Source organism: Nomascus leucogenys, chromosome 22a (assembly GCF_006542625.1).
Source record: "Nomascus leucogenys isolate Asia chromosome 22a, Asia_NLE_v1, whole genome shotgun sequence".
Classification (NCBI taxonomy): Eukaryota; Metazoa; Chordata; class Mammalia; order Primates; family Hylobatidae; genus Nomascus; species Nomascus leucogenys.
The window spans coordinates 140,302,566-140,446,744 of NC_044402.1; the positions used below are offsets into that span (position 1 = coordinate 140,302,566).

The window sequence follows — 144,179 nt, forward strand, 5'->3', positions numbered from 1 at the left end:
GTCAGGGTTAAGTGGGGTCACAAGGTGGGGCCCCATGATGGGACTAGGACAGCAGAACACTGCTTCCTCTCTCTCCAACCCCATGTGAGGGTTCAGCGGGAAGGTGGGGAGAGGGCCCTCCCCAGGAACAGAACCCCTCAGCACCCTGACCTGGGACTGCCATCCTGCAGAGCTGAGAACGGAATGTCCTTTGAGACATCCCATCAGCAGCAGTTTGTACAGCAGCCCAGACTGACACGTGGATAAGGTCCCCTTGTCATGGGGACTGGGCACAGTGCCTGCTCAGTCCCGTCCTGGGGCAGATCCTGGAGGCTGAGGCCCCAGGGACAGGAGCACCCAAGGGGGAGAAAATCAAAAGGCTTCAGCTGCCAGACAGCCAGTTTGGGGCTGGAGCCGCAGACTATTTTTAAAGTGTTTTCTCCTAAGCTAAAAATTGAGAACGGGAGTCCTTAAATAGCATCCCCACTTGCCAAAAGGAGCTGTGTCTCCGTCTCCTTAACTTCCCTAGAGCCCAACATCCAACTGCTCCACACAGTTTCTGGAAGGAAGCAACTCGGAAGGTAAAGGAAGGGCCGCGGCCTTTAAGGGAAGGGCTCCCAGGCCTTTTGCATGACGGCGATGGAGGCGCTGTGGTTTTGATTCTTGGTTTTTCTGCAGAATCAGCCCCAGCCGCAACTGTTATTGAAAGAAAGCCTGGCAGATGTAGATGAACACAGTTCCTAGAAGGCAGAGGCGTGGGGTCATCTGAGGTGCCTGGTCATTGGCTGCCCCCTTTAATCCTCAGGCAACCCCTCTGAGTCTCCCCAGGTGGGCAGGTTTCTCCTGTCTCTCCTCAGGTATCCTAGGGAAGGCTGGATGCCCAGAGATGATAGTCCAGGAAGCAGCATCTTCCACACAGCCACAGGGTTCTGTGGACAGAGCAACCAAGAGCCCGAGCCACCGTCCCACAGGACTGTGTGACTGTTTGTCAATCAACCAATATTATTTGCAAATCAATATGATGGCTTGAACCTAAGGAAACTTTAGGGCAGGTCGCAGCCTGCAGGGACGGGGGCACAAGCCGTGTAGGCAGGCGAGTGAGCTGCACCTCATCGGGCCCAACCCTGCTGTGTCCAGAGCTGGTTCCTTCCAGTAGGTTCATGGTCTCACTGACTTCAAGAACAAAGCCGTGGACCTTTGTGGTGAGTGTTACAGCTCTTAAAGGTGGCACTGACCCAAAGACTGAAGAAGGAAAGAACAAAGCCTCTACAGTGTGGAAAGGAACCCAAGCAGGTTGCAGCTACTGGCTGGGGTGGCCAGCTTTTATTCCCTTATTTGTCCCCACCCATGTTCCATTTCTGTCCTATCAGAGTGCCCTTTTTTCAATCCTCCCCATGATTGGTTACTTTTAGGATCCCTGCTGATTGCTCCATTTTACAGAGCACTGATTAGTCCATTTTACAGAGCACTGATTGATCCATTTTACAAACCTCTTGCTAGCTACAGAGCACTGATTGGTGCATTTTTACAGGGCACTGATTGGTGCATTTTACAAACCTCTTGCTACTACAGAGCACTGATTGGTGCATTTTACAATCCCCTTGTAAGGCCAGGCTGAGGAGACCCAGGATGAGGCCGGGTCTGACATTAGTGAGGTTCTATGGATGGAGCTCCAGCTCCCTCTGGGTGAGGCCTCACGGAACCAGGCTCAGCCACATCTGGGGGCAGGGTGGGGACGGGGCACTGCTGGCTCTTTGCTCAGGTCCATCCTCCTCACCCTCTTCCTTCTCTCTTTCCCTCTCTCCTTCCTTTTCTCCTGTCCTCCATTTTTCTGTCCTTCCTTCCATCTTTCCTTTCCTCTTCCCCTCCCTCCCTCCTTTCCTCCCACTTTCCTCCCCTCCCTCCTTCCTTCTTTCCTTCCTTCTCTTCTTCCCTCCCTCCCTTCCTTCTTTCCTTCCTTCCTCCCTTCCTTCCATTTTCCCTTCAATTATAAGCAGTTGCCCATAAATGAGCTTTTCCTACCTTGCTGCTAAGTGTCCTGGGCGTCCCTTTGTCTTTATACCCACTTCTGCTCTGGAGTGGGCAGTTGTCTTTGGGTGACTTGGATTCTCTGCTGAAAGTTAACTAGGCACTTCAGCTGACCAACCCCACAGTCTGCCTTTCTGCTGACTATGGCTGGGCAGCCTGGGAGCCCTCAATGCCACCACCCAGGCTCAGAGGGGCTCAAGGCAGGCAGTGAGCTGCAGGCCAAGGCTTCAGGGACCCCAGGACAGAGAGGAGCACTCACAGACCATGCCCAACCTCCACCTTCCATGACAGGTACACAGAGACAGGTCTTTCTCCCACACATGGATGCCTTTCTCGGAGAGTGACCATGTGGTCCTCTAGACAGGACAATGACTTCTCAGGGAATAGAGGCGGTGCCACCTGGGAAAAATCAGAGGCTGGGCATTGCCATTACCACTGTCGTCCATCAGGGTGACTTTCTTACACCACAGTGCCTTGGTCCTTGGGCTCATCCCAGCCCCTGTACCAACATGATATGACAGCTATGATTCAAAGGACACCTGGTTTAAAGTTGATGAGGCGGACTGTGAGGGAGAGTGAAGTGGGCTTCCACCTCAGGTGTTATCCTGGAGCCGTAAGCACCCTAAGAATCCCCAGCCCCATCACAGGTGTGCAGTGTGCCAGTGGGTAAGATGGTTGGGTACAGATGCCACACCTTTGCGAAGTAGAAAGGACAATGATTACCACGAGGCTGCAAACCAAGGAGCAACTGGCATTGCCAGGGCTCAAGAACATCAAAGTCTGGTAAATTAGAAGTAAAGGATGGAGGCAGATGTTGGCTTAAAAGAAGAGAAGTATGAGCAGCTATATACATTATCAGATAAAGTAGGAGTCAGAGCAAAGAAAATTACCAAGGGCAAAAGAGGCCATTATATACATCATGATGAAAGGGTCAATATGTGAGAAGACACAGCAATCCAAAACACATAGCCACTGAACAACACAGCTTCACAATACATAACACGAAACCTGAAAGTAGAAATAGACGAATCCACAAATAAAACTGTAGACTTCAATACCCTTCTCTCAGCAATTCATACAACTGCTAGACACAAAATCAGCAAAGATGCATAAAACCTGAGCACTATCAAACAAAAGTATCTAATATTCTAGACTGTTGCACTTCAAATTGCATACTATACATTTTATACCTATGAAAAATTCCCCAAAATAGACCATATCCCGGTTCATAAAAAAACTGAAACCATACAAAATACGTTTCCTGACCATAAGGAAACCAAAGAAGAAATCAATAACAAAAAGATAACAGGAGTATCTCAAAGCACTTGAAAATTAAACAACAGATTTATAAATAACACATGGGTTCAAGAAATATCCTAGAAGAAAAGTAAATAATACAGACAAAATAGAAACAAAAACACACATATCAAAATTCGTGGGGTGCGTATTAAATGCTTATATTAGAAAAGAGGAGGAGCCCCAAATCAATAATTTAAGTGCCCAAATAATCTAAATTCCTACACAAATAAGCTAGGAAAAGGGGCACAATAAACACAAAGCAAGAAAAAAAAGAAAAAGAAAATTAAAAAGCAGAAATCAATGAAACCGAAAACAGAAAAATAAGAGGAAATCAAGAAAATAAAAACTTGTTTCTATGAAAATATCAATAAAATTAATAAACCTCGAGCAAGACAGACAAAGGAAAAAGCGAGAAGACACAAATTACCAATGCTGGAAATGAAACAGGTGATATTACTACGGACCCTGCAGCCATTAAAAGGAGCAAATATTACAAACATTACTGCACACATACATTTCACAACTTGGATGACATGGATCAATTACTTGAAAACTACAACTCATCCAATATAAAATGCATTTAATCTTTAATTTAAAAGCTTCTTTAAAAGTCTCCATGCCCAGGTGGTATCAGTGGAGAATTCTATCAAACATTCAAAGAGGAATTAGCACCAATCATACACAATCTCTTCCAGAAAATAAAAGAGAAAAAAGCATATCCTTTTTCATTTTATGTGACTGGTATTACCTTAATAAAAACCTGAAAAAGAAAGCACAAAAATGAAAAATATGAATATCCTTCATGAACTTAGATACAAACATCCCGGCAAAACACTAGCAAATTCAATCAAACATCACATTAAAAAAAAGAATCATACCCCACAATCAAGTGGGTTTTATTGCAGGAATGCAAAGTAGGGTTCATGGAAAATAATGTAATACACCATCAACAGGTAAACAGGTAAAGAAGAGAAACTCACATTATCATATCAACTGATGATGCAGAAAATGTACTTAACAAAAGTCAACCCACTCATTTATGATGTAAAAAAAAAACTCTCAGCAAACAGGTAGAGAGAGGAACTTCCCCAACTTGATAAAGAACATTTACCAAAACAAAGAAATCACAGCTAACATAACACTTAATGACAAAAGACTCAGATCCTGAATATCATGAAGAAGTTGGAGATGTCTACTATTACCACTCCTATTCAATGTAGGACCAAAAATCCTAACTAGAGTAGTAAGTCAAGAAAAGAAAACGAATGGCATAGAGATTGGAAAAAAAATAAAGGAAAGCTCTTCCTATTTGCAGATGACCTGATGGTATAACATAGAAATTATCTCCTCCTCAATTATTTTAAAATTCTTAGAACTAATGCGCGTTCATCAAGGCTGCAGGATACAAGAACAACACACATAAAAATTATTGTATTTCTGTATAATAGCAATGAGCCCACAGAAATTGAAATTAAAAATACAACGCAGTGTATTTACAATAACTCAAAAAATTGCCTATGTATAAATAAACATGCCATGTGCAGGATCTGTATGTTGAAAACTACAAAATGTTAATGAGATAAGTAAAATAAGATCTAAATAAATGGAGAGAAATATCATGTTCACAAATTAGAAAACTCAATTCTCCCTAAATTCATCTATAGTCTTGGTATAGTTCCTATTAAAATCCTAGCAGAAATCTGTGCAGATGTGAATAAGCATATCTTATATTTCATATGGAAAGGAAAATAAACTAGACTAGCTTAAACAAATTTTGGAAAAGAAGAAAAATGTGGGAGGAATCACTCTACCTGATTTTAATTTTTACTGCATCATTATGGTAATCAAGACTGTAGAGAAACAGAGAGAAGAGAGAACAGAATAAAGAACCTAGGAGCAGATCCATACAATTACTTCCAACTGATGTTTGACGAAGAAGCAAAAGCAATTCAATGGTGAAGGGACAGTCTTTCTACAAATCAATGGTGCTGGAGTGAGCGAACATCCATTGGCAAAAGAAATGAACTGCGACCTAAAACTCCCTTTATGTACAAAAATTAACTCACAATGGACCACAGACTAAAATGTTAAGTGTAAAACTATTAAACTTGTAGAAAACAACAGAGACGGACATCTTTGGGATCTAGGGTTAGGTGAATAATTCTTAGACTTGACTCGTAAAGTATTATCAATTTAAAAATATACATAAAATTGGCCCTCATGAAAATTTAACTTTTTGCTCTGTGAAAAGCCCTAGTGAGGGAATGAAAAGGCAAGCTACAGGGTGGGCGATCACCTGGCAGAGGACAAAATCTGAAATACATAAAGAAAGTCTCAAATCTCAACAGTGATAAGCTCAATCCAGTGCAAAAGACATGAACAGATATTTCACAAAGAGGATATACAGATCAGCACATGAAAACGTGTTAACATCACCAGTCACTAGAGAAATGAAGATTAAGGCCACAATGTAATATCACTATACATCTTTCAGAGCAACTAAAATTAAAAATAGAGACCACACCAAAGCCTTATGAGGATGCTGAGAGATTATGTCCTTCACACATCATTGGTGGGAATGTAAGGTGGTACCCCACTCTGGGAAACATTTTGGAGTCTCTGATAAAAAATTAAACATACACCTACCCTATGATCCAGCAATTACACTTCTGGGTGTTTACACCAGAGGAATGAAACTTTCTGTCTACACAAAAACTTGTATACCAATGTTCACAGCGGCTTTATTCATAATTGCCAAAATCTGGAAACAATGTCAATTTCCTTCAGTGGGTGAATGGTTAAACAAACTGTGGTACACTGGTCATGTGAGCTCAGCAATAAACAGAAAAAACTGGCATGCAATGCTTCAGTCAACAACAGACCAAATATGCCGCAGTGGTCCCATAAGACTATAATGAAGCTGAAAAAATCCTATCCCCTAGTGACACTGTAGCCATCATATGTCATAGCGTGTCTGTGATGAGGCTGGTGTAAGCAAACCCACTGTGTGCCAGTCATATGCAAGTCAAGCACATGCAATTATGTACAGTACATAATAGTGATGATGAAAATAAATGACGGTATTTCTGGATTATATCTTTAGTACACTATACTTTTTATCATAATTTTGGAGTGTACTCCTCCTACTTATAAAAAAAAATAGATACCTGTAAAACGGCCTCAGGTAAGTCCTTCAGGAGGTGTCCAGAAGAAGGCATCATTATCACCAGAGAGAACAGTTCCATGTGTGCTATTGCTCCTGAAGACCTTCCAGTGGGACAAGAGGTGGGGGTGGAAGACAGTGACATCGTATTAGTCTGTCCTCATGCTGCTAATAAAGACGTACCCGAGAGTGGGTAATTCATACAGGAAAGAGGTTTAATGGACTCACAGTTCCACATGGCTGGGGAGGCCTCACAATCATGGTGGAGAGCGAAGGGGAGGCAAGTCACGTCTTACACGGTGGCAGGCAAGAGAGCGTAGGCAGGGGAGCTTCCCTTTATAAAACCACCAGATCTCATGAGACTGATTCACTGTGACAAGAACAGCACGGGAAAGACCCGCCCCCACGATTCAACGACCTCCCACCAGGTCCCTCCCACGACACATGGGGATTATGGGAGCTACGATTCAAGATGAGACTTGGGTGGGGACACAGTTATACCCTATCAGACATGGATGATCCTGACCGTATGTAGACCTAGGCTACTGTGCGCATTTGTGCCTTAGTATCTTTTTAAAAGTTTTAAAAGTTAAAAAAAAAGTAATAGAATAAAGCTTATAGAATAAGGATATGAAGAAAGAAAATAGAGCTGTAACATGTATTTTAAGGTAAATGTTATTATAAAAGAGTCAGAAAGTTAAAAAATATCAAAAAGTATATGAAGTAAAAGACTTAGGGTAAGCTAAGGTTAGCTTACTGAAGAAAGAAAATTTTTAACGATAAATTGAGTTTAGCCTAAGTGTGCAGTGTCTATAAAGTCTGCAGCAGTGCACAGTCGCGTCCCAGGCCTTCACGTTCACTCCCCACGCACTGGCTGACTCACCGACCTAACGGTGCGGTCCTCAGGATGTATCCCCATCATTCTGCAAAGCGTGACTGCACTGCCACACTCACAGCTCGGAGGGGCTCGAGGGCATCAGGCTGAATTTTAAAAGTTACTCTCTAAAGGTCACATGCCGCACAATTCCATTTATACAAAATTCTCAAAATGAAAAAATCACAGAGCTGCAGAACAGCTTCGTGGTTGCCGGGGTTAGGGGTGGGGCAGGGGGAGGAGCCTGGGTGGCGACTGGGGACAGCCTGAGGGAGAGTCACACGATGACATCAGTGTGGCAGCCGCCACAGGTGGCAAAATTCCATAAAACCACATGGAACAACAAACAAGTGTGAGGAAAGCTGGCAAAACTCAGCAAGGCTGGTGGGCCCATCACTGTCAGGTCCCTGGTACCCCAGTAAAGTGGCTGTGGGGGTGCTGGGCAAGGGCACAGGGGCCTTCTGCATGCTGCATTTGCAATTTCTTGTGCATGTGTAGTCATCAAATTAAAAGTTAAAAACAAAGACACAAAACACCAGTACCCAGGTAAACAGGGACTGCGGTCAAGAAGGGCCCTCCCACCCCACATGGGAAAACGGCAGACCCCAACAGAGCGCCCACCGCAAACGTGAGTAAGGGGCAGAAGGTCTGTACAAAGACTCCAGGACTTTGAAAAAAAATAACAAAAGAAGAAAACAAATGTAACAGAAAAAAAAGGCAGGTACCAATGCCACTTTGAAGGCATAATTGCTCCATAACAGAAGAAAATGTGTACTTCAACTGCTTTTGTTTTCCAAGAAATAAAGGAGTACATGAATTCCATGAATCATGACTAAAGAAGGCAAAAGACAAGATGAAATATAGAGCTGGAAACAAGAACACAAAGAGGAAAACAGGAAAACCACTTCCGATCTGAAAATTACTTCTATTATGATTATTATTCTGTGAAGTCAGTTCCTCACAGCAGGAAATCCCCGGAATCCAGGCCAAACTCCTCGGCCCTGGCCTGCCGTGGCTGCTGCTTTCCCTCTGCTGGCCTCCCACCCGAGTGACCCCACTCACCCGGGGCCTCCCGGGCTCCTCCAGTCCTGCCTCTGTGGCTGCCTGTCGGTCCCTGCAGCCCCTGAAGACCCTCTCCACAGGCTCAGAGGGGAGTGACGGGGTGGCCTCTGCCGGGGACCCCCACTCTGGCTGCTGGGGGGGAAGCTCAGCGGCAGAGGGCACAGCCGGGCCCAGTGACGGAGGGTGGCCGGGTTTAACGCAGTTCCTGTCTCCCACCCTGGAGTTGTGACAGCATCCCGTCCCAGGTCCCTCTGTGCATGGATGTCAGACCCTTCTGCGTTCCCTGCAGCGTCCTTCCAAACAGGTGGCATCCCTGTTCCCAGCAGCCCAGGCCCAACCTCGGAGCCTGTGTGGCTGCTCCTTTACCCCACTCCTCACATCAGCGAATCCTCCCAGCCTTGACTCCGAAACGCTTCGTCTCCCATCGCCCTGCGGCCACCTGGATCCCACTCCCGACGTCAGGAGCCCCCAACTCTTCCTCCTGCACCTACTCGTGTCTCTGTCCAGTGCTCCCCACTGGCGCCCGGTGAGCTGAAGACAAGAACCAAAGCAGGCTTGAACCCCTCCCGTGCCTTCCCACTGCTCTTTAAAATAATGAAGAGAACGCTGCATCTGGCTAACGAGATCGTAACAAGATCGCCACCCGGCGTCTCCAAAGCCGGGATGCAGCCACCCAGGCGAGACGCTGCCCTGATGCTGCAGTGATGTGCGTGTCTGGGCACCAACCCGTGGCCTGGCTGCTGCCCTGGAGACAGGGACAATGGCTGCGTCAGCCACCCACGGGTTACAGAGGACGGTACGGGGGAGAGACGCAGACATGGATGACTGAGTCGTCGAAGGTGGTTGAGAATGGGAAGAAGGTGGGGCCAGGGTCTGAGGCGGCCATTTCTCTTGTGGTCTCAGGCCTCTCTCCTGAGCCTCCACAAAAAGGAAAAAATGAGTCAAAAAGAGCTCTTGCAAGGAATGCAAAATAAATAAGCCATGACAGTGTTTCCTCACCTCTCAACGTTATTTAATCAGTGGTGAGTTTCCTTCTTGTTGGGGGCTAGCGCATCTCACAAGCCTGGGAAGTGCAGCAGCCCTTGCTGCTCCAGCAAGCTGCCCTGCTCCTCCCCAGCCCTGCTTCTCCACCTGCCCTGCTCCTCCGCCGGCCCTGCTTCTCCACCAGCTGTGCTCCTCCACTGCCCCTGCTCCTCCACTGCCCCTGCTTCTCCACCACCCCTGCTCCTCCACTGCCCCTGCTCTGACCTTTGCCATGACCTTCACACCCCCTGCAAATTTCCTCCTTCAGCCGTGCATGCAGATCATCTCCCAGGATGCCCTCCTCAGAGACCTTTCCTGACCCCGTCCCCATGGATCCAGTCCTGATCGCCACTTCGCTGAGAGAAATGACCAGGTCACACCAAGCAGAAAGACGGTCCTGCCTGTCTGCGGGCAGTGGCTCCAGCCCCTCTGCACCCCGCTGTGCGCAGCCTCTGCTGACCCTGCCTGCCGCCCCCAAAGAGCTCCACAGACTCACAGGTGGCACCCGGCCAATCAGTGATGAGCAGCAGGAAGGAAAGGTACACAGGGCGGGGTTGTGGGAAACAGGGAGGTGGAAGGCAAGGATGCACCAGGAGCTGGACCAGAGGGCGTGCAGAAGAGTTCCGGGCAGGGGAACAGCAGGCATGGAGGAACTGGTGGACGGGTGCAGCGTGCCCAGGTGGAGGGGCAGGGTCCAGGAGGGGTGTGGCAGGGAGGGAGGTCGGGGAGGCAGCAGGGCCCCGTGGAGAATGGCGTTTAGCTTCTTAGGGCCGTGGGAGGCTCGGAGGGTTTTGAGCAGAACAGTGACTTGATTTGCTAAATTGAGTGCTTCTGGTCCCACTGGCTTTTCCCTGCGAGCATTTGAACAGCAACTTTCACCCTGGCCACAGGCACAAGCTCTTTGGGGCAGACCGGCTTAATCCACGTGATACAGTCTCTCTCACTTCTGCAGACATCGAGGTGTCTGCAGGGCTGCAGGAAAAAAGCCGTTCTGGGCCTCTCTGCAGGTGCCCAGCACCCCTAGCATGCAGGCACCTCGCTCCAGCCCCTGCCCCTGTCCTCACACAGCCCCCTCCCTCTCCTTCTCCTTAGATGACACTTGTCATTGGATGAGGGTGTGCCCGAAAGCCAGGATGAGCCCATCTCAGTATCCTTAACTAATATATCTGCAAAGATCCCTTTTCCAAATGAGGTCACGTTCACAAGTCCCAGGTGGACACGTGTTCTGGGGACACCATTTGCCTCGCCACAGCGTCTTTCCACCAAGCAGGGTCTCCACCTGCACTGTGCCCTCTGGATCTCCAAGTGCCCAAACCAGTGCTTGGCACACAGCAGGTGCCCAGTCAGTGTTTACTCAGTGAATGAATACAAGCTCAATAAGATGAGAAGGCTGACCCACAGGCCATAGCCGCCCCCAGGCTGGAACGTCCTGTGAGAAGACAGCTGCCCTGGGGCTCCCCAGGAGCCTCCATCCCTCTGGGCAAATCACACTCACAGTGCTGGGCTCTGAAGAGCTGCCTTTCATCTGCACCTCTGCTCCTTTAATCACACATAGTTCCTTTTTCATGTTTATTGAACAGACATCTTTATATTTTGGGAAAAAAATGGGAAACAAAAACCCAAATACCCTTTTTCCTCTTAGCACCGAGAATCTATTAATTCATTGCTTGGCTGAAACCCTTATTTTGACACTTGTGCATGGCCGAAACCGTTGTACCTGTGTTTCTCTGCATTCTGCTTTTCTTCTAACCATTTAAAAAACTACTTTCCAAGCACCTGCAAAGCCCACATGGTTACCATTCGACAGCAGTAAAACATTTCTGTGCTTTGCGACTGACAAAGCACCCTCGCGAGCCCGCAGATGTGTACATTGCTTACACGTTTCTTGCTATTTTAGAAAATGAAGCTGTGAACCCTTTGGTAAATTAGGTCTTCCTCTGGGGTAGGTTTTCAAAAGTGAAACTCTCTGGTCAAAGTATTTTTTTTTTTTGAGACGGAGTCTCGCTCTGTGGCCCAGGCTGGAGTGCAGTGGCGGGATCTCGGCTCACTGCAAGCTCCATCTCCCGGGTTCACGCCATTCTCTTGCCTCGGCCTCCAGAGTAGCTGGGACTACAGGCACCCGCCACCACGGGTTTGTATTTTTAGTAGAGACGGGGTTTCACCGTGTTAGCCAGGCTGGTCTCCATCTCCTGACCTTGTGATCCGCCCGCCTTGGCCTCCCAAAATGCTGGGATTACAGGGGTGAGCCACCGCGCCCGGCCTCTGGTCAAAGTATTTAATAGGCTTTATTAATCCATTTATTTACAAAGCATTTTTAAGAGCCTACACTATGAGCGAGACTCCACCATACACACTAGAAGTGGCCCTCAGTGGGGAAGGCGGGCTATGCCAAGTGATGGCAGCCCGTGTAGGTTGTGGTCTGTCTCCCGTGGCAGGGCCTGGGGTGGGAGCATCTCGGCACGTCCCAGCACAGGGGCAGGTCCCAGGCAGTAGCAGGACACGTAGGGATGAGGGATAGGGGGCTGGGGAGGGACCCCCGGGAGGCAAGCAGTTTGAACGCTGGGAGCCCTTGCCCTTCTCAAGGCTAACAGCAGACGAGGAATAGAGGAACTCTGCCCACCCAGACCATATCCCTCCATCCCATCTGCCTCGGGTCCCTCTTACTCTGCTCAGAGATGCTCCAAGCTCAGGCCTCCATCTCTACCCTCCAGGAGTTCCCTGTCTCGCTGTCTCCTGGGGACATCCCAGGCCACACCAATGATGTGCCTATACCTGAGGACAAAGGTTGCAGCCAGGCCTGGGGGAGCGACCTGGAGCCAGCTGGTCCTGCCAGTCCTGCCACCACTGCTGTAGGCTGGGACAGCCAAGCCACAGAGCCTCCATGTTTTTTTTTGTTTTGTTTTTTTGTTTTGGTTTGGTTTTTGATGGACTCTCGCTCTGTCACCCAGGCTGGAGTGCAGTGGCACGATCTCTCAGAGCCTCCACCTTAATGCACAGCTACATATGCAGGAAGTCCCTGCAGCCTCCTACCAGGGCTACGGGTAGTGTCCTGTAAAACCCTGTGCATGAAAATGCTTTGACAGGCATCAAGTGCTTCAAGGATCTAAGGAATGATATGTAGGGCCCTATACGGAACGAAGTCAGTGAAACAGGGGCACATCCCAAAATTACAGGGAAGAGAGATTAATCAAGGTAACACCATTCCACAGGAGGATTGGAACATAGATTTGAAGGATCCAGTTTTGTATTTTGAATTTTTTTAGAGGGGGTCTCAATCTGTCACCCAGGCTGGAGTGGAGTGACACGATCACAGCTCATTGCAGCCTTGAACATCCGGGCTCAAGCAATCCTCCTGCCTTTGCCTCTAGAGTAGCTGGGACTACAGGTGCACACTGCCAGGCCTGGATAATTTACTAATTTTTGTAGAGGTGGGGTTTCTCCATGTTGCCCAGGCTGGTCTTGAGCTCCTGGCCTCAAGCGATCCTCCTGCCTTGGCCTCCCAAAATGCTGGGATTACACAGGTGTGAGCCACCACGCCTCGCCAGATTTAAGTGAACTAATAGGCACTACCTCCTGCCCTGGATCCCAGTCTCCACACTGTCCCATGAATTCTGCCTCCCACATGTGACGACACCAGCCACTTCTCAGCAGAGTCACTGCCATGTTGGGAGGGAGTGGGGGGCTGGTAGGTCTTAACCTTCTCCTAGTTCTCACTCCACCTCCTGCCTCCCCACCCCCACCCCCAGCCTGACGAACCACGAACCAAATCTCACGCTGCACATTTCACGTGAAAGGAATTATAACAATATGGGGTCCTTGACGTCTGGCTTCTTTTCTCATCACCTTTTCATTTTACTTTTTTATTGACGAGTTGTACATACTCATGATGTTTGGATCCATATAATGTATGTGATCATATCAGGGTAATTCGCTTACCCATCATCTTAAACATTTATCCCTGTTTTGTACTGGGAGCATTCAACATCCTCCTTGTAGCTCCTTGAAGCTGCATGTGGTTAGTTAAGTGCAGAGTCATCCTAGAGCAGTAGAGGGCGCTGGACCCCATTCGTCCTATCAGCTGCGATTGTCTGTCCTTTGACAGGTCTCAGCGCAGCATTCTCACTGTGACCTCCATGCAGCATGAATCACTTCGCTCCTTTCTCTGGCTCTCTCTGTCCATCGCACGGACCAGCCGCCTCCACCCCCGCCTGTTCTCCACACATGGGCCTGCAACTCAGACAACCCCACTCCCTCTCGCTCGCCAGGTTTCAATCCGAGCTCCCACCGGGGCCTAGGAGCGTAGTTGGTGCAGCTGCCGCGTGCCCACCAGCCTGGCCCTCCCCACTTTGCCTTACCCACAGCCTCGGAACCACCTCGCGCCCCTGAAATGGAGGCCTCCCCTGGGTGGACGCTGCCTGCTCTTCCTGGGAGAGTCCTTCTCTCTCGCCTCTGGTCCGAAATAGCACCCGCCATGTCCTTCCCGGCCCTCCCTCAGGGCTGGTTCCCAGGATGCAAAATTGAACGGGGTGCCTCCCTCTGTGGCCAGCCCTGCCCTGCAGGACCTGGGCAAGTATTGGAAGGCCCTCGTTTCCCCCAGTCCCTGCCTGCCCTGTGGTGTTAAGTGTAAAGTCAGAGCCAATCCAAAGGCCACTCAAACACATTTGGTGAACGGATTTTAGCTCAAAACCACTTTCGTAATGTGGATGGTGACTTGTGCCGCTGGATGAGAAAATTACAATTCACGGCTGACTGGATTCCCTGGGCCCTGCAGGCCGACAGGGCCGTGTGGGGGTCGGAGCTCGGGACTGGGGGAGCAGCCTGCCCTTCCCATTTCTGCATTTGTCTCCGTCGCTCAGCTCATGGTGCCTAATATTTTCCCACAGAGTTGAGGACGGGGACTCTCTGCCTGTCTCACTCCCACTGACATAACTGATCGGGATGATACGGTTTGGCTGTGTCCCCACCCAAATCTCATCTGGAATTGTAGCTCCCATCATTCCCACATGTTGTGGGAGGGACCTGGTGGGAGATCATGAAATCGTGAGGCTGGTTTCCCCCATACTGTCCTCAGGGTAGGGAGTAAGTCTCACAAGATCTGATGGTTTTCTAGGGAAACTCCTTTCTCTTGGCTCCCATTCTCTCTTGCCTGCCGCCATGTAAGACACGCCTTTCACCTTCCGCCATGACTGTGAGGCCTCCCCAGCCACATGGAACTGTGAGTCCATTAAACCTTTTTCTTTATAAAATACCGGGTCTTGGCTATGTCTTTATTGGCAACGTGAAAACAGACTAACACACAGGGAAACTGTTGTTTTCAGAAACGCCCTGTGCTGCAATAACTGGAAGGTACTTCTCGATACAGACCTTGTTGTTACTCCCTGCTCCCCCAGGGCTGGGCAGCCTGAACCAGGTGCTGGGATCCTGCAATTATTACAAGGGCAGCTGTGGCTCCAGCCCCAGAACTTCTCCTGTTCAAGAGCACTCATGAGGGTGCAGGAAGAGAGTGAACAGTGATTGTTGGTCAGGCCAAGTGGAGGTGTGGGCAGCAGATGCCCTGTGCACGCTGACTCACACAAGCAGCTCCCAGGCCCCAGGATCTGCCAGGGTCTCTGCTGGCTTTCCTCAGGGTGGCAGGGCAGTGGGACATGGTAGAGGCGGCGGTGTCCCCAGGCAGAGAATGGGCATTGCTCCTGTTGTCTCCTTAAAGGTAAGTGGGGGCAGGGAAGTAAACAGGCAGAGCTCAGAGGCTGTTAGGGCCGGAGGCTGCTCTGCGTGACACTGAAACGGTGGATACGTTGTCATTATGTGTTTGCTGAAACCCATAGCAGGCACAACACCGAGGGGGCCCTAAAGTAAACTGCAGGCTGGGGGATGATGACGGGTCAGTGCAGGCTCACACAGCAGGACACGGACACTCTGGTGGGGAACAAGGATGCAAGTGTGGGGCAGGGGGCTCGCGGAAAATCTCTGCCTTACGCTCAGATTTGCTGTGAACCTAAAACTGCTTTTAAAAAAGTAAGTCTTGGCCAGGTTGTGGTGACTCGTGCCTGTAATCCCAGCACTTTGGGAGGCCCAGGCGGGCGGATCACCTGAGGTTAGGAGTTCAAGACCAGCCTGGCCAACATGGCAAAACCCTGTCTCTACTAATAAAAAAAATTAGCCAGGCACCGGGTGTTGTGGTGCATGCCTGTAATCTCAGCTATTCGAGAGGCTGAGGCAGGAGAATCGCTTGAATTTGAGAGGCGGAGGTTGCAGTGAGCCACAGTCGCGCCACTGGACTCCAGCCTGGGTGACAGACAGAGACCCTGTCTCAAAAAAATAAAAATAAAAAATAAGTCTTAAAGAAATAAGTACAAGTGATGTAATCTTTTCTGGAAGCCCCAGCTACCCTCCCCTCGTGTGTCCATGGCCACATGCCCCCTCTTGACCAATCAGGAGCAGAGGGGAGGGCTGGGGGCAGTCCGCAGTGGCCACCCCAGAGATGCTCACCACACAGCTGTGATCACGAAATGGTCAAGAACCTGCCAACATGAGCCCATGCACTCTACTTTGCCATCAGTTTTTTAAAAGCAATGTCACTGAGCCATAGCTTCTATACCATAAAATACACCCATTTCGAGTATGCAACTCAATGATGTTTTTAGGAAATTTACAGAATTGTGTAACCACTGCGGTACGATTTTAGAACATTTCCATCATCTGAAAAGGATGCCCCATGCCCATGGGCAGTCACTGCCCATTCCCCTTCCTCCTAGCCCCTGGCAACCACTCGTCTACTTTCTGTCTTCCTGAATTTGCCAGTTCTGGACATTTCAAGTAACTGGCATCATACACTATGTGCTTTTTGTGGCTGTTGTCAAGGTTCATGCACGCGGTGGCCTCGATCCCAGCTTCATTCATTTTATGGCCTAATGAGTCTGCCATGTGCATGCACCACAGTCCGCTCATCCAATCATCAGCTGACGGGTATGTGGGCTGCTCCCACTTTTTGGCTATTGTGAATAATGTGCTCTGAACATCCATGTACAAGACTCTGTGAGGACACGTGCATTCAATGTTCTTGAGTTGATCCTGATTCTACTCATTTATTTTTTGAGGAACCACCAAGCTGTTTTCCAAAGCAGCAGGGCCATTTTACACCCCACTGACAACACACAAGGGTTCCAGTTTCTCCACATCCTCATCAATGTTGGTTACCATCTACCTTTTTATTACAGCCATTCTGGTGGGAAGCCTGACTTTAATTGTAACAAATTATCTGTAACACACCTCACAGCTGATCATGACTTGCTCACAGCACCCCAATGTGCCACACTGTCACTGGCCGGGGCCACCGAACCATGGTTTAAATTCTTGGAGAGCAGCCACACATACTCACTGCTGTGCTTCTGTGGCTCTGTTTGGTTGGTGGCCTTTTCCCCGGATCCCTGACGCCAGGACAGCCTCGGGGATAAAAGAAGGGAGCCCAGTGCTCGGCCGCAACCCCAGCACCCCACTCTCCAGCAGCCCCCACTTTTCTTGGACAGTTCCTCCATCTGTCAGGGCCTCAGTTTCCCACCTTTAAATGGGGGTGGTAAAAGCATGTAGCTCACAGCACCATGATGTGGAATAAACCCGTAGCGTGGCAATGGCAGTGCTCTGCCCATTACAGACACCGGCTGTCCAGGCTGGCCGCCCCACACCTCCCACCACTCCATGCGCTACACAAGCACCCCCCGAGGACAGACCTCACCTGCACTGAGGCGGCCGCTGGCCTGGGCAGCCACTGACGCACACAGGGTTTATGCCTTTCGTCTCCAATTTGTGCAATAGGTCAGTTGCTTCCTGGTTTGTCAGAGGCTGTATGATCAATGGAGAAGCTCTTCCGTGTGTGTGGGCTTCAGGATGCCTCTTCCAGGACGCTCTGGGAAGCGGCTACTTCCAGGGCAGCGTCTCTTCCTGCCCAGTGGGGTCTGCTCCCAGGCAGCTGTGGTTAATCCACTGCCATGATCTCTGGATCTCAGTCTCCTCTGTCTTCCCATGAGCTGCCCTGGGGGGCTGCAGGGTGGAGTCGCGCAGATGCCGGCACGGGAGACCTGTGGATCAGTTAAACGGGGGCGGCTAGCCAGCGAGGCAGGGGAGGGTGCAGATCCTGGCGGGAGTGAGGAAGTTTCACCCAAACGGCACAGAGAAGACGGCGCGGTGAATGCACTGTCCAGCGAGCATCGGTGCACAAGTGCATGAACTGAACAACACATATCCAGCGCAGCCAGAGGGTCGGCGGCCCCCGCGGACGGCTTGGTTCCTCTTCAGCCGTTGGGTTGGAGCAAACAGCGCTCGGCGGAAAGACGCTGCCTCACGAGGCCCCGCAATGCTCTCCTTTCGCAGGGTTTAGGCAGACGTAAGCTGGTGGCCCTGAGCGCCCAGGCGTGCGGAGGATCCTCGGACCCGCGGACAGTCAGGATCCAGCTGCCCGCATTTCATCCCCGCGGCACTGTCATGAGTCTCACTGAGTGCAAAGGGAGGCCTCGGGGTCTGTCGGGTTTCTGCCTTGGCGAGCCCCAACATGCCAGCCAGTGTCTTCTGGACACTTTCCAAAGAGGTGACTTATTCAAACCAGCCCCAGCAGGGCACCTGCTGAAATGCTCCTGGGTTTGTGGGGAGGGCGAGTGGAACTCGGGGAGAGAGAGGGGTAGAACCACAAAGCCGCAAAGCCCACATCTGTCCCAGGAAGTGGCGCTGCTGCAGTTGGAACAGCTCCCTGGGAGGGCCACCCGCTTACTCCAACATGTCTGCCATTGCTGAAGGCATTTCTGCTCTTGCCACATTTTTTGTTTGCTTTTGCATTTTTAAAGAGAATCATTTTGGGGGGATAAAGGTTATACAAGTTCATTATGAAGGATTTGAGCCATGCAGAATATTCAAGAAATGGTGAGAGGTATTTGTAATGTCTGAAGTTTCCAAATAGGAAAGGAATTTCTCCACATCGACAAAGAAGGGACAGCTATCCTAGCCAAAGAGGAGCAAAGGATGTAAACGGGCAATGGAAAGAAGAAATCCAGGGGCTGCTAGGCACACGGAAACAAGGCACTACCCACTGGAAGCACAGCTATGCCAGGCCCTGGGGACCTGATAATCCCAGGTGTGGGAGACGAGGGCCACATGGCCCCTCCTAGAACCGGCTGCAGTGCAGGCCAAGCTGTGATTCCATGGGGCAGCCAGCCCTACTCAGTCAGGGCTGACCAGGAGAGGCCTGGCAACAAGTCTGCCCAGGCTTGGCAGCTCAGCCCGGGGAAGGGTCATGTCTTGCTCAGGTGACTGGTATGACTTGGGGGTAGGCTCTGCTTCCCACCACCTCTGAGGAACCCAGGCAGCTGAAAGCTCCGCCATCCACAACAGGGCTTGGCAAACTTTCTGTAAAGGGCTGGAGGGTAAAGACATCACATCTGGCTTTGTAGGCCATACAGCCTGTGTTACAAATACTCAACTCCAGGCAAAACCAGCCACAGATGACATGTCATGGTTGTGTTCCAATAAAGTTTTATTTACAAAAACAGGTGGTGAGTGGGATGTGGCCTCCAGGCCAGTTTGCCAGCCCTGAGCTAAAACACTGGCAGTCACCAGGGCGAGGGAATAGAGTGTGTGGCATAAGGATCTCACCACAGCTTGTCATTGCTTTGGCCCAGAAATGACACTGTCACGGCTATTCCCAGCCTGGGGACAGAATGAGCCACATTGCTGGAAGTACGGTCTGAGTTTCCAGAAGGAGGCAAGGATTGAATATTGATGAACCCCAGTAATGCCTAGCACATCTGGCAATGCTATTCTTTGATAAATTTCTGCAAGTAAATTTTTACACAGATCCATAAGGAGATATATGTGTTAAAAGGTAATTTTCAGAAAAAAAGTAAAATTATGACTCTCATAGAAATATAAAAAGGAATACGTTTGAAATTTAGTCTATTCACTTATCAAGGAAGGGATCAGACAGTTCAACACAGAATCCAAAGAATAGCCACACTTAGAGATCAGAGAGATTTAAATCAATATGCAACCGGGCTCTCTCCTGGGGATGGGAGGTATTCACTGGATTTCCACTACACAGCACAGAACATTCTTGTCTATAGGAATTCTTTTGTATTGCTATCAGTGACCTACAAGGAACAGAATTATAAGGTAGTTCTAAATAATGACAGAGTAGAATCCAATAACCTTGAGGAGTGTCCTCTAGGCAATGCACAGTTTTCTGTGAACCACAGATATTCTTCTCCATGTGTGAGGTTCTTCCTGCAGCACTGCAGGCCGTCTGGGTACCCGCCAGCCAGGAAGGGTAAGCAAAATTGGACAGCAGCAAGGTCACTACAAGGTGCAGAAACAGGCAAGCCAGACGCACCCAAGGCAACGAGGAAGGAGTTTACAGAGGCAGTGTTGAGTGAAAACACACAGGCAACAGACGTATGACCCATAACCATTTACATTCCTTAAAAATGCAAACACACAAAACAACACATTATGTCGGAACATACACAAACAAAAAGATCTATCAAGCACAGAGAATGCTGGCCTCCCTGGACAAGGGCAATGGGAGTGGTACATGGGGTAAAGTTATCTTCACAAACAGGGACAGGCACTTCCCACGCCCAATGATGAGAATGCACCGGGGGCATAGAACTGTGGCTATTCCACCCTCGGTGTCAGAGGTTCCTTCCTCTCCATCAAAACGACAAAGTTCAAGGATGTGGTGGCTCACACCTGTAATCCCAGCACTTTGGAAGGCGGAGGCGGGCAGATCACCTGAGGTCGGGAGTTGGAGACCAGCCTGGCCAATATGGTAAAACTCCATCTCTAATAAAAATACAAAAATTAGGTGGGCATGATGGCACATGTTTGTAATCCCAGCTTCTCAGGAGGCTGAGGTGGGAGAATGCTTGAACCTGAGAGGTGGAGTTTGCAGGGAGCCAAGATCACGCCACTGCACTCCAGCCTGGGCGACAGAGTAAGACTCTGTCTCAAAAAAAAAAAAAAAAAGTTCAAGGAAGAAAGGAAAAAAAATTCCAAATTCCTCTCTTCAGAAAAACCATCTCCATCAGTGAACAACATCCTGATATTTTTATGCCTGTAAACCAACAGAAAGACAGGTATGCTTTCATGAAATGGGATCTATTGATGCTATCTTAAATTACATTCGATTTATTTTAATATCAGTTTTCAACATAAGCAAATGAAAGTAAAACTTGTGAATTCTCTGCACCAAAACAGTATGGACCTTAGATTTTAAAATCCCCTGAAATGAGAAAAGCAAATGGATTCTGCATATTGAAAGATCACACCATGTGTGCACCAACTATTTCACTTGGAATCACTTCGGTCTGAACACCAACGATTCTTCCGCCGGACTGCCTTTGGGTTTACATATACAAAGTTCATACAGTTTTCATCCCTCTACCACGTTTACCTTTACTTACTGCGGCTGTCTTCAGCCTTTCCTCTAGGGCAGCGGTGTTCACGCTGCAGTGTGCGCTGCAATCACCTTGCTAAACACAGATGCTGCTGGGGCCCACCCCCTAGGGCGCCTGAGCCAGCAGGCCTGGGTGCGGCATAGACACCTGCATTTCCCACAAGCTCCCAGGTGGAGGCTGGGGCCGCTGGTCCAGGAGCCACACTTGGAGAACGATGGATTTCTGTCAATAGCAATTTCAGCCTTGCTATGTCGTTCATTGCTGTTTGAAATGTATTGGTTCGGTACTGACACTGTTTCGGTTTTCAGTTTGCTTCCTGAGGTCTGACATCTTATTTTCATTTCTTAGTCTTATACATTTTTGACATTTATTTTATTGAATTCATGTCCTTATCAAACTATTCTCTTAGGCAAAGCACAGGAATTTTTTTTTTTTTTCTGTTCACGAGCTGTGCGTCCTCTGCCCTCCACATGTTTATTTTGTGCACGCTGTGGTCCCTTCTCCAGCACTGAGTCACGGGTTTCTCTGTGGGACGTTTGCCCGTCGCTTGCCCTCCCCTTCCCTGCCTTTCCATCCTGTTCAAGCCTGAGCAGCTCTGACCGGGTCTTCGTATGTTTTAACACAGCCCTGGAGGGGTTTTAACTCTTTCCACAAAACCTGGCAAAGGCTCGTCTTCCCCTCTTAGCCACAGGAAGCCCAGGCAGTTTGTGTTCAGGCCACCTTCGGGAAGCCTGCAGGGATGGTGGTGGCAGGAGGAGCTCAGCCGAAGTGGAATAAGGTTTGTTCAAATGCTGAGGCTCTGCTCCTGCTTCTGGAATCCTGTGAAATGGCCCAGACCAGAGCTGGCTTCACCTCATCACAGGGAGAGTGGTGCATCCAGTCCTGGTCTCAGGCCATGCCCACAGGCCAACGCATCCCTGGAGCCTCCACTTCTTACGGAGAGTTTCAACTCACAGTTATCTTCCCATGTCTGCCAGAGGCATTGCAAGACTCCCTGTCTCCAGATCCCAAGCACAGAGGTGGCCTGGGGCTCCGCTTGTGTACCAGTGGGACTCGGACTTGGCGGCAGCTCAGAGCCAGGCGAATCTGCCTTCTGCTGTACTCTGAAGTCTTTTGCTTATTTTATTGGCTACTAATTTTTTTTTCTCTTTTTTGAGATGGGGTCTCACTGTGCCACACACAGGCCGGATGGAGGGCAGTAGCGCAATCAGAGCTCACTGCAGCCTCAATTTCCTGGGCTCAAGTGATCCTCCCACCTCAGCCTCCCAAAGTGCTGGGATTACAGGCGTGGGCCACACCTGACCTTTGGCTACAAATTTTCAAAGTGTATGGCCCTGTTTGTTTTCTGCTGGGATTATTTTTCTAGTTCTTCCTTTCTGTTCTGTTAGGGACTGGGGGCAGGACATTGTGATTCTGCTTAATCCTGCTTTGACATTTTTTTGAATGTCCATGAGCAGGGACAAATCTTAGTCTCATAAGAATGTGTCTGATTTGGGGAGCGGGCCTCACTCAGCACCAACTGCCCCTCCTGGCACAGCACTGGCATTCCCCGGTGTTCCATAAACACAGAGACTGAGAGATGAGCAGATGAGTGTGGGCCCTGGATGCTCCCTGCAGCCCCTCTGCAGAGCTGGACCTGCACCCCAAGAATCCTTGGGGGTGAAGGGTCTAGGGTCAGTCCCCGTCCCTGGACAGTGATGGAGCCAAAGGTATGGGGCAGCGTCTGTCCCTTTTATGGGGGGAAGCTGAGGCTGCTGGGAGCAGTGCCTGTCCCGAGATGTCCCCAGACTCAGGTGCTCTGCTCCTTCCTTCCCATACATCCTGGGCCTCCCCTGTGTCCTAAGGGCCTGGGGCCGCCTGGCTAGTCCTGTTGCTGGTCTTCCCCCGGTGCAGGGCACCGGTGCCCGCACAATGAGCCACACTTCCCCTGACCACTGCAGCCAGGCCCCTGAGAGGAGGCACACGACTCAGCATACCCCCTCCTGGCATTGTTATCCTCCTGCCGAGATCCTGAGGCCATGCCAGAAAGGACCTGGGGCCAGCCTAGACCTTTCCACCATTTCACGTAGGCGGCAGCCTTGCCAAGGCCCCCCGGGGGCAGAGTGGCTGTTTGGGCCTGGCCTCTGCTCCAGCCTGGCGTCCCCCATGCTGAGTGTGGCCCCAGGGCCAGTGCCACAGGCCGAGATCCCAAGGCTGCACCTCTGGCTTGGACCTCTGGTCAAGACTCAGGCTGGGTGCCTGGCTGGCCCCTCCCCTCACAGTGCTGTCGGACTCGCAGTGAGCTCATGGGGGAAATGATTTCTTTTCCATATGAATTCAGGCTGGGTCTGGACAAGCTAGGAGGTACAGTTTCCTCCACATCTGTTCGAAAGTGATTTTCTTCATGGAACTGGCAGCCCGGATCAAGAAAAATGACTCACAACCGACAAGAACTCCAGATCTTCCAAGGAAACAAAATCAAACACCAATGTGCCTAATGGAAGCCTCTGGCAGCCTGGAGAGTGCAGCTTGACAGCCCCTGGTGGCCCCAGGGCCTCTGCTCACTCATTAGCCAGGGTTTCCAGCTCAAGGAGCAAGCTTTGTCCATGCCCAGAGCCACCTGCCCCTGTCCCCAGAGCCTTGGGGCCATAGTAACTTTGGAGGGAACTGGTCCCCAAAGCTCGGCCAACCCGCCACCATCAACAATAGAAGGCAGAGGCTGCAGGACCACCCCAGGTGGGGGGCACACTGGCCCTCCCAGGCTGCGCCCCGCCCAGAGCTCATCTCCAGACACAGCCATGGGGGTGACTTCCCAGGGAGCCTGTGGAGGCCGCTTCTTTATTGCAAGGTGCCTCCCCGAGGCAGAATTCCATGGGTTTGGTAGCAGCCTCCCCGGCAAGCCTCCCTGCCTCCCCTCTCTCTATCCTCTACAGAAACCCAGGCATGTGTACATCCATCAGAGCCCCAGCACCCCTCCCGCGGGAGGGCCTGACTGGGGAGGAAATGATAAGCCACTTCTCAGGTCAATGGCAGGCGCTGAGCAGGCCACTCTGCAGATGCTGGGCTCCTTCATTTGCACAACCGCGGCAGCAGCGCCATCATTCCTCCTGCTTTGCAGCCAGGAAGACACGAGCTCACAGATCAGCAATTTGCCCAAAGTCACACTGCTGCTGAGTGGAGACTGGAAATCAGAGCCTCCTCACTACCAAGACCAAGCCCCTCACCTCTGAGCATCGCTCTGGCTCCATTCAAAGACGCTGGGATGCTCCTTGGGGGACGAGTGGACACCCTTTGACCAGAACGCAGCCTACACCGCGAGGCTCCCTGCGCCCCACCGAGCCGGTCAGGGCTGCAGTCTACTCTATATGGCCAGGCTGGGAGGATCCTGGGGGCTGAGGCTCCCTCCAGGCAGGACTTGGCCATACACTGGTCCTTCATGAAGTTTTCTCATGGAATGGATCGATTGGCCCTGGGATGAAAGCCAGCATGTCAGAGCAGAGGCATCTCCAGAGCTTCCACCCAGTGACTTTGTACTTTCTAAACACACGATGAATGTGCACAGCAAGAGAAGTGCTGCAGCTCAACCAGGCATCACGGCCAAGTGTGCAGAGTGGACCACTCCAGGCCCCCCTGAAGGCTGTCCCCAGGCTGCAGGGCCCCCAGGGCTCTGGCACTGCAAGCCAGAAGCACCCCGTGTGCAACCTAGGTGCCTGGAGCAGGAGGGTGGGAGAAGAGACTGCGCTGAGAATGGGATCCGCTTGCGGACAGGAAGCAGCCCAGAGCCTCACATAATGAGCTGCACCCCCAGACCAGGACAGGAGAGGAGGGCCCCAGGGATTCCGTTCTGAACAGAGAGCCCAGGCTTCCAGGGTAGACGCGTCCCTTGCAGGTTTCCAGAGAGAGACGGGGCCACACCTTGGCAGCTGTGTGTGTTCGGCCCCTACTCCAGCAACTTCTCAAAGTTGAGGAAGGATGGCTGCGCGCTCCTCCCACCTGCTCCTCCTCAGCCCCAGCTGGGGCTCTGTCACCCTCCCAGGCGGGCACCTGGCCACTCGAGCCACTCAAATCCCAGGTGGTCGTGAGCCCTGCACTCCATACCACAGCTCTGGCCCCAGCAGACAGGGAGATGGGTGCAGTGATAAGCTGGGAGGTTTCCAAAGGGTAGGGTGTTACTAGCGGAAGACGTCCCTTTCCACCCACTATGGAATTAGCTCGTTAACCCGCATGCTCCGTATGAGGTGCTGGGCCTACAAACCCCTCAGCGATGCCTCCAGGGGTCCTCCCCACAGGCATTGCACTCAGGGCCATGGAGTGAGCCTCAAGCCCAAGGGCTCCCTGCAATCACAAACACCCCCACATCGTTCAGGGATCAAGGTCAACGCCGATGGACGCCACACCTTCTCCAGCCCAGCTGCAGCTCATCTCAGTGAATCCCTTTGTTGTCCATATAAAAGCTTTGAGTTCAACGGCTCCTGACGCTGGCGCAGGACCTCCCTGAAGGAGGCAGGACCAAGGTTTTGTCAGGCACACCTGACATGGATGTGTGCCCAGGGGTGGTAAATGCACTCACTCCCTTTGGTCAGATTTTGGGGAAAGTCGGAGTGAGGTTCCTGCAGACAGAGAGAAGGCTACAAGCACGAGCTCTGGGGCCAGAGGGCCCCACGTTGGAAATGCCCGCCGTGTGTCTTTGATGTCCTACCTAACTTCTCTGAACCTCAGGCTGCCTTTGGTGAAATGAGGATAAGGCCACAGCCTCACAAGGTTGGCGGAAGGAGCGAGGGAGCCCTGCATGAAGTGCCAGGGCAGTGCCCAGGAGACGGATGCCCAGCCCATGGTGGTGGGTGCTGTGCCTCCCATGGGACTCCTCAGTCCTGCAGCCCAGTGCTCAGCAGGTAGTGGGGGTGGGATCCTGAGTAAGGAACTGGGATCCAGGCTGCAGTGCAGCCCCTTCCTCACGGGGACAGAATCCCTGGAGGCCCAGGCTGGACAGAATCCCTGGAGGCCCAGGCCAGGCCATCTGGGGCCATCCGGCCTGCTCACACTGCTTGGACCAAGGCCCTGGACATTATCTGGCAGCAGGCATCCGAGCCTGAGAATACCAAGAAGTCATACCAGGACAGCCCTGTGCCAATGCAGGTGCCTGAGGCCTGCATCCCACACCAACTCCCAGAGCCCCCAGGGACAGAGCTCCCGGGGCCCACAGAGGAAAACAGCTCGGTGACTGTCAGCTCGGTGACTGTCCTGTGTGCCTGCCTTCTCCACACCCCGCTGCCCTTCCTGCGGCCACAGCCAAATGCTCAGCCTAAGGAAGAAGCTGGACAAAGACCAGGAGGCTGCTGCTACCAGACACAGACGAGGGAAGGGCCCTGGTGAGGACGGTCCTTGCCTCACCAGGGCCCAGCAAGCCCCGCCCTCTATGCCCACCAGACACAGGCAAGGACAGCCCCGGACTCTCTGGGGCCCAGAGCAAGCACCGCCCTCCCTGCCGAGCCTAAGGCCTCCAGGCCCAGGGTCCCGTGGGGCTCCTCTCACACACCGGCCTTCCTGCTGCCGTGAGCTCCTGCTCCATCCACTGAAGGCCTCAAGGACCATGCAACAAGCCAGCCCAGCTCTTGTTGCCAGATGGCAAGGCGGGTGAGGGCTCCAGGAAGCACTGGGTGGTGCCTCAGCACGCCCACGGCAGCGACATAACCTGTGGGGCCCAGTGCAAGATGAAAACAGGAGGCTCTTGTCCAAAACTTGTTGAGACTTTCAGGACGGCCACAGCTGAACATTAAATCAAGTGTGGGCCCTTCTTGAGCGTGGGCACTGGGTGAACATGGAGGTCACATGTGCATAGGGGGCCCTGCCCTTCAAGCGGGTCTTCCAAGGCCAAGTTAGCCAATTTACAGCCTCAGACGATGAGGTAGGGGAGGTGAGGTGGGGGAACAAGCTCTGTTGTCACTACAGCTGTTTGAGCAAAAGTCCGGAAGTTCAGTTAACAGCAGCAAGGTTCAGGATTGTGCACAATTCTTAGGGAAACAGCAGCTCATTTCCACCAACACTTAAGAGCTAGAACCTCCCGGGCTCTGCCTACACGTCCCTCTTCCCAGCCTCAGCCACACTCTCCAGAGACGCCCTCCAGAGACAAAGCCAGGCTGTGCTCTGGACAACGGCCTCCCGGCTGCTCTTCTCCCTTCGGCCCCTCAAGGCCCTGTTCAGAGGCTCCCTGTGGTCTCATTCAAGGCTGGCTCTGCAGCTGGGTCCTGGGCACCCAGGGGATAGAAAATAATCGAGACATCTCCACAGCCTCCGCTCCATGAGTGGCGACGGAAAAGTAACAGGCGTTCAAAACATGCACTAACCTGACGTTGTTCAGGGTCTACAGCCTACTGTCCATTTTGCAGCTGTAAGTAGAGTCGCTGGAAAACCCAATGTAGAAAGCAGCAGGCCTGCCCGAGCAAAGCTGCCACAGCTAAAAGCCCCAGCCATCTTGAAAGCACGAACACATGTCGATGGGACCCGCGTCCTGACTCGAGCCTCCAGCACTCCAAATACAAGGACAAACTAGGGCTTGCAAACGCGGCTCAGATGCCAGCCCGACGATGCAACTCGGTATGTCCCTTCATCTTCCACAAATCCAGGCCTTCAGTGGGTCTGGGACAGAAAAAAATAGAGCCAGCCGAGGTGGCCCTCCCTCCTTGGGGACTTCACCAAGCCTCGTGCCATCCTGACCTAGGCAGGAGCCAGCAGAGGTCTGTGTATTTATTTTGCAGGGAACGTTCACACAAAGATAAAGCAAGCAGGAGCCCAGAAGAGACAGCTCTCTGCTTCAAATGCAGTGTCTCAGATGTCGCGGGGCACCCCCTTCCTCCCCTGGAGCCCCCAACCCTTTCTGTTGTGGTACAGGGCTTCCTGCCTGGCAGGTTTTCTCATTGCTTTCACCCCACGAATGCAATGGACACATGTCCCTCTTTGGGATGGATGTATGAGAGCTCATTATGACCAGGAAAGAGTCAGGATTTTAAGGTAAAATCAAAGCAAACCAACTGCTGATTGAGCAGATTCTTCCAACCCTGGTACAGATAGAAGCTTGGGGCAGGAATGAGCACCAGCATTTGTGTCTGAGGAGCGAGATGCACGGCTCAGAGGGTAAAGTGAGTTAGAAATTGTACAGATCAGCTTTAGACGTTCAACCTGACTGGACTACAGCTGCCCAGGTATTTGGTCAAACATGATTTTTGGGGTGTATCTGTGGGGGATGAGATCAGCATGTGACCTGGTGGATTCGGGAAGGCAGGCGGCCCTCCCCAGCGTGGGCAGGCATCCTCCAGTCCACTGAGGGTCTGGAAAGAACAGAAAGGTGGTGGAAAAAAGAATTCCCACTCTCTGCCTGTTTTTTTTGTTTTTTGCTTTTTTGTTTGTTTTTTAGAGACAAGGTCTTCTCTGTTGCCCAGGCTGGAGTGCAAACTCCTGGACTCAAGCAATCCTCCCACCTCAGCCTCCCACATAGCTGGGACAAAAGGCGTGTGCCACTACACATTTTTTTACTTTTTGAAGAGACAAGGCCTCATCTATGTTGCCCAGGCTGGTCTCCAACTCAGCCTCAAGCGACCCTCCCACCTCAGCCTACCAAAGCACTCGGATTACAGGCGTGAGCCACCGTACCTGACACTGGCCTGTTGAGGTGGGACACTGGTCTTCCCTTGGACTGGAACTTGCACCGCTGGCTCTCCTGGGTCTCCAGCTTGCAGACAGCAGATCTTGGGGCTTCTGAGCCTCCAGAATCCTTACAACTGTCTCCATATCTGTACCTCCTGTGGGTCCTGTTCTCAGGAGAGCCCTGACTGAGCCTGAACCTGGACCCACCACATTCCATCTGGGAGACTGGGAAGGTCCCACCCTCAGAGCCCATTTTCTTATGTACATGATGGGAGAAAAATCAGGCTGTCCCCACCTGCAGCCAGGCTTGCTGTGAGAATCTAGGGAGGGGGCACACCTCAGAGTGGGCTCACGAAGTGGTGGCAGAGATTTAGAAAGGTTTCCAGTCCTTGTAGCTCCTCCGCCCCATGCTGTGTGGCTCTGGTCATCCCTCAGCAGCACAGGCTGGCCCTGTTATAAAGAAGCTGAGATGATGCATCTCCTACAGCTAGACGGCTGCCCACCACTCACAGCTTCCTCAGGGATCCCTCAGGCCCCGAGTCCGTGAGTGGGCAAGAGGTCTCCTGTGGGTATGCCTTGGCCTAAGCAGGAGGCTCAGGGCTCCTGGCCTACCACCTGCTTTTTCAGACGGCTCCAGTCCACCAAGCTGCCCCCTAGGGGCATGACCTTTGGAAATCTGGGGAACGGTTCCTCCCCGCTCCCCGAAGACTCTGTTTTTAGGCGTCTAAGGTGTAGATGTAAACACTGACCTTTCCCACTTGTGTTTAGACCTGGTGCCCTTGGTGTAAGGGCCCCACACAGGGCCTGTGCCTGTCACATGGCCACCATGTGCAGGTAAGTGGCAGCCGCACGCCTGTCTGTCCCCGTGGTCGGCTGTGCAGACCCCTGCTCGTGCCTGCAGCTTCAACCCAGTGTCACAGAAACACCACACAGCTCCATTCTGTGATTCAAGTAGGTGCCCGTCTAGTTGTGTGACACTGTCCAACAATTACGGGGCAATTGTTCCCACTGCTCCCACAACTGCTTCAAAGAGGCTTCAAGTCAGCGTCCCACTGGCCACCTGCTGGCCAGGGCTTCCAGTACGTTCCGCTTCAGCCCCTGGTTCCTTTGTCAGGCAGTTGCTGAGCTTGGAAGGAGTGCAGAGGGGCCCTGCTTCAGAGGATTATTGGCTTCTGAAGTGAAAAACCCTAAAACAATGCTGATACTTCCCGTTTCAGTCTCATCTTTGAGTCTGATTTTCGCTGGGGCTCTGTGGCCCTTTCCAGCAAACATCTGACCACAAGACATCAAGAGAGGCTACTACTGAGACAGGAAACCCTGCAGCGAGGGTGACCGATGGGACCCGGGGCGCCCATGGGGCGTGCGGGAGTGGCCTCGGGAGGGCCACGCTCCTGTGCCGCTGCCCTGGAGACAGGGATAATGGCTGCATCAGCCACCCACGGGTTACAGAGGACGGTAGGGGGAGAGACGCAGACATCGATGACTGAGTCGTCGAAGGTGGTTGAGAATGGGAAGAAGGTGGGGCCGGGGTCTAACGAGGCCGTTTCTCTTGTGTTCTCAGGCCTCACTCCTGAGCCTCCATAAAAAGGAAAAAATGCCCGTGCTGGGCAGCCATGTCCCATAGATGCCTGGTCAGGGTCCTCCTCTCACCACACCCTCCCTGGGTCCCCTCAGCACCCAGTACAGGATGTGCCGGACACTGAGAAGCAGCTATGATGGAGGGGCGGCAGGCATGGCCACATCCAGGCCTGGAGGGTTAGGCATCTTTAAAAAACAGGGTCTAGGAAGACTCTTATGGCAAGTAGAAGAAAATGTATATAACTCTAAAGCTCTCTCCCTTGTTCCTTCCTAAAATTCCTAAATTTTAAGAAGTGATCACAAAGTATTTGTGTAACTAAAAAGGGGAAACAAACCAGAGGGGTTCCCACGCCTGGTCCCAACGGCACACCGAGGCCTCTGGCCTGGCCATGCCCTAGGCAGCGGGAAGGACAGTGGGACCCGGGGACACATGGAGGCCCTGCTGACGCCTGCCCAGGTTCCTGCCTGGCTCTGTCCCTCTCGAGACCTGAGATGGGGCATGCCCCTTGGTCTCTTTCCCTTGGTCAGCGATGTGGCACAGGTCCTGGGGTGTGGGCCGGCAGGGGCCAAAGGCAGCTGCCTGAAGTCCCACAACCACTAGAGGTCTGCACAGGAGCTGCCCTGTGAGCCCACAGGATGAACCAGCAACACGTGTGCCACACCTGCTCGCAGAGGGCAGAGAGCCTGGCTGTGTCCTTGGTGGGGCAGACCTGCAGGCCCAGGGAGAGGAAAAGCTGCATGAAGGGCTGGGTGGTGAGGAGGGGGATGCAGGGAGGGGGCTGGCAGGGTGGGGGCCAAAGCACAAAGGGCTCTGAAGGCAGATTGGGGAGGAGGGCCCAGGAGAAATGAGCAGACCTCCTGGGCAGAGATGAGGATGCTGTTCTCTGTGGAAGGTGAAGGGTTCAGGAGGCCAACACTGTGCAGCCCGCAGCAAACCCACCCCCACTGGCCCACAAGGCCCCAGCTGTGCGGCTTGGGGCTCTCCTTGGCAGCCAGTGGGCACTCACCTGCAGGCCCCATCACAAGATCTGTAGGTGGGAAGAGCTTCTGAGCACCAATAGCTTCCAGGTACCCCTGCAGGGCTTTTTCTGGTTTTCTTGAACTTCCACTACGGACAAAGCAGCTTCCCCTCTCTTCCTCCCAGAGGCCTCCCTCCCCTGGATGGGCAACCCTGTGCCAGACATGGCTATGGAGACCACCTGTCACCACACATGGGACAGCCTACGTCCACCTCTCCCCACGGTGTGCACTGCATGGGGACAGGGATGGGCCTGGGCCAGCGCCCCGGAGGGGTGCAGTCAGCCCACGACAGACACAAGGCTCTGCTGACCAAGCTGGCAAGGTAGGGCTGCTCACAGCTGCCAGAAAACACGAGGCACAGCTGCCGATGCCAGCCCCGCTGCTCCATGCCTTCGCCTTCTCTGAGGCAGAAGGCCCGTCTCTGTGGTGGGTGAGACCCTCCTCTCCAGCCATGTGGGAGGTGAGAAGCTGAAGGGCCACCCAGAGCAGGGCCTGTGGCTGCCAGTCTCCATAGGGCCTTCTTGTCAGCCCGAGGTGGGGACTGTGGAAGACAGAACAGGGCCCCAAGGACAGCCTCATCCTGATCCCCAGCTCCTGGGACATGGGACCTCAGGGGGCAAAGGGGCTGAGCAAATGGGGTTGAAGATCTTGATAGGGGGTTTCCTGGGCTGAATGGCCCAATGTCATCACACGGGTCCTTGCATGAGGGAGGCAGCAGAGAGGGGAGGTGACTAGAGGAGGGGTCACAAGACCATATACGCAGGCAGCCTCTAGAAGCTCGGAAGGCCAGGAAACCAGGAAAGCTGGGAAGGCCAGGAGCCTGCAGGAGGGACCAGCCCTGCTGACATCTTGATTGGAGGCCTCCTGGCCTCCAGAACTTATTAGAATAGATCTGTGCTGCTTTAGCCGCAAAGTGCAAGGCAGCTGCTTACCGCAGCCCTAGGAAACTGCTCCGCGCTGATCAGGGCTCAGCCCCAGGGAGGGTGCCTGCCGGGTGACCTGAGCATGGTGGTGCGTGAGGCCATCAGAAACAGGAGGGATTCTCATCCCGCCAAGGCCCGTTTCTCACCCTGCAGGAGGAGCCCTCGGTGTCTTCTCGGAACCTCCTACAGCTCTGGACACTCACGGTTTGCTCTCAAGTCCCCTGTCTTAGTTCCACTGCCCTTCCACCTCCTCCTGTGCCCTCTCAGGTTGGAAAACGCAACAGGCACCGCGAACGTTAAGTAGCGGCTTGCCCCGACCACAGGCAGCCAGGCAGAGGCTTGCCCTTAAGAGGCTGGAGGCTTCAAGGCTGTGACCACGTGGAGACAGCACAGCAAACACAGGCTCCTTCAGGAACTGCAAACTTAAAATAGACTCCACTTCCAAACCCACACACTGGCGTCTCTCCAGGAAGAGCGAGGTGGAGGACGCCCCCGCCGCCTCAGGGCTGCGACAGTGGGGAGTGGGTTCCACCTGCTGGTCTGGGCTGGGCTGGGCTGAGTGACCGACCGCCTTGGGGCTGTGAAAGTGGGTTCCACCTGCCGGGACTGCTGAGTGACCACCCCATGACTGTGAGAGTGGGTTCCACCTGCCAGGCCAGCTGAGGGACCACCCCAGGACTGTGAGAGTGGGTTCCACCTGCCAGGCCAGCTGAGGGAGCACCCCCGGCGTGTGAGAGGGGGTTCCACCTGCCAGGCCAGCTGAGGGACCACCCCAGGACTGTGAGAGTGGGTTCCACCTGCCAGGCCAGCTGAGGGACCACCCCAGGACTGTGGGAGTGGGTTCCCCCTGACGGTCGGGCTGTGACCGCCTCGGGGGCGTGAGAGTGGGCTGCTCTCCTGTGTCCTCACATGCTCCTTCACCAGCTCCTCTGGAGAAGTCCCCTCAGAGACCCCAGTGAAGCTCCCGGACAACCAGCTTTCTGAGCCAAGGACATTCATCGGAAAAGCATGCCTTAAGGAGGGCAAGATAACACACACTGCTGAGCCTTCCACTTTCCTTTAAACAGCAGAGGCTGCATATTTACCCATTAGATGAACACACACAATGTTATTACTTTGTTAGATGCAAAGAAGGACGGGCTGTTTTAAGTTAACTCAACAGTCTGAGGTCTTTCAAGTCATTTCTGACCAGCTAAAAAAAATCATTTTTTAAATTTTTTGTACTCACTGCTAACAAACAGCTGGATAGAGCCAGACCAATACCATCTATGCTCCCCCAACTGGGTGGCGCTGTTGGCAGGTGACTGGCTGCCAATGTTGGTGACACACCCCGGAAGTAAGAGTCCCGCGTTCTCACAGCTGCCGCGCTGCCGCCCGACCTGCCGCTGCCCCGCGATGTTTCCTCACACGAGTGGTTCCTTTCGCCTGCTTTTGGCAATGGGGATTTCTAGGCAGCTGGGATTCTTTCTGCATCTAAATCACATTCTCTCAACAAGATTGATTTTTCCCCTTCACAGAAGGGTTCATTTGAATTTGGGCTTTGGCTGGCACATACCATGTTCTTCTCAAATTTTATTTCAATAGGAAGGAGTTTATTATATTTACCCACTAATAAGGCTTCGTGTGAAGTATACAAACACTATAGATAGAAAATATGCGAAAACTTCAAGTTGAGGGTGTCTAAGTCACCTCATAACACTGGGGCGGGGGGCGAGGTCTGCTATTCCCTCCACAAAACACAAAGGGGCCAGAGTGGGTGGAGAGCATGAAAATAGTCAGCTGTGCAAGGTCACGTGACCAATACCGGCATTTTCCACTTTCAGAATGGCACAGAGAGGTTTCTAGAGAAGGACCATTAGACAGCCGTCCTATGGCCAGCGCTGGATTCTGTGTTGTTCTGACCTAAGAGCTTGTCCTCATCAGGGTCCTGGTCCCACAAGGGACTTTCAGGAGCTGATGCAGAATGACCAGTTCCTCAGTGGTCCAGACCCACTCCCCATCTTCCTAAGGTGGCTCTTGGAGAGCCCCAGGACACGGGGGTAGGCACGTGAGGCAAAAGGCTGAATTCAGACCCACACCTTGCCAGACACCCATCCAGAAGTGTCCTCTGTGTGTGGGTTGCTGTTGGCTGACTTGGCCATGAGCACTGAGGAGGCCGCAGGAGGACAGACCAGGGCATGAGGGAAAGATGGGGCAGGCCCAAGGGGAGCCAAGCCATAGGCTGGGTTCTCAGGGAAGGGTGGCTGGCAGCTCCGAACCCACGGCCAGGGGACGATGGACTCTGGCTCGGGACCTGATGCTACCTCACCTGTGGGCATGGCTCTTGGCAGATGCAACCTCGACTCCAACCTGAGAGACCAAAGCAGGGCAGGGCAGCAGAGCCCGGAGTGGGAGACGGCACAGGCTCTGTGTTGAGTCCTCCAGAGGAGAGCTCTGCAGCCAGGAGGCAGGGGCGACAGCAGGGACCAGCTGCCCAGGAAAGGGACAGGAAAGGGCACAAAAACCAGCAAAAGGAGCCAGGTTCCAGGCAGGGACTGGGAGTTTCTGAATGGAAACGCATGCCAGGCCATTCCCAGTAGTACACCCATCACTGGCTCCCAAGAGAAAGACGCATCTGGACCCCTCCCACGGGTGCAACCCATCTGTCAGGAACGAGCAGCGCTGCGTCCCCAGGGGCTCCAGCGCCTGCACTTGGAGGTGGGGCCGGTCATCCCCACCATACATGCAAGACGCACAAAATCCAAATAAAAGTCTGACGCATGGTGACAACTTCTGTAGAATGAGAAGACGTGAGTGGCCATCGTCACACACAGGATGAGGCCATGACCAGCACAGCAGCTGCTTGTCCCTCTGGCTGCAGAGCGGGTAGATCCAAGGCGTGGGGCCCGAGCGCGTGGGGTCCTACCTGCTCCTCTTACAATGTCTAAAACAGCAAGATTCTGACGGTCTTTCAGGTTCCCAGATTTGGACAGAAGGGCTGTGCGCTGCCTGCTGCAATACTGAGAGGAGGAAAAGCCTCCTGTGCTTGCAGGACCGGTGTTGCTCCTGGAGTCGGGACGGTCGAGCACTCAGCACCAAGCTCACCTTGTCCCAGGAGAGGGCAGACCCGTGGAAATGCACTTTCCAGCCCGCTGCCAGTCATAGCCACCTTTCTGTTTGTGCTTCCTAAACAGAACAAAGCTCGATGACAAGCAGGGGAGAGTGTGGAGACAAACGCGCTCATTCTGGTGGGAGCAGTGGCGTCACGGCGGAGCTGGGCAGCAGAAAACTCATGCTTTGATGGTAGTCCGGCTCTCTACCCTACCTGCTTGTTTTTTCCTTAATTCTCACGCTGTGACCCTGCCCCAGCCAGCTCAGTCCCAGCTCTGCGGACACAGAGCTTGCCAAAGTCACGTCGACAGTCACTGCAGGTCCTCCTCTCCCTGACGCACGTGGAGCACCTGACCCAGCCTGGCTGCCTCACTCCTTCCCTTGCCTCCCAGGCCCTCTGCACTCTCCTCAGCTCTCCAATACCTACAGTGGGCTCTAGGTGGGGGGTGCCCTGCAGCTCAGGCCAGACCCTCCTCGCGGCTCAGACACCCCCCTCCACTGTGGGCTCGCCAAGCCTCACAGCTTTCAGATTCTGCACATGCACAATCCTGCATCAGGGGCTTCCGCCTGGGCCTCACCCCTCAGCCACCACTAGCATTTCTGCTCTCACTGCCATGTGTCCAGTGCTGAGACGCTGCCTGGGATGCAGGAGGCCCCATCAACGTTCACTGTAAGAAAACCCACACTACCACGTGTAACGTGCCAGAGGAAACGGCTGTTTAGAAATTAAAAGCTGGGATTTTTAATATAATCACCAGGTATAGTCTCATTAAAAAAATGTTTATACAATGAAACTACATAGCACTAAAATGAGTGTTTCCCACAATGTAACCAGCAATTGGACCTAACTAGGGAGCTTCAGAATTTTAATTTAAAGATAAAAAGCGTTCACTTGTGAAAAATTCACTATTGAAATAATTTTTAAATTAAGAATTTGAAAACTATACATCAACAGTAAAAGCAAATGAGCAAACTTATTCACACGCTTAAAGATAAAATTTGATAGTTTCATTTGTCTTCCTATTAGAACCCTTAAATCAGCCTCCTTCAAGCAAGTGCAGCCAGCGTGAGCCAGGGGACAGACACTTTCGGTGGAACACTTATCACTCTGAGAACAGCACCACTCTTTTGGGGACAAGTCCATAACTGGAGCTCCCCGGCCTCCTGGAACTCAGGTGGCAATGTCCAACATCCAAACTAACAGAGCCCGGCATTCCAATGAGGGAGGATGGAAAGGCTGGGATCCTCTGCTGAGAAGAGACTCCTTTCCCCAAGGGAAGCTCGCTGCTTCGAGTCACACATGTGTTGCTGTTAAAAGGTACTTTGCTTTGTACAATTCGAGAGAGTATTAGAAAATCCTAGCAACGTGAGGTGACTACTGAGAATCACCTCCTCTGTTTTCTGGCTCATGATTTTCCTAAAGCAAAGCCTCAGGCTCCCGGCTTCTATTTATATCCAGAGGTAAAGCCCCACATCACTCGGGTACCTGCTTCCATTCATGGAATTCTGGCCAGCCAGTAGCTGCTGCCTACACAAGCTTTTCTTCGAAAAGCCCCTGTGCATGACAGCCATCGCAGCTTTCCCTCCACCCCTATTTTGCTGAGCCCCCAAATCTTGCAGATTTGCATCCAGTCTGAGCACGGACTATGCTTCTTCGCAGAAAGTAGCTGCCTGCTTGCTTCTTTGCGTTGACATGTGCACTGCTAAGAACAGCCAATCCAGAAAGCTATAATTGGTAAGCAGGACACAGAGAGATTCAAAGCCAATTATTGGCCAAAAATGGGACAAATGTCAAGCAAGACAAGAGCTCCTTCCACTTCTGCTGTAGCAGAGAAACCAACACGAATCTAATTGAAGCAGCGTAACTGAAGGTCCCTGGGTCCACCTGCGGCCTGGAGGTGGCCGCCTCTTTCCCTGCTGTTCTTACCGCAACCCCTGGGCAGAACATGGAGGTTCCACGGCTGCCTGGTAGCGTGGGGCTGCTGAGCTGCTGCTGCTGCTACCTACCCAGGCAACCCCATTTTGCTGAGGTGGTCCTAAGTAGCTGCATGTAATCTCTCTAAGAAGCTCAATGCTCTTAACAATCTGGTTATAACAGTTGATGGAACAGAAAGATACGTTAGAAAAAAACACGGACTTTCTTTTCAATACAAAGTTCTCATGCCTGTAAACACATGCCTGTGTGAATAAAACCCAGACACAAAACCATACTGCTGCGACAACATGGTTATTTCCCATCTCCAAAGCACTGAGAAGTCCAACATCGAATCTTGGAAAAGGCGTGATTATTTTGATCCTGTTTGTTGCTGTTGTTGTTTTAGTTGTAAGAGCTTTCGTGAGATGAACTCATGTACTGCTCTGAAATAAGGAAATTGGGGCATCTCCTCACCTCTTCTTGAGGCTTCTATGCGGAGAGAAGAATTGGACAGTGTTTATTCATCTTTCTCTGCTGAACATGCATGTCACTGAAAACACCAGAAAATCAAACAGAGGAATGTCCTCAGCACTACAAATTACACACTTCCTACTCCACCAAGGGAATGCAACCACACAGGGTCAGACACAAACGCAGGGGACGATCAGAGCACCCGAGTCCACGCCACGCCGACACCGAGCCCTGCGTGGTTCGAGCTCTGCCCCTCACACGGGCAATCCTGACCAGAGGGCAGACCTGCCCTCTCACTGCTGAGGACACTACCCGTGCAACCACCAAGGTTGAAGGAAACAGCTAGCTCTTTGTAGCCAAAGACATTAGGAACAGCTAAGATAATTAAAGATGGTTTTCTTTTTCTTTCCTCCCCTCCACAATGGGTTTGTGAGGTGCTTAGAGCAAAAGACACTCTGTGACTGGCCCAATGCCCAGCTGTGCTTTCATTTCATGATTAAAGCTGTTGGCTTCTTGGTGAAATGCAAAAACTTCAGCCACTTAAATCCGGACTCCAAAACTCCTGGGAAACTTTGTTTTCAATTCTTAAAACAAGGAAGGAGGCAGGGAGGAAGGGAAGGGAGGAAAACAAGGACAGACGGAAGGAAGGAAGGGAAGGAGGGAAGAAGAGGGAAAGAAGGAGGCAGGGAGGAAGGGAAGGGAGGAAAACAAGGACAGAAGGAAGGAAGGAAAGAAGGGAAGGAGGGAAGAAGAGGGAGGGAAGGAGGGAAGAAGAGGGAAGGAAGGAGGCAGGGAGGAAGGGAAGGGAGGAAAACGAGGACAGAAGGAAGGAAGGAGAGAAAGGAAGGAGGGAAGAAGAGGGAAGGAAGGAGGCAGGGAGAAGAGAAGGGAGGAAAGCAAGGACGGAAAGAAGGAAGATGGAAGGAAGGAAGGAAGGAAGGAAGGAAGGAAGGAAGGAAGGAAGGAAGGGAGGGAGGGAGGGAAGGAGGGAAGAAGGAGGGAAGGAAGGAGGCAGGGAGGAAGGGAAGGGAGGAAAACAAGGACGGAAAGAAGGAAGATGGAAGGAAGGAAGGAAGGAAGGAAGGAAGGAAGGGAGGGGAGGAGGGAAGAAGGAGGGAAGGAAGGAGGCAGGGAGGAAGGGAAGGGAGAAAAACAAGGACAGATGGAAGGAAGAAAGGAGGGGAGGGAAGGAGGAGGGAAGGAGGGAAGGAAGGAGAGAGGGAAAAAGGCAGGCGGACGCGAGGAGGGAAGGAGTGTGCATCTTCTTCGCTGTTCCGCAGCAGCGAGGCCTAGCAGAGCTTCCGCGGGGAACAGAGCATTGCCCTCTGCACCAGCACTGGAACTACTGCCCACAGCGGCTGCAGAGCACTGGAACTATGGCCAATTTTAAACTGTATTACATTTTAGCTCATTTAAATTTCAATAGCCACATGTGGCTAGGAGCTACCATATTGGATACAGTGGGGCTTTACAGTGGAAAACTCACAGTTCAGTAGGACTCACAACTGACAGCTTAATTCCTAAACGATGATGCTGAACCACAACCAGCTTGTTTTGATTTTCTAGGCTTCAACAGAGATGAATAAAGAAAATGTGCTTTTCTCATTTCTCAGTTTTGACTGGCATCTCGATTTTCTGGGTAATAAAGAGAGTATATTATTTTGCTTTTGCATCTTATGCCATCAACAGTCTAAGCTCAAATTTCCCTTCAAAGGAGTTTGAGACGCTGGGGACGGCCACCACGTGAACCTTTTTTCAACGTCTCTCTTAAAACATATTGTTCTGTAAATCTACAGTAATTTTCTCCTTTTGCTATTTCTTCTTCACTTTATTTTTTCTACTCTAATGTAGCACATTACTAAAATAAATACAGTAGGCCTTTAGAAAAACTCTTCAGCATAATGTAAGTCTCAATTAAACCACACCACGCCAAACAGTCAGGGCCCAGAGCAGCGTGTGTGCACGTGTGCAGTTTTGACGTGCCCGCACGCACACAGACGTACGATGGAGAAAGTCCCATGGAAACGCTTTTATTTCTGGAAGTCGGAAGAAAAACAATGTACACAACCTGAATGACACACAGTGGCAGCGCTGAAACCACAGGGGCCGCGGAGAGCTGGCCTTTCACAGCAGACCACTGTTTTCCAGTGAGAATGGTGGGCCATTCCAAAACAAAGCTAAAGGGTTCCAAACATCCAGAACGGAAGCTGCTTCTCCCAACTCCATTACCTATACTACGGGATGGATTGCTTTTGCTTTTTGTGAGACCACTTCTTCCACTGTGCAAGTTTTGCATTATTTACCCTCCCCCCGATCTTAAAGCTATATGGCGTCCAGGAGAGTGCGGCTGATGCAGCTTGGCCATCACTGTGACGCAGCTGGAGCGGAAGGCGGCCCGTTCACTTCAGCCAGATCCACTTGTCTCCCACCTCGGTGTTGTACCCAGGGCTGTACTTGCGGCCCGGCAGCTGTGGGGGAAAAAGGCATTGGTGCACTCTGTTTAACGTCAATGAATGTTTTCCCAGCTCATAGTTCAATGTCTACCCGGCAGATGCCTGTAATTCATGAGTTCCTTCAACAATGCTGGTGAGCACCTGATCTGTGGCAGGTGTCTCCTGTGAGTGCAAGGATGCCACAGGTACACAAACCACAACCCAGCCCTGCCTGCCAGGAGCTTCTGACCTAGGGCTGGGAGCCACAAATGGAAATGAACCACTGAGTGTTCTCATTAATGTCAGGAGGGTGACAAGTGCCACGGGAGGGGGACAGAGAGCAATGGGTGACACTTACGGGAGACCCTGAGGGGGGACAGCCACACAGACACAGGGGTGGGGCTGGGGCCCAGGAACCACAGTTCACCATCTGAAACACCGAGTTATCTCTGAAAAACCACTGGGTGAAATCCCCTCTGAAGAGGGCCCGCAGAGGCTGGGCCGCAGGCTGGAAGAGGCCCCTGGCGGAGTAGGAACGTGAGTTTCATCCAGGCCTTTTAAGTAGGCATGGGCAGGGTTCAGGAAAACCAGCAAAGGAGGGGGAAGCACTGCAGGACTGACCCTAGCGGGAGCCACTGAACACCAGCGGGAGCCATGAACACCTCCAGGAGCAACAGGAGGAAGGGACGACAGAGCCCAGAAGGAGCGGATGCTGCCGGAGAGGCCGGCGGGGGCTGAGCTTGGCAGTGATGGAGCTGCAGGAAGATGTTACAGCCCCCACTTCTCCCACCATCTGGGAGAGGTCAGGGGCCCAGGTGGCGGTCCACAGAGGCCAACCTCACAGGGCACAGGGAGATCTGGGGGGCAACAAGAGCCCCCGCCAGCACAAAGACGCCTGTCCATGACGGTAGGCGGCCGGAACAGAGCTGGCTGAGGCGGAAAGAGGAGTGGCGCTCCACAGGACCACCTCGTTGCGGAGCCAGGAGGAAAGCGCCCAGCACAGTGTATGTCGCCCAGTGATGGCAGGTGGGAAAATGAAGAGTTTTTTTCATATTTTCAAATCAGCATGGGCACACAGCCGATTTGTGTACACACACACACACACACACCCCTTCCAAATTCTGCCCTTAAGAACAGGTACTAAAACCATTTTTAGAAGAATCAGCTTTTCCTTTATCCTAATCAGCAGCAGGCATTCACAGCCAGCCACACGGCCATGGCTGCCTGGACCACAAGTCACTGAAACGTGCCTTGCCTGGCCTCTGCCACAGTGGCCACACAGTGACAGACGAACACACAGCACATCCTACGGAGCAGCAGACAGGTCGCCCCAAGACCAGCCATCTCACACACAGGACAGGCAGAGCCTGAGCATCTTCAAGGCCCAGGAGCCACCCTTCCCCCTCCCCAGAAAGCCTCTCCTCTCCTAGGTGCGCAGCTGTGAAGTGGGCCCTGGAAGTGGAGGGGCCGGTGCTGTGTTAGTCCGTTCTTGCACTGCTATAAAGACACACCTGGGGCTGAGAAATGCAGAGAGAAAAGAGGTCTAATTGGCTCAGGTTCTGCAGGCCGTGTGGGAAGCATGTTGCCAGCATCTGCTTCTGGGAGGGCCTCAGGAAGCTTTCAATCACAGCAGAAGGCAAAGCAGGGGCAGGCACGCCACATGGTGAAGTGGGAGCAAGAGCAAGAGCATGAGGCGGGTGCGGGGTGGGAGCTGCCGCCTACTTTAAAATGAGCAGGTCTCACGTGCACTCTGTGAGAACATACTCATTACCTCAAGGAGGGCACCAAGCCATTCAAGAGGGATCTATCTACTCCCATGACCCAAACACCACCCATCAGACCCTACCTCCAACAGGGGATCACATTTCTACATGAGATTTGGAGGGACAGACATCCTAACTACATCAATGCTCATCTGAAGGCAGGGAGGGCTGGGTGGCACAGCCAGCCTCCAGCTTTCTGGCCCAGGATAGTGTGGATGCAGACGTTTCTGTTTGGGTACCAGGAGAATTCTGGGACACACAAGAAAAAAGAAAAGCCCAGCTCCTTCAGGAGTTTGAAATCTGAAGAGAGACTGAGATGAAAGCCCAGGTCATTCAGCCAGTGAGGCCAAGACAGCCCAGGGGATTTGGTATTCTGGGATCCCAGCAGGGAGCACAGGCAGCTGGTCTGGCAGAGTCCAGGGAGGCGTGAGGACAGTGAGGGACCCTCCAGGGTCAGGGGGATCCCCCAACACTGCTGCTGGAACTACAGGTATCTACAAGTGGCAAGAAGACCGCAGGAGAGGGGCGTGACTTTCTGGCTTCATGGTCTGACAAGACCTTTGGCGTAAGGTGTGACCTGTGTCAGACGGGCTGCAGGTGCTGTTCCTGGACTGGGGAGCAGTGACAGGCACCTGGGGTTGGCCTCAAAGGGCCTGACACGGTCAGGAAGGCCTGGGTGACAGAAAGGAAGAGCTGGTTGGCCCCAGGGAAGTTGAGTGTCGGATCTGCTTATAGAATAGGTGCAGGGTGTGGGGGCTACACGGCAGGCTGCCCCATAGAGATGACCCGTTGGCAGTTGGAAAACGGTGTCTGTGGCTTAGAAGACAGGGCTGTGCAGCCACCTCCCAGTAACTGAGGGAGGCAGCACCATGTGAGCCAACCAGGGTTGGCTGGACAAGAGAAGAGGCTGGGTGCTGTCTTGGGTGCTGGACAAGAGAAGAGGCTGAAGAGCAGCACCGCATGGCTGAGGCCTGAGGCTGCAGAGGGACTGAGGAGTGAGGCACGCAGGCCACAGGAGGAGCTGGGTGTGACCACGCGTGACATATGGGGCCTCGCATCACGGTCACCAGATGGCCATTAGCTCTGCACGAAGACACGAGGAGCGGGGTGGGAGGAGACCACACTAGCAGGGAAGCGGTCAGCAGCTGAGGAAAGGGACACAACGCCTGGGCCACCTTTCACACGCCAGGTAATGGCACGTGTGTCTGTGCCTCCACGCCTGTGCATGTGCAGGGGGCTGGTGGGCGGGGTCTCTGCATCAAGAAGAGGTGGAGATCTCTATCTCAAGATGCCCAGCCCCAGAACCTGTGAGCACATGATCTCACCTGGCAAAAGGGCCTCTGCAGCAGGGGACTGGGAGATCATCTGGGTTATCTGGGTGGGCCCCAGGCCATCACTAGGGTCCTCAGAAATCAGAGAAGGAGATGTGACAATGGAAGCAACGGCCACAGTGATGTGGGGCCAGGCACTGAGGAATGTGGGCGGCCTCTAGAAGCTGGAAAGGGAAAGGACACCAATCTCCCCTGAGCCCCAGAAGGAGCCAGCCCCACCCGCACCCTGATTTTAGAACGTCGGCCTCCAGAACTTTAGGAGGCCGCATGTGTACTGTTTTAAGCTGCTAGAGAGTGGTAGCTGGCAGCAGCAACAACAGGCGACTCCTGCGGGGTGTCTGCTTTTTATGATGGGAGATACCGGGGCACATCTGTACACCAGGAAGAAGAAAGCTGTGCAGGGGAACAGGCCAAGGATGCAGGAGAGGGTGGGTCACCCCCAAGAACACAAACCCGGAGGGAGGGGCAGGCCAGAGAGCCGCGAAAGTAGCAAGGCCCTCCAGGCACACTGCCGGCCAGGGCGCCTCCAGCAGAACCACACTCAAGCACGACTGCGGCAGCCAGGAAACGCTAACACTGTAGCTGGCTCCACAACTGACAGGTGGTCCTGCCAGAAATTCATTTCTTTTCCCTGAAGGACCAACTGCAGAATTAAGTCCAAAGAACAGAAAGTTGACAACTGAACAAAAGATTACCTGAAAGGTTTTCCCATTTAACCAACCTGCTACAAACCCACACGACAGCCAGTGGGCACCTCTCTTAAGACGCCCTGGGTCAGCTTCCCCAGGGCTTTTCAATTAAAGTTGTCATTTAATGTTCTACCCAAACACAGGACCAGCCACGCAGGTCTGTTCACAGCAGTACTTACAGAGGAAGGGCTGGGTTTGGGACAGCCTGGCTCCGTTTTCATCTTTGCAAATAGAATTTTAAACCAGAGCAGAGAATAGAAACTAGCAGAACACCAAACTTGCTAAGTCCAGCCAGTGGCCGTTAATTGTCTCGGAAAGTTTGTCTCTGGGCTTCTTGGGCAGCAGTTAACAGGCCTTTGATACCCAGGAGGGTTCTCAGATCCTGGGGGTCTCTTTTCAGTGTTTTAGGCCAACAGAGACCCACGCGGTGGGGAGGGGTTCATTTGGAGCATCTCACACCAGGAAAATGCAAAACCATCCCCTTTGTTTACATTACTACTTCATGTCTGTATCTGCTAATTTAAAATAAGCCTTCCACCCCCAAAACCCAGTGCTCATTCATCACATGAGAAAAAGCGCATGGTAATGCCTCAGGGAGGAAAGCAGCAAAGCCGGTTCCCTCGCAGGGCAGCCTCACTCCGGGGGCCCCACCAGGCCTCGCCAGACCTTCCTCCCGAGCCACGCTTTCCCGGATCTGCTCGTTCATGGTGCCCGGGTGCATGACACCCACGTGTGTGGCTGTGCGTCCGAAGGTTGAGATGGAAAGGGCATGTGGCGAACTATCTCAGGTGAACTATCAAGGCCGTACACCCTCTTTAAAATGAAAAGAAAATCATTTTCCTCCTGTCAGAAGTCGGGGCTTCTGCTGAGTGTATACCGGTGAGCAAACCAAGAATCCTTAAGGAGCAAAAGAAGAAAGAGCGCCTAACAGAAAAAGGAACAAACCCCTCCAGTGCTCATGCCCTGCAATCCCCTCTACTGCACAAGGCGAACGGTGTTTCCCTCGCTGGGTCTCTGAACTCAAGGCATTTTGGGCTCAGTAGATTCACAGGGCTCGGAGAAGTTTCACACTTCCACGAGGCTCTTTCCCTGGATTCCATTTTCCATTAGAAATCAAAAAGGAAGTTTACTGAAGAAAGGGAAAAAAATCTCAATAAATTACAAAGCCAAACATTCCAAGTCCTCCTCCAGAGCCAAGCAGCTAAGCTGCCCTCCTCCCATGACTCTGGCGTGCGTCAGTCCCTGGTGGCCCACCCGGAGTGTTCCAGGGCGAGGCTTGGAGCTGGGAAGGGATTTCAGACAGTGCACTGGGAGGTAACTGCCCAGTCACCCCCGGCAACCTGGGCTGACCCAGTGTAGAAACCGAGTTCCCTTCCCTAAGAGCTGCTGGTCACGGGGGGCTGGGCTGGAAATGACAACTCCCCCTAGCCCCCCGATGGAGCCCAGACACGGAGGATGAGCAGGGTGGGCTTCCATCCCAGGCTGCAGAGGGTGTGCACATTTGTACTAGCAGATACAAAACGACACATGACGGTGTGCACACTGCAGCCCAGACTGCTTGGGGATGTGGCCCAGACTGTTTGGGGATGTGGATCTGTACTTTCTTCTCCCGGAAAACCCCACAGGACTGGACCTGTTCCCACCCGTGCATCCTGATTCACATACAGGAAAGACTGGAGAAGAGACAGTATTGGACACTCTCATCAAACCCACTCTCGATTTCCCGCAAACATCTACGTGCAAATCTGTGTGTCAGAAGTCCACGCTTAATGTAAACTAACATGATGATTTTCCTGACCCTCACAGTTAAGGGGGTGAATGGCACACACACCCAGGTGCTACCCTCTCCCCCACCAACCCGAAGGCTACAAAGAAACCTGAACCGAGCTGCCCGAGGGAGGGGCCCTGGGCAGCTGGGGAACAAAGAAGGAACATTACTCTCATCGTTTGAATTTTACAGCATGTGCAAGGATTTCCTTGTTTTTTCCTAAGAAGAGAGAGAGATGAAGTAACTTGCTGAGGGCGGCACACGGCCAGTGTGTTCACAGAGCTAGAACTGCAGCCGTGTCCGCTGGCTCCTGAGTCTGCTTCTAACCACTGGCCCACGCTGTGTGTTTCCAGTTTTCCCATCATAAATAACACCGACGTGCCCCCTCTAGATTTATGTGCTTGAGATAAATTTCTAGAAATGGAACTGCTTAAGGAAACACAATAAACAGAGCAATAGATGCTGACGCAGCCATCGGAATGGGTTGAATTTAATAACACCAAGACGCTGGTCCAGATCATTATGCTGCTGCTTACACTTCGGGGCTGATTCAGAGCCTTCTTTTCTCGTTATGAATTTATACCAGGCTCTTGGCCTTTTATTGCCTCATGCACGGGTCGGCAAACTGTAGCCCACAGATCAAATCTGGCTGCTGACTGCTTCTGTAAATGAGGCCTCACTGGCACAGCCTGGCCCATGCATTTACACACTGGCTGGTGGTGCTTTCACACAACGCAGAGCTGAGCGGCTGTGAGAGGCCGTGTGGCCCGCAGAGCTGGGAATCTTTACTCTCTGGCTCTTTAAAGGAAACCTTTGCTGATCACTGGCCTAAGAAAGACAGGAAGGTAACAACAAGACAGTAAAGCTGAGTCCACGACGTGGTTTAAATTCACTTAGCCCAGAATTACTTCCTAAGTGCCACAGGTACGAGGTCCTGTGCCGGCTAAGTGCCCACAGGTGTCAGGTCCTGTGCCGGGCAACAGCGGGGAACAGGGTGATTCCCCAGCTCCAGGTGGGGTCGCAGAGGCAGCTGAAACGTGCTGTTCTTTTATCCAAAGTGACGCCACTGAGTTTGTGTGATTCAACGTAAGGACTGGATGAATTCTGATGTTAGAAAGGTGTCCACTTCTAAATGCTACAGCCAACCTGGGATCTGTGCCATGAGGGCCCAGTCCGCACACTGAGGCTTCTCCCAGGAGCTTTTCTTGGGCGCACAATTTAGACATGTCCTACATTAGTGCTTCAAATGCCAGCTGTTCGCACAGAAATCAGTCAAGGAAAAAAATACACACACACACACACACACACACAGAGTCACTCATTCTAATGGAGGAAACTCCTTCTACTGGTGAAACGCTGTGTCCTAACTGCTTTGAGAGAGATGAACGAAGGCAGTCCTCTCTTCTCTGGCTAGAAAAACCTAGACACAAGTTGGAATGTGGGAGAAGCCCGATGGAAGGTGATGGAGGGCGAAAAGGGTGGAGAAATCCTACCTGACCAACACGGACAGAGGCTTCAGGTGCGGACAGGGTGCCTATCAGGAGGGAAGAGGTGTCCATTCGGGATGAGGGAGGAGGCAGAAAATGCACGCAATGCGCAGAGCACGCCTCCACGGAGCAGCGAGCATAGACTTCAGCCTTGTGGTCTTAAAGAAGCCCTGACATGGAATAATGTCTCTTCCCGAAATACACTCCAGACTTCAGTTAACGTGAACTATGCAGCTCCTGGGCAATCAGTTATACCGTTAGAGCCTAAGTGAGAGGCACCAGGCCAAGTAACACTCAACAGTTTCCTTTCATGAGGCAGTAACAGGGTCTGTACTTGCCTCCCAGCCAGATGCATTTAGAAACTGGAGAAACTGAGTCTGCTGGGTGCATCTGACTCTAGGCAGGACATAGTGACTAGATTTTAGGGAGCAGAGTACTAAAACGGTGGGACCTAGGCAGAAAAAGAGCTCCAGAAATCTGCACAGGCGACCCACTTGGTCTTTGGCTGAGTACCAATCAGTGTGTGCAGGGGGTAAAACTCCATGAAGCTGGACAAAGTCGACTTCAGGGAAAGAACAGTTTCCAGGGAGGTGCAAGCAGATGACTCCTAGAGCTCACTTAGGGCTGAGAGTCAGCGCGCTCCCACTGGCCAGAGCAGAGGGGCCTCTCCCTGCACACATGCAGCATTCAACAGGGACCCCACGGCCATGCCTTGGTACTGGGCTAAGCCCTTCCTGAAGAAAGCCCATTGCAGGCTCACCAGAAAGCTGAAACATCAAGCCTCAAAAGGTTTACACTGACTTGCAAGTACCTTAACTGCTGTCAGAAAAAAAGTTCTAACACAGTTCAAAGGAATAGAACAAGATCTAGCACTCAAAAACGTAAAATTTGCAACGTATGGCAAGCAGTGAGACATCTCTTGGCATATGAAACAGGACAACATAACCCATAACAAGGAAAAAATACCAAGCCAACTCAGAACTGACAAAGACGATAAATTAGGAAACAAAGACATTACAACAGCTGTTATAAAAATGTTCAGTATGCTCTAAGAATTAAATGAAAAACATAATAAGGACAGAATTGGAAAACATAAAAAGAACCAAACAGAATTTCTAGAGCTAAAAAACAGGATTCCTAAAACACAATTCTATTGGACAAGTGTGGTGGCCATGAAAATGTGCTCTGCAGATCTCCTGCTGCAGGGAGGAGAGTGTGCTCCTTTGCAATGCTCCTGCTGCTCCTGACCCTGCATCTGCTGACCCTCAGGATCTGCTGCCTGTTCATGCCACAGCCACGCGCATTACAGAATGTGCCTGGTCAGTGACGGAGCACAGAAGAGCTTCTGGTGCCAGCTGTTCCTGTGGACATGGACTCCCTGACAGGCATCTTTGGCTCTAGGACACTCATCAGCCTGGCCAAATCTTTCCTGGATTCTTTCTTCCTGTCTCCTGTCACAGTCCCACAAGGAAGAGCAAAGGCTCTCCTGCCATCTCAGGCTTCCTCTCCCTGATCCTTCAAAGGTGTTTTCTTCCAATAGACCTCTTCGACATCTAATCTCTTGGCTTCTGATTCTTGGAAGACCTAAACCAACACAATGCAATTAACAGCATATCATACATCCACAGAAGAAAAGATAAGTGAGCTTGAAGGCAGAGCAGCAGAAACTATCCAAAATTAGGCACAGAAAGAAAAAGGCCAAAAACAAATGGACAGAGTCACCAGGGACCTGTGGAAAATAGCAAGTCACCTAATGCATGGATATATAAGAGTCCCCAAAAGGGGGAGGATAGAAAAAAATCTGAAGAAATAATACCCAGACATTTTCCATGTGTTCTGAGAATGACAATCCTGCCACCCAAGAAACTCAATAAACCCTGGGCAGGATAAATACCAAGAAAACCACACAGAGGCATGCCATAATTAAATTATGAAAAACTAGTAAGAAAAAGATCACAAGAAAATCTTACAAACAACCAAAGGGAAAAAAGGTTCATCAGGGACAAGAACCAAAGCTAGGAAGAACTGCAGTCTTCTCATCAGAAACTATGCAAGCCAAGAGGAAATGGAACATCTTTTATGTGTTGGAGGGGAAAAAAACTGTCAACATAGAATTCTAAATCAAAAGAAAATACTCAACAAAATGAAGCTGAACTGCATATTTTCAGAAAAGCAACAGCTAATAGAATTCACTGCTCCCAGACCTGTTCTATAGCAACTGCTAAAGAAAGTTATTCACACAAGAGAAAGATGATGCCGGATGGAAACTCAGGTCCACACAAAGGAATGAAGCACATCAGAAATGGTGGAGGGAAGGATAAGACTAAAAGACTAAAAAATTGTTTCAATCTCTTTAAAAGATAACTTAGTGTTTAAAGCCAAAATCACAACAGTCCATTGTGTGGTTTCTGTGAAAGTGTATGAGAATAACAGCACAAAGAACACAGAGGGCAGGAACAGCTGTAGCCTCGGGCCAGATAACCTGCATTCTGTGTGAGGCGGTTAAATGCTGACGATGTGTGGGTTGACTGTGACAAGTTAAGAGTTGCCCGTGGTGAAACCCTACGGCAATCATCAGAAATGAAATAAAGAGGGGTAGCTCGTAAGGCCACAAAGGAATTAAGATGGAATTACAGCACATAACCAGTCTAAAAAGAACCTAGGAAAAGATGTAAATGTGAATCTCACCTGCTATTATATATGGTTGAAATGTAAGGTAAGAAGGAGCAGGTAATTCAGCCAGAGAGGGCACCTCACCTCCCTCTAAGAAAGTTCCTATCCAAGGTTTGGCTAATAACAACAGATGTCACTGAATCATTCATTTTTATGGACAAACTTCTCTGCATCATTATTTCAGTTTTTGCAAAGACAGCCTCTAACACTTAACAGCCCTACCTACTGCTCTATGCAGTTACTTATCAGAGAACTAAAGTAATGAAAGAAGTGCCACATAAAAACGTTCTCAAATGCTACTTTGTAAAAAGAAAGCAGAAAAGAACTTATTTGGTGAGTGAATGTGACTAACTTGATAGTAGATATATCTCAGGAAATGTCATTCAGGAGAAAACCAAAGAAATCTCCTGAACCAGCATCTCCCCGCCCAGGTACATCACAAAGGTCTCCAAGCAGGTCTTCCTTGAGCGCGGCAGCTGACTTGCTATTCCTGGCCAAGGCCATGGCTTTTCTCTACTGAACGCCTATGCCACTCACTCTTTTTGAAGTGCTGTCCTGAGCCACCTCTGCCTCCTCCAATCCTGCCATGAAATAATGCCCCTTCCTTCTCAGAGCTCCCTTCATCCTTTGACTTTTCCTTTGGTACTCATCAAAAAGTTATGTCCAATGCAATCACTGATACACTTACTGATATTAGAGGGCAGCCTCTAAGTAGAAACGCTTTTACGAGTGTTATTTCCTGTGACCCTGATAGCATGAGGTAAAGGAAGGCACAGTCTCTATCTTAAAAGAGACAGGGTGTTCAGAGACTTGACTTGCCCAAGGTCACATGGCTAGCTAGTGGCAGGCTGAAAGTGAGCCCCAATCTTTTAATGATCAAGTCCAGGATCTTTTTCCCACCACAGCATGTAAATATTCATTGAATTAAATTGTAACTTTCAGTGTGCTAACTCTTAAAAATAACACAATAAGCTCTTTCCTCAATCACACACTACTTATATGAGGTTTTACTGAATCCCCTCATTCCCTCCAACTCTCCATTTGTCTGTCAATCAGCATATAGTAAAGGTATGTTGATCAAGGCCTCAGCTATGAGGTTTCTTGGGTGTCTGTTAGGTTAGGGTCCACAATCCACTCTACCCGGGTAAAGGTGACTCCAATCTTTCTGCAGGTCCTTTCATATGTAACTCAAAGCACTTCCCTTGGGGGATGTTTATATCCTCGTAGTCACCTCAGGGACATTCAAGGATGCTCACAGTTTCCCAGTTAAAAGAGTTTTCATGAAGGACATGTGTGTGTGTGTGTACATGTATATATATATTGGTAAATATATTGATAAATATTATACATACTTATAAATAAATGTGTATATTCCAGCAACAAATCCTTTATTGTATTACTGTAAATATATAAATTAAACAAAAAAAGGATTGAGTGAGGGCCTGTCTACTGGGTTGGCTTCACTCCGCTGGGGCAAGAAATGGGTTATGCAAGGCATGCCTGGGTCCCCTCTCTCTAGATGCACTAAGGAGCTTCCAACTACTGCACAGTTCTGGGGTGATTTGGAAATTCCAGTTTCCAACTCCTATTTTCCATTATAACATTTAAATGCTAATCAATTCTGCTTTGAGTTTTTCATTAATTTTAGCATTATAGATATTAAAGACACTTCTCTGATACACAATTTCCCGTAATTTCCATTACTGTAGAACACAAATCGAGTATAACAAAATTGGCATCAATTTTCAAAAAATCTTTTAACAGTCAACTTTCAAAAACCATATTTTTATTTTGAAAATGTGTGTTCTATTTTTTAACACCTAAAACTATAGCTTCCTACAAATATATCGTTATTTAGCTGTCATATTTGTTGCAATGAGTATTAACAATAGTTCAAATGTCTTAATCCTCCTTAACTCTTATTAGCTGTGAATAATAGAAAAGCTCCTAACCTAAGCACTTGTTTTAAACCTGAAAATGGTATGCTTTCTAAAAATTCTAAAGTAAATACAATTATATGTAACACACAGTAAAGTCAGGGCACTTGGTTTTCCAAATTGCATGTTAGACATTACCTTATCACTCCCCATCAGTAGACAGGCAGATGCCGCCCACCAGCAGCAATCACATACAAACCAATGGACCTGGTAAACAGCACCTTTTATGCTAATCATCTTCTTCGAGTGACACATGCTGATAATTTTCCACACACAGAGATGTAAATAACTGGGGCATACAGATTAATGCTGAGTTTCTATGATTAATTTCCACAGTGCATGTGGCAGGGCACAAAGTGGAGAGAACACTGAAGGCATTATGCATTTACTTTCAAACCCCATTAAGTAACTTATAAACTGAAAATTTGTATTTTAACACAACTAGATACCAAACTGGGTTCCAAGTAAGGTGTGAATGTCATGAGGAATCTAAAGCAATCACGTCTGGCCTTCCATCTCCAGCGTCTTTAGGTAAACTGATCCTAGTGCCTTTCTGTAAGGTGAATTTCATAACGGCAAGAACATACAGTATTAATATATTAAAGTTATTAAAAACGTCTCTATTTTAAAAAATGGTAAGGGAGAACTCGATACTGAAAATGCAAACAACTTGAGATAGTAAAAGAAACAAAAATAGCAGGAGAGAAAACAGAAGATTCTGTTGTCCTAGCAACTATCTTGGACACGATCAGCTTCATGGAGGGAGCGCAGTATCTTAACAGCATCTGGCCTCCTTCCATTGAAAAGAGACTGGATTGGTAAAATAGAAACCAAATCACAGTTTGTCTAATCCAAGGAAGAGCTGTACAGAAATAAAAAGTGACCTGATACAATGTTGAAAACGTGACTTTAAAGAATCAGCAGCCTGTCCTGCACACATTCAGTATTTTCATGAACTCACACAGGGTCAATTCCAGGCACAGAATGAGGAGGGTCGCTAATGAAAAACATGTTCATAAATATTGCTCAGACCCCAGGTACACATCCCCCTCTGAAAATGCTGCTTTACTTATTTTTATTTAATTTTAGTTTTTTTGAGATGGAGTCTCACTCTGTCGCCCAGGCCAGAATGCAGTGGTAATTCTGGCCCACTGCAACCCCCGCCTCCCGGGTTCAAGCGATTCTCATGCCTCAGCCTCCCGACTAGGTGGGATTACAGGCGCTCGCCACCACACCTGGCTAATTCTTGTGTTTTTTAGGTAGAGACAGGGTTTCTCCATGTTGGCCAGGCTGATCTGCAACTCCTGACCTCAAGTCATCCGCCCACCTCAGACTCCCAAAGTGCTGGGATTACAGGCGTGAGCCACTGCACCCAATGAAAACGCTGTTTTAGATGAAAACTTGGATTCCTGAGGCATCAGTGCCCTAGCGCTGGGTGTCGCCTAGAGTGTGGACAGGTCCCTGAGAGCCATCAGGACACTAGCCAGACAAGTGACAGGATTGGTCAAAAACTCCAAGGTCACAGGATCAACAAAACCAAAAATCATAAACCCTTCTATTCATATGAAAATCTAAGATCCACTCTATTGTGAAAAGGTCTTTCTTTACTAGTCTGTGTACTCGTGTCACCAGCATGTTCATCAAATGAGAGTTTGGATGTCCCCTTAAAATCTCATGCTGAGATGTAACTCCCAGTGCCAGAGGTGGGGCCTGGTGGGAAGTGTTTGGATCATGGGGGCGGATCCCTCATGAATGGCTTGGGCCATCTCCTTGGTGATAAGTGAGCTCTTACTCTGAGTTCACACAAGACTTGGTCATTTAAAAATATGTGACACTCCACCACCAAAGATCTGGTCAATTAAAAATACGTGACACTCCGCCACTGAAGATCTGGTCATTTAAAATTATGTGACACTCCACCACTGAAGATCTGGTCATTTAAAATTATGTGATACTCCACCACTGAAGATCTGGTCATTTAAAATTATGTGACACTCTGCCACCAAAGATCTGGTCATTTAAAATTATGTGACACTCCGCCACCGAAGATCTGGTCATTTAAAATTATGTGACACTCCACCACCGAAGATCTGGTCATTTAAAATTATGTGACACTCCGCCACCGAAGATCTGGTCATTTAAAATTATGTGACACTCTGCCACCGAAGATCTGTCATTTAAAAATATGTGACACTCTGCTGCCCCATTCTCTTGCTCCTGCCATGTTAGAATGTACCTGCTTCCCCTTTACCGTCTGCCATGATTGTAAATTTCCTGAGGCCTCCCCAGAAGCAGAAGTTGCTATGCTTCCTGTACAGCCTGCAGAACTGTGAGCCAACAAAACCCTTTTAAATAAATTATCCAGTCTCAGATATTTATTTACAGCAATGCGATAACAGCCTAATACAACCCCCACGCCTTAGTCTGTGCATGGTGCTTACCCCAGGGTCCCTGCAAGAGGCAGGGAAATGGGAAGCAGCACAGCCGCCCGGCCATACTTGCCCAAATGTGAGTCCTGCCCTCCCAGAAGCTACAGGACCTCGGAAAGCCACTGTGTCCAACTGCTCATTTGCAAATGGGAATCAGAATAATAGTGCCTTCTTGTGGCAACAGCATGGTGCCCAGCACACAGAAGGTGCTCAGGGTGACCTGGTATTGTTACCACTGTGATCAGCAGCAGAAGTGGTGCCCTCTTTAGCCTCCGTCTCTCTGCTCTTTCCCCTTCCTGTCAGGTCCTATTCAGCCCATGACACTCCAGCCCCCAGCCCATAATCCTTCCTTCCACCAGCCTCTCCCCACCTCGCAGACCATGGCTGCCAGATTAATACTAAGTGCCTCCTGGATCAAGTGTCCACACTTCCTTCCTGTCGCCAACCACCCTCCCGGATCCCAGCTCGTCGGTTCTGTATCTCTCGCTGTTCCCAACCAAAGCCACGGCACCAGCCAGGAAAATGTCATCTTAACCTTCATCCCACATCATCCATTTAGGAGTCTTACCTTCAGCTCTGGGTCTCTGTTTCAAAATTTATCTGATAGGGTTTCTAATAGTCAAGAAGTTACTCTAAATAAAGCCCATAAATCCTCAGTCTCTATGAATCTTAAATTCTGGTTCAAATTGCAACATCTCTGACAACCTTTCTTAATTATCCCATCAATGCTGATAAGAAGTTCTTTACACTGCAATTCAAGACTTGGTTATATAACAATGTGCAATGCTCTCTGATTCTGTTATATTTGAACTCCTCGGGTTAATCTCATGCCTGCTGTAACCCCCACATGGCTTAGGATGAAAAGTAAGCTCCACAGTCCACCCCGAGACCCTGTGCAATCTCGCCCCACTCGTCACCCTCCCCACCTGCTCTGTCTCCTTTCCCTTCACATCATGCTCACCCCAGGGTCACTATCTCCTTTCCCTTCACATCATGGCCCTTGCCAGCCATGCCCTGCAGCCTCCGGCCTTCACAGCCATCCTCCTTCTCCCTCATCTGCCCCCGAAGACTCTTTTACTCTACTTGGCAAACTCATACCCATCCTGTGAGGTGCGCGTCTTGAGACCCCAGACACAGCAGCCTACTGCACATCCCTACCCTCTCACGGGTCCCCACAGCCTCTGGGATTCCATCGCATCCTCTGCACACGTGTCTCCACCGAGTCTCCAGGGTGTGGAAACTGGGTTGTGTCTCCAGCCCTGGTGCAGTGTCTGGCACTGAGTGTGGTGAAACGGGGGCCAGAGGAATGCACAGGGAAGGTGGAGCTCCCGCCGACAGGCTGAACGGCCTTGAGTGCACTGCAGAGTGCCAAACAGGAGCCGTGGCGGAAGGCGAGGCGACTCCACCACGCGGAGCCAGAAACTACGAGCTGCGGCAGAGGCTGTGAGAGCTCAGAGTGGCCCTAGGAAGGAGTTCCAGTAAAAACACATGATTCTCTCAGTAAGAGCAGCTTCTAGAACACTGGCAACTTCTGGGGCACCACTGATTTAGACAACTGCATCCCAAACAGCAGCTGTGCACCTCTTACAATTACACAAGGGCAAGTAAAGCAATAATTACAGAACCCCAAGAAGAAAAACGAGTTGGCTAGACCCCTCCTAGACTCAGGTCTGGGTGCCTTTGACTCCATCCAGTCACAGGAAGAGCTGGGAAACCTTCCCCCTTGAGCAGATCTCCCTAAACTCAGACTGGAAGCCAGGTTCAGGGATAAGGAAAGACAGACGAGAGAGACAGGAAGTCTAGAATGGATAGCTGGAGCTTCTTCCTAACAGTAACGAAGGCCACTGGACCCCAACTGCTATCTTCTCACGTAGTTCAAAGTCACCTATCCATTGGCAGGTGCAGGTGGGCGAGCACAGGAACCTGGGATCCAGAGCCCCATGAGCTGCCACTGCTCCTGCCAGCATCCCGCCACTGTCCCTGAGTGTAGCATTCTAGGCCCTCTAACTCGCCCCTGACGCTGCTCCTGTTTCTGGAGTCCCCATTCAAGGATGCAGTTGATGAGTTGATGGGAAAGAGCAGGCTTCCCAGACACCTAGAAAAGCAGCCAGGCCCTTCACGCAGGTGAGAGGATTCACAGGGACAAGAACCACTGTGTGGAGATCTGACTCAACGAGTGCTCCACAGCTGGACGACTGTGCCCCTTAAAGGCCAGTCAAGACATCTCCAAGATCAATCTGTTCCAGAGAGACTCATCAGCCATCACATCCAGGATGTTCAACCATGCATATTTATAATGTTAAGCACACAAACTGCTGCTTTCACGCTAGGAGAACGTAAATGTGACACATCAAATGGCTGTAATCTACTGTCTGGAACTGGCCATGTGATGTGAAGAGCACCAGTGCATTTTAATCAAGGAATGAGATGCTTCAATGACAATGGCCAACGTGGTCACTGGGCCTGGTCAACCACCCAGCATGGGTCAGTTGGCTTTCTCACCTATCCTCGCAGCACCCTGGATGTAGGTTCTGTGCCTCCACTCCACACATGGCCAATCCAACAGAGAGTGTCTCCCCGTGGGAGGAAAGAGCCCTCACCCATCCCTCCAGCCTCCCCTCAGCAGACTAGGTTGGGGTCCTATGAAACAAGCAGCGATCCGGCCTGGCCACGCCTGCTTGGTGAACTGGGATCTCTGATGAGCCGAGAGGCCTCCCTGCCTCTGGGATCCCTGCTCCATCAACGGTCCCATTCCTCTCTTGCATCTTTTCTCTCTTTCCACAAGCACTTACCCTTTTGCCTATAAACACACTGAGAATGCCTTAGCCCTTAAAAACAAGACAAAATAACAAGCTATAGAAGATGGAATCTCTAATTCCCACCAGTCTCCTAACACTTCTCTCAAGGTTCACCTATGACCTGGTCATCAGCGCAGTATCCTGGGCATGGTCAGCTTCACCACCCCTCACCTTCCTGCGGCCTCTGACAGACACTGACGCCCCTCTACAGGCTCCTCTGCTGGCGCCCAGGGCCCATGCGGTCTGGCCTGCCTAATACTCTGGTGAACTTGGTCCTCTTCACCAGCTCCTCTTCCTTTCAGCAGAAAGCTCCTCTGACCAACCCCGACTGGACCACTCACAGGCCAGCCTACACAGGACACCAAGTGGCAGGACCTGCTCCCACTGGCCCGCAGGCACTTCTGTCCCTCCCACCAAGCGGTATGAGTCAGTGGTCTGTTTCCCAGCAGTGACGCCAGTTGTACTTGTCATTGCAATTGCAAAATTTAATTAAATGTTATGAAAACTATGAGTCTGAAAAGGAAGAGCTGCTGTTCTGTTAAAACTAGGCTGAAACACTTTGGAACCATTTGATAAAGGTGAGTCGCTAAAATAAGGTCTATTGAAATAGGTGTGGGCGAACCACCTGTAGGTGATTTGGGGAAGAATTCTATCTTCCCACTGTTTGTATGCTTTTTAGAAACCTAAAAAGGGAGTTTCTGCTTATAAAAGAACTTGAACTCTAATAAAAAGTATCTTAAAAGACATGGAACTCTTTTCATATGAAAGTTAGAATAACGGCTTTGTTTCAATGTATAAGTTCCAAACGGAGTTCAGAAATTTGCTCAGACACAGGGTGGGCGAGCTTCCCCAGCGTCACACCACTCCCTGAGAAGTGCTCTCCTGAGTAACCCTTTCTGGGCTCGTCTGTCCATCAGTAAATTAAACATAAGGGTCAGGAAAAGATCCATGAGGAAGTACGCCTGGGATTCCCAAATTAAAGCCTTTACACCAAAGTTCATTTGTTACAAATGGCAAATGCCTACCTTAGAACCCCACCCCACAGCCCCACCCCACCTGGATGCCACTACCTGTCTCTAATGTGCTTTATAGCAAGACCCCAGTGTTGGCTGAACTCACTCCACCCCTTTGCTCCAGTCATACACACAACTCTGCAGGAGAGGCAACACAGCAGAGGCCCGGGGCTCCACCGCCCTGTGAGGAAAGACCACCATCAGGCCCTCAGCAGCCCGCTCCCCACCCTGCACCTCTTCCCTGACTCCCTCTGCTGGAATCCTTCAGCAATAGTCTGCTTAATTTTGAAAACCTAAAAAGCAAGAAGGAACTTGGCTAGGCAAGGAAGGGCAACAATGCCCCTGGTAAGTGGGGGCTCTCAGGAAAAGAGACGGTGCCTACGCTCAGGGTCCCCGCCCATAGCACCAGCACTCTCACCTACACCACCAGGATCCTCCCTAGCTGCCTTGGCCCTCTGCCTTTGCCCCCACAGTTGATACTTGACGTGGCAAGCAGAGCAACCCTTTAAACCTGAAACCCAGATGATGCCACTCTGGCACACCAGTGCCACCACCTCACCAGGAGTACCGCTGAACTGAGGTCCCCGTGGCAGCTGCAGACCCTGGCTGACCTTGGCCTGCTGCCTTTTCAGCTCAATCCCTGCTCAAGCTCACCCCACCCGCATCACACCTCACCATGACGGGCTCTTCTCTAGCTCCAGAACGCGTCCACCTGTTCCTGCCTTCCGGGGGGCGCCTGCTCCCCTATACCCCCACATCCCTCACTCCCCTGCGGCACCTGCTCCCCTACACCCCCACATCCCTGAGTCCCCTGCATCAGGCGCCTGAGACCTCTCTCCATACAGCAGCCTCCTCGGCTGTGCTTTCTCCAAGATCCTGGCACTCTGTTACCTATCTATCATCTGTCTCCCTGCCCACTAGGAGGTGAGCTGCATGAGGGCAGGGCTTGGCTTCACTGTCGGGTGTGGCCCCAACACTTACAACAGTGCCTGGCACAATAAAGATCTAATCAGGGCTAAGTGCAGAAGTGGCAGGACACTGGGATGACACTGTCAGGCAGGAGGTCTGAAATCTCAGGCTTGGCAGCAGGTATTGGGGTAAACTGTCATTCCTACTACCTTAGCACTCCCAAGATGCCTGCCTCTATCTCTGGGATAGAACCCGGATTAAATTAAAAGCAAGAATTCTTTGATCAGCCAGGTTTCCCTTCTGTGCCTTTGGGGTTGGGGATTTAATCAATTCTGCATTCTGGGGGATTGTTCACTGGCTAAATACCCATTGAGTATACAAAATGTAGACTTTCTAATTCAGACACGTCCTCCACAGAATGGCTACGGAAAGAACCAGCACCAAAACAGGGTTTCCAGTTACAAAGAAAAATATGGGAGCCTGCCATTTCTAGCGAAACAGCAGCCCTAATATGCAGAAAAACTTCTTGATATGAAAACCTCTGGAAGCGCTTCCACATGGATTGCTGAGCTCCGTAAGAAATCACAAGGGGCTAAGAACGAAGAGCGAGTGGAAAAGCCAGAGTGGTGAGCTGAAGCCAAAGTGCCCTGGGGACGCCCAAGAAGGCTGCAGAGGGCCAGAAGACACGGCCTGGTGTCCCTGTGAGGTGACTCCTGAAGGGCCACACCCTCAGTGCGGGGAGAAGGCCTCCTGCCAGCAAGGAGACCCCAGCTGGCACCCAGTGGTGAAACCACTCTCCACTGGGAATTCGTCACCAGAGCTTCTCTCCACACAGGTTCGAGGGTTGAAATTCACATGACCTCCAGGGCCTGGAATACCACAAGCAACAAAGGTGCCATCAATCCCTCCCTGCTCCTCAGGAATCTGAGGCCTGGCAGCAGCAAAGGGTCCTTTCAGGAGTAGGGCTGCCAGGACTGGGAACTCATATAGGATACCCGGTTCAAAACCTTGGGACATACTTACACTAAAATACTAGCTGCTGTCAGTTCAAGCTTACCTTGGCATCCTGTACTTCATCCGGCAACCTGACTCAGGAGGGACCCACTCTCACCAAATGCCCCTGGAGGGAGCCCCACAGGGCAGAAGCTCAGTACCCAAAGTCTCCAACACAGTGAAGAAAAGAAGCCACCACAGGTGAGAAGAAGAAGAAACAATGAACAAGATCAGACAGCGTCCAGAGCAGCACTCCAGAGACAGAGCAGACAGTAACTAGGTTTAAAATGTCTACAGAAAGAGAAGCAATGAAGGAATTACCAACAAGGAATAAGATCCTACCAACAAGATGCAAATAGCACTGGCATAAAGAAAAATTCAAATCTAGACCCATCTTGCAAAACTGCAAAAACACTAAGGTCAGAAAAATCAGGAAAATCCTGGAAGAAAAACGAAGACTATAATCCTTAATCTAAAGAATAAAGGTCAAAGCATTACTCCTTTTCCAAGAATCAGAAGTGCTACCTAATAACTCCTAACCTCCAAGTATCAACAAGGACAATACCCATCATAAAATACGCATGCAACGTCCTAGGTGTGTTACAAGACACAGACCACCTATTTATAGAAGCACAGTGCAAGTATATTTTAAGTTTCTCATGAAATTATAAGGCATAGTTTTAGTAATTTTATTATTTTTATAACATTAATTGGGATTATAGAAATTCTCATGGTGGTGGCAGAATTTGGCTAAAACCCATATTTTCAACATTAAAAAAAAAAAGTCTCCCAGAAAGTGAGAAATTGCCTAGCAGGGTAACGGGCTTCTAAGAACCACTGCCATGAAAAGGCATCCACGGCCTTCACTTGCTCCAGGAAATAACTGGCCACCAAATACCTTCTGCTCTAATATTCACAGGTTCTGTGGAATGTCCTCAAATGCTGTTTGCTCCCCTGCAGCAAACCAGTGACCTGACACGTGTACCTGAAGACGGATGAGAAGGTCTTCCCACCTCCAAAGACCAGTGAGAAGCACTTCAGGACCCTTTCTTTCACTCTGCGCAGCCTGCTGCGGGTAGGGGATCCCCAGCTGCAAGGATGAGACAATTCCGTTCACCTCGCCTCTGACAAAGGCTGACTTTACTTTACTTTAGTTACTTGTCTTTTGCAATTTTCATAAAGCAAAACCTGAACTCTTTTCTAAAAAGCTTCATTCTTGTCTTGATTGTATTTACTGTTTCTTCTAACATGCAATTATAGAAAACAGCATTTAATTTTGTTAGCAATTCAAACATCACAATAATTCTTGCCAAACCTCAGAACCTCTAACTGTGACCCAACTAAAAACAACTTCAACTGTCTTTGCCTGGTGGCCTCTGCAAGTTGAGGTGACAGAGACTGATGGCTCCTTGGGCTCTGGCATGTTCTCCGTCTGTTCTGATGAGATCAGACACACCTCCATCTGCACACATTCCCGTCTCCAGGCCCTCTCTTCCTATACAGTTTCCATGTTTCTAGCTATGCCTGTTGTCTCCAGCTGAACTAGACAGGAATAAGATGAAGGCAACCTGAAACACAAAGGATTCAAGAGAAACTACATTTTCATGAACATTTGCCTTCCTATTACACCATTAGTATGTGTTTCCAAAAGAAGGAAAAGAGTTGGAGAAAATGGGTTTTATAGTTAGGGTTTGATTTTTAATGTGTTTTTAGAGCAACAGTTGCTTTTTCCCCTCAGCATTTGACGGAAATTGCTGCTGGCACAAGCTGTCTGTCGAGTGGCCAGATAAAAGGAAGCTGCCCTCGCTAGGGTGGGGCCTTTTGTTAGAAATAAAAACCCTCCATCTCCTCCTGCTCCTGGGGAAGGCCTGCACTCTCTCAGGGGTGTGTGCAAGGAGACACAGTTACAGAAGACTTCACATAAGACATTTCGGTATTCGCCTCCTTGTCTGCTAAGGGCTCTACCGAAGTCACTCAGGTCAGAATGAAGCTCCCTGAGGGGCCCCCTGAGCACAGGCTCAGGAGGTAGGGAACTACCGGAGAGAAGGGAGCTTTCCCCAGTGCCCACAGAAGCCAATCTAGAAAGCAGCTCTGCAACCCGTGCAGACAGCCTTTTGTGGGAAGCCACAAACCTTCCCAGATCTGAAACAGCTGCACATGAAACCCAGAGGGGCTTTGTTCATTCACCTCCAGGTATCCCCACAATGCTGTTTCCAGAAGGAAATGCAATGAGAACTGCTGTTGATGTCTCTGATGGACAAAAGGAATTCTATGAATTTATAGAAATGGTCATTATTATTACTATTTAATTTCAACTGATCATTTTTTAATATCAAGCAACTGAATTTCCTTAAACAAAATCCTCTAAACAATCAGACAATTCTCACTCAACAGAGGAACATAAAGGCTGTGGTGTGCATGGGGCTTTCTGGAAAGAGAAAGAGCAGCTTCCAGTGGAGACCCAGCAAGCACGACCTCAGCCAGGAGCCCACGGTCAGGGCCACGGTGCCAGGTCGCACTGACAGCAAGTGCCCCTGATGCTTCACCTCTGTGGATTCCTCCCCAAAACACACGGCCCAATCTAATCGCTAGAGAAACACTGGGCAACCCTCAATTGAGGGAGAGTCTACAAAATACCTCACTAGCACTCCTTATTAAAAACAAAGTCTGAGAAAATGTTACAACCAAGAGGTACCTAAGGAGACATGAGGACCCAATGTCATGTGATATTCTAAACAGGGTACTGGAACAGAAAAAGAACATTAGGGAAAAACTAAGGTAATCTGAATAATTCAAAGTGTGGGCTTTAGTTAACAATAAGGGCCGAATGTGGTGGCTCATGCCTGTAATCCCAGCATTTTGGGAGGCCGAGGTGGACAGATCACTTGAGGTCAGGAGTTTGAGACTAGCCTGGCCATGATGGTGCAACCCCATCTCTACTAAAAATACAAAAATCAGCTGGAAAAAAAAAAAGAAGACAAGAAATACAGAAAGGAACAGACACATGAAGAACATGGTGCCTGGTGAAAAGGTCCAACATATGAACAACTGGAACCAGAAAGAGTGCAGAGAGAAAATACGGCAAGAGTAATACAGACACACTGTGGGAGGCCAAGGCAGACAGAAAATGCGGCAGGAGCGATACAGACACACTTTGGGAGGCTGAGGCAGGCGGATCACCTGAGATCAGGAGTTTGAGACTAGCCTGGCCAACATGGTGAAAACTCGTCTCTACTAAAAATACAAAAAATTAGCTGGGCATGGTGGCACATGCCTGTAGTCCCAACTACTCGGGAGGCTGAAGCAGCAGAATCACTTGATAACCTGGGAGGCAGAGGTTGCAATGAGCTGAGATTGCGCCACTGCACTCCAGCCTGGGTGACAGAGTGAGATTCTGTCTCAAAAAAAAAAAAAAAAAAAAAAGTGACACAGAAAACGAACACCAGCCAAAGGCTCAAAGAGGGTTATGAACCTCAGGCCAAGTGAGTACAGATGCACATGCACACCTACTTACACAACACACACCCCCAGATAGTATAAATGCATAAAATCAAGTCAGAAAAATCTCTTTAAAAAAGAAGGGGAAAAAACCTGCCAAAGAAATAAGAAATATCTTCCGAAGAGAAACTATCATTAGAAACACAAAAGCCAGAAGTATAAAACAGTGAAGTTTGAAAGCACTGAAAGAAAATATTGGCAATTTAAAACTCAATACCCAATGAACAACCTGCAGGAATGAAGACAGCCTTCCTTCCTTCAAGTCCAAATGGAAAGCTGTTCTGCAGGACTGAAGAATGCCTGCACCCGCCTGGGTGGCAGGGATTAGGGACGCCATGGTAGCAGAGACAGGAGACTAGTTACGCCCTGTGGGATTCCGGCAGGTAAATACACTTAGATCACAGGGGCTGGGTTTCTCATTATCTGAGAAGGATATGGACCAGGAGAGCACCAAAATGAACCTTGTTGTGTTGCACTGGAACTGGAGACACTGGTGTGTATTCACAGTTTTCAACAAATAGAGAGAAACACAGAAACAAGTACAGATGTATCTGAATAAACAGGAATCTGGAAGTCCATAGTGATACATGGAAATCAATTAATAAATAAATGCGGAGAAAGGAAACTACTTGCTTCTAGTAGGACACTACCTGGTCATATAGAAAGAACGATAGAAACAGAAAATTATAATTTAGCAATCGTCGTAGTAATAATTTAGCCAAGAAAATCAATGGATGCTATAAGTACTGAGTGAAAGTTTGATGAGGAAGAGGACATTTACATATTCTCAAAGTACTCCCCCTCAAAATACTGACTAAATATTAAGAGTAAAAGATAACTTTATAGTGAAGACACCACCTTAACAAGTAATAAAGGTAACAAAAGCAGCGATGGGACAAATGGGAACCATATGTCAAATATCCCTCAAAATCAAATTGAGGGATATTCAGCAAGGTAACTGTTCTGTAGTCTTCAAAAATGTCAAGGTCTTGAATGCCAAGAAAAGCCTGAGGAACTGATCCAGATTCACAGAGACGTAGCAGAGGAAACAATTCAATGCATGCCATCACCCTGGATTGGCTATTCTTGCTCAGAAGAACATGGCTAAGATAAATGACTGCTCATGAAGAGGGCCTGTGGATTGGACAGCAGTAACACGTGATGCTCATTTCCTGACTCTGACAGCTGTCCTGGGATTGTGGAGAACACCCCTGTTTGTGAGAATTACACATTCAAGCCACGATTCTCAAACTGGGCGCTGTGCATCGACAGGAGGACTCACTCAAACGCATGTCTGGGCCCCATCCCCTGTGAGACTAATCCTGGACTGAAGCCTGAGAACTTGCATTCCCAACAGCAGCTCAAATGATCCTGACACCGAGACCACACTCTGCGAACCGTCACATTCAAGAGTTTGAAGATAACAGAGCATCATGTTAATAATTTACCTTAAATGGTTCAGGAAAAGTTATTTAGTTTGGAATGTTCCAAACTAAAAAAAAAAAAAAAAAAATAGGTAAAAATGATGATCAAATAAAGACCATTTTAAAAAATAAATGTGAGAATTTACTATTAGCAAAAAAATTCTTCAGGCAGAAGGCCAAGGATGCTACATGCAGGCGCAGCGCCCAGGGAAGGGGTGGGCAGCCGTGGGGCGAATGCACAGGCAGAGCAGCTCTGAACAGTCGCGGATGCCTGTGGGGCTAACATGTATGGAGAACTAAGATGACCGAGATCATGCAAAACACGAGAGTGGGTAACTCTGCTCTGGAACTGGAAAGCTGATTGATCTTCAATATCATTAAACCAAAGATAAATATTTTAATTATCAGGTTAGTAACAAAAAGCTATTAAAAGAATGATAACTAGTAGGGAAATAAGTGGGGGTAAATGGAATAAAGAAAAAAACTTAATCAAAGAAGAAAAAATACATAGAACAGGTAGAAAAAATATAAAACAGTAAGATAAGCTATTTACAAATATATCAGTAATTGCATTGAATGTGAACAGATAAATATTCCAAATATTCAGACTAATAAAAAAAAAAATGCAATAAAGACATATGAACATAGAACAGAATTAAATATTCCAAATACTTCAGACTAATAAAAAAATTTAAAAAATAACTGCAAATTACAAGGGGGCGGTATCCACTATCGGAACAGAAAGGAACCACAGAGAAGGTTGAAATCACAGAGGACTCCTCCAAAAAAAAAAAAAAAAAGACACAGAAAAAGTTACATCATGCATATACTAACCAAAAGAAAGTTTCAGATGCTACATAAATGTTGAATAAACTTTACAGTAAGAACCACCACTAAAGGTAAAGAGGAAAGTATCATAATGAAAAGGGTGACTCTACTAACAATGCAATTCTAAATTTGTATGCATCTAATAATACAGCCCTAAAACATGAATGAAACAAAATCTGACAAAACGGAAAGGAGGCACAAATCTACAAAGAGTGGCAGACTTTAACACACCTCCCACAGGAAAGGAAGGACTTCAGGCACAGGACTGAGATCGTGGGTTCTGCACTGAGATCGTGGCTGCTTCTGCCTTACTGGAGAAGGACTGAGGGCAGAGACTAAACCCAAGGAGATCAGAGAGGAAGCCGCCGAAGGAGCTCAGGTGGGAATGATGGCAGCCTGGATGTCAACAGGAAGAAGCGAAGCCACTTGTGAAACAGACTCAACAGGACCTGGCCACGCACAAAAGCAGAGACAGGGAACCAACACCAAGTGTGGGTTTTCTGGCCTACACAAGAGCAGCAAGCAAGGCACCAGCTACAGCGATGATGCAGGGAAGCAGCAAATCTGCAGAGCCCCACTCAAAGAGGGAGAAACAGCACATGCACTCACACACGTGTACAAGGACAGAAAGGGAGAAACAGCACACGCGCTCACACACGTGTACAAGGACAGAAAGGGAGAAACAGCACATGCGCTCACACATGTATACAAGGACAGAAGGAGGTGTGCACAGATTATTAACCGCAGGTGCCTCTGAGAGATATCTTTATGGTTTTATGTGTTTTCCCCAAATCCTCACACTGAATAAAACCACTTCCAAGACAATCCAAAAAATTTACTTAAAAGAAAATGCCAAGTACCTCAAGAAGGAAAGCAAGGGGATCTACTCAAGGACTTTCAGTGGGTGCTTCAGGCAATTTGCTTGTATCAACTCAGACAATTACAGTAATGCAAAAAGATTTAGATTTCAACTCATCTACATGTTGAAGGCATAGCTTGGAGTTCTGATTTAATACAACTATTTCACTTTTACCCATAACAAACCACAGCCGCCACTGCCATGGATATGGATTGTGCTCTTCCCAGTCCACTGACAATGGGATTTGCAGTGCAGGCTGCAACTCACCCGCTGGTTCCCAGCAGAACTTACACACGCCTCGAACCTAATGGAATCTTGCCAGAACAAATAACTCACTAAGAAGGTATGACAATTGGATAAGAAGATCAATGACACAGTTGCCCCTACGAACTTCCACCCTCGCTGTCTGTCCCGAGCTCTGCCTGCCCTCCCTGTGCCTCCCATATGGCCTAAGGGCCTTCTGCAGAAATGGAACCCTCGTTATTTACAGACAAAGAGTAAGACAATACCAGAAGTAACATTTGACAGTAAAGAAACTGACATAACAGCTGATGAACAGAGTGTTCTCCTATCAAGATAATATGCCTGATGAAGAACCTTCCAGAAGAACATCTCTGCTCTGGGGGTGTCATCTGAGGACTTCATCAGCTTTCCACACAGAAATACGGGGAAAAGGGAGAATTATTTCAATGAAAAAGAGGCTCCTTCACTAAAACAAACAAAACACAGCAACAACAAAAATCCCTTTATGGAGAAGTGACTGCATTGTCCCCAGGTGCTGCAGACTCATCCGCCGGCCAGCTTTCTCCATTTCCACAGTCTTACCTCTCTGAATTGACGTAAGACACGGTCAGTCTGATAAGCTCCAATGGTGATTTCCGGGAGAAAGATAGGAACGCTTGTGTAATTCAGCACCTCAAACTTATCCTGAACCCTAAAAAATAAGACACATGTGGATCACACCAAACTATCAAAATAAATACAATAAAAGAAGTTTGTCTGATTTTTTTTAAACATCCATATTAAAAAATCTATATATTCCAATAAATACTACTCGTTGCCAAGCAGTCATCCCAGAAGCAAAGCCTTCCTCCCAAAGACCACTGGTCGATCTGGAGCTGGTAGATCTGGAGCTGCTTTTTAATATTACTCTCAGAACCTGAGGTAGCATCTTTTAAAAGCCTCAGTACCTACAAATGATGACCTTCTGGGAATGGATGCTGTTTTGGAGACAGAAAAAGGAGATAAAGTGTGCTCTAAACACAGGAATAGCAGGAATGAAAAGCTAAAAGCAAACGGTTATACGACAGTGCTCCACACAAAGCATGCCCCCATTAACAATTTTCCAGATGAGTGGATCTTGGGGCAGGAACGGTGAGTAGCTTCAGTCCCTCTGGGGTTGCAGCCAGTGTCTTACTGCTCTGTTCTGTATGCTGAGGCCGACATAGGATGGTCTGTCGTACCACGGCTTGTAAAAGGTCTAATTCTCCACTTTTCTTGGCACCAATAAACATACAAATCATAGGATAGTCTCTTAGCTTTATCATTCCATTTTGCTGAATGTTAAAATATTTATACTTTGTTACAATTTGCTTATTTTAAATTAAATATAGTCTGAATATAACCACTATACTTAAAGATTTTTAAAAAGCATTTTTTGAGCTTTTGGGGAAAAAAAAATTAAAGTCTCTTTTCTTAAGGGCTCAAAACAAAGAAAATAATTATTTTCAACCGTCACATTCCCATTACTGAGTTATAAAAGCAGGAGACGTTTCTCATTTGTAATGGCTCAAATGGAAATTATGTGAGTGTATCTGGCTCTCAGCCAGACTTTGTGAGACAGTCCAGGCCCACTAAGCAAACCCAAGGCCTGTTCCCCACGGTACCCAGGTAGGCTCTCCCACAAACAGAACAACTTGACCAGAACCCAAGGCTCACGGGATCCATGAATCATACTTCCACAGACAGCCACAGAGCTGCGAACCTGCGGCAAGCTGAAGATGAGTGGACAGTAGGTATAGCGTCAGGAGCACCCTAGTAGAAACCGCGTCGCTCATACACAGTTAGTGATCCAATAATGCAAACGCCCCTCCAAGAAACTGCTGCCAGGATAACAATGATCATTTGCTTTCCTAAGTGTATTTATGTGCGTTTCCACATGGGTAGGCAAATGGCTGTAATGTACATACTTACAGATAAGACCGTTTTCTTAGTTTTACTATTAAGTTGGTTTTACTTGCCAAAAGATATTCAAGTATTTTTTAAAAACTCAAGCAAGCAAAACAGAAAGTTTGTGAAGGGCATAAAGCTGTTGTCTTTGGTAAGACTGCTTTAATTATAACACTACAATTTCCCTCTCCAGAGGAAACTGCTGCTGGCTTTCCTTATGCATTCTATCTAAACACTTCCATGCATGTGTCAATAATCTACAAGTCTGTATCTTCTTACTGTTAACACAAATATAAGGATAATTTTTGAAGTGATCTCACAATAAGAAATTCCAACTAAAAATGAAGTTCATATTTTAAATGTTAATAAATATCAATGTAGGGAGGTGACATGGTTCTCTTTACAGTTTGAAAAACCTAAGAAAATGCTAGAAAACGTGAAAGCACTCAGTGGCCTGGACCATGTGTAGTATAGAGAGCAACAGCGCCATCTATGCTTAACTTGGCAACATTACATGTAGTCCGGGAAAATCTTTTAACAAGTACGCTTCAAACTATTTCTGAAGATTAAAAAAAGAATCTGTTGCAATGATTCTATAATTTATTTATACCTAACCAAACTACCCTTTCAATTTATTACTATGAGCTTAATGATGACTACTAGGAAGAGTCCATGGTATATCTCCAGTGAACTAGATTTAAGTAAGAAATAAAGATACAAGGAATCGTTTGATGAGTCAGGAAGCAAAAGGCAGTGAAAGAAAATATTCTCTTCACAAAGCACTTAGTTTCATTAAGAAGAATTTAAAACTGATTGAGGATAATATATCCTTTTAATATCATAAGTCACTGTCTAAAGAAGAAGATAAAATATACTAGAGCTTGGTTACGATATGAGGTGATGGGCCACATATTTTAAAACAAAAGAGTAAGGCAGGAAGACAGAAAAAAGAATAAAATTGTAAATTGTGTTTTATGACTCAAGCTGTTTCCCAATTAAAAGAATGTCAACACTTTGTCCTATAACATTTCCAAACCCTATTTTTCAGTTTCTCCTGAATTGCAAAGTTCTATCTGAAACACTGTACTTCTGATACCAAACTCACATGCTACAGTTTCTGTAAGCACTGAAATTTCATGTTAAAAAGACGTGCTCCAGGAGTCATGTAAAAATCTTAGCAATTAAGCAAAAGAGGGTGGGTGTGAAGGTCTGGGCTCTGGAGAAGCAGGGATGGTCTGAGAGGAGCTTGCACAGCTGGAGGCATGACGTGTCCTCGGAGGTCCCGACTGGACTGAAACCAGCCCAAGCAGGCGCCAGTCAGTTAGGGATGTGGATACGAACAAGACTGAAAAATACAATTACTGCCTCTCAGCACAAGCATAGCTCTATACACATACACATAATTAGACACTGGCAACATGTAACTGAGATGGTGCAGAAATGTTCTAAACCAATAATTTGGTCAGGTTCTGGATAAAATGAATGTCACTGGTAAACAGCATGTTTACAATAATTATGTTAGAAAATTGGTCATAATTATCACTTGAGTCCCTCAATTGAGAAATGGTACTCAAATGAAAATAAACACAATTGATATTGTAAACTTACGAACATCTTTGGGGAGGAAGAAAGACAAAATATCAGGAGAAAAAAGAACAAAACCATTCATAGTGAACTAGATTAAAACAACTGAATGCTATAATTGATACACTATGGGGGAACTACAGGATCCTTCTCTATGCTCTGATAAGCACATAACTAAATAACTACACGAACGGTGCAGAATCGAATCAACACACATTTCACACTGTGTTTAGAAAACGACACTGTTACCATAGGGAGGTCAAGTCAGACACAATCCCTTGTCTCGGTAAGTTTGTTAGATGTCATATGATGCCCAGCAGTAGCTAATACTAACAAACAGGGATACCATATACATTCATGTAAGTAACAGCCTACAAGAGTTAAGGGAAGGTGTCAGGGAGAAAAAAGGGTGATTACGGCCAAGCTTTAAAGACTGCTAGGATTTCTAAGTAACTACTGGGCAGGTGGTGGTTGGTGGAAGAAGGGCCTGGGAGATTGCCTGGTACCCTGGTAGAAGACGCAGAACCAGGGCAGACTGGGATTCTGAATTAATTCTGGGAAAGGAAATTCGGATCTACGACTAAACGAAGATAGGCCACTCAAAGATTCAAGTAAAGATAAAATGGGGTCACTGTGACTTTTTAAAAAAATAAACCTGGTGGGAGTGGGATGAAGAAATAAAGAGGCAGAGGAACAGAGAGCAAGAACTAGGGGATTACCCCCTAAGGGGAGCAGAAGTGTTAGAGACAAGGAAGAGAAGTCACTGAAAGTGGCACACTGACCTGCAGGGTGTGACTTTGGGGAGGATAAGGGGGTCAGCAAGGAAAAAGGAGGGTTCAAGCTAGGATTATGGTTGATGGAGGAGTCGAAGGTTCCACCAGGATTCAAGCCTGAACAGACGGCAGGAGGGACGGCAAGATGACCCAGGGCACAGGACCACACAGAGGATGCAGAGAGCAGCAGCTCTAGCTCCTGCAGCCCGAGAGGGGAGACGCCCCACACACAGTCACACAACCTTGGCAGGCTCGAGCTCTCTGAGCCATGGTCTTCTCCTTGTAAAATGAGGGAGTCCCGCCCCACAGAAGTGCTGTGGAACAGACAAATTATTTCCGAAACACTTTCCAGACACTGTGTTGACATCTACTGTTAACTACGAGATTTCAGACATAACAGCAGAACACGGTTCAGCAGGGTCCCGTCCCCAGCCTCCGGGCCACAAACCTCTGCAGCCTGTCAGGAACCTGGCCACACAGCAGGAGCCGAGCGAGCAAGCCAGCAAAGCCTCATCTATATTTATAGCCGATTCCCCTCACTCGCATTACTGCCTGAGCTCCGCCTGCTGTCAGACCAGCGCAGCATGAGACTCTCACAGGAGCACAAACCCTATTGTGAACCGTGCATACAAGGGATCTAGTTTGCGTACTCCTTCTGAGAATCTAATGCCTGATGATCTGTCACTGTCTCCTATCACCCCCAGATGGGACCGTCTAGTTGCAGGAAAATAAGCTCAGGGCTCCCACTGATCGTACATCATGGTGAGTTGTATAATTATTTCATTATATATAAGAATGTAATAATAAGAGAAATAAAGTACCCAATAAATGCAATGCACTTGAATCATCCTGAAACCATGCCCCCATCCCCGCCTCAGTCTGTGTAAAAACTGCCTTCCATGAAACCGGTCCCTGGTGCCAAAAAGGTTGGGGACCGCTGCAATAGAGCAGTTTAAAGAGAAGATGGAGGTTTCTTAAAGCAAAGTTTTGAATAACAGAGTACATCATTTAGGTAAATTTACAAACACACACACAAATATAGGCATCTAATCCAAAATGTTAACAGAGTTTTAAAAAACAAAGAGGGAACTTCCAGCTTCAGCTCCAAAGGGTGAAGGCTGGAAGCTGTAACTTCCATCCTTCCAGTAAGAAAAAACTGAAAATCAATGGCCTTTCCTGGACTAACAGCAACAATGAATTGAGTGATTTTATAGCTTATAAAAAGTGGAAGAGGCCAGGTACAGTGACTCATGCCTGTAATCCCAGCACTTTGGGAGGCCAGGGCAGGCAGATCGCTTGAGGTTAGGAGTTTGTGACCAGCTGGCCAACATGGCAAAACCCCATCCCTACTAAAAATATAAAAATCAGCAGGGTGTGGTGGTACACACCTGTAATATCAGCTACTTGGGAGGCTGATATGTAAGAACTGCTGGAACCCAGGACGGGGAGGCTGCAGTGAGCCAAGATCATGCCACTGCAGCCTGGGCAATGGGCAACAGAGCAAGACTCTGTCTCAAAGAAAAAAAAAAAAAAAAAGAAAAAGAAAAGTGGAAGGAATGGCAGCCATGTCACAGTGACAGCAGGAGGAGCCAAGAAGACTGTGCCGTCGGTACCTGCAGCGCCATGGAGCAGCAGCGCCATCACGAAGTGGGCCTAGATGGGTTGTAAATGTATACTGGAAACTCCACAGCAACCACTACAAACATTTTTTTAAAGTACAATCAAGATGTTAAGGGAAAAGATAAAAGAGAATCTTATAAAATGCTCAATGAAATCCAGAGAAGGCAGAAAAAGAGGCAGGGAGAAACAACAAATGCAGCAAACTGAAAAGAGGGAAAAGCAATGGTAAAATGGAACTTGATTATCTTCACACTCACTTCTAATGTGAATGGTCCAAACATAGCAATTAAAAGACAGAGACTATCAGAGTAGACTAAAACACAAGACCCAATTACTACTTACTATCTACAAGAAAACTAAAGACTCAAGATAGAAGAGGAAGAAAGACACACCATGCCCACACTAACTGAAAGCTGCAGTGGCTATATTAAATTCAGATAGAGCTGACTTCAAACAAGGACAAACATCAGGGAAAAAGAGGGGCATTACATAACGATAAAGCGGTCAATTCTTCAAGAAGATAATAACCTAAGATAATAAACTATGTACCTAACAACAGTACCTCAAAATATGTGATGCAAAAACCAGTAGAACCCAAGGGAGAAATAGACAAATCCAGTGCTGTTGGAAATTTAAACCCAACTCTCAGTAACCGACAGATCCAGCAGAGAGAAAATCAGTAAGGATACCGATGACTTGAATACCACTACCAATCAGCTCGATCTGACATTTATACAATAGTCCAGCAACAGCAGAACCTACACTCTTCTCAAGCTGAATGGAACACTAATCAAGATAGGAAACACTGGCCATATAAAACCTTAATAAATCATACAGAGAAATCATACACAGTGTATTCTCAGACCACAAGAGAATTAAACGAGAAATCAACAACAGAAAGATACCTAGAAAATCCCTACATACCTGGAGATTAAACACACTTCTAAATAACATGTGGGTCAAAGAAAGAGTCTCAAAATATTTTTTTAAACATTTTGAATAAAAATAAAAATACAACTTATCCACATTTGTGTGATACAGCAAAAGCAGCACCCAGAGGGAAACTGACAGCAGTGAATGCACATGCAACCATTCTTCTGTTCTCCAGGGCTTCCTTCCCAGACCTCCACTAATACCAAAATCTGAGGATGCTCAAGTCCCTTACAGAAAATGATATAGTATTTGCATATAAACTATGCACACACCCCCCATACACTTTAAATGAAGCCTGTCCAACCCATGGCTGTATACAGCCCAGGGTGGCTTTGAATGCAGCCCAACATAAATTCATAAACTTTCTTAAAACATTATGAGTTTTTTTGCCTTTTTTTTTTTTTTTAACTTATCAGCTATCGTCAGTGTTACTTTATGTGTGGTCCAAGACAATTCTTCCAACGTGACCCAGGGAAGCTAAAAGATTGGACACCCCTGCTTTAAATCATCTCTAGAGTATGCATAATACCTAATACAACGTAATACAATAAAACAGTAAATATAATATCTAATACAATGTAAATGCTATATAAATAGTTGTTATACTGTATTTTTACATTTTTATTATTTTTTATTGCTGTGTTATTTTTATTGGCTTTTTTTTTTTCCCAAATATTTATGATCCAAGGTTGGTCGAATCCAAGGATGCGGAACCCAGGGATACAAAGGGCTGACTATATTCAACAAGAAAAAAGATCTAAAATCAATAAGCTTAGGAATCTATAGAAAAAGAGCAAGTGAAGCCTAAAGAAAGCAGAGAAAAAATAATAAAACTAGGGTATACATCAATAAAATGGAAAAGAACTGGATAAATCATCAAAACAAAAACCTGGTTCTTTGAAAAAGTTAATAAATATGAAGGGAAAATTCACAAAGAGCAAATAAATAGCCGATAAAAATATAAATTGAAGTTTAGTGTTTATAAAATGCAAAGCAAAACAAATACTTGTTTGGGTATCAGAATCGAAAGTTTTTGTTTGCATTTTGTTTAATTATATTCTTTATAGGGAAATTCAGAGGACCAGGTCCAAGTATGAATACTGGTACACATATTCTGGAGAATCATTCTGCAAAAACTCAATAACTATAAAATGCGTTCATACACTCTGACCACTTTTATACCTTAAGTAACCTGAAATTGAACAAAAAGGGGTACAACATGCTCTTTACTGTATTATGAACATGAAGAAACTGAAATAACCCAAGAGATCTATTTTAAAGAAACAGTAAATGGATTATGCAGTGTCGGAGAGGTCAAAACTTTTTCTGTAAAATGCCAGATAGCAAATATCAGGCTTTGAGAGCTATACACAGTTTCCATCACATAATCCTCTTTTCCTTCCAATCCTTTAAAAACGTCTAAGGATCATTCTTAGCAGCTGACGGCTGGAGCTGGCCCACAGGCCAGTTTGCCAAGCCCTGATTTGCATCTCAATCAATGGTAAGTGCAGCATATATGGGGAGACATGAAAAAATCAAATTTTAAAATGTTTAACAAAACAGGAACATGCTCAAAATATTGGAAGTAGAATACAAAAATACACACAAGATATATTTAGAAATATATGCACACACACATATTTAAAGACTGGAAGAACCTGCATTCAACTGTTAATCCTGGCACTGTGGCGGCAGAATCGCAGGTGATTTGATTCTATATTCAACCTTTGTTCCCGACTTTCTCTTCCAAGAGGGTATGCCTTTGGCCTCTCATCCACTTTGTCATTTCAGTCCCCTCACCCCTCCCTCCTTCACTTCCCTCCTTACCCAGACTAAGCGTCATGGTTCACCACTACTTACATGCGATTTTGTCTGTGCTCAGTTCCTTGCCCCTCTCTTACAAAACCTTGGTCTTGTTAAAATCCCAGGCTCTGCCCACGGTGAAAAACCACATTCCCTGGGTTCAGATTTGCTTCCCCTGCCTGAAGTTTTTCTGCCAGAAGCACAGCTCTTGCGCTCTCAGAAGCCTTTCCTTCGCCACAGACAGAGAAGGCCTACGCTGCTGTCTGCGGCAGGGCCTCCTTGAGGCTGGCCCTTGGTTGGCTTCTGGAAACTCAGCTTCTAAAAACTGCCCTATGCTGATGAGGCTGAGCAGCAAACTCAGCCCTGCCAGGGTACGATGGGAGTTATGGAGAACACCTGCCTTCTTTCTGGGAGTCTGGAACCTGAGTAGCTGCGAAGCAGAGGATTCCTACGTGACCAGCCCCCAGTAAAAATTACGGGCACTGAGTGTCTAAAGGGCTTTCCAGGCAGAAATACTGCCCATGTTACCGTATTTTTCGCTGCTAGAGAAAGTCACTCAACCAATGTCTCAGTGTCCCTCACAGGAGGAAGAGCCTGTGCATGTATTTCTCCAGAGTCCAACATGTCTTTTTTTGTATTGATCTGTGTATCTGTCCTCATTCACTGTGATAAATCTTATTCTGAACAGAGATAGGCAACTACCACAGACGGCAGCCCCCAAGGCTCCAACCCACAGCACACAGGCTCAGGATGCTGCACCAGGTAAGGACCACATGGATCTGAGCTGCTGGCAGAGGGGAGGAGGCTGTGGGAACCAAGGAAGCTACCAAAGTGAACGTGGGTCTCCGAATTCACCACAGAAGCGGGGACTCCAGGAACTCTGTGGCAGGTTGTTTCTTTCCCCCTCTACTTTATATGAAAAACACCCGCGGTGACCAACTCAAGACTATGAATGGTCATCACCGCACAATGACATGGTGGCTGCCCCTGGCCCACGTAGGGATGCAGGTTTTCATTCTGGACAGAGGACAACAGTGAATGCTGACCGTCCTCTGCATTCCCTGGGTGGACAGTCTGGGGCTGTTTTCCAGCTGGCCCTTTAGATCTCCTCTCTAACCTTCCACCAAGGTGCTCTGTGCCCAGAGGCTGGCTCCTTGCATCCTATGGGCTCTACTGCCCTCTGACTTCAAGTGCAGTTGGGTGGGTGATTGTTCTGCTGGTTCCCTGCATGCAGGTTCCCCATCCCCCTCGGGCTCCATCTGATGCTGGACAGCCTCTCCCACAGCAGCAGCAGCAGCAACAGCAGCTCTGGACTCCAAAGCCCAGTGCCCCGCCCTCAACTGCCATTTCCCACCGTGGATGGCCTGGGTGTCTCACCATCCTGTTGCTTCCCTCAACCCCGCCCTGCTCTTCACCAATGGTTCCTTTACTAAACTCTCTTCTGTTCTCTGGTCAAATGTGCGACCTGTTTCCGGCGAGGAACCTGACGGCTGCAGCTAAAGCTGAATTTTGGGAAAATGGAAATGTTAGGCAAATTCACAAAGTTACACTGATGGAGAGCGCACAACAGCCTTCCTGTGGCCTTCCTGGGAAACCCATGTTGTTTGTACAGTGTGGCAGGTTCCTGCCGGTTTCCAGTCATGCACAGCACATGGCATTTCAGTCCACAACAGGTCACATACACAACATGGTCCTGCAAGATTCTAATGGAGCCGAACACTTCCTGTCACAGCAGCTGTCACAGTGCCGTGGCTCAACGCATGACTCCTGTGTTTGTGGTGATGTGCTATTAACAAACCTACTGCACTGCCAGTCGTGGAAGAGTCCAGCACACACAATTATGTACAGTACAGAATACCTGATATTCTCATCAATGGCCAAGTTTAGGTTATTTACTATACTAGACATTTTATCGTGATTTTTAGAGTACTCATCTCACTTATTTTAAAAAGTAACTGCAAAACAGCCTCAGGTCCTTCAGGAGGCATCCAGAAGAAGGCATCATCGTCACAGGAGGTGACAGCTCCCTGCGTGTTACTGCCCGTGAAAGCCTTCCAGTGAGGCAGGTGTGGATGTGGAAGACAGCGATACGGATGCTCCCGACCCCGTGTAGGCCTAGGCCACTGTGTTTGTATCTTAATTAACAACAACAAAAAAAAGTTTAAAAAGTAAAAATAAGTAATTTTAAAAATCAAAAAATACTTCTAGAATAAGGATATAAAGAAAGAAAAAAAAGCTTATAAAGAAAGTTACAGTAAGCTAAGGTTAATCTCTTACTGAAGAAGAAACTTTTTCTATAGATTTAGTGTAGCCTAATTGTACACTGTTTACAAAGCCTACCACAGTGTGCAGTGACGTCCAAGACCTTCACATTCCCCCACCACCCACTCACTGACTCCCCCAGAACAACTGCCAGTCCCGCCAGCCCCACTCACGGTACGTGCCCTAGACAGGTGGATCACTTTCATCTTTTATACCATATTATTTTTTATGTTTAGATACACAAATACTTACCGTTGTGTTACAACTGGCAACAGTATTCAGTACTGTACCATGCTGTACAGGCTTACGGCCTAGGAGCAACAGGCTCCACCATACCACCTAGGTGTGCAGGTTATAGCATCCAGGCTTGTGTAAATACTCACTATGGTGTTTTCACGACGATGAAACCGCCTAACGATGCCTTTCTTAGAACATATCCCTGTCGTTAAGCAACACAGAACTATACATACAAAGCAGTGCTAAGCCCTGTGGTGCTCAACCCTGCAAAGTTGGTGGGCACATCACTCAGAAGGTCAGCTCTCCCACCAAGGGGCGGGGCACACTGGGAATCTGGATTACAACAAGAAACTGCACTGGCGCATGCACAGAAACAAATATGAATAGCATCTTCATCGCGGTTGTCTTTAGGAGGTGGGTTCAACTTCACTGTAGATTTCCATAAAGTGTGAACTGAGGATAATTAATGTAAATTATTTCTAAGATCAGAAAAAAACTACTTAAAAAGTTAAAAAAAAAAGCTTCGTATTAAAGAACAAAAATACTAATGGAGAAATGTAAACACATCATGAATCTACAATCAGAGTATAATAATATACCATAAACAGTATCATAACATAGTCCCTAAAACTTTAGTACTTACGATATATATACATTGTTCTGAGCCTTTCAAATTATTCCCACATTTAATCCCCACAACAGTCCTATGAGGTAGCTTCTATTTTCTCCCTGCTTTACAACAAGGAGACAGAGGCTCAGAGAGGTTAGGCCCCTTGCCCAGGGTCACAGTGACAGGTGATTGGCTGAGTCCCTCTCAAGGGATCCTTCTGACCTGGTTTTGAAATGGTGAGTCTCTGGTATTACAACAATCATTTTCTTCTCAGAAATATACTTTTATTTTCTCCTCTTGGTCTCCATCACCTACGCATCCCTGTCCTAAAGTTAAAATTACTCGGCATGAACCAGTGTTTGATGGCCCTTGCCACAGTTCACAGCAAAGCACACACTGACTGTGCAACAAAAATGGCTGCACAGGGAATGATCAGCTGACTTTAATGACTCAGAGAAACTTCTACATTCAGACACCTCACAGGACCCCTCTGATTTCTGGTCACTCACCCTGTCAATCAGCAAACTCACGGCCCTCAGGTTGAAATGTGTTGTAACCTTTGCCCATTGTCTCCAGGCTGCAGAATATTTATTCAGGGGCCAAAAGCAGTGCTTTGTGCTTTACTTCCATCTCCTAGCAATGGCTCAGAAAGATAAGGAAGGCCGGTGCAGTGGCTCACACCTGTAATCCCAGCACTTTCAGAGGCCGAGGCAGGTGGATCACCTGAGGTCAGGAGTTCGAGACCAGTCTGCCCAACATGGCGAAACCCTGTCTCTACTAAAAATACAAAAATCTATAATCCCATCTACTCAGGAGGCTGAGGCAGGAGAATCACCTGAACCCGGGAGGCAGAGGTTGCAGTAGGCTGAGATCGCGCCACTGCACTCCAGTCTGGGCAACAAGAGCAAAACTCTGACTCAAAAAAAAAAAAAAAAAAAAAAAAAAAAAAAGACAAGGAAAGCAGGTTTTGTTGTTTGTTTTACTTTCTCATGGAAGATTTGCTAGATTCCCTTAAAAAGTCTTTCTAGAGAGCCAATCATTTCAGTAAGCTACTTTTTAGATTAATAACATTTTATACAGTAGTGAATATATGGAATATAACATATAAAATTTATATTTGTTTTTTCCTTCAACACACATGGCCTAGCACTCTACTTCACTGCCATAATCTTACATATGGAGGCACAGGCAGATAAACTGACTTGTCCCAAGTCATACTGCTAGCTAAGGGCTGACCTGACCCTTCCCGTTTCCTCAGTCTGACGTGAGGACCCCACAGCGTGCCTGCCTCACTCACCCTTCAGTATCCATTCCACTAACTAGAAAACTGATTTTGCAAATACTATTTTAACAGTGTATCAGGAATTAAAAAACTATTTTTTGGTTATTAATGCTGTACTAAAAACATCAAACAGAAGTAAACTTCTTTTGACAGACAGGGTCTCTGTCGCCCAAGCTGGAGTACAGTGGCGTGAACACAGCTCATTGCAGCCTCAACCTCCTAGGTTCAAGTGACCTTCCCACCTTAGCCTCCCAAGTAGCTGGGACTATAGGCATGCACCACCATACCCAGATAATTTTTAAATTTTTTGTAGAGATGGGGTCTCACTATATTGCCCAGGCGGGTCTCGAACTCCGGGGCTGCAGCAATCCTTCCACTTGAGCTTCCCAACGTGTTGGGTTTACAGACGTGAACCCTGCCTGGCCAGAAGTAAACTTATTACACATTCTGTTTACCTTTTGATCAGTGAACTTTTAGTGACATGTGCAGCGAACCAGCTGTCCCTCTGGTCGTCCTAGGAGACTACTGTATCACTCACATCCCATCAGGTAGAGAAAGAAGGTAAGCACCAACGGCCTAAGAACGCCAACATCACAGGGCCAAGAACAGAGCTGCCATCTGCAGGCACCAACTTCCTAATTTACTTCCAAACGTTGAGGAGAGGGAAGTTGAGTGCCCCGGTCATCCTTGTGCCTCCAGGCCCTCGAGAGGCAAGGTGTTGGTGCGGTCTGCACACAGCATCCTGGGTAAAGGCAGGAAGCAGCACAGGGCAGGCTCAGGCCAAGGGCTCGAGACTTAACACAAAAGGTGGATCCCCAAATGGCTACTCATGTTTCCTGCATTTCACAAGTCAAAGACCCTCAAATTACTCGAATCTTGATTTATAAATAATCAGAATTATGATACAACAGCACTTTTCATTACAAAATCATCTCTGAATTTTGTACAATCTATAGCCCTAAAAGAAATCAAAGTCACTCACTCCAGATACATCTCCTGAGTGCACGCTGGATATGAGGCCCGTACCAGGCACTGGGCGTTGCAGTGATGAGAAGCAGCAGGGGGTGGGTGGTGGAGGAGAGACCCAAGCAGGATGAGATTCCCGGGTGGCCAGCACCAGCCAGGACAGAAGAGGCAGAGCTGGGGATCACCGGTGGGAAGGTCAGTGCACACAGACACTGCAAGAGGCAGCCGGGGGAAATTTGCTGGGTGTGCAGGGGAAAGGTCTGGGCCAAGACCTACGGTGGTATCCATGCTAGCCACAGCTGTGTGACTAGGTACATCCTCAAGAAATTGAATTCAATGGATGAGACACTGCCCGGGGTCACTGTGCCTGCCAGAGCCCGGTAGCAGGCAGAAGGAACCAGAAAAGGAGAGCCCGGCCCCAGAGGGCAGCAGCTGGTGGAGGAGTGAGAGACTGGGGGAAGGGGAGGACATGGAACCAAGAGAAGGGAGTGGAGAAGAGGGGCAGCGGCACAGCAGCTGGTGGAGGAGTGAGAGACTGGGGGAGGGGGAGGACATGGAACCAAGAGAAGGGAGTGGAGAAGAGGGGCAGCGGCGCAGCAGCTGGTGGAGGAGTGAGAGACTGGGGGAGGGGGAGGACATGGAACCAAGAGAAGGGAGTGGAGAAGAGGGGCAGTGGCGCTGCTTCCAGGGTCAGGGAGCAGCATGACGACAGACAAGGGTCTGCCGCATGTGGAACTGCGAGGCCGTCTCCTTGGCAGGAGCAGTTTCAATAGAGTGATGCAGATGAAGATAGCTTTTTTCAACTTACCTAATCGGTATGGTTTTTGTTTTTCATTTGATACCAAAGAATCCACACAATAGCTGAATGGATATAAGTCACATCGTATTATTCCTCTGCTTCAAACCCCCAAACGGCATCTCATCTCAGAAGAAAACCCACCAAACGCACCATGACCTACCCGCCTTCCGCTGTGGCCTCCCCTCCTAGTCCTGCCCCACTCCGCCGTGGCCTCCCCTCCCCACTCTTGTTCCGGCCACACTGGCTTGGCTGCTGGCGCACCTTCTCACCACGCTCCTGGCTCAGAGCCTCTGCACCTGCCAAGAGCCTGCCCTCTGCTCACCCCCACAGCCCACAAGACCCAATCATGGCCTCACTTAGGCCTCATCTCAAGACAGGCTCTTTGTCACCCCTAGCTACTCACCACCTCGTTACTCAGGGTTACTTCCCTCCCTGGCCTTTGTGACCTGACACAGTTTTATCTATTTGTTTACTCTGTCTCCCCCCATTAAAACACATTTTCAAAGACATCAAGAATTTTATCTAACACTGTATCTCTTAAATCTGGAACGCTGTTGCACATAGTGGAAGCAAAATGCCTGTTAAATTAATAATGGCACTCAATAAATTAAGTATCAGACCAGGGGGTTCAGGAGCTGTTTGGAAGAGAAAATGCATCTAAGTATTGGGTTGGTGCTGCTAACACCTAACTTGAAACATAATTATTTCAAACTTCCTTAAGTTTCCGCATCATGCAAGTAGACCCCAGACGTGCAACAGCCCCCACACAGATGCACTTACAGTAATCGCAGGTGGTATAAAGTGCGATTGTCCTGCTTGAGCCACGGCCCCTTCTCGAACCTCAGGTATTCAATGTCCTCTACCACCTAAGACAGGAAAAATTCCAATTTAAACAGAGAACCCCATTTTAGAAATTTAAACGAAATAACTTTTTTTTGAGACAGGGTCTGGCTCTATCATCCAGGCTGGAAAGTAGTGGCACAATCACAGCACACTGCAGCCTTGGCCTCCTGGGCGCAAGCAATCCTCCCACCTCAGCACCTCAGCCTCCCGAGTTGCTGGGACTACAAGCATACGCCACCACACCTGGCTGATGTTTGTATTTTTAGTAGAGATGGGGTCTCGCCATGTTGCCCAGGCTGGTCTCAAACTCCTAGGCTCAAGCGATCCTCCTGCCTCAGCCTCTCAAAGTGCTGGGATTACAGACGTGAGCCACCATGCCTGGCCAAGAGGTAACATTTTAATACATTATAAGCTATGAGTATTTGGCAGGAAGAATCACACCATAACAGTCAGAATGGAAGTGAAGCTGGCTGACCTCTAATGAAATGGCGGGGTTGAGCGTTGCATCACAGTATGGCCTTGCCTAGCTAACACTCAGGGATCAGGAAGTAGGACAGACATTACCCTGCAGGCTGGGAGAAAAGGACAGGTGAGAACAATCAAGACTAGGGGAGAAAAATCAGCCTTCAGGACAGGCTACTCATTTCTTCCCAAGTAAGTTCCTTCTAAAAGGCAAAACCTAGCCCCTCAAAATGACAAAAGAATAAGATATAAACCCATTTCCTAGAGAGACCTAATGATCTAGGTGCCTAGCCCCAAGGCTGGCTGTCTACACAGTCTGACCTTCCAGAGGAGTAATCTTTCCATACGCATTCTCTCCTCACAACAGGCCAAACTCAGGAACCCTCTTTAGTTTCGAGAATTTGAGTAGATTCAAAAATGAACTCAAATAACATAGTGTTAGAGACAAAATGTATTCTTCTTCTTCTAAGATACATGCCACCTAAACAGTCTCTCAAAGGTATATAAATACTCTAAAAACAGAAACAGAAGGCCGAGGAGAAAATGAAATGTAATTTAATCAGTCTGAGCAGAATAAACCAAGGTCTCAAAAGAACTTTACAACTGGTAGTAGGAGAGCCTGGGCAAGAATGCAGGGCTTCCCTCTGCAAGGAGAATGCTACTCTCTGTGCAGAAAAGCTCAGTTAACCTCCCTCTTCTCATCCTCCCAATGCTGAGAGGCAACTGAAGCGTGCTTGTCACCCCAGCAGCCAACTACGCAAAGCTTCTCTGTTACACGGGCACCACTCACACTTCAAGACCAGATCCTGAAACTTGTATTTTCTTCTAGAATTGTTATACCTTGTTTTGTTCTTAGTAATTTATGCTTTATAAAATACAAAATAAAAAAACTTGTTTTTTAACAAATGTATGCTCAATTGCCTCAGTACCATTTAGGAAACAATTTTCCTCTACTTCATTTTTGTAATTATCCTTTTAGGAACTAACTTTGCCAAACTGAAGATACTCACACACAGGTGCATACATGTTTCTGGACTCTTGTTCCATTAAGCTCTTTATTAATTCTTGCATTAACACCACAATGCTCTCCTTACTATAATCGTATAGATTGTTTTTGTATGTGAGAGGGCAAATGTTCTTTCGTTATTCTTCTTTAGATGTTTTAATGTTTGTCTGGCTGTTATTCATAAAGTTCCCTGAAAACTACACCAAGATTTACTAGACTTTCACAAAACACACTAATTTAGGGAAAACTGTATCTTTACATATAAATCTTTCCCATTAACTAATCCAACTTTCAATTTTCCATCTCTTTAATAAAAATGGTGGAGTGGATGACCCCAGATTCTGTGACATCTATAATTTTCAGATCGTAGAAACTGAATTACTTAAAAGAAAATCAGAACCTCATGGCCAGGGGAGTGTGATGATGGATCTGACTGGCACTGCTTTCAGGTGATAAGATACTGATGTGTTAAGACCAGTGGGAATCTAACTGACGATCTGAGTTGCAAGAACCTCACGCATGAATCGAATGTAGGAATCACTTTCAACTTTGCAACCATTTTCTCACCTTTGTTGAATCTTCGGCTTCCCTTGCAGAATACTGTAAAACCTCACATTTTTCACTGTAAGAAAAAACAAGATGAAATTCAATGTAAACTTTTCCAAGCTGAAGTTAAATGTACAAATGAATACACACCGCTAAAGTCTCCTGCTCGAATTTAAAACCTCACATTCTCTGCTCTGGGCATTGTGCTGGGCATGTGAGGGCGCACTAGAGCTAGACTGGTTCAGGAGGACATGTTAAAAGAAGCCAGAATGTTCTCATGGCTGGCTTGACAGTGACAACAGCAGGTCCATTTCCTCGTTTCCCTTCTCCTGACTACACTGCCCCCAAGCCAAGGGCGTGACAGACCACAACCATCACTGTCCACAGGAACAAGGTACATGAGCCACGTTGGCAGCTGCACATACCATCGCCAAATGCAGTGCCTGCTGCAGGAAAGGACAACGAAGCCCAGGGCCTAACCGAGGAGAGGCACAGAGGGCACAAAACTGGCAAAGTGGGACACAGGTTAATTGAACTACTAGGATTTAGAATTTAGGAGACAAATGAAACCGTCAAAGTAACGTGTTTCAGCCAAACTGTACAATAGGGTAGCAGCAACTCAGTTATCTTAGTCCTTGGTCTTTAGTCCGGCCACTGAGAATTTAGCACCAGGTCCCAGAAGGAAGGCAGCAGCAGTTCGCCATGCTCGCTTCCCCACATGCCTACACTGACCATTCGGAGACCTGGCTGTCCGGCCAGCGGGTGACTGAAAAGCAGCAGGTTGGCATCTCCATACCTCACCAAATGAAGAAGCTGCCCCTGCCATCATCTCCAGACCACCCAGAGGGAACCTATGCAGTCCCAACCCTGGCCAGAGAGGCCATCAGACAGGCCGGACCAGGAGGAGGCCCACTGGAGTGCCCACCACGGCAGGAACGCTGGAAGCCCCTTCCAGCATAATGTCAAGGGGTTACTGTGTCCCACACATCATCTGCCCAGTATAAACAAGGGACATCGTCTCACTTAGGTGCCGGTCGCAGGAAAGGACAACAAAGCCCAGGGCCTAACCGAGCACAGGCAGAGGGCATCTTTATACCAGAGCACCCTCCACAGCCCAGGACCTAACCGAGCACAGGCAGAGGGCATCTTTATACCAGAGCACCCTCCACAGCCCAGGGCCTAACTGAGCACAGGGACAGAGGGCATCTTTATACCAGAGCACCCTCCACACATTTAGGATGTAAACATACGGGGTAAATAAATACTCCAAGAATGTACAAGCTATTTATTCTCATACTGAAATCAGCACCTGACCCCTACAATGGTACCAAACAAACTTCACCAACTCTGCTGACCATCTTCAACAGACCACTGGTTAATTAAATTACATAGTATAGGTAAAGTGCTTGTATTTTATTAAGTCTCATCATTACTGACTCACATCACTTCCGAAGTGTAGGAAAAAGAAAAAAGTCTTCAAGTTCTACAATCACTCAGTAACACATCTGTTCCACACAAGTCTATAACTCACAATTCAGAGTCATACAACTGGATAATAGATTCTTACTGCAACGAAATCACTGCACTCCTCACAGCACCCTTAAGTTCAACATAAACGGTCAGAAACTGTAAGCAGAGTGAACAATAAATCCATAGTGAGGAAAGTGACTTAGTGCATTTGCCATTAGGGCTGGCGAGGAAAAGGCCACGCTAATTACAGAACTTGCTGTATTGCTTCCTGAACCGTCTACAGCTACTCATTGTTATTACGAAGAGAAAGGCACAAAGTGACAAAGGAGAATAATTCCCTCTGCAAGTCACCTAAGTGAATATTCAACTGAAGTGTACAGGAGACAGAGGTCTTAAACATCCCTGATGAACAGGGCTAGCACAGAAACATTATTTGTTCTCATACAGCAATATGAAAGGTCACAAACTATTTGACATATTTGCACAAGAATGGGCATGAGAGATCAGGACGACGTGACAGGTACGTTCAACACACATAACTTAACAGACATTAGCTGAAGCCCCACCAGGAGCCAGGTGCTGTGTGGGGTACGGAAGGTGCAGAAGACAGGGCTCCTGCCCTCAGTGAGCTCCAGACCCCAAACTACCTGCTGAGAGCAACCTAGAGAGTCCACTTTCTATCTTCTGTGTGCCTCGATTCAGCATGCTAACAACCTCGGCAACAGACAAATAAAACCACCTCTGTCCAGTCACACCTGCCTCTCATTCCCAATGCCTTGTGAAAGGAGGCCTAAAATAAGAAGGTATCAAGTATGGAGTCAAGGATCTGGAGGAAATCCCCATAAAGGGCTGGGCCGGCAGCTCACAGGCAACCTCAATGGTGGTTATTCCTATGGGTCGCTCGGGGCTGAGGAGAGCCACAAGCTGTATTCCTGAACCCACAAGTTACTTCAATACTTCCAGATCCTCCCCAGCTCCTCACCCACCTTAGAACAATCTGAAACAAGGGACAGTTACAAAACTCGCAACATGTCAGGCTGGTCACTGAGTGCTCCTCTTCTTGTCTCTAAAATCTCAGAGGAGAAGATTGTTTCTCAGAAAGGCCTTCCCTACCCGGTCTTGTGTACCTCTGTATCTCAGCTGACACTGACACTGGGAACTAGCAGTGTTGGAGCTGAGTAAATAAATATATGTTGAACAAGGGAATGGCCAAATGTTTGTGAAACTGATACTCATACTCATTAACACATTCATAATTAAGGTAATGAGGATAAAGGCATGTACGCCTAAGATTTGGGTCATAAACCTTGACAAAGCCAGAAAATACATATTCCTATGAGAGTTAGCTCGTTGTGCCTCTTAAAATCTCACAATACAAATATTTTGGAAAAGGCTGCAATGCTCGTTATGCATTCATAAGCAACACGTACAAAAACAGTGAAGCATCACCATATATCAGCATGTGACAGAGAGAAGGGCTAACACAGGACGAACTGTTCAAAGACAGGAGACGCAGAACTTCAATGGAGCCATCATCTTGTCAGGTCAATCTGCTTTATTTCAAACACTAGTATTAAAACTAAACAAAACATTTCTCCTATTTAGTTTTGACTTTACTGTTTATTAATTATCTATGATCTAACAATATTGTCTTCTAAGGTCTAACCTAAGATCTAACAATAAAAATATTCGGTATTTAACTAAACAATGGTTTAAATATACAAGCCCAGGAAACCTAATATTGTTTCTGTTGGAAAACAACTCCTGAATTCTAAAACGCTAATGGTCAATAAATTTTAAAATACAACTCGTTATAGGTTTCTTGAAATTTTACATAAAATCGTTTCAGCCAAATTTCATAGTGAATTTCTATGAGAAAACTTTTAAGATCCAAGTCCATCACAAAGCCGCAGTTTGATCTTGGTCTACAATTCAACACTTAAAATAATGCATACTGCATAGAGTACATCTGGTACTCATTCTTCAATGTGTGACAAATGACCGCTACATCAGGTGGCTCCCATCAATCCATATGGCTTGAGCTGTCAGATACGATCTACTTTAACAATGAACAGAGACTGTATCTGTTCCTAAAACAGGAGCTAAAAGCACAGCAAGACCAAGTGGTAAGAAATAAATGCTTGAGGCTTAACGAGTCTATGAGGGGGGCAAAGTAAAAGAAACTCTCGCCCTGTGCGCAGGCTGAAACCAGCCATTATTTTGCTGATGCTGTAGCTAGAAGCTCCATTTGAGAACTTATGAGAAGGCTCTTTCTCAGTGATGTTTTTGAAGCCAGAAGATCTCCAAGAGTAATTTGTGAGCCTGAAACTCTAGGGTCAACTATCTCTGTTTATGCTGTTTATTCACGTTGGCTCTAGATACTTCCCTTGGTATTGTAGCCTTGGAAATAGGGCAGTACAACAGGTTAAAATGAAGCCAGAGGCCACCCTGTCTTCTTACCACCTAAGAAAGAAACGCTCACCACAAACAAGCAGAGATGACATAAACATTAATACTTACGGTACAGAAAAAACTCGCTAAATAGAACATTTCTCTTATTCACTTTTGATTTTATTTATTAATTACCTACGGTCTAACAATATTATCTTCTAAGGTTGTTCATTGTAAATATTCAGTATTTAACTAAAATAAATTTAAAAATAAAACTTTTTTTCTAAAATTGCTATACCTTTGTTTTTATTCACAACTTCACAGTTACTTTGACATTTTAAACGACAATAACATGAGATTTTTAGGCACCAAAAGAGGCTTAGGATTTTTAAAAGTATGAGAAATAGTATAAAAATCTTCAATTCAAGCATTATGCAAACAATCTGAGTTTAACTGGACGTGAATGAGTGTGGCAGACATTCCTTACACACGAATATACCCAAGGAGCACAGAATGACAAGCCATAGGATGAGTGAAACCACATTTTCCATGTAAAGAAAGGGGGAAAAGAAAGAAAAACAGTCTGGTGGTGTTTCCTTCATCTAATCCAAACGTCTCTCAAAGGTATCAATTAAGAATGTCTAGAGAAAATGTTATCTTTCATGAATTTTCTCCATGAATACACTTCCAATCAATCCTTCTAGGTAAACATGAATGTTTAGTTACCACCTGAAGTAAAAATACACAAGTTTTCTATGGTAAAACCTGTCATGGAATACAGCTTGGTTTACTTCTAGCATCAAAAAATTTCAGAAATATAGCAAAGCAAAAGTATTGACAAGATAATTATGCAAACCAAAACAAACCAATAAACCCCACAAAAATCAAACTGAAATGTCTCCTGTTTTTCTTAAACATCAGATTAAACATCTCACACAATATCCACTGCAGTAAATAAGACAGAAAACTCCCTGGGCTGTTGGGGCCTAAGAAACGAGTGGCAAAGAAGTTTTAGCCCTGTAAATCAGTCGTGTGTTTGGCTCACCTCATCTCAGGGAGGAAGGTTTTCTTATAGGCATTCTCAATGTCCTGCAGATAGGCAGAGGTGATCTTCATTTCATGTGGCTAAACAAAGGCAGAAAAATCAAACTGGGAAACATTTAGAGTTCATTTGCTTTGACCTGTGCATATATAAAATGCGAAGACAATTACTGAGCACTATCTCCTTACAACTCACATCGGGCACTGTGGGGACTGCGGGGTGACAGCAAAGGGTCTCAACATCAGCTAGTCATTCTCCTTCTACTACAGTGAACGCCTGAGCCTGCCCAAGTGCTCCCATAGCGTGACTTTCTCCACACATTCTAAGATGTATACTTAGGGCAAGAAAGATGCCTGTTACGAAGCAGCACTGCCTGTGTTTCCTGCCTGCCTCATGCCTGAGTGCAGGAATGAAAGAGCACCAAAAATGGGGGGCAGCGGCCTGTCTGTCCGCCATCTGTACTCAGCACACTCTCTTCTTGTCACCTGACTCTCCCTGCATCTCTCCAACTTGCTCTCCACCTCCATCGTTCACCCATCTCCCTGCAACCACTCCTCCCACTTTCTACAGCTCTCACCTCCGTCATCATCTGAAATGCGCTATGCCAATTTCAGAAACTTGAAAATCCAATTATGAGTAGCAAGTTTTAAAATTTAAAACTCCTTACAGCTTCACACTATCTTCTCAGCCCGTTTTGTTTTCTTCATGTCATTTACCTCTATTTGATGTTATTATTTATCTCCTTGCTTGCTGTAGGTCTCCCCCATCAGCATATGAGCTCACGGGTGAGGACCTCATCCACCCTGCTCACTGGTATGTCCCTAGCACCAGCAGGATCTAGTACAGAGTGGATGCTCAATCAACACTTACAGGAGAGAGAGGAAGGAAGAATGAAAAGAATAGGCCTGCGGTTTCAACCTACAAAAATGATGAAAGCATTCTAAAACTGGATTATGGCAAGAGTGGCAACAACTTGGTAAACTGACCAAAAATCATTCAGTCGTACCCTTAAAATGGGTGAATTTTATGGAACATAAATTATACCTCATTAAAGCTGTTCAAAATAAGAAAAACCCTATCATTCAAAGAATATTTACTGAACATGTATTAATTCCAGTAATGAGACGGGGCACAGGGAAAGGATGATACAGGCAATGTTGCACTTCATTGCTCTGTCAAAAGGGGGAAAGACTGTAATTAGGAGTTCTGTTTTCCAATAAGGACTTGGTATCTGGGCAGAGACCATCTTTGTTCATCTTTGCAGCCTCCTAGGTACCTGGCACAGGTGCCTTGCATATAGGAGGTGCTCTGTATTAGAGGAGTGAGTGAAATCAACAAAAGTATAAGAGGTGATATGATTCGAAATCGCTATCATTAGCTATGTGCCAAGTAGAATAAGATTAAATGTTAACTGATTATAAAAGAAACTCTAGTGTAATATACGCCCATAACATGCAACATAAACACAACCATCTCAAAAATCTGACTGAAGTCACTTGATAAAGTATGTAGTTATTGATCACTTTGACTGTTTTCTTAGAATCTAGAAATGGTTTTCGGATATTCCCATCAGTTATTTCCAAAAGCTGCAATACTGAAACACAGACTGCACTGAAATAAAAATCAAAATAAGAACACAGACTTACTGATGATGTGATGTCTTTTATAAAATGGGGTCATTTTAGCTGGTGATGGTATTGAAGACTTTACTTGGAAAAATTAAAAAGTTGACAGCTCTACTTTAGACCTCAGAATTATTTTTGAAATACTGTTTTCCCAGATGACAAAAGAATTACTGGAGTATGTTAAATATATGACTTTGTTTTTCTCAATAAATGTCAGCACAATAAGGAAAGGTGTCCAGTTATTCCATTGAGAAACAAACATTTTGAACTTGCAGTTCCCTCCTTTTGCCACTTGATGGAAGGTTCTTGGAAGTCTAACTATACAACATACTTAAAAGCATATGCTTGAACAATAAAAGGTCCAGAGTGGCAAGAGAAAGGCATACATAGATGTCTCGCTGTTTCTACTATTGCAACAGAGAGAAGGAAAGTTAGTCTCATGGATCTTTCAGGAGCAGCAAAAAATAACCAGAGCTTTACTGCTGCCCTGACGAGAACCCACCATCCAGAAAGGTATTTCCTGTGCACCTACAAGAATTCTGGCTCTGAGGATGGGCACCAGAGCAAGGAACAGGCAGGCAGCCCTGCATTTTCATCACAGTATCAAAAAGGAGACCATATTCTCCTCCAGGAGAAAATAACACAGTATTAAACAAGAAGTGAAACCCCATCTCTACTAAAAATACAAAAAAATTAGCTGGGCGTGGTGGCGGGCGCCTGTAGTCCCAGCTACTCGGGAGGCTGAGGCAGGAGAATGGCGTGAACCCGGCAGGCAGAGCTTGCAGTGAGCCGAGATCGCGCCACTGCACTCCAGCCTGAGCGACAGAGTGAGACTCTGTCTCAAAAAAAAAAAAACTCGCCTCAGGGCAAAGACGGTCTTTGTTTCATCTCAGGATCCTCCATCAAGCCACCAACAGAGCTACCGGCCGCCACAGGGTCACTTCAAAAGGCATTGTTTTGAGGCCACCTAATTAAGATCCAAGGAAAACTACAAAGAGTAAATGGATGTGTGTGGAGATCACTGCTCTACTGTTCTGGAATTGGTAAGTAAGAAAAAGGGGGAGAGGCACGATTTGCATTAAATAGATTGAAGTGATGAGGGATATTAGAAATTGCTTCCAATGTGGAAGAAAACAACAGGATACAAAAACCTCATCAGAGAACAGAAAGGTATGTGACAGAGGGATGGAGGACTGACAGAGGGATGCAGGACGCTCTGCCAGGAGCCCCTCCCCAGCCTCACAAGTTTAAATAGCTGAGGGGACTCGGGGACCACAGTGGGACTGCAGAGCACTGGTGGGCAGCAGGTCCTCAGGTGGTGGCACCAGGCCGAGCCCTGGGGTCTCCCCTCCACCCCTGCAGATGCCCTCTCTCAGGTGGGACCAGGGTATGTGTCACCCTCCTCATGACGACTGGTAGGAATTGGTATAATGCTATTAAAGCAGGGCTTTTAGTGCTGATCTACATTTAAAATAGAGATGCTTGGCCTTTGATTTAAAACTGTATTACATCTCCTTTCTTCTGAATCCGCCTCTGGACCTCTGGAACGGGCACATCAATGTAGATCACCAGGTGCGGGGGCAGGTAATCACAGATGGTGATGCTCTTCACCTCGTTGTAGTGGTCCACACCTGGCACACAAGAGAAAGGGGCACTGTCACCTACCAGTTCCCACACGGGTTTCTAAAACACACTCTTCCTTGAATAAAAGGGCACACATATATGCAATTCTCAGAGCCACGTACCAATCTACAAACCCTATCTCAGTCACAGTTCTAAGCACTGACCACACACATGGCATGTGACTGTGCTCCAGGTGCCACGGGGCATGGGCAGACAGCAGCTGTGGTGCCCACAACCCTGCAAACAGGGCTTCTCGCCTCCACTGTATTTACAAACCAAAGGTCTGACGCCCAGAGAAATTAAGCTACTTACACAGAGTAAAATACCAGCATTTAAACTGTGACCTTAATCATCCTAAAAGACAGATCTTTAGCACATCTTAGCCACATTTAAGGATTCACTTTTGCTCCTGAGGCAAGGCATAGGTCACGCAAGATGGAGGTCACAGTTCAGTGACCTTTGAACTGAAATATATTCCATAGACCTGCAGTGTATATCTGCAGGTATATAGTATACCTGCTACTATATTTCTTCATAGTAATAATAGATACAAGAGTCTGGTCTTCTCTAGAGAATAAAAAGCAGCTTTAAATACTTTAATGTTTCAAATAACTCAGCTGAAAATCATCAAGCTACATTTATCCCAGTTCAGTAAGTATAATCAGCTGCACAGAAGTATCTACTGAGTCAGATTTAGTGACAAAATGAAATTGAAAGCAGCTAAGGCTGAGGAACAATTCTCCTAAAGTGATCACTACACAGAATGCATAATCCAGACGGCACCCACAGGGCCCGTGCCACCCAAGGGAACCCTGCCACTCTTCAGAGCACTCTGTACCTGCACGTGCTCATGCACACCCGACCTCCCAGAAGCCAACAGGGAGTGCACACCAGTGCATGTGGAGAGGCCATGCTGAGAAGCCATCCCCTCTGCAGCTTTTCACATGTGGAACCTTCCAGAAGTGACAGATGGCCACACTAGGGTCCACAGAAAGACAATTATTTTGCTTTAAAGGAAATGGGCTGGGCACAGTGGCTCATGCCTGTCATCCTGGCACTTTGGGAGGCCGAGGTGGGCGCAGATCGCTGGAGCCCAGGAGTTCAGGACCAGCCTGAGCAGCATGGTGAAATCCCATCTCTACCAAAAATACAAACATTAGCCAGTCTCCTAACCTAGTCTCAAAATAAATAAATAAAAATTTTAAAAATTCAATTAAAATTAAATAAAAAAAAAAAGTTCCAGTAAGCATTCCTACTAACCTCACTCTAGAGGCAATCGTGGCATGGGCCTTTGGCTCAGGGTCAGGGACAACGTGAGCTAAAGAACAAGGAAGACCACCCAGGAGGAGGTGTGACAAAGCAAAGGACGGAGGCTGCCAGTGGAGTATCGTTCACCTGAGCATACAAACACAAACCCGCAGCCAGGCAGAGCACACGGGACCTCGGGTCTGCTTCTTGACTACTGGACCGGTAGGTAGCAGGCTGGTCTCTCCTGCTGCTGAGGTGAAACCTCCCTTCACCGAGTCTCTGCTCTCACCCTGCTTCCCGCCCTCACCCTTACTCCTGTCAGTACACCCACTTCTCAGGTGGTTCCCACCTTGCTCTATGCCACTTGTCCTTTAGCCAACATGATCTGCTTTCCCCCAGCGCAGCACTCAAACGACTCTGGCTAATGTCACCAGCCCCCCAAAGGTGAAACGTGACAGTCACTTCTCAGTTCCCATCACAGTCACAGCACATGTGACACCAACAACCAACCCTCCCCACATCCCCTCTGCTTCCTCCTGTGTACCTCTGATCACTCTCAGCTTCAATCCCTCAGGGGGGTCTCATCACCCCAGAAATGGTCCCCAAAGGATCTGGTCTCAGCCCTCCCCCATCACCCCTTGGGCTTTCCCAAGACAAGCATGCCCATGGTCAGTGCTGGACCCCCAACGCCTGTAGACTCCAGCCCAGGCCAGTCCTCAGACTTCAGCAGACACTCAGCAGATGCTGACAGGTGTCTCCTGCCACCTTGCCATGGGAGCCTCACACTCAGGAATCCAACGTCCAAACATGACGCCACCTCGGCCCACTGCCCCTGTGCGTCCTTCCCCCTTAGCAGCCCACCAGCCAGGGCAGGTCCATGCCACTCCCCACTGTGCACACACGAAGCCACCCACCCAGGCCTGCCCAGTGTCCCTCCTGAGCGGCAACTCCCACTGCCCAGTGCAGCCTCCCAGCTGGGCGCACCTGTCCCACCCCAATTTCCTCCCAGATAGGCTCCTTCCCCTTCCGTCTCTCCTCACCAAATGCATCCTTCAGATGAAGGACTGCAACCATTTTAAACTCACATCTAACCGCATCTCTGCCGTGCTAAAAACCCTCCAGTGGTCCCTCACTATTTTCAGGACAGAAGCCAAGCATCCTCGCCAAAGCGCAGCTCCTTCCTCGTGCAGCCGCATCCGGCATCATTCTCCCCCAGCACCCAGCCCTCACTACAGGACACCACCACCAGCCTGCGGCACACGCAGGCTTCTCCACCATCCCCACACCTTCCTCACTCCCACTGCACTACAGATGTCAGGCCATTCGTCAAAACAGCTGTCCCTGACACTATCCCATCTCCCAGCCGGTTACACATTTCTCCTATGTGCCCCCAAAGCACCCAGGAGTAATGCTCAGGAGCTGCTAAGTACACTTTATCGCAATTAACCATCCCCGTTGGTTCAACAGCCCCCAACCCTGGGCCCATGGGAGCCTTGTCTTAAGTTTCTTCATATTCATATCCCCAGCACCTAAGAGAGCCTGGCACACCACGGGCACTCCAGAAACACTTGCTGGTGACCTGACCCGCTGCTCAGCATGTCCAGGGAGGATCAGCCCCTATCAGAAGCAGGGGCTTGCAGTGCTCTTGTGGGCAGCAAGCTCACAGGTCAGGTGGAGTACCAGCAACACCAGGACACACAAGCAGCCAGAAGCAGGCGCCTCCTCCACAGAATCATCACCTGGCTTGCTTCAGCCTCCTCTTTCATTAACCAACAGTACTTCCTCTGAGCTCCCAGATTCCAGCTTTCCACCGGCTCCAGCCACCCCAGTCTACAGATGAAAATGCCGTCAGTCAGACTGTCCACCAGGCCGGTTCAACGCACCGCCCAACACAGTCCTAGTCACAGACACCCCAACCCCACCCCGACTCCTCAAGGTCAGCCTGCTTCAAACCAGGGGGTCTTTGCTCCTTTCCATTTGCCACTTGACAGACCTTCCCCAATACAGCAACACAAAGCTACTGTCCCGAAAAACGGCAACGTGTCAGAGGGAAGCACTGTGATGATGCTGGCAACTGGCAGGCCTAACATCCCAATTCATCAAAATCACACACCAGAAACTGGAAAGTTTGTTACAATTAGAGCTACAGCCTACGTATTGCTAGGGCAAGCTGAGAGCGGGGGAGGTTCTAACGGGACGCTGTAGGGGCTGCACTTTAAGCTGTGTGTGTTTGAGGTCCAGGGCTCCAATCTGCTTTCACAGGGAGACGATAGCACAAAAGACACCTATTTCAGGAGGGAGAAAGGGTGGAAGACACTTAGGAAGTCCCCTTTTCCAGCGGAGACCGATTAAGTAATGGCATTTATTCATTTATCTGACAGACATTCATAAACACAGTAAGTGCAAGGTGAGTCTATTACAGCCTTTGCAAAGTCACACCACACACCCAGAAGCGGGTCTGCAATGCTGACTCACACTGCTTTCGGATGAATCCCTGGTTGTACATCGCGTCCAGGAACACAAAGTCACTGAAGATGGAGCGCTCCAACACAACACCTTGACCTGTTTCAACACAGGCAAACAGAAATTGACAATCAGACTGATAGCAAAGCACTGGCAACTGATCACTGCATTTCAGAAAAAAAGAAAATAACAGTCATTTACAATTCCATTTCCACACCAAAACTGAAAAGGACATATACATATTTATAAGTGGGAAAACATTTTCAAAAACTGAAATATCTTTTCAGTTTTGAGCAATATAACATCGTTTCATTAAGTCGGCTATAACGGAAAGCATCCAGTTAATGCAAAAAGTGCTTTGTTTTTAAATAATGTATTCCACCCCTACGGTGCCCATCCCATCCTGCTCCTGCCCCCACCATTCCAGTCAGGTCTACCGATGTGGGGGTCCTTCTCAACCTCACCTCTGTCCACTCCCAGCCTCACTGACTGTGTTACTATCACAGCAGCCCCGATGGACACTTGTGCAGCTCAGAGCACTAGTCCCCAGAGTCCCCAGCCAGCCTCCCTGCAGTCAGCCCTGCTGTGTCTGGGCAGAGGCCTCCCCTAATCTTCCTACCCAGCCTCTCCCCATGGCCTCCTTCCTCAGAGCAGCCACCACTCACTTGGGACAAGACATTCCTGTTTCTACATCGAGTCTTCATCCCTCTACTACAACACAGGCTTCCCTCCCTGTGGCACCCTTAGCTCCCAGAATGGGTCTGACACACAGCAGACATGCACTAAATATTTAATGAATACATTAACCCAGTTCCAATTTGCCCCAAGAACACTGAGATGGGAGCAAGCTGCACTTTTTTTTTCTAAATGGGAAATAGGTTACTATAGCACACAAAAAAGCAAGGTTTTATTTAACAAGTAAAATGTTTTTCATTTTAAGAAGTGAGTAGTCAGAAGACAGGGTTGAAGAATGCTTTAAAAAGAACGTGGAGTAAGCCCGGATGTCAGTATGAAGTCCACATTATGACATCAGCTCCTGGATTGGCTCCTGGTAAAGAACTTCAAACCAGAAACAGCAGACCACATTGTTTTCTTAGGAGTAACACTAACCAAGATCAGGGCTTACGTTCATATAAGAAAAAAAGAAGCACTAATAAAATGTTGGAAAAGCAAGACAATAACTCCACCGCTGTACAACTGTGTAGATATGTGTTATGGACACACACTGCATCTGTGGAGACCTGAAGGAGCATAGGCAGTGGCTCCTAGCACAGCTCTGAGAAGGAGCCCGTGAGCCGGCCACTCCTGGTGAAAACCACATTCTTGTTCTCACGGTTCAGATCCCATGAAGCCAACCCTAGTGGCGGCTGAGCTTGTGCGTGAGGAGCTCATCGGGGCACTGCCAATCAGCGAACGCAGCAAGCACTGCAACATAAAACAGACACAAAGGCCCTAAGAATCCACCCATCTCCCTCTCTCCGCACACAGATGGGCCATTTGCTGCTATCTGTGAATTGGTAGCTTTGACCAAAAATTGGTATTGCATCTGCGGTCCAACTCTCAGGATGTCTAGCATGCACTGCTGTTTCCCAGGATGATTATAGTAACCCCTGGCTGGACCCTAACCTCATTCTGCACACAAGTAGTCCATGTTCATGCCCTTTCATCCACCTTCCCTTCCTCTCCTAACTATACTTTCTGATCCCTGTTTCATCTCCCAGGCTCCCCAGTACACAGCTCTTGTCCATTTCCTTTCTGCTTTGGGTATCTTCAAGGGAAGCATCCTTCCCTACTGCACTGGCCTATGGGACCCTGTGTGTTCTGCCTCCCCCTGTCATCTTATCAAGATTAACGTCTACCTTGTGGCTTTATGGTGAATTCCAGCCTATCTCTGGGCCCTCCAGGACGATGCTATTTTGTTGGCATCCACATCTCTGTCTGTATGGCACATGCACAGTCTTCATAAGTGTGATCCCATTTCCTCCTGGACACTTCTATGCTCTATTTTCCCCTTTGTTTTGACACATTTCATATATAAATGAATATGTAAGTATAGAAGCTTAAAGCAGTGCCTTGAGAATTCTATACAATCCATAAATCTCACTCCAGTATCCATAGTGAAACAGCATTAATTTAATTCTGAAGCAAAAATAACACAATTTCAAGAAATTCATGATCTTATTGGAAAGACAAAACTTACCTCATCAAACACCCTTAAAGGAAAGCTTGACTCAGTGGCAATTTAACGTGGTTGAATTCTAGAATAACGTTCAAGTACAGAACAAGTCTAACTGCCCAGAAATACTGCACCTGTGGTCAGCAAGTGCTCCAAGGCATCCGAGTACTGCAGCAGGCGACTGCTGTACAACCAGGACTGCAGGCGGTAACTGTTGCCATCATTGCTTCTCGGATCATCGTAAAATTTCTCCAAACTACAGTTGCCACTATAGTCCGCGGTGAGGGGCTTCCCGTCTCCTGTGGTACTGTCTGCATAATGAATCCCTGCTTCAGGAAAGTGCTTGAAGCCTGAAAAGAGAAACAGTCGGATGCAGTCTGATGCACATCACTCACTCCCCGCAGGGAGCAGTGGGGACTAGCCAAAACACACAGCCCGCCCGAATCTCACCGCCGGGGATGGCGCCAAAGACCTAGAGAAAGTCACCTACATGCCTGGGTTTCATCATGTATGAAGGGAACACACAACATATACGAGCAAGCATGTGAGCGACAGAGCTTGCACAGTGCCCTTATCCAGGTTCCTCCTGAAAGGACTGTTCCCTGTAACCACAGGAGCCCCCTCTAGCGGGCAGCTGCTGTCATGCAGGTGCTACAGAAAGGTACAATGGACACACAGCTGCACCAGGAGTCAGGAAGGGGCTCTAACCTTGGCTTTGGGACCCAGCTATGTGGCATCTCCTCACTCAGGAGTACACCCATCTGTGAGTGAGTACCATCCTCAGTTCTATTTCAGAGGCTGTCACAAAGTTCAAACACAACAGTTTATGTGGAAGTGCCCTGCTTACACTGTCCACATAAAATTCCAATTCAAATTGACAACCAGCATGGATTTTTACAAATTTTCCAAACATAAAAGATTAAAAACAGCTTTTTCTTGTTTTGTTTTATAAAACAGCTTTTTCAATAAACAAAAATGTGAAATACCCACCTTAGGCCCAATTATTAAATATTTAATATTATTTAATATTAATATTGAAGAAAAACCAGTGAAATAAGCAACCATATATCTGAGGAAAAGGCATCCTTCTGTATAACATAAAATCATACCTAGTTTCTCTGCTACTTCTTTTGCAAGTTTGCCTTTTCCAGAACATATATTGCCATCTACAGTTATCACTCTGCTGCGTTCTGTCAGTCTGTTGCTTGCTTTATCCCCAAGTAGGAAATGCCACATTCCATAGAGCAGCTTGCACTGCACACTGCTATGAATTCCTCTCTGAAAAACACAAAATTACACAGCAGCACATTGTGACCACTCTGGTTCCTGTAGGCATTAGTAACTATTAGGTAAAAATACCAAGAAACCTCTTGGTGATAAAAATGCCAACATCTACATCTTTATTGCCTATTAATTTGTTTAATTATCTGTCTATCCCCCACCACTCTGTCCATGTAAGTTTCGTTAAAGGCAGATATATCGTCTGTCTGTTCACTGCTAAATCCTCAGGCCCTGGAACAGTGTCTGAAATTTTCATTAAATATGTTTACTATGTTCAATAAAAATTGGAGGGAGGGAGGGAGGGAGGGGTGGATGGATGGACAGACGGACAGACGGAAGGAAGAAAGACAGGGATGGAGGGAAGCTTGGGAGTGAAGGGAAGGGAATAAAAAACATTTCTCTAATCCACACTTCTGTCCCCAGCTCCTGACCTAGTTACCCCACTGCCTATTAAACAGCTCCACCTAGATGTCCTGAAGGCACCTTAAGGTAACAGAGCTAAGGTGAAATGCAACATCCATACCCTAGCCCCCAAATCTGCTTTCCCTCACAGCAAGAAATATCCACTACCTAACAAGCAAAAGAGAGCAAATTTGAATGGTGTCTTTGATACCCTTCTCCTTCCTTCAACTGCAGAACTACACACAAAACCCTAACTCTTCAAACTCTCTGGACACTGCGTCACCTCCCTATGCCATGCGCTGACCCTGTAGACATCCTCACACCTCTCATCTACAAGGCAAAGGCCTGCTTCAACGCCTGTCTCCAGCATCCCAATTTATTCTCCACATTAAAGCCAAAACATTCCTTCCAAAAAAAAGAAAAGAAACATAACCAAAAGTAAAAAGAACTGAAAAAGTTCAACACATATGATGGGATAATCGCCTTACTATATACAGAGATTGTACAGAACAATAAGAAAACAAAGAATAAAAACGCACAGCTTACTTTAAAATTATAAAATATAGCCAAAAACCACATGAAAAAGTGGTCAACCTTGCTACAAAAAAAAAAGACTATTAACAAGGAAACATTAGTTTTTCATGTATCAAAATGAGAAATAATTTAAAAAATGATTACAGAGTTAGGACAAGACAATGAGTACCATCCTAAACTGCTAATGGTCATGAAACCTAGAGGACACCGGGTCTACAGCATTAGGAATCCATTCAAAGGGTATATACATAAGATTGACCTATAAGGATGCTCAATGAAGTATGATGTAACATCAAAAATGCAAACAGAAACCCTTAAATGTCCAACAACGGAGGAATAGTCAAAAAAATTTAAGGCATATCCATATTATGGAATACTAAGTACTCAGGAAAATATAAAAATATTAAAATACTTTATTGTGAAATTTAAATAAAACAGGAGAATATAAAATACCAAGATATTTTTCGATCTTGATAACTGAGGAGTAAGGAAGAAACAAGTTACAAAACAATGCAAATCAGACAACCCAATTTAAAAATGGGCAAAAGATGTGAACACCTCTCGCAAATGAAATTAACGCAGATAGCAAATAAGTATGTGAAAAGATGCTGAACACTGTATGTCATGAGATATTCCAAAGTTAAAACAAGATACCACTACGCATCTATCAGAATGGATAGCAATCCAAAGTAACCGACAGCCCCACATGCTGGCGAGCAAGCTGAGCAACAAGGAGAGCCTTCACTGCTGGTGGGAGTCAAATGGCACAGTCACTCTGGAAGATGGCTTGGCAGCTTCTTAGAAAACTAGTCTTACTACATGAATAATCACTCTTCCAGGTATTACCCAACTGATATAAAAATGTATTTCCAAAAAGAAATCTGCATGTACATGATTACAGCAGCTTTATTCATAATTGGCAAAAACTTGAAGCAACCAAGATGCCCTTCAATTGCTGAATGAATTGAAGTACATCCATGCAATGAGATATTATTCAGTGATTAAAAAGAAATGAGTTATCAAGCCACGAAGACATAAGTGAATCTTACATAGATATTTCCAAGTATTCAAGGCGTCTGAAAAGGCCATATATTGTATGATTCTAATTATATGACATTCCAGAAAAGGCAACTATGGAAACGGTAATGAGATCTGTGGTTGTCAGGGGTTGGAGGAAAAGAAGAGTTTAATAGGTAAAGCAGAGGGGAATTTTTTAAGGCAGTGAAGTACTCTGTATGAACCTATCATGGTGGAGACATGCTATTACACACTTGTCAAAACCCATAGAACCTTATAGCACAAAGAAAACATCCATAGAACCTTATAGCACAAAGAAAAAATCCATAGAACCTTATAGCACAAAGAATGCACTCAATGTATGCACATTTTTAAAAACTCATTAGGTAGAAGGATCCCAGGATGTAAGGCAGAATGTGACAAAGCAATCCAGCTGTGTTACAAATGTATGAAACAATTTCACTGAAGAAGGTGGGGGCAAAGCGCTAAGAAATGAGGGTAGTCGGTAAGAGTAAAGGCAGAAAAGAACACAAGCACTGAACTCCGTTTCTGCTCAACATGGCATCACCCAAGCACCTAGCAGGGCCCGACCTTTAAACGGCTCTTGACAGGGCTGCTACGTGAATTATCGAATGCCAAGCGCGCGTGCCCCCGGCCTGCCACCCGCACACTGCTCTCCCGCATCAGGGCAGCCTCGGGGCCGATCACCTCCGCGCTCCAGCGTTTTGCTTAAAGCTGAGATAAAATGGACTGGAGAAGCTCGTGGCCCCCCCTGAGGTCTGTCCACGACCAAAGACCAAACAATTCCGGAGGCAGGAGGGGTCCCCCAAACCCACCCCGAGAGCGACCCTGGGAGCCGCCGCCAGAGGCCGGGGGAGATGTGGAACTGCTCCCCGCCCCGCCGCCCCGCCGCCCCGCCGCCCCGTCCCCCGCTCACCACGCGCTGGGCGCCCGCCGCCACGACCCGGGCGGACGCGGACGTCGGGGCCAGTTTCAGGAGCCGCAAGGCCATGGCTACCGGGTCAGCTCAGGATCAAGGACCCAAGGGGACGCGGTCGCGACGGGGCCCTCTCCCGCGGCCGGCGCGCTGCCGTGACGTCACGGCCGGGGTGCCCGCGGCGCCTGTCGGGAACCTTGCAGGGGGCGGGGCCGCGCCGAGGCTCTCTGGGGCTTCCGCGGAGGCCGCCAGCGCCCTGCCAGGGTCCTGTGGGTTGGGGTGAGGGCTGAGAGCCGGGGGCTGGAGGTGCAGGCGGGGGCAGCATGCCGGCTGCCCGGCCCCTGCCTGGGTTCTGAGTTGCTGCGGTGTCGCGGGAGCTGAGGCCGCCCAGGGCGTGGAGCGACTTCTGCGTCTCGTCCCAGGGTCCTGTGCTCCCTGCAGAATTCCCCCAGGCTCGGTGTGGACGTCAAAGCGACCTCCTAGAGAACATTTGTAGCTTTCAGAACGTTCTCGCTGGGGAGAGAAAGTGGAAAAAGGGGGGCGAGGAGCGGAGGGACGGGGTGGGACCCCTGTCGCGGGGCGCCTGTCAGGGAGAGGGACCTGGCAAGGCCGGCCTGGGTCGCCTCTGGAGCTGAAGGCTAAGTGGTCTCATCCAGGGGACCTGCTGTGAACACATTGAATAGCATAGAAAACAAAAGCACACGCTCCAAGACCATCTCTTAAAATGTGCTCCCGTCAGGACCTGGGCTCTGGGCTCCACGTAGGAGCCTTGCATGTGAGGTTCCCTTCCAAGTATGCCTGCTGTTTGGAAGGGTTTTTATAATCTTTTGTGTTCCTCGGGCTTTTTGTTCTTAACCCCTTAAATATTCTTTAACTTTGTTTTCAACTTTTCAGAAATGATCATGCGATTGTAAAACAGTGGGAATGCGGCTGTGTAAACTAAGGCCGGTTCTATGGATGTTTCTATAATTGAAGAATTGCTTTTTGTCAAAAATACGGATTCCCGGTCCCCAACGCAGGAGGGTCTGGTTTTTAGATCCTGGAGGGCCCCTGAAATCCATTTAACAAGCTTTAGGGCTCATGTCTGCTGTTTTTTGTCTTGTTTCCTTTGCCTTTTTTTTTTTTTTTTGTACCTTCCAATGGATACAGTACTTTAGAATTCCATCTTGATTTACTGATCATGTCTTGGGAAATATCATTATGTATAGTTTTCGTAGTGGTTGCTCTAGGTATCACAGCACGCAGACGTAACTTCTTACAACCTATTTGCATGAATGTTTTACTGGTTCAAGGGAAGTATTACTATATACTTCCCCGTCCCTCCGCTCCTCGCCCCCTTTTTTCCCTTTTCCCTCCCCAGCTAGAACGTTCTGAGAGCTAGGAATGTTCTCTAGGAGGTCGCTTTGACGTCCACACTATATTAGACAGCATGAAAATAACTTCAGACCCCAACAGACCAATACCTCTCGTGAACTTAGACACAAAAATCCTTAACGAAATGTTAGCAAATTGAATCCAACACTATGAAATGAATCATACACCACAACCCAAGGTGGTTTATTCAAAAGATGCAAGGCTAATCTGGTATTTGAAAATCAACCAATGTAATACACCTTACCAGCAGGTGAAAGAAGACAAAATCTATGACCAGATTGCCTGATGCAGTTTTCTGCATCACTTGGCAAGATTAAATACTCATTTATGATAAAAACAAAAACTGCTCTCAGCAAATAAGGACTAAAGGGGAGCTGCTTCAGCTTGATAAAGCACATGCACGAAAACTCTGCATCATTGTACTTAATCATGAAAGACTGAATGCTTGCCTTCTAAGGAGGAAACAAGGCAAGGATATCTGCTCTGCCCACTCTTATTCAACAGAGCACTGGAAGTTCTAGAAATAGGCCATGCAGTAAGGCAAAAAATAAAAAATAAAATTCATACAGATCAGAAAGGAAGAAATAGAACTGTCTATTTTTAGTTGACATGACTGTTCACATAGAAAACCCAAAGGAATCTACAAAAAATTCCTGGAACTAATGAGTGAGCGCAGCAAGTTTGCAGGCTGCGACATCAACATATGAAAATCAACTGCTTCCTATGTACTAACAACAAACAGATGGAAACTGAAATAAAAGATGGAATACCATTTACAGTTGCTTCAAAGAAAATATAATATTTAGGTCTAAACCCAGCAAAACACACACAGAATCTGCATATTAAAAAGTACAAAACACTGATTTCAAAAATGAAGACCTCAATAATTGGAGGGGTTTACTATGTTCATGGATTGAAAGACTCAACAGAGCAATGAAGTCAGTTCTTCCCAAATTGATTTTTAGGTTTAATGGAATTTCTAGCAAAATCTCAGCGAGATTTTCTTGTGGACATAGACAGGCTTACTATAAAATGTATATAAAAATGTAAAGGCCGTACAATAGCCACAATAATTTTGAAACAGAAGAATAAAGTGGAAGGAGTCACTCTTCCAGTATTAAGATTTACTACACAATCATATAAATCAAGACTGTGTGGTATGGATGGAGGGTGTGATACTGATAGATACGTAGATCAATTTAACAGAACAGAGGATCCAGAAATAAGCCAGCGCAAATATTCTCAACTGACACAGTAGTGCACCATACAATGACATTTGGTGAATGATGGACTGAACAGCACATAAGATGGTAGTCCCATAAGATTATGACATTATATTTTTACTTACCTTTTTTGTGTTTAGATACATAAATTATGGCTGAGCACAGCGGCTCACACCTGCTGGGAGAGGTGGGACAGGGTTTCTCCCAGCATAATGTATTATGTTTACATAATACGTAATACAGTATATGCATTATCCCAGTATATGTATTATCCTAGTATAAATGTATTATGCATGGTGTATTATACAGTATAAATGTATTATTTATTATGAATATTGGATAGCAATGAGAATGCATGAATTATTGTTACATGCAAAAACATCAAGGATTCACTCAAGCAGCACGGTGAATGAAAGAAGCGGAACGTAACAAGGTACATACTTTCTGCATAAGCCCCTCAAAAACACCAATGCTAGCATCTGGTTTTGGAAGTCAGGATAGTGCTTTTTGTGGAGAAGGGATAATGACTGGGAGAGGGCGTGAAGGCAGCTTCTAGTTCTTGATCTGGGAGCTGGTTCCATGAGCACGGTCCTTTTGTGAAAACATGCAGACGAAGGCTTCTTACTTGTGCACAGTTGTGTAGGTTTGTTAAATTTCACTTAGTTCTGTAGGTTTGTTAAATTTAACTTAAAAATTAATTTAAAGAGCACAAAGTGCCATATACAATGTTGTTTCGTGACTACAGATTTTACTCTAGGACATTTAGTTGTCTTAGTGTGAAGTTTGACCCAAGCCCAAGGCCTTTTTCAAGGCGTCCTTAAATTCCTTGTTCCTAAGGCAGTAGATCAAAGGGTTAATTATTGGTGTGACAACAGTGTACATGGCAGAGATGAGCTTGTTGGAGCTCTGGGAATCAATGGCCTGGGGCCGGACATACATGAAAATCATAGCCATGTAGAAGACGGTGACCACGGTGAGGTGAGAGGTGCAGGTGGAGAAGGTTCTCCAGCGGCCGGTGGCCGAGGGGATGCGCAGGACAGCCAGGGTGATGTGCCCATATGACAGCACGGTGGCCAGGAGCGGAAACACAGGGTGATGAAGGCCAGGATGAAATCCACCAGCTCTGCAGTGGAGAAGTCCGTGCAGGCCAGCTTGAGGATGGGGGAAATGTCACAGAAGAAGTGGTTCAAGACTTTGGAGCCGCAGAACGTGACGCTGATCATGGAGATGGTGAAGCCGCTCACAGAGGAGAAGCCCACCAGCTGGAGGCACAGCCCCGGGGTCAAGAGGACGTGGTAGCGCAGCGGGTGGCAGATGGCCACGTAGCGGTCGTAGGCCATGGAGGCCAGAAGCACATGCTCGGTGCACACCAGGGAGCTGAAGAAGTAGAGCCGCGTCATGCACCCAACGAAAGAGATGCGTTTCCGCAATGTAATAAGAAAAAAAGTGTGTTTTGCCTCATTTTCAGATGAGATAATCAAAAGGCTATGTTATATTCCTGGAGTTTATTGTTAGAGTAATATGAGTCCTTAAAAATTTTAATAGTAAATCATGGTTTTTAAAAGGGTATAGATCCTATAAATCTTGAAAGAACAAAAAATATAGAAATAAAGGAAATCATAAGAAAGCACCCAAAACTAACTACAACAATGACTGGAGTAAAAAAAAAAAAAATCAGTTGTGACAATAAATGTATGTAGGATAAACTCACCTGGTAAAAGGAAAAAACGCCCAAGTCATAGCAGAAGAATCTATTGTATTAGGTTGGTGCAAAAGTAATTGCGGTTATATCCCAAGATGCACAAAGAAAAACTTCAACTCAGGTTGAAATGACAACCATAGGCTCAGATGTATGATCAAACAAAAGGAAAGCATGATTGCAGAATTAGCATTTGATCAAGTAAAATTTCAGACCCCAATGGTCTGTTTTACTTATAAACCTTTTAGTGAATAATATATCCTCAACACAGAGTCAGCAAAAACCTGACTTTAGTATCAGAAGAAACAGACAGGGGCCGGGTGCAGTGGCTCACGCCTGTAATCCCAGCCCTTTGGGAGGCCGAGGCAGGCAGATCACCTGAGGTCAGGAGTTCGAGACTAGCCTGGCCAATGTGGTGAAATCCGTCTCTACTAAAAATACAAAACTTAGCCTGGCATCATGGTGGGCACCTGTAATCCCAGCTACTCCAGAAGCTGAGGTACAAGAATCACTTGAACCCAGGAGACAGAGGTTGCAGTGGGCAGAGGTGGCACCACTGCACTCTAGCCTGGGTGACAGAGTAAGACTCCGTCTCAGAGAGACAAAAGAAAAAAGAAAAAAAAAGAAATAGACAGAAATAAAGTAGCAGCAGCAGACTCTAGTACAAGCCTCTCACTACTTGACAGATCTCAAAGGTAAAAACAAATCAGAATGCCAAGTATTAGAATTAGAATAGTATAACTTTGAAATGTTGATATGAGGGAGAATAAACTCACAACCCTGAGAAAATATACACCTTTGTTTAGAAAATGTGGAGAAATAATCTGCAATGGCATCAAAAAATGTTCACTCTATCTCCAAAGCAGAATCACAGATAACACATTTCCCTAAAAACGATGGCATAAAAATCATTTTTTATGAATTAGAAAAAATAATAGAATTGATCGATAGCAGCAAAAACTTGTTCTGAAGTAGGTTTAGAGTTGAGGACAGTAAAATAGATGAAACTCTAGCTAGTTTAATGAACAGGAAAATATGAGCATACAGTGCAATTTCAGAGACTAAAAAAAGAGTAAACTGCTGATGGAGACCCACCAAATGACAGGGGAAGGGTTGGTGCTATTTACTAAGCACCTAATATGTGTTCCATTCAGTGGTCCTCTTACAGCTTCAGTTTACAGATGACAAGAAAGACTGGGAGCTTAGAAGATTATGAAAAGCGATCATATAAGAGTGAATGTTAAAGTCAAGAAAAAGGTCTGTTTTCTGAGAAAACTGAGTGAAGTGAAGACAGAAAGCTCAACAGCATCATGATGTTAAAATTGCTTCAAAGAAAACCGACAGGCCCAGATACTTCACCTGTGCCCAGCTTCTAGCTATGCCAGGAGCAGATCTTTCCTACTTTCGGTAAACCCTTACAGAGCGTGGGAAAGTCCCGATTCATTTTACAAAACAGCAAATTCCTGACACAAAAGTCTGATGAAGATTGCAGGGAAGAAAAACTATGTATCAATGATTTTTTTTAACTGTACTTAAAAAACTCAAATAAAATGTCAGCAGTCAGGACCCAGCAGCACTTTGAAAGAGCTCACGTCGCACTAGCATGATTATTTCAGTGGTGCAAAGAGACTTCGAGGTTAGCAAATCTGCTGAAACGATCACATTTCAAGTCTAGCTGATGCTAAAAGGCTTTGATTAAAAACTCTCCCCAAACTTTCATGCGTTTGTCATCCCCAAAGAAGTGATTTTTCCTAATATGATAAATAATACTATCCTCAACCAACAGCCTACAGCATCCCCACAGCTAAATACCAGGATCATTCCTGCTCTGCCAAGGTCAGGATTAAGACAGGGCTCTTTGTTGTAACTACTGCTACGTAACAATGTGCCATTGTACTAGCTACCACAGAACAGAATAAAGAAGTAGACAAAATTATCATTATTTCCAGATGGCAGGATTTTTAACCTGAAAAATCTGCTATGCTATTATAATTAAGGGATTTCAAAATGAATATTAAAAATGTAGTCTTCCTATATACCAACGATTACTAATTAGAATATTCTTAGGTTAAAAAAAGTATATTGGCTGGGCACGGTGGCTCACTCCTATAATCCCAGCACTTTGGGAGGCCGAGGTGGGCGGATCGAGAGGTCAGGAGATCGAGACCATCCTGGCTAACACGGTGAAACCTCGTCTCTACTAAAAATACAAAAAATTAGCCGGGCGTGGTGGCGGGTGCCTGTGGTCCCACCTACTCGGGAGGCTGAGGCAGGAGAATGGCGTAAACCCGGGAGGTGGAGTTGCAGTGAGCCGAGATCGCGCCACTGCACTCCAGCCTGGGCGACAGAGCGAGACTCCGTCTCAAAAAAAAAAAAAAAAAAAAGATGTCAATATCTCCAAATTAATTTTGAAATTTAACTCAATTCTGTTTGAAATCTCACCAAATTTTATTTTTCTTGAAACAGGATGAAATAATTCTTGAAATCATCTGGAAATATAAACAGATGAGAATAGCTAAAATAATTCAGAAAGAAGAAAAGAGAAGCAGGTTAATGAAGAGGCGTTTCTATTTTGGATAGAAAAACTACAATAAAAATAAAATAATAATTTAATAAAATAAATATTAAAGATAACGAGCACCACCATAAAGTCAATGGAACAGCATAGAGACAGTATAGAAAGCCCTTCGTCAGAGCTGAGGATTTCTGTGACACTGTTGGCAAGGAAAGCCTGGATTGTGTTAAACGTGATGTCAAGATAGTTCATTAAACCCATGCTAAAAACCAACCGAGTCTGAAAAAAAAAAAAAAAAAACCAACCGGGTCTGTTCTTCATATGTTACATCAGAAAGTGCATTTCAGATGGACAGAGCCTGCGATGCCCGGCTGGAAGCCTGTGGGCCCGACACGCATAGCCTGCTCATTGATTTCCTTTCAGCACTGATTTTTAAAGAATAATCCAATTAAAGATTATTTGTGACTTGTTTTTTTTTTTTTTTTTTGAGACAGAGTCTCACTCTCTGTTGCCCAGGCTGGAGTGCAGTGGCATGATCTCGGCTCACTGCAACCTCCGCCTGCCGGGTTCAAGCGATTCTCCCACCTCAGCCTCCCGTGTAGCTGGGATTACAGGCGCCCAGCTCATTTTTGTATTTGTTTTAGTAGAGTCGGGATTTCGCCATGTTGGTCAGGCTGGTCTCGAACTCCTGACCTCGCGATCCGCCCACCTCGGCCTCCCAAAGTGCTGGGATTACAGGCATGAGCCACCATTTCTTAAGCATAAATAGGGAGACGGATTTTATGGTGGGGCAGAGCGAGAATTCCAGTGGCTTCTGAGCACCTCTCAAGCCTGTTCCTCACATGCCTGTACATTGGGTATATTGGGATGTCGTTTATCCTGCACGTTTCAGAAGGACAATTCTCTAAAACTTTCACTGTGACCTTTGTTTTTGAAAATCAGAACATTTCACACAGAGGCACTGACATCTGGCTTCTTTTTAAAAGTTGGAAGATCTGAGGCAACACCATTCATGGTCCTGCACTCACAATGCACCCTGTGGACAGTGCAAGAGGCACCCTGCTTCCAGCATGGCCCCTCTCTCTGGGAGTGCCTGCCCCATCTGCCCACTGGTTACCTGATTGCAGCTGTGGAGCAGGGTGTCAGGCAGGCAATGATGTGTCTCTGCTCCTACTCAGATACATCTGGGTCCCCATGTCCCCTGTCTTCTTGGGGTGCACATTCCCACGAATGCCTCTGATGAGCCCCTCTTCCTCCCATACATAAAGACTCACTGGCAGTCATACTCCCTCCTCCCACTGCCATGCGGCTTCTGTCGCCGCGTACCTCGGGGACTGGCTGTCCCCAGATGCCAGTGACATTTTGCTCATTTCTGGGCCCCACATTTTGGCTCTTGTTCTGCTCCCCTTTCCTTCAGTGTCTGGCGCTATGGCCCCAGCCTTCCATCCCCACCGTCCACACTCAGAGCAACGTACCCACCCCTGCGGTTCCCGTGGTCACTTTCAGCTGACGACCCCTAGGCCGCCCCGATCCCTCTGCAGAACCAACTCCTGTGTCCAGCCAATGACTCGAGACCTCCCCTGGCCGTGGAGCCCCTGCCCGCTATGCTCTTCCTCTCAGGGAGTGGTGCAGCCGTCCACTCCCCCCAGATGCCCCACTGAGCTCCAGTGTGGACTCTTCCCCTCTCCTCCCTCCACACCTGAGCAAGCGCTGAGTCCTTCTGCCCCACATCTTAAATGCGTCCAGAATCAGGTCTGCTGTCTCCACGCCCGTGGGCTGCCATCCACCCTGTCCTTGTTCAGGTTCCGTCCCTCCCAGGCTGGATTATTGTCACCGCTCTCTCCCTGGTCTTCCTCCAGTCTCTCCTGACTCTGTCTGATCCATCATCCAAGTGGCAGGGAATGACAGGCAGACCTCTCTCCTAGCCACGTCCATCACATGTTCTTAGCATAAGCCGCTTGCTCCTGGGTCAGCCTCTCTGTGGCCTCGCTGCCTCTCTTGCTCCTGCCCCTCCTGGAATCCCGGGCTGCTGCAGGAGGCACCTCTTCAGTGCCGTGAGAGCACCGTGCTGATTCGGTTCCCACTGCTGCCCTGCCAGTTGCCCTTCAGGACTTGCCTCAGATGTCGCTTCCTCCTGACGGGCTCACCTGGGCTCCCGATGCTATTGTTAGATGCTCCCAGAGATGAGGAATTTCAGGATGCCTCCAGGCTTCTGCTTTCATTAGGGTTTCCCTGCAGAGGGGGAAAGTGCACTTGCGGAGAGAGAGGAAGATGAGCGGCTTAGTTTGGGGCATGCTGGGCTTGCAGCGCCTATGGGACACCCTGTAGAGAGCTCCAGGAGTACCCCTGACATCCAGAACGCCCACCAGAGACTGAGGTCAGATGTCAAGTTGTGTGGGGGGGTCTGTCCAAGGTTTATTAAGTGTCTAATATGTGCCAGTCATTGTTTCAGGCAATTGAGATAAATCAGGAGAAAAAAAAAAAAAACAGTCCAAACTCTTGCCTGCATGAAATGTAAATTCTAGTGAAGCCAGGAAAGAAGTCAGAAACATAAATAATACCCGTGACATGTAAGGAAATTATTTAGAGTGTGAGAGGTGGTGAGCAGATGGGAAGAGAAGGGCAGGGTGGGCATGACTGGGCAGCCGGGGGATGGGGGAACATGCCAGAGAGAAGGTGACACCAGGACAGAGTCTGAAAGAAGACGTGAGTTAGCCTGTGGCTGTCAGTCGGACACACCTAGGTGGAGAGAAGAGGAGATGCAAAGGCCGCAGGCTGGGGAGTGCAACAAGGGGGTCAGGGGGCTGGGGCAAGGCTGGCTGCAGCAGAGTGATAGGGAGTGGCAGGAGACCGTGTCAACCAAGAGCAGGAGGAGCCCACTCACAGCCTCCTGGCCATGGTAAGGACGGTGGCTTTCACTCTGACCGCAGTGGCATGGCACCACCCACACTGTAGATGGCTGACTCTGACCACTGCATTGAGATCAGGCTGGAGGGGGTCAGGTGAGGAGGGAGAGCCCGTGCAGAGACCCTGAGGTCGTCAGGACAAGAGGCTGCAGGAGCGCAGGCCAGGGCAGGAGGCGTGGGAAGAGCAAACCTGTCCGGTGTGTGCTGAAGGCAGCCTCAACGAGGCTTCCTGGCTGGGTCCCTGAGAATCAAAAGTGACACCAGGAAGTCAATCTGTGCTGACTACGGGGATTTGGATGAGATTGACCAAGGAAAGTGTGAAGACTTAGAGAGCAAGAATAAAGTTTGGGAAGCCTCCCCCTCTAGAAGCAGGAAGAGGAGGAGGAAGAGGGGCTGGTGAAGGTGGTGGGAGACGTGGGGAGACACTCAGGGACGTGTGGCCCAAGCCAGGACACAGGGGCTCCTCCAACAGGAGGGAGCCTGATTGGCTGGTAGGAGGCCATTGGTAACCGCAGAGGAAAAACGTATCAGGGAGGGTTTGGGAGCAGAAGCTCAATGTTAATCGGGCAGGCAGGATTGGAAAGGAAGTGGCGCAGAGCTAGCAAGAACAGACGCCTCTCAGCAGGAAGGAAAACAATGATACAATTTGATGCACTTTCGCAATTTACCATTTCCCAAAACATTTCATCCTTGTACTTCTGGTATCTTGAAATGTAAGTAGGTATTTTACTTGAAAGCTTTTCTGAACCCAGTTCTGTGGAGTTAATATCACAATGGAAAGTATAAACAGCAAACAAGAGTCCTCCAGAATGTGTTTTTGGGGAAGATCTGTCTCCAGGGATGATGCCTGGAACACATGCTTCTGAACTGCAGTGGAGACGAGCATGCTGGCGCTGGCTGGAGGGGATGCGGCCACAAGGTCTGGGGGGTGGAGGGTCTTAGAAACCTACATCTTCCTGCCCATGCCTTGTCACGCCTGTCCCCAGAATCACCAAGATGGCGAAGTCTGGCCCAGGCCCAATGTGAGGGGATGAGGGGAGCCCCCCCAGTTGCTAGTTGTTGATGGAGTTTGGGGTGGGTCTGGGAATGGACACAGGTTTGAGTTTGGGGCCTCGTGTGATGGTTCGGGGCCGTCACTCCCTGTGGGAGTCGGACAGGGGGACTGGTCAGGTCCGTGGCTGGATCAGGGTCAGGGGAACCGTCCTGTTTCCGAACAGACGCCTCCCTGGCACCCTTGATCCACTTGGCTGGAGCGTCATGTTTGCGGGAAGCGATGCTCAGGGCTTTTTGAGTCTGTTTGCCCTTCTCGCAGCCCTCAAACCTCCCACTTGCGAGGAAAACCTCCTGTTATTTTCAGCCTCATCAAAGATGGGATAAGAGGAAGTTCGAATGAGGGAGGCAAAAGAGGAGACAGGAAGACAGAGAGGAGGAGGTGGAACAGGCAAGGGGCAGCCCTCCCCCTGAGTTCTGGTCCCTCCGCGTCTCTAGGGCACAGGCACAGGTGGTGGTTCTGGCAGCAGCTCCAGCCCACCACCTCCTGCACCTGCCCCCCAGCACAGCCCTGCCTGCTCAGGCCCTGCAGTCAGCGGGGAGCCGGTCACTGGCATGAGACCCAGGGAACGTGGCCTTTCAGAAATGTGCCTGCCAGCATCCTTTCAGCAGGCTGCAGCAGGAGAAGGGAGAGGCGGTGTGTGGTGGACAGGCAGGGAGGGGAAGAGGGCAGAGCAGGTGCCACCCACATGCCACACTTGGCACAGATGTGCAGTGAGCAGACCTGCAGTGGCTTCTCCCATCTTTCTACATTGGGGGTCAGGCAGGCAAACCGGGGGGGTGGGCACATGGGAATGGGAATTGTGCCTGTGCCCCTGGGTGAAGATTTCAGGCTGCAGAGGGAGAGGAAGCTGGGGTGGGAGGCGGGGCCCTGCGAGGGGGAGTCCCACGTTGTGCAGTCACGTCCCAGGCCAGTCGTGGGGCAGGGATCTCAACCCCGACCACTGCCCTTGAGGGACAAGATCCTGGGGCTGCCCCCAGACTCAGTCACTTCACTGGCAGAAGAAACCTACCCTGGAGAGCTGCGGGAGCCATGGTGGCTGTCCTCAGCCTGGTGCAGCCCAGCGCTTCCCTCTGTCCTGCCCACTGGCACCTCTGACCCATCGGCCTTTGATGCAGCCCGGCCAGTCCTGAGAGCTGGTTTGTAGGTGGCACCAGGGAAGAAGGGGCTGTGTCTTCCTTCCCCGTTGTGTACAAATGTGGGGACTCCAGGGTCCAATTATCCTGCCATGGAGATGTCACTGGCCCACACTGCCAATTAGCCTGGAATCTCATGTGTGGGGTGGTGCCTGGCTGAGGAGCGACCCCAAACCTGGATGGTAAGAAACTCACCCCATTTACTGCTGACCATCCCTGGTGCCCTGTCCAGACATTCAGGACGCTTGACCAACCTTCCTCTGTCCATTCAGAGTCCACCCATACAGCCCTGTTCCCACCATGACTTCTGCTACCCTCTCTCTTTGGGGTCAGAGAGGGCTGTGACTTCTGCTTGGGGACAGAGGCATTTTCTAGACTCAATGGCCATGACCTGGTCCAGGGAACATGGACTTGGAGGGACCCTACTCTATTCCGGAATCCAGGAATGTTGTCACTCTCAAGGGGACAGGGAAATTTGAGTTTCTGACATAAGATAATAATTTCTTTTCCCAAATATACAGCCAACATAAACATCATTGTATCAGTCTTAGCCCAAACAGATCTGTCTTGCAAATATTTCCAAAAGATAGTTTTCTGGTGGCAGAAGAAATGGGAGCACCCAGAGGCCTGTCCCTGCCTGGGAAGTCTGGGAGCTACACTGTTTGGAGAGAAGACAGGAGGAGGCAGTGGGGGAGGGTTGGCATTCCTGTAAAGAAAGACTGCAACTTGCCAAGGTCTTTCTGACTCTCAGAAAGGCTAGTAGACAGAGCAAAGGAGGGCTCAATTAAGAAATGGAAGCCTCAGCAACATAGTGAGACCCCATCTGTACAAAAAAAGAAAATAGACAGGTGTGGCGGCACGCATCTGTAGTCCCAGCTACTCGGGAGGCGGAAGTGGGAGGATCACCTGAGCAGGAGAGCAGAGGCTGCAGTGAGCTGTGATCGTGCCACTGCACTCCAGCCTCAGCAACAGAGCAAGACCTTGTCCAAAAAAAAAAAAAACAAAAAAAAAGAAAGGAAGAAAGCAAAAGAAAAGAAAAAAGAATAAAGAAAATGGGCAGACCACTGGAACAGACACTTTATCAAAGAGGATTTTTAAGATGTGTATCACCATTAGCCTCAAGGGAAATGCAAATCAAAGCCGTCATGAGACACCACTGCACGCCCATCAGAGTAGCGGAAATAAAACGCAGGGACAGCACTACATGCTGTCTGGGAGGCAGGGAAGCTGGGGCCTCGCACGCTGCTGGTGTGGATGCAGAATGTTACTGCTGCTCTGGAAAATGGTCTCACGGCTTCTAGTAAATGTGTATTCACACAAAAGCTATATTCACACGAATGTTTACAGCAGCCCCATCCATCATCTCCCAAAGCTGGCAATGGCCCTGCTGCCCTTCAGCAGGTCAATGGATAAGCACTTTGGAGTGCATCTGTATGCTGGAGTCCTGTTTGGCAATCGGAACAAATGAATATCGATCCACACGACATGGATGATCTCACATTTTTTATCTTTATTGTCCATTTGGGCGTCTGCCTGTGTTTCCAGTGTGCATTCCCCTCGTTGCTAATAACACTGGCACCTGCTCACATGCTGCTTGGCCAGTTGGTTCCTTCCCTGATGTACCTGCTCAAGCCTTTCACCTGGTTTTAGTTGCATCTGTTACTGGACAAAAGGGTCTTGATCCGGACCCCAAGAGAGTGTTCTTGGGTCTCACGCAGGAAGGAATTCAAGGCCAGTCACAGAGGGCAGTGAGAAGAGAGCTCATTGAAAGCTGCTTTGTTACAGAGCAGGGCATCCTCAGAAAGCAAGACGGGGGCTGGGCACCGTGGCTCACACCTGTAATCCCAACATTTTGGGAGGCAGAGGTGGGTGGATCACCTGAGGTCAGAAATTCGAGACCAGCCTGACCAACATGGTGAAACCCCATCTCTACTAAAAATACAAAAATTAGCCGGGTGTAGTAGTGTGCACCTGTAGTACCAGCTACACAGGAAGCTAAGGCAGGAGAATTGCTTGAACCTGGGAGGTGGAGGCTGCAGTGAGCCGAGATCACGCCATTGCGCTCCAGCCTGGTCGACAGAGCAAGACTCTGTCTGGAAAAAAAAAAGAAGAAGAAGCAGCAAGATGGGGAGCACCTCAGCTTTGTTTTAAGTTTTTTCTTATGTAAGTGTCTCGTCCACGCAATGACTAAGCTAAGTTGTGTCTCTGTGCGGATGAGCTGACAGCATGACAAAATGCATTATTCTATTGATTTAAAGAAAACTGTCCTTAATATTTTTGTGTGTGAGTCCATCAAAGCGTAGCTAGAATTATCTATCAAGCCTGTATTGTTACGGGCATCAGCACATCTGGACTTTGTGTTGTTGGAGGAGTGTGTTTTTGCAGGTAGCACCAAGCTGCCTCCTTAGCTGTAAACATCTTAGGACCATGGGTCGTGACTGGCAAGGAGTGTTCCTTGCTAGTTTTAAGATGGAGTTGATTTAAAAATGGTGTCACTCTGGCTCTCCGAGGCTCTTGCTTGAGGAAACGTAACTCCATGGAGCAAACTGGTGTAGCATCTTCTGTTCCAGTCCTTTCATAGTATTTTGAGCATTTGCATTTACCACTGGGTATGCAATGCCCAGTCCAGAGCAAGGGTCTCTTCCTGCGTGGCCAATTTATAATGTCCTGGAGTGACCAGTAGTGCCGTGACAGTCTACTGCCCAGCTAGGTGTGGGGCCTTCCCCCTTCCCGCGCCCACCCAGGGAGTCTGCTTCATACCATCTCAGTCTCCGTCCCTCTTATCTGAAGGCAGGACAGTTGTTGCTGGCATCTTGTGCCTCAGAAGGTGCAGGGGGGCATATCCAGGTGCACTCCCTCCTTGCACAGCTCCAGCCCCCGCGTCCACTCATTCCATGGGCCCTGGTGGCCACCTCAAGTGAGTGCACCAGGTTTTCCATTTGCTGGTTCCAATCACTTTCGGATCCTGGAAGGGGGTTCTTCTGACAGACATTGATATGTCCTTTAATTCGCCCCCTGGAATTCCCATAGTGATTGCCATGGGGCCTTACCCAATTATTTAATAGTGCAGTTTCCATGGCCCACCTGCCTGCCCACATACCCAGGTCATTGCCCACTGCCCATGAGTCCGTAAACACCCAAACACAAGGGCTCTTATTGTTGTTCAATTCTTCCAATACTACAAGGAAAACAGGACGCACTTCCACCGACTGAACTGATTTATTCTTACCTTCTTCAAATCAGTTTTTCCATCAGTTGGTCATAGGGTGGCAGCCTTCCAAACAGGATGCTACCTATCCTCCTTGGAACCGCTGTCCCTAAACCAAGCAGCTTCTCCTTGGTCAATCCAGAGCTGCTCATAGGGCACCTCCCATGTGGCAATGGGATCTAGCAGTCCCACAGGTGGTCCTAAAGTCAGCTACGGAGGAAAAGAGGCTGCTGTTTTGTGAATACAATGAATACTTTCCAGGCATCCCCTTGTAGCATGCTCCTGTGTAAACCATTTCCATTTTATTCTGGAACTCTTCTGGGAATTGCTCTCCTGATGAGAGTATTTCTCTGACATCACCCAAGACATTATGGGCATTTCAGGTTTCAAGATTGTTTCCTGTCATTCAGTGGCAGAGGCAGTGTCAGTGAATGCCCAATAGCAAACTAGTTATGATCGCTCAAATAGTCTATGTCATATTGATGCATCTGGAAATATTCTGGTTCAAAATCCCTGTGTTTGCCACTGGGTGGCACTCATAGGCTTTAGCTGTGAGCTCCTGTCTGCATGCAGTGTGAATGGCCGATAATTCCGGAATGATGTCTGAGTGTGTCTCATTAGGGCTCAAGAACATCAATAGAGCTACTGCTTTTTGTTCGGGTCCCTGTTCAAATGTGGCCTCCTTCAGGTAGTGTCATGGATTGGAGCTACCAATATTCCCAGCTGTGGAATATGCATCCTTGAAAATCCAAATGTCCCAATCATGCACTGTTTCTTCCTTAGTTCCAGGGGTAGGCAATGACAACAATTAAATTTTAGTTGCCTGTGGAGTGTCAAGAGTGGTTTCTGCCCATGTTATTCCTAAGAATTTCACCCTTTGGACAGGTCCTCCTATTGTTGTCGGATTTATCAACCAGCCTCTGTTAGTCACGTGTATCGGCATCCTCTTCAGGTCAGTTCTAGCTTGCTTTTCAGTTTCTGATATTATTGCGATATCAATTTTTTTATGTTTTATTACACTCAAGACCTGCATCAATTTGAAATCTCTTCTAACTAAATCATAACAGTAAGCTGGTAAATTCAAACAACCCTGTAGCCGTACAATAAATGTAAATTGAGATCCTTTCTACATGAAAGGCCCTTTTCTGAGATTGAGATTGAAAAAAAGCACCTCCAAGACCAGTCACTGAGCACAATCTCCTTTTACTTGCTGTATTTTTTTTGCATTATTGAAACCATATTAAGAACTGCTGAAGCTATTGGCTTCACCACTTTATTTAAGGCTTGATTATCCACTGATAGTGTCCATGATCCATCTACCTTTTCACAGGCCCTACAAAGCTGTAGAACAAACAATCTCTTTATAACCATTCCTGCTTCTGTTGTCAATTAAAGTGGTAAGCTCTTTCTGTCTACCAGGTGTTCTATATTGTTTCAAATTAATAACCCTTACGAGTTCTGGCAATTCTATGGGTTCTCATTTAGTGTGTCCAATTTACTCAATCTAACTGTAGCCCCCATTTGGACTTTACCAACAGGTTTGAAGCCACAGTGCATTGGACTCGTGTGTCAAGAGTCCCAGAAAAATTAGTCCCACCTTTCAGCCATTTTTCCCCACACATGTACATATGACTTTGGGTCTCCAACCAGTTGTTGGGCCAGAAGACCCTATTGCTTTGTCAATTCTCAGCCTGAGTACTGCAAAATATTGATAAGAGAAACACCAAAAACTAAAACAAATTGCCAAAAGAAAATGACAAAGGCCTAAAATAAAATATAGCTTACAAAACTAAGATATACCATGTTCATGGATTAAAAATTTCAATATTGTTAAGATATTAATTCTTCCCAAATGGATCCATAGATTAATGCACTCCCAATAAAAATACTAGCAGGCTTCACAAATTGAAAATCTGATTCTAGATTTGTATAGAAAGGAAAGGACCTTGAAAAGTTCAAACCATTTTTAAAAAAAAAAAAGGAAAAACAACATTGGACGATATCTACTGCCTGATTTCAACACCTACTACAAAGTTACGGTAATAAAGTCAGTGTGAGATTGTCATGATGACAGATATGTAGTCCAGTGGTATAGAATACGCTATGATTCAGAAATCGACCACATATAAATGGTAAATTGATTTTTGATAAAAGTACTAAGGTAGTTTGATGGGGGAAAGATAGCCTCTTCAACAAATTATCTTGAAACAATGGAAATAAGAATAAATTAACCTGAATATTTTTGTGTGGTGTGTGTGTGTGTGTGTGTGTGTGTGTGTGTGGTGGGAGAACTTACAATATTTCACCAAGTATCAAATTGCTGTAGGATTTTCTTATTGGAATGTTCCTTTTGATACAATCTTATGAGCTATAATGTATCAAAATACTCCATTTTAAGTGCAGAGTTTTATGAATTTTGTCAAATGTATACAATTATGTAATACTACCACAATCAAGTAGAACATTCAGTCATTCCAAAAAAGTTCATTTATGTCCATTTGCAGCAAATGATCTCTACCCGCTGTCTCAAGGAACTATTGATCTGCTTTTGGTCACTATAGATTTATGTTTGCCTTTTCTAGAACTTTGTGTAATGGAATCATACAGTATGGCTTCATTTGCTCAACGTGTTTTTGAGATTCATCCATATTGTTGGGTGCATAATTTGTTCCCTTTTTATTGTTAAATACTATCCCCAGCATATGAATATACCACACATTTTAATCTACTTATCTGTTGATTGGTATTTGAGTTGTTTCTATATTTTGGCTATTATGAATAAAGCTGTTATGAATATTTGTGTATGTATCTGTGTGTACAGAGATTTATTTCTGTTGGATAAATAAATAAGGCATCCAATTTCTGGGTTATGCAGAAATTGTATTTTGAGCTATATAAGAAACCTACAAAAAATTTTCATGGGCTGTACCATTTTACATTCTCACCAACAATATATGAGGGTTTTAGTTGCTCTGCATCCTAACCTAGATTTAGCAATGCCATTCTTTAGCTCTTCAAGTGAATGTGCCAGGTATTTTCTTGTGATTTTAATTTCCTTTCTCTAAGTACTAACAATGCTGAGCATGTTTTCATGGGTTTATTGGCCATCCATATTCGTCATGAATTATGAAGAATTTGAGATTTTACATAATTATGAGCTACCAGTTAAGTCTGCCACACTTTTCATGGATGCCGACAGAAGGTAGAGACAACACAGTTTATTATGCATGACATGGGAGAATGTATAAACTTCATGCTTGCATCATTTCCCCTTGCCTGTTCCCAGGTACCACAAGGATAATGTTAAGTGGTTCAGGTGGATACTGCATCAGGTGAGTTTCCATCACTGCCAAGAAATTCTGAGCTCATAAACCTACCTAGGTTGCACAGCATACAAACCCACTTCTATCATTGTAACATTTCTCTTTATTTCTTGAATGGCTTCTCACTTTAAGGTATAATCATCTGATATTGCTATAGCTGTACAAGATTTCTTTCGGTTAACTTTATGACAGAGATTTTCCCCTTACTTCTGCTTCCATTTTTCCTCTGTCCTTATACTTAAGGTATGTCTTAGCCAACCTGATAATCTCAGTCTTCTAAACAGAATATTTAAATAATTTAATGTAAATGCTGACATAATTTTGTTGACATCTTTTGCCTATTTTTTAAAAGTTGGCCTCTCTTTTATACCCCTAATTTACTTTTATCTACTTTCACTTGAATTAACTGTTTTTTGTATTTCAATTTTTCCTTTATTAAATTTTTATATATTCTTTATTAGTTTCTGGCTATCCTACAAAAGACAACATGCATTATTCTCTTATTACAATCTATTAAGAATAATTATATTTATAACCACTACGATAATGTTAGAACTTTAAAATAGTTTAATTTCATCTTTCTCAACTTTTACAGAATTCTACATAAATCTTAAAGTATGTGTCCTTACTCTTATTGTTCAAACAGCTGATAATTGTTTACCTACTTATCAATACTTCAATTACTCTTTATTAATTTTTATATTTTGATGGTTCCATCTGGGATCACTGGGGGAATTCACATTTAAATAATATGGACATCATACATTTCTCTATTTAGGACTTCTTTATCTTACCAGTTTTGCAGTTCTTAGTGTAGGCATCTTCCATACCTTTTAAAATTTTTACTTTTCCTATTTGTTTGTTGCTAATATACAGAAAAACAGTTCATTTTTGTATAATCATGGCTCATGGCCTTACCAAATTTACTTACTAGATTTAATAGTTGAATTATAGATTCTTGAGTATTTTATATGTAGAAAATTGTGTTGTGAATAAACAACAATTAAATTCTTTTTTTTTGTCCAGTCTCTATGTGGATTTTTCCCTTGCCTTATGCATTTGCTGAAACCTTCAGCACAATGTTAACTACAAGTAGTAAAAGCAGGTATCTTCGCCTTATTGCTGATCTTAGGGGAAAAACATTCAGTTTTTCATCATCATGCATGATGTCAGCTTTAAGTTTTTGTCAATGCTCTTTTTCTGGCTTGAGACAGTTTTATTCAATTCTTCTGTTCCTATTTTCTGAAATATTTACTTTGAATGTGTGTTGAATTTTTGTCAAAGGTCTTTTTTCTTCTGAATTTATTGAGATGATAGGGGTATGGTGCTTGTCTTTTATTCTGTTGATGTGGTAGATTATGGGTATTCGAATGGTGAATTCATGGAAGAAACCCTACTTGGTCATGATGAGATGCCCTGTTTTGGATTGCTGGATTTGTTTGCTAATATTTTGAGAGTCTCTTGTGTCTATGTCTGTGTTAATGAAGGCTTGGTCTGAAGTCTCCTTCTCTTGTAGTGTCTTCTTCATGTTTTGATAGCAGGGTTTTACTAGCTTCAACCACTAGTTGGAAAACAGCACCGCGTTTATTTTCTGAAACAGTTTCTGTAAGATTGGTGTTAGCTCATTAAATTTTTTGTTAACAATTCTGATGAAACCACATGGTCCTGGCATTTTCTTGGTAAGAAGGTTTTGTTTACAAATTCCATGTATTTAATAGATGCGTGGCTGTTTCAGGTTTTCTATCCTGCTTGTTTCCATTTTGATTAGGTATATTTTTAAAATGTTTTGACTTTTCATTGAAGCTTTTGAATTTCAACTGGGCCTGGTGGCACGCACCTGTAGTCCCAGCTACTCAGGAGGCTGAGGCAGGAGGATTGCTTGAGCCCAGGAGTTCAAAGTGGCAGTGAGCGATGATTACGCCACTGCAGCCTAGGTTACAAATGAGACACTGGCTCTATTTTAAAAATAATAAGTTGTTGAATTTATTGGCGTAGTATTACTACAATTCCAGTCATCTTCAATATTGGCTGTCTTTGACACAGACAAAAAAGACCATTTTAATTTTTCTCACTTTTTATAACTACCTAAATCAAAGAAACCCATTAATGATTTTTGCAACATCTAGAAATCCTGCTGCAAATAAAAGTGATGTCATTGTCAATTAGGAGCTCAGAAGCTAGAAAGTAAACGTTACATCAGAAAGGCAAATCATAGTATGAGGTCTTCAGCTCTAATTGGAATGACTAGTAACTACTTGGAAAACAGTCACCTCTGGGGTGGAGAGAAATATTTGGTGTCTTGGGGAAGAGTCGCTCATGAGGAAAATATCATATATTCTACCTTGGAAAGGAAGGGAGTCCAACTGCAACTAAGACATTGAAGAATAGGAATTTGCTGGAAGGTTTATGGAACTGCAGGCAGAGCAGGTGATCAGCTGGTCTCAAGGGTACCTGGGTACAAGGCTCAAGGGATGTTTGAATTTCATACAGTCTGTTAATCAGTTGGCCTTTTTTGTCCCAGATTATCTTTCTCTATACAGCAAAAAAGTTGCCAAGAGTTTCCATGCTTCGTTTATCCTACTTCACCTCCTCGGGGGGTTGCACGTCTGATTATGAGCTTCAAAAAATCTCAAGGAAGTCCTCTAGGTCCCACTTGCTGTTAGGTACCTTCTTCTGGCAAAACACGAGTGACAAAGATTCCAAACGTGTCAGAAGATGGCAGCATCCATTCAAACCACACAGTGTTGCAGGAGGGCATTTTTCAGAAAGGTAAGGCATTCCATGCTGGCAAAAATATGGATAAGCACCACAAAATGTCAGAGGTGATTTGCTTTCCACTAACTTTCCTTTCTGCTAGCTTTCTGAAATAACCTTTTGCTAAGTTTAAATGTTCCTTGGATCTCTGTTAGGTTCCTGCTCTCAGAAAAAGAGAGAATTCTATTGGAACAGCTTTCCTTCTAAGCAATGCAGTACCAATATTAACCATAAGGATTACTTTAGTTTGTCTATTTAGTCTTTGAGGTTTAGAGCTAATTATAGGATGAAAATTATTTTGACTGGTCAACCTGTGTTGGGCTGAGAATTTCACAGTCAAGCATTTTTGGAAAATTATTCTGCTTTGCTTGGCCTACATCCCCCATTCTTCCTGGGAAAGGGAAAATGCTAATTTAATACTTTTCAGCCTTTGCAATGGATATTTGAGGAGAAAGGTGCTTGTTCCTATCTATTAGAGCTCAGGAAACCACTAAGGAAATGTGACAGGTCTCTTTGAATTCAGCACAGAGTAGTTGAGTCAACAGCACTCAACTTCATTGTTTCAAAACAATTTGCCTCTTTTAAGCAAAGTTACATGTTTTAAAATTTAAAATGCTTTTTAAAAATAAAGTTAACTCTTTTGTTTAGAGTATTTACTCAATTTACACTTAATACAATAAATGACATGTCTTAAGTTTCCCATTTTAATGTCTTTCTATTTCCTTTTTTCATTATTTCTTTGTTTCTCTTTTACTCTCCTCTTTTGGTTAAATTATGCACTTCTAAAATGTTCTGCTTTATATTCCATATTGATATTTTAGCTACATTTCTTTTGTTAGTGTGGTAGACTGAATAATATTCCCCTAATGATGTCCACATTTTAATCTCCAGAATCTGCTAATGTTACCCTCCATGGCAAAAAGACTTTGCAGATGTGATTAAGACAAGGATCCTTAGATAGGAAAACTACCCTGGATTATCTCCATGGGTTCAATGTGATCGCAGAGTCCTTAAAATATGGAAGAGGAAGGCAAGAGTCACAGAAGGAGATATAATGGTGGAAACCCAAGCCAGTGTGATGCAGCCAAGAGCCAAGGTATGTGGGCAGCTTCTGGACACAGGAAAATTCAGACTTTTCTGAATTGACTCCAGAAGAAATGCAGCTCTTTTCACACCTTGATTTTAGTTCCATAAGACCCATTTTAGACTGTGACCACTAGAATTGTAAGATAATAGAGTTTGTTACAGCAACAATAGGAAGTTAATACAATTAGTTTCAGGGGTTATTCTAGAAGTTGAAATATGTACCTTTAACATATTACAGTCTATCTTCAATTAATGCTATGCTGTAAGATGAACTATATGGAAATGTTACATTTGTATAATTTCATTTACTCCCCTCCTGAACATTTTGGTTTTTTTTGTTTTTTGCTTTCTAAAAAAATTCTTTTGTCTTTGCTCAGATGTTCACTCTTACCCTTTCAAGTCCTCTTTATTCCTTCATTGAAGATTCAGGGCTCCAATTAATATCATCTTCTTTATGCTGGGAGATTTTCCTTTAGAATTTCTCTTAGTGCAGGTCTGAAGGTTCCAAATGATCTCAGCTTCTCTGTGCCTGATAATGTCTTCATTTAGCATTCATTTTGAAGAATATTTTTGCTGGACATAGAATTCTACGCTGACAGTGTTTTCCTTTCAATACCTTAAAAATGTCGTTCCATTGTTAGCCTCCATTGTGTACAAGGAAAAGTCAGATGCCATTTTTCATGTTATTTCAGTGTTATATTAGGTTATTCCAGTGTTATATAATTTTTCTTTTGGCAGTTTGAATATGTTATTCCACTACCTTCTGGCTTCATCATTTCTGATGATGTTAGGCATTAATCTGATTGAGTATTAGATACATGAGGAGTCATTTTTTGCCTTGCTGCTTTCTCTTATTGTCTTGGGCTTTTGGAAGTTTGACTATGATATGTTTAGGAGTGGATCCCTTTGGATTTATTGTAATTGAAATTCATTAAGCTTCTTCTATTTATAGATTAATGTTTTTCATCAAGTTTGGGATGTTTTCCACCATTATTTATTCAAATCCTTTTTATGCTTAATTTTCTTCTGTCCTTCTGGGACCCCTAGTATGTATGGGTTGGCACACTTGATGGTGTCCTATAAGTCTCTGATGCTTTGATTATTTTTAATCATTCTATAGTCCTTCTGTTTCCTACTCTGAATAATCTCTATTGACCTATCTACAAGTCTGCTGATTCTTTTTTCTATAGTTGAGCACCTCTAGTAAATTCTTTTATTTCAGTTATTGTACTTTTTGTCCCAAAAATTTCTATTTGGGGATATACATATACATATATATCTTTATATATGTATATTATATATAATAATATGATGTGTAATTTCTATCTCTGTATTGGTATTTTCTATTTGATAAGACATCATTGTACATACTTTCCTTGAATTATTTAAACATGATTTTCCTCAGTTCTTTGAACATGTTTGCAATGGCTGATTTCATGTGTTTGTCTAATAAGTTTTAGACAAACCACCATCTGAGTACCATTAAGAATGGTTTTAACTGACAGCTTTATTTTTCTGTGTGAGACATACTATCCTGTTTCTTTGTGTCTCATCATTTTTCATTGATACATTGACATTTTAGATAATGTAATGTGACAACTCTGGAATAAGCCCACCCTTGGTTTGTTGTAGGTGGTTTTGTTGCTGTTTGTTTGATGACCTTCCTCAGATTATTCTGTAGAGTCTGTTTTCTCTACAGTTTATGGCCACTGAAGCCTCTGGGTATTTTTTAAATTCAGGTTTTTATTTTTAAGCTTGGCTTTCTAAGAGTCACCCTTGACTCACCTTGACTTATTTGTCAGTCAATGTTCATTTAGATTTTCTTAAATGCCATCAGCCAGTAAGTCTTCCACCCTTTCCTAAGGATATCTGTGTGTGTTAGAGTCACTCCTTCAAATCTGTCTTAACCTTTACTTTCTGCTTGTACAGGGCCTCAAGGTCAGCCAGAGGTGACTGACTGGGCTCCTCCAGTCTTTCCTGGGCATGTATGCAGACATATGCTTGTATGCAGACTTCTAGACCCCCAGGAATACATAGGAGCTTTTCAAAGCCTCTGGATATCTTACACCCCATATCTTTCTTTTAAGTTTTTAGTTGAGTTCTTATTTGCCCTAGAAATAATGATATTGCAGCATTAGGCAATTGCAAAGGTGAATAATTGCTGCTGACTCTTCAACAATGCCCTAGGGGTACAGCTGAGCTCTCTGGGTCAGATCCAATAGCCATGACATAAATACGGATTTCTCGGGGAACTGTAGGTCACAGTGACAATGCTCTAGGGTGGAGTCTTCTTGAGAATTTTCAAAACCAGCCTTCCCCTTTTGGTGGCTGCAAGGCTGCTGGTTTTCAAGCCTACCACACCATGGTGGTGAGAAAGATGAGATGAGAGATACCCAGTTAAAACTCCATAGCCCTTGCTATTCTTGTTACTTTAATGGATGATTTTTTTTTTTTTTTTTTGAGACAGAGTTTGTCTCTGTCCCTCAGGCTGGAGTGCAATGGCACAATCTTGGCTCACTGAAACCTCTACCTTCCAGATTCAAGCAATTCTTCTGCCTCAGCCTCCTGAGTAGGTGGGATTACAGGCATTTGTCACCATGCCCAACTAATTTTTTGTATATTTTGTAGAGATGGGGGTTTCACCACGTTGGCCAGGCCAGACTCCTGACGTCAAGTGATCTGCCCGCCTCAGCCTCCCAAAGTGCTGGGATTATAGGCATGAGCCACTGCACCTGGGCTGGAGGATCAGATTTCTAGAAACCCTCACTCCACCATTTTGGAAGTCCTGCCTCTGGATTCATCGTTCACTGCTGTGTTTCTTGAACACTTATTTTCCTTACACTGATGTTTTATCCCAAGTCAAGCTTCATTTGGTCAAATTTCTAGTAATTTTAAAAACTGGATTCATGAGAGGTAAACTTCCCAACAGCTTCTATATTCCAAGATAAACACTGAATATGAATTAAAACTTCAAAAAAAGAATTATCAGTGGCCAATAAATGTAAGAAAACATCATTGACATCACTTAATTTTAAGTGAATATGGTTTGACAAATAACATTGAAGTATATTTTTTCTTCGGGCCTGTCAGAGTAGCTGAAATTCAAAAACACTAATTAAATTTAATCATCACAGGTTGTGGGGAAATAGGCCAACTCAGCACTTTGAAGTGTTAATTAGCATTTCATATTTGGAGGATAATTTATCAGTCCTTGTAAAAGGAACCTATTTCTGACACTTTTCATCTATTATTATGAATCTCGCCTCCAAAAATCATTGTTCTGGTGCAGACAGACTTTTGTTGCAGTCCCTTAGGGAACAATGGAAACAGAAGAAACAAATTATAAATATATAAGAAACAACTTATAAATCTTTCAATAGGGGCCAGGCATGGAGGCTCATGCCTAGAATCCCAGCACTTTGGGAGGCCGAGGCAGGCAGATCACCTGAGGTCAGGAGTTCGAGACCATCCTGGACAACATGGTGAAACCCCATCTCTACTAAAAATACAAAAATTAGCCGGGCATGGTGATGTGCACCTGTAATCCCAGCTACTCAGGAGGCAGAGGCAGGAGAATCACTTGAACCAGGGAGGGAGAGGTTGCAGTGAACTGAGATCAGGCCACTGCACTCCAGCCTGGGTGACAGAGTGAGACCCTGCCAAAAAAAAAAAAAAATCTTTCAGTAAGACATTGGTTAAATAAAGCATACAAACTGTAGTCCACCCATATAGAGAAAAACTATGACTCTATCAGAAAAAGAGAGGGAGAAAATAACAGACAGACACAGAGATCGGCACCCAGAAACATAAAATCTGGAGGAATATGCAACAAAGTGTTTAGAGCAGATAAGTAAAAAATGGAAAATGGGTTTGGGTATTTATGGGGAATTGTCATAATAGCTGTAGCCTTCTGTGTAGTTCATATTTTTTAAAACAATAAGTTTATTGATTCAGCTATCTTATTTCTTGGGAACACAGTCACATAGAAAGAAGTCTATAAATATATAAGAATAAGAAATGAGACACTGAAGCCCCCTCTTACTTTCCGATCTCCCTTTTCCTTCCCCATTATCCTTGTCAGAAGTAAGTGATGTAAATAGACTTACATCACCCAGTTATTTGCCTTTGCATTTATATACATTGATTTTCACATGAGTATGTATTGAATATTTCTAACATGAATGAAGTTATCCTACATATGTTAAAACTTGTGTTATTGTTTTCACTTTTCTTTTCTTTTCTTTTCTTTGAGTTAGGTTCTCATTCTGTTGCCCAGGCCGAAGTGCAGTGGCATGATCACAGCTCACTGCAGCCTCAACCTCCTGGGCTCAAGTGATCCTCCCACCTCAATCTCCCAAGTAGCTGGGTCTACAGATGTGCACCACCATGCCCAGCTAATTTTTGTATTTTTTGTAGAGGTGGGTTTTTGCCATGTTGCCCAGGCTGGTCTCGAACTCCTAAGCTCAAGCAATCTGCCCACCTCGGCTTCCCAAAGTGCTGAGATTACAGGCATGAGCCACTGTGCTGGGCCTTGTTTCCACTTTTAAATGTCTTAATGATGCAGGTTATGACTGGAAATAAGTTAGATATTATAAGAGAAAGAAAAAGATTTTTTCAAGAATTTCAGATTTTTGGCTTGAGTGATGAATGGAAGATCCAGAAATGAAATAAAGAAGAGATTGGGAAGGAAAGATTAAGAGAGGATTTTTTTGGATAGGTCCATTATGAGAGATCTCTGAGATAACCAAGTGAAGATGACATTCTTATCAAAAACCAGGTGCCAGCAATCCTTTTAATGTTTGACAAACTTATGAACAAAACATAACTATTTCGGGTTTTATTTCCCCCAATCATTGAAATTTAATGTCTCTTCATTGAGGTTGAGCATATTTAACCTCATAGTTTACTTTGTTCACGGAAAATTGATGTTTATCATTGAGACTTACAATCTTTTCGTGTTGATTGTTCATTTGTATTTTCTCTCCTGTATTTGTGTGTTTCTAACCTTTGTCCATTTCCAGTTAGTTTTGTTTTGTTTTTTTGAGATGGAGTCGCTCTGTCACCAGGCTGGAGTGCAGTGGTGCGATCCTGGCTCACTGCAACCTCCACCTCCCGGGTTCAAGCAATTCTCCTGCCTCAGCCTCCCGAGGACATGGGACTACAGGTGGCCACCACCACGCCCAGCTAATTTTTTGTATTTTAGTAGAGACAGGGTTTCACCATGTTGGCCAGGATGGTCTCGATCTCCTGACCTCGTAATCCACCCACCTCAGTCTCCCAAAGTGCTGGAATTACAGGTGTCAGCCATCACGCCTGGCCTTCCAGTTAGTTTTTTAAAAATCTTTTTCTTATTGATGTGTAAGAATTCTCAATATATCCCAATAATTATTTTTCACTCGCCTAGCATGTTTTGGATATTGTTTCCAGGTTTTCGATTTATCTACCAACTTCATCTGTAGTGTCCTTCATTATAGAGAAGCTTAAATTTTTTTTGTTTCCTCTAAGATTTGTAGCTTTATAAAAAAAACTTCTCTACTCCAAGACCATAAAAATATTCTTCTATTTATTTGTATTACTTTTGTATTTTGATTTCAATCCATCTGGAGTTTGTTCTTTGTATTATATGAGGTAGGATTCTCACTTTTCCCCCAAGTAAAAAGCCTATTGCCCCAAACTCCACTGGTCTGAAATCCCATGTTTACAAACATCTGTTTTGGACTCTAGAGGTTGTTCTACTGATCTGTTTGTCTATTTCTCCACTAACAATTTAGTTTCAATTAACATATCTGACTTATTTAGGATGTTTTTGGCTGAAAGTAACCAATATTTGACTAAAAGTAGTTTAAAATTAATAGTGCATAACAAGCCCAGGACTAGTTGGTCTGAAGATTGTTCAAAGTGCTCAGAGGTGCAGGTTTTTTCTTCCTCCTCCTTGCCGCTCCTCAGAGTGTTGACTTTCATGCTCAGGGTGGTTGACTCATGGCATGAAGATAGCTACTGTAGCTCTGGACATCATACCTCGCTCCCACATAGCCACAGACAGAAAGGAAGGGCACATGTAGAAAAGTCCTGTTACTTATGGCTCGAGTAGCTGTGAGTGATGGAAAACCCAAACAACAGTGGCTTAAATAAAAGAAAGGGTCATTTTTTTTTGAGACGGAGTCTCAATCTGTTGCCCAGGCTAGAGTGCAGTGGCGCAATCTGGGTCACTGCAAACTCCGCCTCCTGGGTTCAAGCGATTCTCCTGCCTCAGCCTCCCGAGTAGCTGGGACGTGACACCACGCCCAGCTAATTTTTGTATTTTTAGTAGAGACGGGGTTTCATCATGTTGGCCAGAATCATCTCAATCTCTTAACCTCATGATCTGCCCGCCTCGGCCTCCCAAAGTGCTGGGATTACAGGTGTGAGCCACCGCACCCAGCCAGGGTTGTTTATTTTTATGTGAAGTTCCTGGCAGGTGGTGCAGTGCTGCTGCATGATGGTAACTCACATTCCTTCTGCCTTTTTGCTCCACCAATGTTGAACTTGAAGTCCTGGCTCCACATGGTGACATCTGCCTAATAAATAGCAGGCTAAAGGAAGAGAAAAATGGGAGGGTAGCAGACATATCGTGCTGTGTCTTTGGAAGGTTCTGGGATGCTGTTGCGTGACACTTTGGCTACACTGCTTTAACCACAACTTGGTTACATGACCCCAGTGTTTTGCAGGAGGATGAAAGCTCCTGTATTTATTCTGGGTGAATATGGAGCAGCTATCAACAAGGATTCTATTACAGCATCACACAAGGAAATCAGTGTTAAAGGACAGCCATTAATCTCTTCTACAGAGTCTATCTTGCCCTACTGTCGCTTTTGATCATGAGGAAAGTATTTCCCAGATGATTTCCAAATGATGAATCACAACTGCATCAAATATGGATACTCCAGCTGCAAGGGGGACAGAGCGCTAGTATCTGCATATCTGGTCTCTGTCATGGAAGGGTGGCGATGCTAATGAAATGGCTGACTTTCTAGGCAGCCAACAGCACCAGAAATCACTACTTTTATAATAAATGTCAACATCTGGTTGAAAAAAAAATCCTGCCTCATTGTTCTTTTTCAAACTTTTGTCATTTTTGCACCTTTTCTCTTTATGATTGACATTGGAATTTATGTGGCTTGTAAAATGCATGCAGCTTGTAAAATTTTAGTTTGCCGAGGCTTCATTTTATGATGGGATTGGACTAAGTGAACTTTTGAATATTTCCAGGTTCTCTGATTCTAGTCCCATGAGATATTGAGCTATGTGGACCCCAGTGTTTTGATGGCTTAGACAAAGGAGGAGCTTTGCGTGGGGATGGGTTGCTCATCTGGGCCTATGGATGGTGAGGCCTGCCTTTGCAGATGTAGGTGGTTTGGCAACTTGAATCCCTTAGAAGATGCAGCTGGCCAAGCTATCTCACTAGAGGCTGGGGCCAAAAGCCCAGGCTCCTTATGACCTGCTGTCTGACTGCATGTGCTTACTCAGCTGGCTGCCAGCCAGGCCCAGCTCATTAGGGTCCTCATGTTGTCTAGGCTGAGGTCTCCAGGGTTTTCTCTCTCCTTTCTGTCTCAGAATCCGGATTCTCTAAGGGCCTATCTTTGGCCAAACTCTATTTATGTTTGATTAGCTCATTAGAAACTCTTTAATGAGGCAAGAGTTTCAAGCTTGTTAGTTTGCCTGTTAGTCTGCCCAGAGTTCGTTTGCAGGTAGAACCCCGGGGGAGTATGTCACTTTCAGGTTGCGAAAAACAAGCTCTGGGATTCTTAGTAAACAGTTCAAAATGATGGCTGACTCACTTCTTATAGGACTAGAATAGAGACAGATAGCAAAGGATAGCTTTAATTCATTTGAAAGGTAATAAAAAATTCATAATAAATATCAAAATACTTGGCTGACGTTGGCTGACATAAGTGTCATTGATTATGTCATTACACGAATTAAAGCCATATTGTATCAAGATGGCTGAATATGCATATTTTCTTTTCTCTCTCCCACACCAGATCCCAGTAGATAATACAAAAGATAGTTTCTGAATGTAATAAATCCATAATAATTTGGAAAATCAAGAAAGAATGTCATCAGCAAGAAGGCATTTTGAAGAATTCTTCAGAAAGGAAAAAAAATCTGTGGAGTAAGCGATACAGTACAAAGCCCCAAATATATACAGAAGATTGCTAAGGGGTGGGCATGGCGGGGCTGTATGAACAGATGCAGGACACAGGAAGAGACTCTGGTCCATCCACCAGGTGATGCTCTTGGGAGCTACTTTTGGACCAATCTAGATCAGCCAGCTCCTCCCCAGTTTTCTCATAGGGTATAGGAAGGTGCCTAGCCACAGGTTTAAGGAGTGGTGCTTTGCAGGAACTGGAGGCAGAGAGAAGTACGTCCCCAGATGGGTGCACAGACGTCACAAGACAAGATTCTGGCCCATCCCCTTTATCAAATAAACAATGAGACAATTGTACATGGTGTATTCCAGAAAAGTAAATGTTTTCAAGAAAGATGAAGACAGGTAAAAGAGATCATGGTGAAAAACAAGAAAGTAAAATAAATTTTAAGCCTCATGACTTTTGATACAGAATGTAATACAATGTTTATATTTTAAAATCTAAGCTGCTGAAGGATGTTAATATTAGGGTGGTGGTCTAAGGGGAAGATCATGTTAATGTTCTGGGTTTCTTGAGGAATGGAGATTCTGATTCACTCCAGACATCAATACAAAGTATATATTTAACATATATATTAAAAATGTAAGAGTAACTACTGGAAAAATAGAAATAAATGTGTAATATACAAATACTGAGAATAAAATGTGGAAGAAAAAACTCAATAATTTGTACAAAAATTAGTAAGAAAAGAGGTAAGATGGCCAACACAAAATACAAGAAAATATATGAGTTATAAGTTTAAAAATATCAAAAGCCCAACAAAGATAAATGTAGTAAATTAACCTATTCAGAGGAAATGGCTCCCAGAATGGTAAAACAAACAAACAACTACTTGTTTTTTGATGAGATATATTTAAAACAAAATGACCCAGAAAGTTCAAAAAGAAAAGAATGGAAAATGATAAAACAGGAATTCTGTTCCTAGCAATGGAAAAGAAAAACTACACGAATCCTCTTGATGAAATATGAAATATTTAAAAATATTTTTACAGTGTTTAAAATAATTAGTGACTAGGATAGCAATGATTAGGGGACTGAGATAGAAATGTAGTTGAAAGAAAGATAGGTGAGAATAAAATGTATTGGGCCTTTTTCCTTTGTGAAAATTGGCAACCGCTAAAGTTGCTACTGAGATGCTGAAAAGTAACTAGCATTAATGGGTTTAGCGGACAAAAATTGGCACCTAATAGAAGGGCATTTGAAGAGCAATATCCTAGAAGTAGCAGTAAACTAAAAGCAGACTAGCTTTCACAAGGTTTCATGCTATCTCCCAAATTCAAATCTTATCAATATCAGATGGAATTAGTGTGGTCAGAGATTGCTTGTTTGGATGCTGACATCATCCAGAGCCCGAAATTATCCACACATTTTAAGATATACAATATTTGGTATGTAATCAAAAGTAACCAGTCTCACAGGAAAATGACAAAAAACAAGGAGAAACAGTAGCCATTAGAAGCAGATTCACAGAATCCATCAGACATGTACTTCAAAATAAGTATGACTAGTATGTTCCAGGAATTAAAAAATAAAATAACTGTAATTAAGAACTCAATGAATCAGTTTAACAACAGATTAGATGTAGCTATAGAGAGAATTTGATAACTGGAATATAGATCAAAAGAAAATATCCACACTTAAGCATGAAGAGACAAAATAATTTAAAAATGCTGAAAAAGTAGAAAAGACATAGGGATTAATATGGTAATAAGGCTTAACATATGTAAGAGTGCAGTTCTCGAGTGCAGGAGTGAGGGAATGAGCTGGAAGCAATGTTTGAAAAAATAATAGGTGAGAATTTTCCAAAATTGATGAAACCTCAAGTAAGATATTTATTACCAAAAAGTGATAATTGGGTATGTCAGTTAAGATTATGAAAACCAAATTTTTATGGAAAATCTAAAAGCAGCAACAGAAAAAAAATCATATCTTCTTATGAAAGACAACTATCTCTTTCAATGACATTCCATCTCAAGAAATTAGTAAAAGGGCAAATGTAACCCAAAGAATGTAGAAAGGAAGAAATAATGATTAGTATAAATTAATAAAATAAGAAATAAACACCCAATATAGAGGATCAACCAAGTTAAAATTTGTTCTTTTTAAATGTTAATGAGAGTGATAAACACACAGCCAGGGGGATTAAGCAAAAAGAAAACAGCATCAGTGATCAACGTCAGGAATGAAACAGGGCATCACACAGAGACTACAGATATTAAAACAGTGGTGAGAGGATGTTATGAGCAACATCAGATCAACCAAAAATTTAGATGCAAAGGACAAATTTCTACAGCAATGCAACCTTAACAAAGCCAACATAAGATGAAATTAAAAAGCTGAGTGATTATACAGAAAGCAAAGACACTGAATTCAAAATTATAAATTTTGCATGTGTATTAATTCTGGACCCAGAAAACTCTGCCAATGAGTTTCCTGAACTTTTAAGAAAGAAACATGACCATGGCATTCCCAAGATTAGAAATAGAAAGAATTCTAATGAGTTCATTTTATAAGGCCAGCATTATCTTGATTTCTGAATCTGACAAAGACATTATAGAACTGCAGGCCCTCCTCTCTCGTGAATACAGATGGAAAATTTTTCAAATAAACAAACAAAAAAATCTCTTATGCTTTGGGAGGCTGAGATGAAAGGATCACATGAGCCTAGAGATTTGAGATTAGTCTAGGCAATATTGGGAGTCCCTGTCTCTCTCTCTAAAAAAAAAAAAAAAAAAAAGCTGGGCATGGTGACACACATCTGTGTCTCAGCTATTTGGCAGGCTGAGGATCACTTGAGCCTGGGAGGTTGAGGCTGCAATGGGCTGTGACTGCACCACTGCATTCCAGCCTGGGTGACAGAGCAAGACCCAGTCTCAAAAAAGAAACAAAGAAAGGAAAAAAACAAAAGTCTTAAAAGTCTCAAAACAAAAGTCTCACTCTGTGTGTGTGTGTGTGTGTGTGTGCTTACATGCACACATATACATATAGACAAATATCATATATTACAACCAACTTGTGTTTACATCAGAAATGCAAGGTTGTTTAATACTTAAAAATCAATTTTTATACCTTAAATTGTTAGCAGAATGAAAAAAGAAAATACATACGATCATCTCAATAGCTGCAGTAAAAGCGTCTGGGGAAATTCAACATTCATTTTGAAAAAAACTCTTGGCAAACTAGGAATAGGAGTTTCCCAAAACTTCTACTTTGAAATATTGAAAGTATTTTCCTTAAAATTGAAAACAAGTCAAGCATGCAACACCTTCTATTGCCACTTAAATGCAACATTGTGTTGGAGTTCCCAGCAAGTGCACTAAGTTAAAAACTAACTCAAATGTAAATTAAAGGCCCAGGGATAGCAAAAATAGGACTCAGAAAATAATCAAAATGACCATTATTTGCAGACAACATGATCATGTTCATAGATTAGAAAAAAGTAATATATTAAAGTATAATATTTTATTTTATTTGTATTTCTGTTTTTTATTATGCTTTAAGTTCTGGAATAGATGTACAGGACATGCAGGTTTGCTACATAGGTATACACGTGCCATGGTGGTTTGCTGCACCCATCAACCCATCATCTACATTAGGTATTTCTCCTAATTCTATCCCTCCCGAGTCCCCCACCCCCCAAGAGGCCCACACACACAGTGTGTGATGTTCCCCTCCCTATGTCCATGTGTTCTCATTGTTCAACTCCCAGTTAGGAGTGAGAACATGTGGTGTTTGGTTTTCTGTACCTGTGTTAGTTTGCTGAGTGATGGTTTCCAGCTTCATTCATGTCCCTGCAAAGAACACGAACTCATCCTTTTTTATGGCTGCATAGTATACCATGGTGTATATGTGCCACATTTTCTTTAACCAGTCTATCATTGATGGGCATTTGGGTTGGTTCCAAGTATTTGCTATTGTGAATAGTGCTGCAATAAACATACGTGTACATGTGTCTTTATAGTAGAATAATTTATAATCCTTTGGGTATATACCCACTAATGGGATTGCTGGGTCAAATGATATTTCTGGTTCTAGATCCTTGAGGACTCACCAAGGCAAAGATGTCATGACTAAAACACCAAAAGCAACGGCAACAAAAGCCAAAATTGACTAATGGGATCTAATTAAACTAAAGAGCTTCTGTACAGCAAAAGAAACTATCATCAGAGTAGATAGGCAACCCACAGAATGGGAGAAAATTTTTGCAATCTATCCATCTGACAAAGGGCTAATATCCAGAATCTTCAAAGAACTTAAACAAATTTATAAGAAAAAAAACAAACAACCCCATCAAAAGTGGGCAAAGGATATGAACAGACACTTCCCAAAAGAAGACATGTATGTGGCCAACAAACATATGAAAAAAAGCTCATCATCACTGATCATTAGAGAAATGCATATCAAAACCACAATGAGATACCATCTCATGCCAGTTAGAAAGGCAGTCATTAAAAAGTCAGGAAACAACAGATGCTGGAGAGGATGTGGAGAAATAGGAATGCTTTTACACTGTTGGTGGGAGTGTAAATTAGTTCAACCATTGTAGATAAAATATTTTAACAGAAAATTGAATAAAACCAAAATATAGAGCTCAGTAAATTTTTAAAAACTAAGCACTCTATGTAAACTATCATGAAGACATGAAAAAAAATTAATATCATCATCTAGAATTCCTCTGATCTTCCCTTTTTTGTCTCTAAAATTAGTCACTACCCTAAATTTTAATGCTGAAGATTAATTTTGTCTGTTCTTGAATTTAACTAAGAGGAATCATATGATGGGTATTCTTACATGTCTGCCTTCCTCTGTTCATTATTATACTTACGATATTCATCTCTTTCTTGCTTACAGCAATAGTTTCATTTTCATTGCTGTAAAGTATCCTACTGTATTATTAATAATACATAGAGAGTAAGATTGGCCCAGCTTGGTGGTTCACATCTGTAATCCCAGCACTTCGGTAGGCGGAGGTGGGAGGATCGCTTAAGCTCAGGGGTTCAAGACCAGCCTGGCCAACATGGCCAAACCCTGTCTCTACTAAAAACACAAAAATTAGCTGGGCATGATGACACATGCCTGCAGTCCCAGCTACTCAGGTGGCTGAGGCAGGAGAATTGTTTAAACCTGGGAGGCGGAGGTTGTAGTGAGCTGAGATTGCGCCACTGCACTCCAGCCTGGGCAGCAACAACAAAAAAGAAAATAATAATAATACATAGAGAGTAAGATGTAAAGTCATTACACAAAATGTAAATGCATTGAATTCTCCAGTAAGAGACAGAGACTATAAGGTTGGGATAAAATAAAAGGCAGCTATATGATGAGGGACAAGAAACTTAAGTAAAATAAAAATGAACTGCTAAAAATAACAACGTTTTGTTATTTTAGAGAAGAGATAGCAGCTAAATTTGTAGAAAAGGTGAGAGGGACTATCAATAGCAGAGTAAAATTTAAGGGCAAAATTTCTAAACAGGATAAAGAGTTAGACAATAATAATAGGTAAATTCACGCATATGATATAACAGTCATAAAATTCTATGCAGCAAAAATTGAGTTAAATGCATAAAGTTAAAGCTATGAGAGATGTCAGGAGAGATTTTTTACAGAATTGGAAAAATATGGCAGCAAAAATATAAGAAAGGACACAGATAAGAAGAAGAAACCAGTCAACAAACTTGTCTAATAAATATTTTTATAGAAACCTTGGATCTTTTGAACAAATAATATGCTGAGTTTATTTTGTTTGTTCATGGAATGTTTCAGAAATGGCTCATGACTAGGTCAAATTGAAATCTTAGTAAATTACAATAAATAATGATTTTTAAAACAAGGGTCTTTCCTCATCTGCAATCAAATGAAAAATATTTATTAGAAGGGACCAAAGGATACTAACTTTTGCAGATTAAGAATCATATTTCTACTTATGCTTTGGGCCAAAGGGGAAAATCAAAAGAGAATCATAGGCCGGGCATGGTGGCTCATGCTTGTAATCCCAGCACTTTGGGAGGCCAAGGTGGGCGGATCATGAGGTCAGGAGACCAAGACCATCCTGGCTAACACAGTGAAACCCCATCTCTATGAAAAATACAAAAAATTAGCCAGGTGTGGTGGCAGATGCCTGTAGTCCCAGCTACTCGGGAGGCTGAGGCAGGAGAATAGTGTAAACCCAGGAGGCAGAGCTTGCAGTGAGCAGAGATCGCACCATTGCACTCCAGCCTGGGTGACAAAGCGAGACTCCGTCTCAAAAAAACAAAAAAATAAAAAAAAAGAGAATCATAAATTATCTGGAAAACAAAATAAGAAAACCTCATACCAAATCTATGAAACACTGCAAAAACTGCACTCAGAGGATATTTTAAAACCTTAAATATCTTTATAATAAAAAATAAAGTCTGAGCTCAGTGGCTCACACCTGTAATCCTAGCATTTTGGGAGGCTGAGGCAGGAGGATCGCTTAAGCCCAGGAGTTTAAGGCTACAGTGAGCTATGACTGCCCCACTGCACTCCTGCCTGGGTGACAGAGTAAGACTGTCTCAAACATATATACATATATAAGTTTAAAAATATGCCTATATAAATTAAAAAATAAATATGTACATAAATATATAAAAATTTTTTAAAATAAATAAGTATATAAATTAAAAAGTAAAGATATAAAATTTATAAACCAAATGTTTGTCTTAAGAAATTGGAAAATTTGGAGAAGCTGGCATGCCGGTGCACTGCAGAGGTGCAGAGTCTCACCTCATTGGCTGCTAGAAGCCCCTAGTCCCAGCCCTGCCAGGTGCTGAGGCTCTTCCCCAGCACAGTAACCCCAAGTGCAGGCACCTTGACCAGCTGCCAGACTGGACTGATGGGGTGAAGTGAGGAGGAAGGTGCATGAGCCCATCCCCTCCCCTCTTCCACCAGAGACCCAGGAGCTTCTTGCAGCCAGAACCAGGAGCAGCCGTGCCATGCTTACTGCGACCCAGGTGCCACCTCTGCCCCCTCTTACTCTCACTTCCCTGCACAGGAAGCCATAGCTGAAGTGCAGAGTGGCCGGTGATCCTCCATGCCCACCTCATTATCATCAGCATAGAACAGTCAGGAGCCTGGGGCACCCTGGGAGAGCAGGTCCTGACTGTGTGGCCTTGGGTGAGTCATGACCTCAACTGGAAAAGGTGAGGTCAAGGTGCCCACCTGTCACAGCTGCCAGGAGTCGAACGGGCTCATGTCTATAAGGAGGCAGCAGGGCTGAGGTATGCAGTAAGCACTCAGGGATTGCTCTCTGTAGGTGGGGCAGTGACCACTCTCCTGTCCTGGACAGCCCTGGCCTCGTCTGCAGAGTCATTTATACTGAGAGGACAGCTTTTCATTATAAACAGAGAGGCACAGGGAGCAGCAGCCTTCCCTGGTCACCAGTCACACATTCCTCCAGCCCCAGCAGCACCAACAGGCTTCTGAGCACAGCACCATGGTCAGGTGCGGTCAGGGATGCAGAAATAAATTAGACCAGTTCCGGCCTTCAGGACCTCATGGTGCTGTGGGAATGCAGAATGCAAACAAAGACCTGGAATTCAAAATGACAAGGGCAGTAAGAAGGTCCTGACCAGGCTCCAGATGAGCATGGTCCCCCAGGCTGGGACAGACTTGGAGCAGAGCAAGATCCTTCCACGGTTTCCCTTCCATTCATTGTGCAGACCATGGGGAAGATATTGCTGTTTGCATTAGGGGGCAATACAATCTGAATTGCAGATTGTATGACTCAATTGCATGTGAGGTGGCTGTGTGGGAAACAAATCAGGGAATGGACAAGCTGGAGCTCATTTGCAAACCATGGCTGCTGCCTGAATTACAGGTACAAAAAACCAAAGCCAAACAGAAGTGGAGGGAGGAAGATTGAATGTGGAGAATGTCAGGAGGTGGTGCAGCTTGGAGGTGGTGCAAGTTGGAGGCGGTGCAGGTTGCAGGCAGTGCGGGTTGGATGTTGCCAGGAGAAAAGCAGACTGGGTTTGGGATAGCTGGCGGGTGGCACTGTCCCTAACCCAGACAGAAAGTTCTTTCATAAGGATATAGACGGACAGTTTTGAACATGATGAATTGGTGTTCTGGTGGAGTTACTGCATTAGTCCATTCTCACACTGCTATAAAGAACTACCCGAGACTGGGTAATTTATGAAGAAAAGAGGTTTAACTGACTCACAGTTCCACAGGCCTAACAGGAAGCATGACTGAGAGGCCTCAGAAAACTTACAATCATGGCAGAAAGCGCAGGGAAAACAAGTGTCTTCTCATGGCAGCGAGCGAGAGAGAGAAAGCGAGAGAGAGAAGGTGGAAGTATCACATACTTTGAAACAACCGAATCTCATGAGAACTCACTCACTATCACAAGAACAGCAAGAGGGAAATCCGCCCCCATGATCCAATCACTTCCCATTGGGTCCCTGCCCTGACACATGGGGACTACAATTTGACATAAGATTTGGGCAGGGACACAGAGCCAAACAATATCAGCTACCAATCGCCATTTGGAATTATGAACCTTGAGGGTAAGGGAGACATGAGCTGGAGATTTAATTAGCAGCTGCTCTCAATGCATGGTCTCTGGGGCTAGCATCAACAGTATCTCTTTTTTTTTTTTTTTTGAGATGGAGTCTCGCTCTGTGGCCCAGGCTGGAGTGCAGTGGCGCGATCTCGGCTCGGTGCAAGCTCCGCCTCCCGGGTTCACGCGATTCTCCTGCCTCAGCCTCCTGAGTAGCTGGGACCACAGTCACCTGCCACCATGCCTGGCTAATTTTTTTTGTATTTTTAGTAGAGACAGGGTTTCACTGTGTTAGCCAGGATGGTCTTGATCTCCTGACTTCGTGATCTGCCCGCCTCGGCCTCCCAAAGTGCTGGGATTACAGGCGTGAGCCACTGCGTCTGGCCCATCATCAGTATCTCTTGCAGACTTGTTAGAAATGCCAATTCTCAGGCCCTGCCTCAGACCTGCTGAATTAAACACCCTCGGTGTGGGGTCTGGTGATCATGTTTTCACAAGCTCTCTGGGTGATTCCAGCAAACAATGACATTGAGAACCCCTTAATTAAGGAAGGGGTACCACCTTTGTGGTAGAAGATACCACCATTAAATGGGCTCTCAGGGAATGGTTGGCCTGAAAAGGTGACAAGGAAGAGCAGCCAGAGAGCTAGGTCAGGAACCAAGGAAAGAAAGACAGGTTACCAAGCCCAAGGTAAATCCTTGCTACGAAGTTGTGGGTGGTGGTTAGACCTGCTAGTACACCCCAAGCGCTTTGAGGCAGGGGAATTTCTAATTCATCCTGGCGTCTCTCTGACCCTCAACAAAGCAGGTGATCAATAGGTATCTGCAAAGTAAATCAAGTGCAGTGGACCTTTTCCTTTCAGTCTTGTCTGAGCTCCTTTAGGAAGGTGGAGGTGGCGGCAGCTGACCATGGTTCAGCAAAGGGCCAGGCTTCTGCATGAACGGGTGGGTTGCCCCTCCACACCTGTGGGTGTTTGTTGTCAGGTGGAATGAGAGACTTGAGAAAGAAAGAGACATAGAGACAAAGTATAAAGAAAGAAAAATGGGCCCAGGGGACCGGCGTTCAGCATACGGAGGACCCTCCACCAGCCTCTGAATTCCGTTAGTATTTATTGATCATTATTGGGTGTTTCCCAGAGAGGGGGATGTGGCAGGACAATAGGGTAACAGTGGAGAGAAGGTCAGCAGGAAAACATGTGAACAAATGTCTCTGCATCATAAACAAGGTAAAGAAAAAAGTGCTGTGCTTTTGATGAGCAGATACATAAACATCTCAGTGCCTTAAAGAGCAGTATTGCTGCCAGCATGTCCCACCTCCAGGCCTAAGGCAGTGTTCCCCTATCTCAGTAGATGGAACATACAATCGGGCTTTACACGGAGACATTCCATCACCCAGGGATGAGCAGGAGACAGATGCCTTCCTCTTACCTCAACTGCAAAGAGGTGTTCCTTCCTCAGCACAGACCCTTTATGGGTGTTAGGCTGGGGGATGGTCAGGTCTTTCCCTTCCCACGAGGCCATATTTCAGACTATCACATGGGGAGAAACCTTGGACAATACCTGGCTTTCCTAGGCAGAGGTCCCTGCGGGCCTTCCGCAGTGTATTCTGTCTCTGGATACTTGAGGTTAGGGAGTGGTGATGACTCTTAGCAAGCATGCTGCCTTCAAGCATCTGTTTAACAAAGCACATCCTGCACAGCCCTTAATCCATTTAACCCTGAGTTGACACCGCACATGTTTCAAGGAGCACAGGGTTGGGGGTAGGGTTACAGATTAACGGCATCTCAAGGCAGAGGAATTTTTCTTAGTACAGAACAAAATGGAGTCTCTTATGTCTACTCCTTTCTACACAGACACAGTAGCAGTCTGATCGCTCTTTCTTTTCCCCATACTTGTGGACTCTGATTTGCACTGCCATAGCCTTGGTGACAGTGACATCATTGCTATGACACTTATGCAGAAATATGCCCATGACATACATCCATATTGTTTCATGTACCAGTGGTGTGTTCATTTTCATGGCTGTGTAGTATTCCATCAGACAAGTATATCCTACTCCATTATTTTTCTGCAGGGATTGGTATTTGCATTTTTCCCCATGTGCAGCTCTCATAATCAATGCTACAGGCTTGGACAGGTCTTCTGGCTCACAGGTGTGTGCATTTCTGTTGGGTAGATACCTTCGAGAGGATAAGTTAGGTCATAGGTAAGGCTAGGTATCTTCAACTTCCGAAGAAAATATCAAACTTGTACTGATTCACATTCCCTTCCCGTTGCTCCCATCCTCAATGATCCTGGTAACTTCCATGCGCGTCCGTGTGACGAGACCACCAAACAGGCTTGGTGTGAGCCACGTGGCTGTTTATTTCACCTGGGTGCAGGCGGGCTGAGTCGAAAAAGAGAGTCAGTGACGGGAGATAGGGGTGGGGCCGTTTTATAGGATTTGGGTAGGTAAATGAAAATTACAGTCAAAGGGGGGGCTGTCCTCTGGCGGGCAGAGTGGGGGTAACTTTTGAGGGGAGCTTTTGAGCCAGGATGAGCCAGGAGAAGGAATTTCACAAGACAATGTCATCAGTTAAGGTAGGAACAGGCCATTTTCGCTTCTTTTGTGGTGGAATGTCATCAGTTAAGGCAGGAACTGGCCATCTGGATGTGTATGTGCAGGCCACACCGGATATGATGGCTTAGCTTGGGCTCAGAGGCCTGACATTCCTGTCTTATATTAATAAGAAAAATAAAACGAAATAGTGGTAAAGTGTTGGGACAGCGAAAATTTGGGA

The 144,179-nt window shown here is 46.4% G+C and overlaps 2 protein-coding genes across 3 annotated transcripts; both read right to left on the bottom strand.

Moving 5' to 3' along the window:
• Positions 1–39,497: 39,497 nt before the first annotated feature.
• NDUFA10 (NADH:ubiquinone oxidoreductase subunit A10) lies at positions 39,498–102,594 on the bottom strand. 2 transcript variants are annotated; one of them, XM_030804053.1, is made up of 11 exons: positions 102,419–102,594; positions 99,357–99,525; positions 98,382–98,597; positions 96,084–96,170; positions 92,247–92,368; positions 89,116–89,195; positions 84,231–84,285; positions 82,133–82,218; positions 67,140–67,248; positions 60,691–60,795; positions 39,498–39,951 (listed from the first exon to the last, which is right to left on the bottom strand). In XM_030804053.1, exons 1-11 carry the CDS (start codon positions 102,491–102,493, stop codon positions 39,883–39,885), a joined length of 1,173 nt encoding a protein of 390 aa, XP_030659913.1. In that variant the 5' UTR covers positions 102,494–102,594; the 3' UTR covers positions 39,498–39,882. The 2 variants fall into 2 exon arrangements, with proteins under 2 accessions (XP_030659913.1, XP_003278928.1); XM_003278880.3 differs by lacking the exon at positions 60,691–60,795.
• Positions 102,595–105,786: 3,192 nt separating this feature from the next.
• On the bottom strand, positions 105,787–110,614 carry LOC101179349 (olfactory receptor 6B2). Its single transcript, XM_012499428.2, is given in 3 exon segments — positions 105,787–106,106; positions 106,109–106,472; positions 110,516–110,614. Coding segments are annotated over 3 exon segments (783 nt in total).
• Positions 110,615–144,179: the final 33,565 nt, after the last annotated feature.

Excerpts from the sequence above, each read along its gene's own strand:
- NDUFA10 (XM_030804053.1), bottom strand. The coding sequence starts at position 102,493 with ATGGCCTTGCGGCTCCTGAAACTGGCCCCGACGTCCGCGTCCGCCCGG. Across the intron at positions 89,196-92,246 it reads GGATTCAGAAGAAAGGAGAT|CCACATGAAATGAAGATCAC; the intron begins GTAATACAGTTT and ends GCCTTTGTTTAG. Across the intron at positions 82,219-84,230 it reads AAGCCGAAGATTCAACAAAG|GTGGTAGAGGACATTGAATA; the intron begins GTGAGAAAATGG and ends TTCCTGTCTTAG.